The sequence below is a fragment of the Haliotis rufescens genome, unplaced genomic scaffold (assembly GCF_023055435.1).
Source record: "Haliotis rufescens isolate VD_foot unplaced genomic scaffold, xgHalRufe1.0.p SCAF_4, whole genome shotgun sequence".
Lineage (NCBI taxonomy): Eukaryota > Metazoa > Mollusca > Gastropoda > Lepetellida > Haliotidae > Haliotis > Haliotis rufescens.
The window spans coordinates 3,757,020-3,901,198 of record NW_025964112.1 but is presented as its reverse complement, the minus strand read 5'-3'; the positions used below and the strand labels follow the sequence as shown (position 1 = coordinate 3,901,198).

General features: G+C 41.4%; 3 protein-coding genes across 3 annotated transcripts; all 3 read right to left on the bottom strand.

The window, feature by feature from the left end:
• Window positions 1-4,385: 4,385 nt before the first annotated feature.
• LOC124149880 lies at window positions 4,386-16,866 on the bottom strand. Its single transcript, XM_048382392.1, has 4 exons — window positions 16,833-16,866; window positions 11,371-11,525; window positions 6,216-6,355; window positions 4,386-5,992 (listed from the first exon to the last, which is right to left on the bottom strand). Exons 2-4 carry the CDS (start codon window positions 11,465-11,467, stop codon window positions 4,883-4,885), a joined length of 1,347 nt encoding a protein of 448 aa, XP_048238349.1. The 5' UTR covers window positions 11,468-11,525; window positions 16,833-16,866; the 3' UTR covers window positions 4,386-4,882.
• Window positions 16,867-41,993: 25,127 nt separating this feature from the next.
• LOC124149924 (neuronal acetylcholine receptor subunit alpha-7-like) lies at window positions 41,994-64,430 on the bottom strand. Its single transcript, XM_046521771.2, has 6 exons — window positions 64,359-64,430; window positions 51,188-51,327; window positions 50,437-50,481; window positions 46,906-47,015; window positions 44,625-45,169; window positions 41,994-43,331 (listed from the first exon to the last, which is right to left on the bottom strand). The coding sequence occupies exons 1-6, from the start codon at window positions 64,402-64,404 to the stop codon at window positions 42,895-42,897; spliced, it is 1,323 nt and encodes a 440-aa protein (XP_046377727.1). The 5' UTR covers window positions 64,405-64,430; the 3' UTR covers window positions 41,994-42,894.
• Window positions 64,431-71,741: 7,311 nt separating this feature from the next.
• LOC124149923 (acetylcholine receptor subunit beta-like) lies at window positions 71,742-142,505 on the bottom strand. Its single transcript, XM_046521770.2, has 6 exons — window positions 142,431-142,505; window positions 86,473-86,612; window positions 80,517-80,561; window positions 75,093-75,202; window positions 74,173-74,711; window positions 71,742-73,198 (listed from the first exon to the last, which is right to left on the bottom strand). The coding sequence occupies exons 1-6, from the start codon at window positions 142,474-142,476 to the stop codon at window positions 72,747-72,749; spliced, it is 1,332 nt and encodes a 443-aa protein (XP_046377726.2). The 5' UTR covers window positions 142,477-142,505; the 3' UTR covers window positions 71,742-72,746.
• Between the last annotated feature and the right edge of the window lie 1,674 nt (window positions 142,506-144,179).

Here is a 144,179-nt window from a genome sequence, read left to right as displayed (position 1 = left end):
GCAGATTGTTGTGGCAACAGCGTATGTAGCTGACCGAGAAGAAACATGTTATGGTGTGTTTTTGAAATCTCGAAAAAGCAATTATAGACACATTTGTTATAAAGTGTCAGTGTGTAATACTTAGCGCTAAATTATTAAATGTTGTAAAATTACATAGAGATTAGACTTATTGCTATACACTATACGTTGACATGGGGTATATGCGTGCTGCGTTAGGTTTTATATCACGAGCCGGAGGCGAGTTGTTTTATACCTAACGGGGGACGCACAAAACTCTTGATCCTGCTGCAACGAATGTATCTCACCGACATGTCTTAATATGACATTGTAAAAAAATCGAACAAATGCAAATTTGATAGAAAGCAGCTGTTCGATTGAGCTGTTGTCCCCTCCAAGGCGGGTTACACTGTTTTTTTTATCAAGATCACGTGGACCAATCAGATCTCATCATTCTGACATGGAGGTATGGTAAATGTCTTTATTTGCACAGAAACGAATAAAACTTTCAATGGAGATCAGCGGACAGCCTTCATGAAGGTTCATTGTGAATAAAACAACCAACCTGTTGATAGGACACGGTGAACACTACATTGTTTTATGTCCATCGAGTTTATCTTAGTTACAAGTGTTCATCTTTGGAAGGAGGTATTAGGGTAGGGGGTTCATACATAAATATGGATCTATATTTCTAGTGTATCCGTAGGATTCCAGGTCGGTAGAGGTTCCCAGCAACCTACGCTGGTCCCACGAGAGGACTCGGCGACCTGGTTGATTGCGTGTCATCATACTCCGATGGCGTGTAATGTTGCTCTTATTATCGATCACTGGATCGGTTGGTCCACATATATTTACAGGCCGGCGTCATATAAAAAACTGTCACATTGATGCGTGCGACATTAAACGACAAACAAACATTTTCGAAGGGACAGATCGGATAACCTTTTCAAATAAGCGTTTTAGCATGGCGTTACACTGCACACTCACGTCAAGAACTGACATTTGACACAATATAAATATTTAGGGATAGGCCTAAGTATTGTCGTAGACGTGTTTATACAGTCTTTGCTTCAACAAGAAACTGCCTGAACTGCCATTACCATATAAGTAGAGGTATAGCTCAGTTCACAATGCCGCCATTTGTTTGATAGATATAACCATAATAAAATGAAAACCTTCAGTGCGAAACCAGTTCGACAGTGCTTGTTCCCGGGATTCAAATGTTCACTATGTAAACCGATGTGTGGAACTTTAAGCGGACAAACGACATATTTATGATTTCACTGAGGATTATAATTACATTGAAATAAAAGGCAGATGTTTATGGCTATGTGTACAGTCGGGTCGGGTCGAGGGTGTGAGGGGGGGAGTTCAAAACTGTGAAGTGTATTAGTTTGCGTGATGTATTTTGAATTTTATTCGACTTCGAAGTGAGGGTTGAAAAGGAGGGACATATGTGTCGCTGTGGTATCCAGAGGGTTTACACTCTAAAAACGATAACGCTGACAACAGATAATAATAAAAAAAAAACTTGCAGACGAGGATGAGTTTGTTTATTATTATTAATCACACGGTCCAGTGGTTAAATACAGACGTAGGCGAACATTCAACTGAAACAGGAGAAACTTATGAATGACTTACACTCAGGAAAGAAATCCGTCATCATCTGACCTCAGGTCATCACCATGGAGTAGCCAGTCACGGGTCTGGAATTCGATCTCATACATATGTTTGATACCAGTTATCTCAAATGGGTTTCTCACCCACAGGTGTGTAAGAAAAGGTGGTATATAAACCTGTCGAATTACCCGAGTAGTATAGACTATGGTCCATCTTTATAAGGCCATGGCTGGAGATAACGATCACATAACGATCAATAATCCTCACTATACAAAATTATCATTGTCAACAGTGCTATGGAAGTTGCGGTTGAACACATTTTTATGTGGTGTTGGAATAAATTGTCTAGGCAACAAGGCGATCGAAGCATATGTTCAAACATGTATCTTGTCGACGTCGACATCCACTGTCAATTACCATGGTTATTATCTTTAATAGCAACTGTCATCTTGATCGGTAACCAATTTCGTAATCTTGTAACGCTTGGAGTTAAAGGGTAAGTTAGAAAATAGTGGCAAATTAATTTGACATCATCGTTCATTGAATGAGTTGTATTCGTCCACAAGTAATTGCCTGACTCGTCCGAGAGAAGCACTGACAGAAAGAGCAATGTTCTTTTTCGTGGTAAGAAATAAAGGAATATATATAGACGCTGAAGTTCACTGTGACAAAGAACATGTAATACTTCCTCTACGCCGAAGCCTGTTTTCACAATAAGATGTGTGTGAACACAATGCTGTAGTGTTAACGAGAATGAAGTTACGTTATAACCAAGTGCAACACATCTACAACAGATATTGTCAGTGAATGGAGTCACAACAGACGTTGTGACTACTGTGATCCTGGGTCTCGAAGCCTTGGGGGATATGAGCTATAAGAACACTCGTCGATAAAAGCCTTGGAGTTACAAATCTTTATCGACTTGTGTTGATATATTTGCCATCACATGACTCGAGTGAGATTCTCCATGTGTACTTCACAAAGGTTGTATGCATAATGTACCATTGAACCACTTGGTTGGATGGGAAATGCTGGGCTTTGAAAAGGTTTGGCAAATTGAAACTAATACTTTCCTCATATTTCTCATTTAACTCGTACCAGTGAAAATTAGACTATGGTTATAAATTTGAAATACAAATATTCTTGAATATTAATTAACACGACAAACGTGTTTCTGTCGGACCAATGTTAGTGTAGGTGAGTCGCATATTAAGATCAAAAGCCTGCTTAGTGATGAAAAATGGTCTACCTGACAGACACTTCCGGTGTCCTTGTGTAAAGCCTAGTGTATTATTGCTTGAGTCCATGTCGACTGAATCAGAGTTCCAATGATCATGGGACTGGAGTTGAGCCCTTTTAGAATATGACGTCTCTCATTCACTCACTGTTCGTGTGACTGAAAGTGACTGAGAAAATGACATTCTAAGGATTGTATGTGCATGTCATCAAGTTAATGCGGGTGTCGACACATGTCCTAAAATGCGTCTGAAAGTAACGCGAATAGCCTTTGAACTCTAAAAACTAATCCTCTGTATAATAGGTTATATATATGACAGAGGTAGAGTACAGAGTAAGTAATAAAGTGTCGCCTACTGCTGGAGTACAGGTAAGATAATTGTACAGCTTGTAGTGAGATATGTTAAAATTGAACAGTTAAGCTGAAAGTAATATGGAGGCCTACTGCAGAAAGAACCTCTGTTTGGCTGTGGGTGTCGGGGATGCGAGGTAAGGCGGTTGTTGGTGCTAGTGAGTTGGCTTTGTTTGGATGGCCAACATATTAGCGGCTGCTCTTGGTTATTGAGGTTCTGGTTTGGAGAATGGATGTGAGCGATTTGGCGCGCTGACGCCGTAGAAGACAATCCGCGCTGGAAGTTTCGGCTCCGATCCTAAATGACAAAAAGTTGTTTTTTTTAGGAAAAACTTTAAGGCGGCGTTCGTCAGTGATGTCCTAAAACAATTCTGTGAGGTTAGTGTTATGAATAAATTGTATGATTGCGTTGATGATTGTGGAAGATGTGAATGAGTAGAGAGATATTGTTTATATAGTGAGAAGGGATATCGTGATATAGTTGTGTATGATGTTGTTAATCGGGTCGGGTGTTTGAGTTTTTGTTTTAAATTTGTTTATCGTCATTACACCTTTACTGCCATGTCATCAGTTCCCTTTTCTGTCGGTAGTATATATGTTTGGTTGGTAGCGAGTTTTTGCTGTTTGGTGGCCGAGATGTTTTGGCTTCAAAGATTGCCTACAAGTTGATACAGAATATGTATGTTTTGGACTCATTACGAGATCCTTCAATATTTCATTGGTTTGCACCCTTGTTCCGAGCATATTCCCGGTCGACTAGTTAACCCCAATTCACTCATCCCCGACAGAAAACAGCTCTAAACATAGACTATATGTAATACCTTTCTCTGTCGTTGATGTTCCATACAGTCTGGTGTTGAGGCTGTTACACTTGATGACACTTCCGACTCGTGTTTTTTTGTATTTTTATCCTTGGTAGCCATATTAAATTTCTCAAAATACGATATGGCCACAAGAGGTCCAAAATATTACTTGAGAATCAATAAAATAAAAATAACAAATAAATATATTTCCTTTATGATTCATTTTACAGAACGAAAATGAGCACCGACCCAAATAAGAAACATGGGCCTAATAAATACAACATTTGGTGTGCTACGTTATTAAAATTCTTGCATTCTATTGGAATTTGGCCCTGAGACTATTCTACTGTTAACTATTCTAAAAACGGTTGGTCAAAAATGTCCATAATGACGTATCAGAATTCACCTAATACCTGTTCACGGGAGGAATGATAGTATATCATAACAAAACAAAACAAAACTCTATGAGGCAAATTTAATTGAGCATGGCCATTCTCACTGTCTGACACTGAGTTTTCAAAGACCAAGAACATATATCGGTATCGTTCTCAGTTTTGATATCAGGCAGCTGTGTACTGTGAGCCTATCTTGAGGACATACTGATTATTTCATTGCAATTATAACCCATGCAGGGCAATGTGCTTATAAAAGTTCCAATATTCTAGCTAGTCACTAAAGCACAGTTACTTGTTGTGCAGTGTGTCATAATAAATATGACTGAGGGGTAACCTACACGGGTTCCGAAAATCTTTGATGCGGAGGTTCGTGTTATATGTGCTTATAACGTCGCAATAATATAAAGTCTCACTTTTACACAGCTCCGCCATACCGCTATAGGATGAAACAATCCCCGACACAGTTAACGCAGTGCCCGTTATAAACTCAACGACATTGCATCATAGTAGTCGAAAGAGTTTTTGTTCTTAGGTTTGGCTGAACCTTTCCCATCAAACAGATAAGATGGCCTGTCTTCATAATCAAACAGTATTAAGTCTCTGAGGTATTTCAGCCGCAGTTGTTCGAGGTCCTCCAAAGGAACCTGGCTGTAGGCTTGGAGCAGAGCTTCTTGTTTGTTAAATCTAGCCGCATGCGTTGATCGCCCATACGCTCGTAACATCAAATCCGTTATCACTGTCACATTTGCTTCTCGGCTCTCGTCCTGGTTTAAAGGGTAGTTGTCAAACTTATCAATCAACCCTCCTATCTGTAGGACACGCCACAAACGAAGATGTACCATGTGATCACTGATACATTTCAAAGACAGTTTCTTTAAAGCAAAAGCTCTTCTTACTTTAAAAATAATGTTATCTACGTTTTTTTCCTCTGCGAAATCCTTGAATGTGACACCTTTCTCAGATGCATTCGTTATGTTTAGAATGTACATGACGTCATGCTTAAATGTTTCGACTTTACCTATCACGTCATAATGAATATCGCATACGTCACATTGAGAAGACACAGGCTTTAAATGTTGATCGTAAGATTCAGGGTCCGATGCTATCAGATATTTCACAAGTTCCCCAAACTGTACATCATGACCACATTGAAATTTTGTATTTAACTTCGATTTTCGGACAATCTTTAATATTTTTCTGCCCATAGACCAATATCTACCGTTTGGACTTACCAATTTATCAATGTAAGTTGAGAATATCCTCTTGTAGGGATCTCGTGTGAAAATGATTTTCTGGGCCAATTTGATTCTTTTTGCAATTTCTGCATTATTTACGGAATTACTTATGTGATATGGCGACTTAGGGCCGTCTGGAATCTCAAATGGTGAAGTATGTTCACCGGTTTCCATCACATGAAACATTCTGAACCAGAATTTCGTCCCAACCTTTGGTACAGAACAATAAAGAACATTGATGTTCTTGTAATATGATACTCGTCTCATGGTGTCAGCCATTTCAAATCTCTTCAACACAGAGCACATCTGAGTCGCATGGTTCTGTCGCTGTTTCAGTAGCGTGTCATCAAATTCCTGGAAACGGAAACAAGTTTTAAAGTTTTAAGTAACGTAAGAGGTACACTAAAAGGTAACACAAACAACAACTTTCCATTAATCGATAAAACATAATCATGAAACACATGCTAATAAAACCTATTTCACAAAATTATCAAAACGGTCTTACATCCAGTGATAAAAAACATTCATAAAGGCTTATTATGATATTCTTGCATGTCATTGCATCCACAATACTAACTTGGAGTAGATCCATTTTATCTCCCAGCTGTTGATGCACCTGACGGATCGCTGCTTCAAAGAATGAGCCTTTCTTTGCAATGGTGTCGTTAATAATTACGCTCACGTGCAACCTGTCTGTCATCGGTTTTGCTTGATAATCTGCAAATCAAAACGCGTAGGGTAGGTACGTAGAAACATCATATCATAACATTGTATAGCAATTGGGTCTCTTTTGAGACATGCTTTTCATCATTTACAACCCGTGAGAAGCCTTCTGTCATCCGATTGTTCACACAACACTTTCTCGTCTGAAATAAGTTGTTTTTCCATGTACGTCGATTTATCCGAGTTTCCATTCAAGCGAATCTGGTTATTCTTACTTCTTTGTTATCATCTGCTGTTCGAACGACACATCAGGACACATTTCACAGGGCCATAAAAATACCACACATATACAAATATTATAATACATGATATTAGAAGATGAAACGCACATAAGACATGTAACATTAATCTCTTCCCTAAATGATGCAAACAAATATGTTGTCCTAACGTTTGAAACAAGAATCGTTCACAGGACATGTTCTGATACAAAACCTGTCCAAGAGACAATGTTTGGCTCCTTGCTTGTTGTAGCAGTTCCACCCCAACCCACTATACCTCACCTTAGTGACGGATTGCTAGTACCGATACAAAACGGTACATACTCGTTCACTTATTTAGTCCATGAGCCAGACCCCAAAACTTTATAAAGCGGTACCACCTGGGGTGGCAAAATCTCAGTATGATTTTTTGAAAGTCATATATCCATAGATGAAAAAACCTTTGAAAGCAATCCGGGACTCACAGCTTAGTGGTAGTAATCACCACATAAAGGGGGACCCCAGAGTCGAATCCACGGGACTAGATTTCAGGGTAGGGGAAACCAGAAAGTGGAATAACTTTACAAGCAATAGTCATATGGTGAAAATGTTGGTAATCTGACGCTCTACATGTTGGTATGTAATATAGGACCAATACAGTAAAAATATAGGTCACCAGAGGTCAAAAGGTCACAACATTTGACCTCTGCTTCAAATATTACCATCTGTCAGAAAATAAACTGCACACACCACTACAATGGGACTTTCTTAACCCAAATGGGCTAGGATTGAAGCCAAGAAGTACCCAAGTCCGTTAAAAGTCTGAAAAAGGTGAAATTTATAATCTTTTGTGGTATGGTAAAGAATGGTAATCCCATAGATGTTCAATTGGCGATAGATGGGGGACAGGGCTGGCCATGGAAGCAGATGACATTATTGTTCGCTAGGTACTGTGTTGAAACACGTGCCGTGTGCGCTCTTGCATTATCTTGCTGGAAGGTGTGCATATCCTGGTGCTGATGAAGGAATGGGATGACATGATTTGCCAATATGTTATTCCTGTAGTAAAGGGCATTAACTCTTCCACGACAAACATGGAGCTCTGTTCGATGGTTATGACTGAGGACGCCCCACACCATGACACTCCCTCCCGCCATCGATCTCTCTGTACAACGCAGTCATTGTGGTAACGTTCTCCACGTCAACGCCACACTCGCAGTCGACCGTCAGCATTCCGTAAATGAAAACGGGACTCATCAGAGAACAGCACACCATGCCACTGCCGCAATCTCAAATGACGATGCCTTTCGGCCCAACGCAGACGTTCATTTCGATGTCGATCAGTGAGTATGGGTCCAACATATGGACCTCGAGCACGTAGCCCAGCTGAGCGGAGACGTCGATGTACGGTGTCAGCGCTGATCAAACCCCGTCGGTCTTGTACGGTTGCTGCAGTCCTGGTAGCCGGAAGTGTACGATCACGAAGATGCCGACGAGCAATATGGCGATCCTGACGTGGTGTAGTTACACGACGTTCACCCGGACGTGGTCGATCTCTGGTGGTTCCTGTCTGCTGGTATCTGCTCAGTCGCCTGAGGACTGTTGAATGGTGGCATTGAAACCGTTGTGCAACGACTCTACTTGACGTACCAACTTGAAGCATGCCCAAGGCACTTTCACGTTCCTCTGCTGTTAATCTTTGCATTTTTTATGTCAGTACCCTTTACGTCTGCAGCAACAAGTGATGTGGCTTTTAAAAGTCTGTCTTTTATAACCCTATTTTGCATGCTTCCCGTGAAACAAAACACGTTTTCCATGATGCGCACGCAATTTGTTGCGTTTTGGCGTTGACGCTCACAAAAAATTTAGGAATGTGTTTTGACGAGCTGTTCTTCTTCATGCTTCGTCCAGAACGTCGTATATTACTCATTCAATTATATATTTTCATATGACATAAGCCCGGATAAAAATACATCCATTTTCATGGTGGTGTGTTTTCAATGCTGTTCAGTATATTACAAAATATGACCCTTTAAGTTAGAATAAGAAGGGACCTTTATTATGCAAAAGAAAAGACAAACTTAATGTTTTGTACTAAAGTTGAATTTTGAGACAATGACTGCTCGCTTTCAATGGCTTCCTCATAAGAACAAGAACAGGGATGTGAGCCAGAAGCATTATGTGAGCATAGAATCTTTTTTTCTATTGGAAAACACTTGCAAATATTTAACTCTACTTAACATAGGAAAGTTTAAATGATCAAATACACATTTTCCAAGTGACATTAACGGTACTAAACATTCTTAAAAAGGAATCCAAACAGTGTTGTCTGCTTTTCAAGAGACATAACTCTCATCTATCGTTTTTCAAAAGGGATCGATCAGTTAATGATTTTGAAGTCACTGCTGAAGGAGATTTCAATCGCTCTAGCTATACACTTAGCCTGGAAAGACGCCACAAGCCAAATCTAGTGCTGCGGCAGCTTCCACAGACTCTGTTTCGTGCGACCTTGACCAAACATATACTCAAATCGAAGGGTATCCATATGATACCTGATGAGAAAAGCAAACCTTCCGATTATCCTGACAAACATTGACTGAGCTAGTCAAAGAAAACCAGAAGTTGAAGGAACAGCTCCTAGCTGCCAAGCAAGACACTTCTCATTTTGATAAAATGATGATGAATGTATTTGTTATGCTTAGAGATGAAGTCAAGGGATAAGATGTTACAATGTCTTGGCCAACAGTATCAACAGAAATGAAAAATGCATCTGCCTACATTCCTGCATCATTAAACCTCTTCTCGAAAATGCTTTTAACTTGAAACACTAACACATCAATTCTTGTATCAGACCATATTCACAGACTCTATAGGGTAGAACATTGTGATGGCAAAATGTGTGTCAAGGTGAAACTCCAAAAACAAATCCTGCTGCCATATGCTGCGAAATTAGTCACTGGGTGTGTGGAACTAATTCGCATTCTGAACCGAATTGGACATGGCGTTTCATACTCCCAAATTGAAGAGATTGAAGAGATTGACACAGCACTCTGTCTTCATAAATTGTCACTGAGCGAAGAAAGTGTTACACTACCGGGATGCATACAACCAAATGTCCAAGTAACATTGGCGTTTGATAACATCGACTGACTTGAAGAGACACTTAGTTGAGGAGGGACATCACACTAAGTGAATGGAATCAACGTGCAGCAAAAGGTGAGTGGTCCACAGCATTTGAGGGATGTCCTGAATGAACCAACATAGAAGCATGGAACTATCAAGGTTGTCAAGTCGCAGCTTCCTATCTACAATGATTGTGTATGAGCTGGTCCGCCACCTCGTGATAACATTGAAGTAGATGACATGGAACTGAAACAGGAGGTGAACAAGAAAACCCTACTATGGATGATAACTCGGTTGCATTGTTCAGCAAACCAGACTGCGAGCAGGGGTTGAAGGGGTTCAATATTCATGTTCCACTCACTGTCCATGAGGTTTTTTGTCAGTCCCAGAAGATCAGAACGTCACTAGCCCTTGGGAGCATTGTTTTGGTTTGTTACAAAGCATTGTATGCAAAGGCAACTGAAAACATTTTGAAACAGAAGAAGCTATTCTCTGAATTGTCCTAGGTTAGGCGTATTTCACACAGTGTACACACTGTTAGGTGTGGTAGAAAAACTGGGACAGTGATGGAATTGGTTGCATGTAACTGTTTAAAGAAGGTCTTAGAGTATAATAAATAAATAAACACACCTTTTCAAATTACAGACATGTAGCATTCAGCAAGTTAAGGACGAGGTTGAATTTGAAGCGAGTGTTGTTGATGATGGTCCAGATGATCAGTAATCAACAGTGTACAATGTAGGCTCATATGTGACCACCCTTGTTTCGGTCTACAATAATGAAGACTTAAGTTTCTAACACTAATGTGGTAAAAATGTTTTTTGTGTCTAAATGTGTGATCGTATCAAATATTAATATTCATTATGCAACAGATAACTGCATTTTATGTTATTGCGGTTAGCATATCCAATTTGACACCTATTTGACCTTCAGTTTAATCTTGTGAGCCCAAAAAAACAGAACAATGTATCTTCAAAACAACTTCAGACTACATCTAGCACATGGCCTTTATAATTTGAGAGTTGAGAGTTATAAACTCATGTGAACTTATTTCAAGCAGCCAAACCTCATACAATTTTACATCTTTTTAGCGCATGATGACATTCGTTTTAAAATGTACCAACAACCGTGCTGTACCACACCATAAAAGACAATAAAGTTCCTTTTATCAGACTTAAAACAGACTTAGGTACTGCTTGGCTTCAAACATAGCCCATTTGGGTTAAGAAAATCCAATTGGTGTGGCATCTGCAATATATTTTCTGGTAGTTGATAATATTTTAAGCAAAGGTCAAATGTTGTGACCTTTTGACCTCTGGTGACCTACATTTTTACGGTATTTGTCCTATATTACATACCAACATGTAGAGCATCAGGTTACTAACATTTTCACCATATGACTATTGCTTGTTAAGTTATTCCACTTTCTGGTTTCCCCTAACCTGAAATCTAGTCCCGTGGATTCGACTCTGGGGTCCCCCTTTATGTGGTGATTACTACCACTAAGCTGTGAGTCCCGGATTGCTTTCAAAGTTTTTTTTCATCTTTGGATATATGACTTTCAAAAAATCATACTGAGATTTTGCCACCGCAGGTGGTACCAATATCTGGTCTGGCTCATGGACTAATTGTGGTGTTATTGCCGCATGTAGTTCTCATTTTCCTTTGCTTTTGTATTTCTTCACTTACCAATATTCCATGTAAAAAACATAAAACTTGCGGACAGAAAGACAGTCGCAAAAAGAAATGTAGCTCTGCACGACCGTCCATGTCGTATAGTAAACATGCTGCCACGAACAGTTCCAGATAGGGACAAAGGCTACCCAGTTATGCTTCAACAAACTCTGAAACAGAAAAAGTAAGTTTCCTCCTTGACAGTCTGCATATTTGTCTTGTCGTGTTTTAAGTATGTTCCGACTGAATTGTTTTAAATATATGAATTGTCAATGCAATATAATAACCAGTCTACATTATTTGGCGTAAAGGCAAAGTTGTGAAAATTATATGAATGGACCACTGAAAATCAGGTGTTCGCGAAAAGGGTAAGCATGTCTTGCCGTGACGGTAGCACCCGCCATTTACGCATTCTTTAAATGTTTGTGATGAATATTAGAGTTAACTGTCACACACGAATAGGATATGATTATTCATCATCGGGTTACGCGTGTATTTGTTTGTTGTTTAACTCCGCGTACAGCAATATTCATCAGGTTAAGCTTCGTGAAACATGATATTTTAAACTTAACATCCTTCTCTTTGTGTCGTTCAGTTAATGCCAAATCCGAAAATGAGAAAACGTAGAGAACAGAAATAAAATGTACATGATGTATATTACGTTAGGGGTTATACATTTAGTCCATCGCATAAACCTTTCTCTGTACAATGTTGATACAAAAAAAAACACTTCTGTACTATAGGTCATATGGCCTAAAATATTGAATAAACTTCTGTCTGTTAAAAAGTGTTGATGTGTAAATTGTTAAGTCTACATTGTCGACGATTAGATATAAAGGGATATTTGGAACCAGTTTTCCGAAAGGTGTAAACGTCCATAATGCCACTGTGCCTTTGACGTTGAAATTAAAAGATTTTCATTAGATCGTTCAATTGTTTACAGCCTTATAACAAGTAAATAAGACAAACCTAAAACATATTTGATAATTTATCAAATGTACATGTTCATGTACAATTATTTCCAAATTTTCAATGGCAATGTTAAAAATCAAATGTTATTCCTTATGACGCCCTTTTGAAGGCAATACTTCTTTACACCAGGAGTTCATTTTTTAAATTCAAGGTGTTTTATTTTTGTCTCATCATTTGTACATAGTGAGGCCAAAATCAGCGGAGCATGATACATTCAAACACATGTACAAACGTCATCCAAACGGGCTATTAGAGGCACTAAAATCCAGAATAATTCTGTGTAAAAAAACACACAATCGTGTTAAGTTTACTCTGTGAAGCAAGTACACTTACGCACATGCACATGTATATAACTTGCTTACACTAATAAATAAACATATACATTTATCCCCACATGGACATAAGGTATATGAGTATAAATACATAAGTTAGCGTAATATGCACCATGGAGAAGGAAAAGGTATAAGAATAACATATATGAAATAAATTATGCTTATTAGGAAAAAAATTATGAATAAAAGAATAGTTTTCTGTGGGGAAAATTTTACAGCCCATAGTACCTAATGAAGACCTCGGGTATTATCGTTAAGCAATATATTCAAATTAGTGGCGGAGCAATCACTGAATAAGATCGGAAGTTTACTGCGACGGATATCATTACACTGAAGTAGGAAATGGTTTTCATTTTACCCACACCATCTGAACAAAAATTACAAAAACGTTGGTTTGCAGGGACTGGTGGGTTACTGTATCGGCCCGTTTCAATCTCCAACTTGAGGGAGCCAGATCTCAAGGAAGCAAGGGCGGATCTCCTATGGCGTGGTAGTTGAGTGTAGGGTTGAGTGTATAATTCTGAGTATGATCTTCAGATAGTTGTTAAAATGTCAATTAAATCAGTAACAACACGTTTCACCAGTGCGAGCGATCACTTGTGAATTTTATATACGTTTATCTTCAGGCATGCACCATCAGACGGGCAGGTTCCATGTACAGTTTCAACTGAGGATCCAACCATCGCATATCACCCCACGCAGCCAGGTGTTACGTATTTCTTGACATATACGACATGCTCTGTTCTGAATAGCATATACATCCTGGTATTTACATATTCCATAGCAGTTTTCCAACACAGGTTGCACTACACTGTCATTCAGTCTTGTAAACACGTTAAAGTGCATATCACCACAAAAGAAGACATTACGGCCTAGGAAGCCCAGTGCTCTGGAGGCAGATTTGACCAGTTCCCTTGCTGCATGACGTTGTGTACGGTGGACATATAACCATAGCCCGGGGTAACGGTAGCTATATCTGCGCACGCTCTCTCCACTTGGACGTTTATTTCGCAAAATTAAAATGGATTTGCAAAACCATACTTTTGTTTATATTGTGACAATATTTATATTTATGAATATGTTTCTGTATATCTGCAGTAGTCTCCACATATGTATTGACATATACAGTTATATCTATAATCAGAAAATATATGTATTGGTAGACTCACTCAGGCAATGTACATATTGCCTGAGCCTTGACTACATATGCTAATATCACTCGTTAGAAAACTGTACAAATTCCTTGTAAGAATCACAAAAAGGCGTAGTTGTTAAACCAATCCATTCCAAGGATTTTGAGGCCAGGTCGACCTTGTCGACATGCAGTCAATGGCGATTGGCTCGTGCAAGTGGATACTGGTATGTCAGGACCAGACGTTGGCGTTCAGCTAATTTGCTTAGCACACCTCATATCTTAGCACACCTCAGATCTTAGCACACCTCAGATCTGCAGAGTGATAATGGTAGTGAATGTACTTGGTCTGTTATCATTGAGCTCTAGCTGCTATGGCCTGACCTTTTCTGGTGGAAACCTAAACATCACCAATCCAAGGTTCAGGTGAACGTTTAAACTGTGACGTAAAGGATATGCTCACTTTGAGGTTATGGGACAATGATTCAAAAGAATGGCTTATTGGACTTCGTTTTGTACACATCACTCTTTTATCAAACAATAACAATACAAAGCCTTGTTTGGTAATGCAGCCAAAGTTGGACTTCGTTCCAATTCCCTACCAACAGAACTTCTGGAGAGAATTGTGTCTGAAGACGCCCTTATTGCAGGATACTCTCCCACAAACCAGACAAGTGAAATCGCCACATCGTTGCAACTGGCATGTGAAAACGCCACAACACCAGAATCAGAAGAGCCCGAAGATGTTCCCAAGGCTCAGCTAAGGACCACTGAAATGAACATCCACATCTGATGGTCAACTTGCACAGGCTGAACGCATGGTCAAGCGTAGTCGTCTTGAACATGTTACTGTCAACCCTTGTGATAATGTAACAGTTCCCGCTTGTTGACCGTGGTAAAGGCGACCCTCGTAATGTCATGTAGGCAGAGACGACAATGACCTGTATCGGGTAGTTGTTCGTGCAGAACTCCTGAAGGGACACCACAGTAAAAACCAGTTGGGCCTGAGCAGTAAAGCACTGAGGACATGTGTAAGACGAAGAGGTGGAGCCCCGTCAGGCAGTGCAGAATGAGTCCAAGTGCGGTGGTCAGGGATTTGCCAAATGTAGATGTGAAGTAAGTGGCAAATAGTGTCAAACAAATAGATGCACACGTTACAAGGCCGGTTTAAGATGCAAAAGCAGATGCCACTGCAGTCTTACCTGTGCCAACAAAAACTGTTAAAATTTAGACTGATGGTATATTTGTTCACTTGTAACAGCTGCGAAACTTGTGCAAACAATGTCACTCAGTCATATATTTGTTAACAATAGAGTCTGTATGTTATGTTACTGAACTGCATGTTATGTCAATAACGATAAGTAACATAAACAATGGACTTTAGTATTCTTTTATGTCTGAAAAACCAATCACGTCATCGTGAAAACATTTTTAATTACTTACAAAAGTTACTTTGATCTTCGTAAGATCAAAATAGAACCAAATTAAAATGAGGAGATTTAATAAAGGAGTCTAATTCATTTCAGTCAATTTGTCTAAAATCCATTTACATTCTTCAGGCAATATGTATATTGACTGAAAATGTCCGTCAATATGTACATTGCCTAAGTGAACAAGTCAATATACATATTGCCTGATTATAGACATTGACTTTAACATATGTTACTGTATATATAATACCGTATTCGACGTAATAAGCGCCCAGGGCGCTGTCAAAATTAGGAATAGGGTTCTGTTATTAGAATATTATTTTGGTGAAAAAGAATAAGAGTTGAAAGATAAATTTCGTGGTTTATGCTGACAGCCTGAAATGTTTATGTACGACAGATATATTTTTCCAGAATTATATTGCCCATAATTAAGGGTGCATATAACACACGAGTGTGTCAGATACGCGAATAAATAAGTCTTGTGTACATTGATCAGTTAGAAGGGGTTCTAATTGGGATTGTCCACTTGCCAATATATTAGCAAATTTCGCCGTGGGCGCTTTGGAGCGGGGCGCTTATTACGTCGAATACGGTATCACTGGTAAAAGGTAGCATCATTGCGAAAATTAAGATTAGACAAAAGATCTCACATAGAAAAGGTCAGCCAGGTACAGGAGGAATGTACCGAAGAACAATGTGAAAAATTGCTCTGCTATATTTGACGGCCCAGCTTGCCACACTTCCAGAGAAACGTCCTATTTGGAGACGGGGCGATAAACACTCTTGGCCAGAAGGGGACAGGAGAACCTTAAATTGTTTGGGCAAAAACACGTTTGCCAGCTGCATGAGAAATTAATTTCACTATTCCTTTAAATGTCCTTTTTGGGACAATATAAAATTATTATAAAATGTGCAGATAATCGTGCATGATACCGAAACTTAGATACTCCTACTTAGAGATCAGTTCAAACATTCGATTATAGCTGCTATTTTTTAGATTTAAGGATACATATCCGGAAAAGGTAACGGATGGCAAACTTGCAGACCTGTTGAAACCCCATTCACCAAAAACTTAAGGAATTTAGCTTCTTATCCGACATCGAACTTAAAAACTGTTTTTCTCCTTAAAATATTCAAAGAAATCCAGTCGTATATTAAGAGAAAAGGCGATTTTGATTTTAAAGCTGTATGCTATGAAATATAAAAATGGCATCATTGTAAATTTTTACATGTTATAAAAAATATTATTGGTTAAAGCTGCCGTTTATAACTGCACTTGCTTAATTAACTGAACATAACGTGAATGTTGTATATTTATTATAATTCGAAATATAGTGCAAGTTATTACTCTTTATCTTTTTCAACATTATTCATTGTCTGATTATGTAAGTATGGCAGGAGAAGGCCAATGTAACCTTACCAAATCCTGAAATTGTGTAATGTGGACACGGAAAGATAAGTTTCTATTAAACTTCTCGGACAGTCTGATTTGATGCGAATTCAGATCAGAAGGCTATGAGCATAAACCGATGATAATGCCCTGTGAGATGTTACTCTGCAGCCCACAGAGCAAATAAGCAGACAATATGTAGGTTTTGATAAATGACTCACCGTGCTTACGCCGTTAATATTCCCCACCTCGTTCTCTGCAATCTGATTTTCGTTCAGTGCATGCAACGAATTATGAGCATACACGCTATTATCAGAATCGATGTCTTGTGTCACACCTGCCATTTGGCGAAGCAGGTGGACGTGCGGCTAGTGGTTCATTACAAACATTAATCTTAGGGACAAGGAACAGACAGGCAGACAGACAGTTTATTCAGTAATTTAGGCATCAAGGCCACAAGTACAATGCAGATTGGTTATTAACATTTATCACGTGATGTACATGATTAGATTTTAAATCAAGTTAAACATTCCTCATTATAAAGACATGTTTTTAAAATACAGAAATAGCATAGATCATGTCATGATTTTCAGAGTTTAGCAGATTTATAATAAACTGACGGTCTTTAAAAATACCTTGCAACATGGGGAGACTTATACACTATGTAATCTATACCTTAAATGGGAATACGTTTCACATATAAGTAAGACATGGTATTCATCCTCTATTTCTCCGGATGAACAGTTTGTACAAATAGTGTTCACAATATCACTGTCTTTGGACCTGCGACAAATATTTACATTCTTAGTTTACAATTATCTCTGATTCAACCTTTATCGTTTAAACAAGTTAAATATCTTTCATTTTGTAACAATGATTTTACTTTGCTATAATTGCTAAGATAAAGTAGTACCGAAATTCTTCGGTGACATTGCCAAAATATATCCTTTAGTCTTTGCTTAAATGAATATAAATATAACTGTGGATCTCCCACATCTTGGGAAATTAATACATATGAAAAGCCACTAACAAGTAATAGATTTCTCACTTCTGAAACCCATTTTTTTCCATGATCATCAAGTAACATTTTGTAATACTGATATGGGTATCTATCAGGCATCATTCTAAGTAACTTTATCCAATACTATATTACCCTTAATTGGCTGGCTACAAAAATATTACTTAAGCCTGTTTCACTAAGGATTGCCTTGTTTGAGGCAAACTTACAAACACTTAGAAAACATTTGAAATATGAAGTGTGAACTTTTTCAATTGCAGCGTAATACTTAGCACCCCATATTTCGTTGAAACGAGACAGTATCGTGGTTGCCTGACTATTGTATGCCTTCAGTAATGTCATGTAGGGTCATCTTGAGTTGGGGACACGCATGTCTGTCATATATACAAGTTTTGGGGGTTCAAACGAGGATCCGATCGACACAGTAGAGATGCTGTGCTGACAAGATGCCTGATTACACGCTTGTCAAGTTTGGTGTACTCATCCAAGCATGGACAAATGAAATATGATGCATCTATTGCTGCCACAATAACACTATAGTATCCGGGATGCAGCTGACGAGAACAATGTGTCAGTGTTCATCCGTGTCCAGCAAGGCAGAGTTGACAATGTGCAATATGTATCGTGCTGGCTTGGGTATTGGGGCGTACCGAGTATTGAGGTTATATGTTTAGACCTCATGTTGTACATGGTATTATCTTAATAAAAGGTCAACAAAAAAGTGTAATAGCTGAATGTTTGCCACATATTTCCAGATGTGTGTTTGTTTGCAAGACTATTTCCAGTATATTTGAACCCCGTTCAGACGTCCCAGCACTGACTTAAAGATATCGACAAACTCTGTTTCATAATCGAAATATGAAACGTCAGCGCCAGAGAATAATTTAAATATTTGTCCAAACAGATTCCTTTGTTATTGGGCGTAAAAGATTTCTTAAATTTTTATTACGTATGCTGCAAATAAGTGCAGATATTCTGATGCCACTTACGACAATCATAGTCGCCTCTCACATCAAGCATGGGTTGCTGAAGACTAATTCTAACCCGGACCCCCATGGGTGGCTTTCATTATAAGAATTCGAGTACCCCGATGCCTCGGATAGCTGAATAAGAGTGAGTGAGTATGGTTTTACGCCGCTTTTAGCAATATTCAAGCAATATCACGGCGGGGAACACCACAAATGGTCTTCACACATTGTACCCATGTCGGGAATCGAACCCGGGTCTTCGGCGTGACGAGCGAACGCTTTAACCACTAGGCTACCCGATCGCCCCAGCTGAATAAGAGGAATGAAGGGCCGTTCATACACCTGTTTACCCACTTGCAAGTAACACTATCAAGCTGCCATTGTGTATGTGTGATTTTACCCGAACCAACCACAATAGGTACATAGGTACAATGAGTGAAGCTCAATGAATAGTGTCCATTACAAAGTCTGGAACATGGTTGTTCTATAATGTCTGAGTGTGATCTGATGGTAATGGCCTTCCGTGAAGACTGCAAGAACACTATTGATGATGATACTGTTTCCTCATGACCCGTGGAAGTTGACAAGTTCTCACGACAAGCATGGGTTGCTGAAAATCTATTCTTACCCGGATCTTCGCGGGTCTACACTACCATTTGAACACGTTACATCACTATTAACTGTTTAATATTAATGACATAACATTTCTTTTTAAACTACCATTATGTTGAGATGTTGTAAAGATTCACGGAAACCCTCGAGCTACATAAGCAGAAAACAGAGTGATAAATTTCTGCCAATGCTTGAATGTATATGCCATTAGGGTACAATCATCTTCCAGAGGCAAGGGAGTTAACTAAGTTATTATCTTTAGAGTGAGTGAGTGAGTGAGTTTGGTTTTTCGCCGCTTTTAGCAATATTCCAGCAATATCACGGCGGGGGACACCAGAAATGGGCTATTATCTTTAGAAACTCACTTCTTAAAAGTACCCAGTGAGAATATAGGACATGGCGACGCTCAATTGGGCTTTAATGTGAACACGTGACTCAAGTAGAGGACATATTTGCCAGTAACCATAGAAACAACAGCCAAACTGCGTTCAATAACCCGGGAGGAAGATGTGTATCTCCAAGCACAGACTTTACGACTTGACAGATGCTTTAAGGTCTGCTTTTAAAATGTAAATGGACAAGCCACGTGTAAGTACCCCCACTGCATCCAGTCAGCCGGTCGGAGAGACTATGACACTACGAATTGTCATAAACACAACTTGTCATACACTGATAATATTCACATAGGTAGTAGGACTCTCGCCTCAAGACACAAAGGTATGCTGAATAGCCGAGACCATATGTGATACTGATATGTTATACCGGTGGGTATATGGCCCCTGTGAAGAGTCGCCATGTATGTGACTGATATGTATACACCGGTCGGTATATGGTCTGTGTGAAGCGTCGCCATGTATGTTACTGATATGTATACACCGTTAGGTATATGGTCTCTGTGAAGAGTCGCCATGTATGTGACTGATATGTATACACTGATCGGTATATGGTCTGTGTGAAGAGTCGCAATGTATGTGACTGATATGTATACACTGATCGGTATATGGTCTGTGTGAAGAGTGGGCATGTATGTGATTGAGATGTATACACCGGTGGGTATATTGTCTCTGTGAAGAGTTGCCATGTCCGTTGCTGATATGTATACACCGGTGGGTATGTGGTCTCTGTGAAGAGTCGCCATGTATGTGACTGATATGTATACACCGGTCGGTATATGGTCTGTGTGAAGAGTCGCCATGTATGTGACTGATATGTATACACCGGTCGGTATATGGTCTGTGTTAAGAGTCGCCATGTATGTTACTGATATGTATACACCGGTCGGTATATGGTCTCTGTGAAGAGTGGGCATGTATGTTACTGATATGTATACCCATATCGGTATATGGTCTGTGTGAAGAGTTGCCATGTATGTGACTGATATGTATACACCGGTCGGTATATGGTCTGTGTGAAGAGTCGCCATGTATGTGACTGATATGTATACACCGGTCGGTATATGGTCTGTGTTAAGAGTTGGCATGTATGTTACTGATATGTATACACCGGTCGGTATATGGTCTGTGTGAAGAGTGGGCATGTATGTTACTGATATGTATACACCGGTCGGTATATGGTCTCTGTGAAGAGTCGCCATGTCCGTTGCTGATATGTATACACCGGTCGTTATGTGGTCTCTGTGAAGAGTCGCCATATATGTTACTGATATGTATACCCATATCGGTATATGGTCTGTGTGAAGAGTCGCCATGTATGTGACTGATATGTATACACCGGTCGGTATATGGTCTGTGTGAAGAGTCGCCATGTATGTGACTGATATGTATACACCGGTCGGTATGTGGTCTCTGTGAAGAGTAGCCATGCCTGTTGCTGATATATATACACATATCGGTTTATGGTCTCTGTGAAGTGTCGCCATGTATGTGATCACAGTTCTGCTTTCTGTCTTTGTTATGATATCAGGGGTGTCATGACTACCACCTGAAAGTCTCGACTATACTCGGAACCCTTTATATTGAAAGTGTTAGGCAGAAATAACATAGAAAGTCATAGGCTAAAGCTCCACGTGGTCCCGCATTGTGCATTGACAACGTACAGATAGATCGAAAGGAAGCCTGAGGCTCTGGGTGATGGACAATTGTAAGGAGTGGAGTAAAGAGACAATGGTCACAACAGGCTCAAGTAAAATGTGATTAGCGATCGCGACATCAAGAGCGATAAAGTTTTAAGGTTGTTCATTTCTGTTTGTTTGTTTGTTTGTTTGTTTGTTTGTTGTTTAACGCCGCGCTCAGCAATATTCCAGCTCTATGACGGCGGTCTGTAAATAATCGAGCCTGGACCAGACAATCCAGTGATTGACATCATGAGCATCAATCCACGCAATTGGGATACGATGACATGCATCAGCAAAGTCAGCGAGCCTGACCACCCGATCCCGTTAATGGTCTCTTATGACAAGCATAGTCGCCTTTTTCGGCAAGCATGGGTTGCTGAAGACCTATTCCCTCCCGACCCTTCCCGGTCGTTCATTTCTGAATAATTTAATATAAGATATGGATGGCTATGTCCAATCTTAGCCGAAAGATAGTATTTTTCTTGGGCTATAAATAAATCGTTGAAAACATTGCACTAACAGACAGGATATATATTTTGGTGGTGGTTTCGTTCAGGAGGCAATACCTTTGAATAACCACATAGTCAGGAATCCATGCCTTATGTCCCAGAGAATACTCTCCGACGACGTCTATGGTAAACAGCGAACAACCCGCTCTCGTCTGTCTCACCTTTGTAAAATGTATGTCGTGTCACGGTCTAATGCTGTCAACCAGTGAACATTGCCCCATTGCATGTACACCACCTGCCACGAAGTCTCACAAAGGTCATGGGAATAAATTCATGACAGCGAAAAGCTTGAATCTACAGAGCGTTTCTCCATCTGCAGATAGGATGATGCCTCTAAGCGTATGCGTTGCACCTGTCGATGGGAAGAAGGGTATCGGTCTGAAGGACAAACTACCTGGGCCACATATTAAGTAAGTCACCTACAACCGACATGCACACAGTTCAACCATGTATATGATCAGGTCTTATATTGAGTTCGTATTTGAACAATGGAAGAGGCGCATACAGTGGTTGTGATCACGATAAAACATGCTGTTAAGACAAATAAGGGGCTGATAACTTTCGGAGTAGTCACTCTTTTCTATTAAATGTGCATGTATTTGGTAGATGAGAAAACTATATGTGTCCTTTGTGTACTGCCCTTGGCCTGAATGTAGTGCCATAGAACGAGTATGGTGATGCCAGTTGATGTTGACCTTCATGTTGACCTGCTGACCTGATGAAGAAATAAGTATATACCCCTGAACGTTGTGTTCCTCATAACAAATAAGTTAAAATCCATAAATTCTCTTTCTTATGTCTATAATTTCTAAATGCATTTCAGAGTGAGTGAGTGAGTATGGTTTTACGCCGCTTTTAGCAATATTCCAGCAATATCACGGCGGGGGACACAGGAAAGGGCTTCACACATTGTACCCACGTCGGGAATCGAACCCGGGTCTTTGGCGTGACGAGCGAACGCTTTAACCTCCAGGCTACCTGACCGCCCCTGCAATTCAGTGGCTTAATATCGACTATTGGTTGAAAACTGAACAAGACAATAAAGTATTCAATATCCCCCGCCATTCAACTATGTGTATACATCGAACAGTGTGTATGTCGTATACTAGTATCTGATTATACATAGACAGGTCAGTGAGTACAACTGACATTAGATAGATGACTAAACCGCAAACAGAAACCCTCGGGTGAACCTCAGTTCAACTTGTTAACGCCAAAATCTAAAAATACACGCCTCCATTGCAAAACACACCAAAGAAATGAGAAATATTTTATGAGTTATGCTCTTGAAACGACCCCCACCTTCGTGAATTCCCACTTGTTGTCATGGAAACGCAAAAAAATAATAAAACGTCCCGAGTGCAGTGTATGTATGCCTGATGTGTATACCAAGTTGCATGAAGAAATATTGCATGATTTATGAGTTATGCTCCTGAATGAAACGTGAGGGACGGACCACGTTACTTCATTTGATCGGGGAATAGTGAAAAACATTAAAGTGAATATGTGTGGAAATTTAAGTACTTTAGCATACAGAAAATATGTGTACATATTATTTTTGCAAAAATTAAGTTCAGTTCTTACACCCAAACAGAAACGGCCCTTATTTTTCAGGCAACTAAATTGTATATAACACAACAATTACAACTCACTTTTTGTCACCCATGTTTCCTGGTATAACACCTGTGTATTTGTCGTCATTCACTTCATACTAAGTTAATGAATTTATTACACGTATAATAAGTGGTAGTACAACGCAGATTACCTGACAAATGCCTATCTTTCCTTATTAATTCCAAGACATCAATGTGGCGATACGCTCTTGTACCTTCAATAAAAAGCGACAGATTCGTAACATGCAATACAAATTTAATAAAGTTTTGGAATGTAATGTTGGCCAGTTACATTTCTCAGAAAATCAGAAAAGTATACTGTCGCTTGTATAAGCGATGAAAGACTATAGGAATGATACACCAAGATAAGCATTCAGCAGATATACATATTTATCATATATACTGACGGAAACGAATAAGGGAACAATGACAAATATAGGGAAATAAGCTGTCAGTACAATTGTAATAGCGTTCATAGAAATTAATTAAACATATGTCAGAATCAAATGCTGAGATGTGTTTGTGTGCATTGTTTCCAACCTGTATTTGGCAGAAAAGGCTGGGAACACACGACAGCATACCATTTTACTGTGTCTAAAACTAATTGCTCCCTCATTACTCTCCATCAGCATATTAACAATGGTTTGCTAAATATATCTACAAAATATAAAATATATTTTACTTGTGAACAACTAGTTGACGGAGTGAAGCAACGACTTTCTGTATGTTCCCTCAGCCTCTCCTACACATACATGTAATGTGCAGACGTGTTAAGCAGAGGTTGATCAATGATAGCGTACAGCATGTGACAACATGTACAGATGGCTCTATCGACATATTTGTTTTGTCACAAAACTGATTGCTTGAGTATACTTGAAATGTCACCTTAGCTTTGTACAGCTGTCACTGCGCGTCATGCGAGTCGTAATATAAAGTTTGATTGTATATTTATTTTACGTAATCTAATCGATAGCAATTATGTGGTGAGGAAGATCATCCATGGGTATTTATAGATGTGTTGTTTTATATATTTTATGGATGTATTTACATTTTGACTCGTCTGAATATAGTTTACAATTAAATATTCACTTATAAGTTTGGAATGAAGGCAATCGTGCTTCCAAGTAATTGTAAAACGGGAAAAGGTGGCAGCGGTGTACGTTTCAACGATACGTATGACGGTTGATATTTGTCATTTCACTATCTGGAAGCATAGATATCCTCAAACAAGCTGCATGACTTGTGATAACAGTGTTGAATAAGTAAGAAATGGTCGTTGTTTATCGTACAATAAAACACTGCAGGGAGAATAAACCATGAATATACATACATATTGTACAGCCTGTTGTGGATGTTAATAAAATGTATAAACTTTAAACATATTTACCCGTATATAAATAATGATGACTCCTTGAATATAATCCGACCTTGGCAATGTCGGACAAGTCCATTTTGTGAACAGGGGTTTTCGTTTGGTATTTCCCAATATTCTCGCAATTGTCATGTCGATTATCTGTACCTTTCTCCCCAATATTTGAATGGGATCGTTCGACCGCAGCGTTCTTCTTCATTGCCCGGCTCTATCTGTGGTGTTGGTTCGCAGTATGATGAGCTGTAAGAGCATGTTCCCTTTATGTTGGGTTGTCTGATGATGAGTGTATTATGATGAGCTGTCAAATAATGATCGAATTATGATGAGGTGTCAGATGATGAGTGTATTATGATGAGCTGTCAAATCATGATTGAATTATGTTGTGTTGTCAGATGATGAGTGCATTGTGATGAGTTGATGAAATATATTATGATGACACTTTAACACTCTTTGACTGTGACTTTTTGGGAAGGGAATGAGGAGTGAGTGGGTCAATTATTTACTTTGCCTATTTTGTGTCTTGTCTTCGGATGAAAACTAGAATTTCGAGAAAAGGATTATATATAATGTGTTGAATGAAGAGATGTCATATCGTGAGTGTATTACGGTGAGAAGTCCGTACATCAGACCATGTATGCATAAACTGATGAGCTGAAAAGATGGGTTCGTATTCTGAAACTGAAAATTCCGTTCATAATTTCAAATATCTGTAAGACTATGTTCCTAATACAATACGTTGAGGCAGATCATCAGCTGTAATTGAGTAGGGTGAGCACATACCATAACGAATAAGGTTGATGTACGGCTGTGTTTGTTACAATGGGGATGATCTGTAGGATGAAGTATGTCAACAGATGGACCAGAATCGCCAGCAGACACATCCATGACGAGTCGACATCTTCACGTTAATGAGGTACATGACGGTGTTTCATTCCGTACCAACTGAACTGTGTGAACAACTTTGTTCATTCCTTTGTTCATCTAGTTTAACTAGTGTGTTTCCGGAGCAGACAAAGGTGCCCTAGTACACAATGCATGTGTAAGGGACATGCCACATAATACTGAGATATTTGTTTGAGACAGAAACGGTCAGTTAGCGCCACAAAAAGCTAAACTAGTCAGCGACAACAACAACCATCATCTTCATCATCATCTTCATCATCATCATCATAACAACAACAACAACAACAACAACAACAACAACAACAATAATAACAACAACGCGCTCAAACTCCACAGCGTAGTCATGGCGTCATCACAAAACGAAAAAGAAATAATGGGATGTTGAAGTAAAGTTTTGAAAGATATGTCTTTAACTGTGCTTTGAATTGTGCCAAAGATTCAGCAAATCTCGAAAAGGAAAAGAATTCCACTTCGTAGCTGCTTCTACTCCGAAAAAGCGATATCCAAAAGTATTTGACTATAAATATAAACCTGATGGCCACAGTGACGACATGGGATGGGAAGTAGTTGAATGTGTGACATCAACCGCAGGTCAATTCCTGGTTGTACTCAGTCTTAGTTTGTGTCAACTTACACCACACGTACTTTTTACTATCGATGTATTAATCTATATTGCCCAATAAAACGTGATAAATCTCCGGTGCTCCTAAATTTATTCCCAATCACTCGGTAAAGGAGCAGAGCCGAATTGTACCGATTCCGGATAATAATAGTAATCTGGGTCATCCATGTTATATAGCCCCATTAATAAAACATAATTAGGAGAAAGTCTACATTTTATTAAAAGTAAAAGTTCTACCACTGACAAACAAATGTAACTACAAGGTATATTTCAGATGAGGAAATAGAATTATCTAAAATTGGCAATAGAGGGCATCCAAACGTCCGATGAAAAGGTTTTACTGAAGCGCTGCCATGACAGCATGATGACTGCACTGGGAAACAGAAGCGAGGAGACCAAGGTGAGGAGCCAATGTATCTTGCATGCTTCAGTTTCCACTTGTGCTGCCTTGTTTCCCCCGCTAACGCCCAGGCTGATACGTGACCCGCGGTTCGTGTGTTATTCAACTGTGTATGGTGTGTAGGGGCATCAGTGTACATATTTGCTTTCCTCAAACCGACCGTATTTCCCACGGTTTCTTGATTTCTTCCGACCAACTGGAAACCCCCAAACAAAATCACAAAAGTGATGGAAAAGAAAACAATAAGATAGAGATATTAAGATTGCATGCTGGGTAATGTAGGCGAGTCGCCGTGTGTACTGAGATCCCGAGATGGGTATATGTATAGAGCATTATCGTGCGAAAATAGGCACCTTTTCGCAACCAAATAAGTCCATACGCCCTATGCATGGTATTTCGCTCAGATGAAAGTCTGTTTCGATGACTCTGAGGCTTGTTTTGATGTTGTTTACACTACTGACTGTATGTGGTGACGTGGAAGCTAATCCCGGTCCGGACACCCGACAATCAACGCTCTCACAGAAAGATATAGGTGCTGTCGGCATTTCAAAGACAAAATATACAAACGATGATATCATGCAAGCTCTGTTAGACTTAAAAACTGATATTAAAACAGTGAACGAGCGTGTAACAACAATGGACATGAAAGTCGACAAAATGGCGGCTGAGGTATGCGAACAACGAGACGTATCGCTCAGCTTCGTGGTGATATAAAGTATTCCAACAACAGATCAGTGCGATGAGAGACCGGCTTTATGACTTCGAATCTCGATCAAGGAGGAATAACCTTCTGTTCCATGGACTTCAGGAAGATAAGAACGAAACTTGGGAAACTTCGGAGCGCAAAGTTCGAGAATTCATGAAGGAAAAATTTGATATCACTGAAGCAGACGATATACTTAATACAAGAGCTCATCGATTACGCAATGGGAAGCAAAACCCCCCTATTATTGCAAATCTCGTCATTACAAATACGAGGAACAACATTCTATATGCGGCTAAAAGGAAATTCAAAGGTCGACAAAACCCACAGTACAGAATCACAGAGGACCTAACACAGCGTCTACGCGAAGCCAGACGGTCCTTAGCTCCATTATATTCTGAAGCTCTAAAAGCCGGATAAAAACCGAAAATTAGACACGACAAACTCATGGTTGATGGAAAAGTGTTTGTATACGACAGTGTGAAGAACATGAATGTATGCACGACCAATGGAAACCAGATATCAACAAACATCATAAGCACACAGTCTACCCAACACCACATACACGCCCCTATGTTTACGTCGGAATCTGGACCCGGAAATGGAAGGGAGAGCACTCCGGACAGAGGTCCGCGATCGACAACGTGGAGATGAGGAGAAGGCCAAGGCACAAGTTGTAGTATTCTCAGTTGGAATATTGATGGATTGTACAAATACGTGAGTTCTTCATATAGTGATTTTAAACAGTTCTGCAGTAGATACGACATTATTAGTTTCTGTGGGTCGTTTGTTAAGCAGGAAGATGACTTTGGCGTTCTATTGTCCGATTTTCAATCATTTAACTTTTGTCGACCTAAACATAAACAACGTGGCCGTTACAGTGGTGGTGTAACCGTATTGGTGAAAGATAATTTCATCAAGAACAATCTTATTCGTCGAATATGTCATTCATTTATCGATTGTGTTGTGCTGCACTTTCAAACAAGTTATTTTGGATTACAAAAAGATTCAGTTTTGATATTTGTTTATATCTCGCCGGAAAACTCACCAGTTTATAATGAGGCTAACATTGATCCCATAAGTCGTCTTGAGGGATATATTGAGACAATCATGAATATCTATAACAATCATTACCTATTACTTGCTGGAGATTTCAATGCAAGCTAAGGGATGCGTACATTTCTGGATTATATCCCATCTGATGATCTCAACTTCATTCATGAGAACAGTGAAGACTATCCAGCTGATGGGTTCGATATTCCCCGTAAAACAAAGGATAACATTCGATACAACAGTTATGGTACCAAACTAGCAGAATTATGTTGCACCCATGACGTTCATGTACTAAACGGGCGGCTTTTTGATGATATGGATGGGAACGTTACTTGTATCACTCACAATGGTGCCAGTGTGGTGGACTATTTTCTGGCAAGTACAGATTTATTTCCACATTTTAGCTCCTTTGGTGTTAATGAGAGAGATGAATCTAATCACTTCCCTCTTTACGGAACTACTGACTTTCCACTTAATTACTCCGAGGAATCCAACAGCAACCCCAATGTTTTTAATAATAGTCATATTGGTAACGAAGCCTATCAAGATTCAGCTCAGCAAGAAAGATGGACCAAGTATACATAGTGCCCATATAACAGTAAATCATTTATGGTGAATTTCCAAGATCTCTTTTTAACATATGACAGTATATACAAACAGATTGAAGACAATGTGGAAGACAGTGTAGATACTTTAACAGACCTTTACCATAGTGCTGCAGAAGAGTTTAAAAAAGTGTACAAAGGTAGTAAGTTAACTGACATATCACCACAGCCACCTTGGTGGGATGATCAGCTGGAAGTATTAAAACAAAAGAAATATACAGCTCTTTGGCTCTATAGGAAATATGGACAGGATATTGCTATATATATAGAATGTAAAAGGAAATTTACAGAAACATTTTATTTGAAAAAGGAAGATTATTGCCGTAAACAGAGGGAAATTCTCAGTGCATCCAGACATGATTCAAAATCTTTTTGGAAAGTGTTAAAATCCTGCAGAGTAAATCATAAGAATCCTTCCAACATAACAGCAGAACAGTAGTTTGAACATTTTAATAACCTGTTGAACTGTAATTCTGACTGTAGCTATGATTACAGTGACCCAATATGGGAATACACAGATGCAGATGACAGTGACTATTTATGTGAATTAAATTACCCGTTTACACAAGAGGAAATTAATGCAAGTTTGAAATTGGTTAAAACAAGCAAATCTCCTGGCCCAGATGGCATAGTTAACGAATTCTTTAAAGCAACTAAGAACTATATCTCACCATTATTAACAAAACTATTCAATAATACTTTATGACAGTGGTATATTTCCTAGTAGCTGGGGCAAGAGTATTATTTGTCCCCTACACAAATCAGGCAGCTTCTCAGACCCAAACAATGACAGAGGCATTTCCTTGATAAATTCATTGTGTAAAGTTCTTACAACAGTAGTTAACAAAAGACTTCAACATTGGTGTGATAACAACAATATTATATCTGAATTTCAAGCTGGCTTCAGAAAAAAATATTCCACTATTGACCAGATATTTACCCTACAAGCTATGGTCAACAAATATTTATCAAAGAGAAATGGAAGGTTTTATTGTCTTTTTGTAGACTTTTCAACATTTCATGTCGGATTTTAAACGAAGATTTTACGACTGCCTCACTCAATTTGGCACTTTTCCCTGACATCATCAACGAAATTACTACTCACAGTTCAAGTCATTACTAAATGTGGAATAATATATTACTTGTGATATGTCTTCTTACCAACGTAGACTTATAGCCATGTTCCGGTGTAATAATTACAGACTTGCTGTTGAATTGGGGCGTCACAACAACATCCCATATAATGAACGTGTCTGCACTTTCTGTTTTTCGAAGGGACATAACCATGTTATAGATGAATTCCATGTTCTTATGATTTGTGACCAGTATTCTAGAGCAAGAAGAAACTCTTTTCCCAAGCGTCTCGTTACCCCTCCCTCTATTGAGAATTTTATAAGACTTATGTCAGCTGAAAACGAACAAATTACAAAAAGCTTAGGTAAATTTCTCTCCCAAGTCATGAACATTCGAACGGAAACACAGTGTTGAACGGTAAATCATTATTAAATCTACTTAGCATGCAAATATATATACAGTATATTTCCATTGTATTATGGGCCGGTGGCCTGAATTACCGAATAAATTTGTCTGTCTGTTTGTATATTAATGTGAAATAACGAGTCCTGCACCATGGTGTGCATTAGCTATAACGGTTTCTTTTACTCTTTTTCCGGCCTACACATTTCTCATGTCTGATGACCAGGTTAAACGTTAAACATTGCATGCATTGATGTCGTCAAGACTGTATTGTTTTACAGTGTCTTGACTTAAGTCACTTCTAGAACTGAACGAAGACACTGATGGAAACACTCTTAACAGGGTAAAGAGTGTATGTGTAATAATATGTATGTCTAATAATGTGTGTGTGTAATAATGTGAATCCTACACAAATATGCCAATATGTACAACTACTAAGTTAAGGATATTTTTTCAAACAAATACTTCATTTACCCGAAATGTGTACATTTTTATCATGTGTTTTGCAAAGAAAACAAAACCGTCATCTTTTTCAAACGATGATGGTTTCACAGAATTGTCACATTGCAATGGAGGATAAAAAGCAAATATGTAAACATTGAACATCTTTTATGTTATCACAAATTAATGGCAGCCCTTCTTTTCCGGTTATTCGTTTGTAACATGCACCAATACCCGAAGATAACCTGGAATGTCTCCTATTTACAGCTCCCCAATCGAAATCGATACTCAGAAAGACGCTATCACCTGACACGTGCGTGTGATTCAATACCAGGAAGATTTCAAACTGGAGCATATGGTTGATTCAGTCGTCGATTACGTCACACGGGCCTTTTCCCAACGCGAGCGGATTCGTCCATGCGTCTCTTTCCACGCAGCTCTGCGTCGTCTCTGGAGACAGATGCAGATCCTGGGACTGATATCAAAGCAGGAAGAGTTTCCCCTTACCCGGGAACAAAGTGAAACATCCAAGGAAATTGAAGTCATCAATTTTGCCCTTGAAGCAAGCTGGAGAAGTGGTGTGTCCGCATCAAACAAGAAGGAGGCCTTTCTTCAGGCATAGAGCAAGATTTCGAAAGACGATTTGGAAGAAATAAGAAAAAAATATCATTAAGACTTTTGGTGGTGGTCGGGGTGGGGGTGGTGGGTGGTGGGGGGGGGGGGGTTGGGGGGGGGGGGGGGGGGGGAGAGATTGTTTGTTTGTTGCTGGGTTTCTGAAGACCTATTCTAACCCGGATCCACTCTTAACAGGGTAAAGAGTGTATGTGTAATAATATGTATGTCTAATAATGTGTGTGTGTAATAATGTGAATCCTACACAAATATGCCAACATGTACAACTACTAAGTTGAGGATATTTTTTCAGACAAATACTTCATTTACCCGAAATGTGTACATTTTTATCATGTGTTTTGCAAAGAAAACAAAACCGTCATCTTTTTCAAACGATGATGGTTTCACAGAATTGTCACATTGCAATGGAGGATAAAAAGCAAATATGTAAACATTGAACATCTTTTATGTTATCACAAATTAATGGCAGCCCTTCTTTTCCGGTTATTCGTTTGTAACATGCACCAATACCCGAAGATAACCTGGAATGTCTCCTATTTACAGCTCCCCAATCGAAATCGATACTCAGAAAGACGCTATCACCTGACACGTGCGTGTGATTCAATACCAGGAAGATTTCAAACTGGAGCATATGGTTGATTCAGTCGTCGATTACGTCACACGGGCCTTTTCCCAACGCGAGCGGATTCGTCCATGCGTCTCTTTCCACGCAGCTCTGCGTCGTCTCTGGAGACAGATGCAGATCCTGGGACTGATATCAAAGCAGGAAGAGTTTCCCCTTACCCGGGAACAAAGTGAAACATCCAAGGAAATTGAAGTCATCAATTTTGCCCTTGAAGCAAGCTGGAGAAGTGGTGTGTCCGCATCAAACAAGAAGGAGGCCTTTCTTCAGGCATAGAGCAAGATTTCGAAAGACGATTTGGAAGAAATAAGAAAAAAATATCATTAAGACTTTTGGTGGTGGTCGGGGTGGGGGTGGTGGGTGGTGGGGGGGGGGGGGTTGGGGGGGGGGGGGGGGGGGAGAGATTGTTTGTTTGTTGCTGGGTTTCTGAAGACCTATTCTAACCCGGATCCACACGAGTGGGGGTTGGGTGTGTCTTCACTGCAGTCTCCCCTGTATGGATGGCGGGTATATTTAAATACTGAAGAGCAAAAGAGAGCAATACCTCATTGTGAACACTCGTCTTCTAATTATTTTTCAGGCACACGATGCTAATCTACTAGTAATGCCATAGCAATAGTTCATGATAGTCCAAGAATATCTGAATGATCCTAGCTGTGTAAGGTATGGCGACGTTGTAAGAAATAACGTATTGCAAGTGTTTCTCTGTCAACTAAACTGACGTGCAAAAGAAAGTATACAGCTATGTTTGATAATTAATTTTATTATTAATTAATAAAATGCATTATTTTGGTAATCATACATTATTCCAATTCAAGGGGATTTCTCCCTCTGCATTTGTGTTCCACGGTCAAAGGGAAGCTTCTCTTCCTGGTTTAATACTGCAAGGGAAGCTACTCTTCCTGGTTTAGTAGTGCAAGGCACACTATCAGTGTATTATTCAGGAATTGTTTTTCACATGCTCTAAACAAAGGGAAGTAACCCATGTTGCAGCTGATCATGAATGTAGCTGCTACATCCTCTTTTCATCCACACAACCACATCGGTAACACGTTTTTCCCTCCCATCCCACCCATTACTTCTCATTTTAAACGTATATATCTGTATAACATTTCCTCAGTTGATAGTTAATCTAATTGCAAGTATTTGTATGTATCAGGAACCTGTACTGTTGCTTGTTTTCCTTTAAATTGTAGTTGTGACAAGTTTTGGACAATTCAGTATATGCGAGGCAAGAGCTGTCCTGGCATAAACATGCGTCGAACAAGTCACAGGGGTTTGTATGTGCACAACAGGTGAAGATCCTGGACTAGCACATTCTACACAATGCATCGCACGATAATTGGTTTGTGTATGCGTCGCGGAACACTTTTGGGCTGGGAGTAGTGATTTTGGTGTTTTGGGGGTCTTTGAGGCATACCCTCTAGGCCCTATTGTTTAATGGTGGTTGTAGAGCCTACAGCAGACCCCCTTTGCGCTTTTCTCTGGGGGGGTCCCATCATTTGGCTCCGTATGGTTTGTACCCTCGGAGCCGCGTTTGCTGTTCTGTCCGGGCACCTTCGGGTTGACAGTAAGCCGTGTTTAGCGTTTCCCAGCCCAGGAGTGTTCTCCAGTCCTTGTACTTTTCTGTATATAAACCTGTGTCCTTACATCCAACTCAAGTCTTTGTGTTTTTTCATGCAATGGTGCAGCATCTACTTCCGCTAAAGCATTATCCTAAAATGATGTCTAAAAGTGAAACAATCAAGAAATGGTTATTCGACTGAGATGTATTTGATACGGGTATCATAGTTGTGCTTTGGACCTTTGGTTTGTAGTGTTTCGCTGACTGTTTTATAACCTTGTAATATTTTGATAATGTTTGTAATTTATTTTTCATGTGCAATTTCAAAGTTACGGTAAATTATCTGTGTTGCATTTCCTGAATTCACGCCGTAGAGGTGAAATTAATCGTTAACATCAGACCTGAACGGTACAGATAATGTTTGGATGTTTGTTTTAAAAAAACATTTTAAAATATTTTGGCCTTACCAAAGTGTACCTAAATCCCGAGAAAATATTTGTGACACATTAACTCTTGCTTTAAATATAACACGTCAGCACCAGATGATAGTCAATCTGCTGAAACAGAATCAATAGAGGATAAAGGGCAAAATAGTGCTGACAATTATATGAATGGATTACAGTAATGACACCCGGTGTAAGGGTAAAGGGTAAACAGATTCAATAGAGGATAAACGGCAAAATAGTGCTGACAATTAAATGAATGGATTACAGTGATGACACCCGGTGTAAGGGTTTAAGGGTAAACAGATTCAATAGAGGATAAACGGCAAAATAGTGCTGACAATTATGTGAATGGATTACAGTGATGACACCCGGTGTAAGGGTAAAGGGTAAGCATGCCCTGCTGTACCGTTAGCATCAGCCACTCACAAAATAAAAAGGGAAGGGTTTGCTCGTTGTCCAAAATACTATCGCACTCACTAAGAACATTTGACACTTTAATTTCAAATTTGATAATCAGTTTTGCCAAGTTTCATCTTTTTAATATGTCTCAAAGTATGTTTACAGTATTTGAACAAATAAGGTTTCCAATATATCTATCCATGGTGACGTTTCTTAAGTGGTTCAGTATATAATCACTTAGCTGTCGGTTTAATTGTACGGTATACATTGTAGACAGACACACAGACAATAGTCTATTAGTGTCTCACTTCTGTACACACATAAACAGCTTTGTACAAATAAACATTGATAGAATGTACAGAACTATTCAATATAATAATGAGAGATTATCAGCAGAATATCCCACTGTTAAGTATATGATAAATTGTTGAATTAACATTAGATAAGGTTGAGAAATAATTGTGTGTTTTTTCAATACATCTTAGATTGGTGAGTCGTCTGCCGTGGTCTAGTGGTAGAGCGTCCGCCCGGAGAGCGGAAGGTCCGGGGTTCGATCCCCGGTCGGGTCATACCAAAAGACGTTTAAAGATGGTACTTGTTCGTTACCCTGTCTGTCGCTCGGCATTAAGGGCCTTAAACAACGACTGGTCGGCTCGGAGTCAGTATACTGTGTCTGAGTGGGGTATTCATGTTAAACTGCGGCATGGTATCTCAGTGGGCTAGCACTATAAATCGGCATCAGTCGGGACTAGTACAAGCAGCCACACACACACGTGCATGCACGTCGCTATATAAGTGCAATAATCTTGGACGTGACGTTAAACCCAATTTCACCTCACCTCGCTGAAGATAACCGGTCCATATTGTGTAAAAATAAACGCATTGCGCATTGAGGGATTATCTCCTTTAGCTGTAGGCGTAGTATAGAGCTTTATCACGCACTGACCTTGCAGTGCTGTACATCGTATCTTATTCAAGCTTTTATCACTGAGAGTGAGTGACTATCTCCCTTACCCGAACAGCTTTGCAATGTATCGTATGTTATTCAGGCAGCCAGCGAAAATGGTTCCAGGGAGGAATTCAGGTCAAGCATGTAACACGCACTCAATCTTTCTCCCTTCATTCGGCTATTGCAACTTATTGTTCAACACGATTAAATACCCGGCTTCTATAACGCATGACTTTGTTCAATAAACACAACAACGGGTTTGATAACTGAAATTTATAATTAGTTGTCTTCACAATCACATGTATGGTGCATATCGTGCACATTTGAGCACAGGTTCAGGTAGTTCACTTTATGTAAGGTATGATTCATACTGTTTCATGCGGCGGTTTACGGTTATGCATGGTTTATTGTATTGACAGTTGTTTTAACTTCCGGCAGACATTATACACCCGCATAAGTTCTTTGCTTCTGGATACATAGGAAATCAACATAATGGTCTGTAGTTTGCAATTATTTTCCTAAAACATAATACGGTGGCATGATATATTCACGATGTTTGGGTTGAACATAGTAACATACTTCCAATTTAAACCAGAATTAAGCACAACACAAACCCAGTTAACCAAACGGAACCATACACAAGAGTAGTGAGTGAGTTGGGTTTAACACTGCTTTGAATAGAATTCCACTTATATCACGACGTGTCAGCTTGATGTGGGAGGAAAGCCCGAAGTGATGCAGGTCTTAGACGTTCACCACTTGGGTGAAACCCACGAGCACGGATATAGTGCTGACAACATAATCGGGTCGAACCGTGATTCGAAAACAATGTCACAGGTTTCTGGCGTGCCCAAGGGACACAACTCTGCATAGCGAATTGCAGCGCCTTAGGCGACTGGGCCAACCGTGCCCCTGTACACACAACAAACTATCATACAAAGATGAGATATGTATTACGTAACATTCCATGAAGAAACAGTGGCAATATTACACTATCACAAACTACAAAATATATGCACAATAAGTGCAAAACACAGGAACATTCAAAATACAAAGGGGTACATTATAACTTTATTGTAAAACAAGTGTATTATAATGACATGGAAACAATATGAGAATTGAGCAAAACTATGGTAATGTTGTACATACAAGGAATTTGTTTATAATTGTAGATATGGTAACAGATCTTGGAAATTGTTTCTGGATAACTGTTGTTAAAAATTAGTAAGCATTTTTACTTTCTACAGAGTGTACCCAATTCTTTATCATTATTGACGATTATTTGTGATTCTCTTGCTTGGTCTTTATTTGATACAAGACAGTGCATAATGTTGCTCATCTTCTACGAAGTCAAATGTTTTACAGAGACATTGTTCCAATGGGGTTGGTGTTTTTGTATATCTACCAGTTTCAATGTTTAGTTTAGGATCACTTAAACGAAGCTTTGAGAAATGTGGCCTATGAGCTTTGTTTTTTGCAATAAGTAAGCAAATATTTAAAGATGACTTGACTAACCTGTATGTTCTTAACTTGCTGTAGAAAAAATGGGAATCCCTTAATGAATGCGTGAACATATTTTGAAATTTAGACTGAAGTTTATTTCAATGTATTCATTACATTTATTTGTGTTTACTATTTCAAAAGGTTGTTTAGACTCTTCAAAACAAGAAACGCAATACGGATATGTTTTGCCATAAAAGCATTCTTAGCGGACAAAGAAGTGCAAAATGAACATGTGTTACAGTATCAGTGACAAATGTCACGGATCAAAATGATCACAAGGACATGAAAACCATTAGTCGGGGAACACGTACGATTCAGAAAAAACGCGCAGAGTGCCTTAACAAAAGGGCCATGGAGCTGCACGTACTCCACGTGCAGCAGCACTATGACCGGTATTCAAGTGCAGGGTTTTTGATTGCCTGGCATCTGCGTCAATCGAACAGTGACATTTCAACAACATGAAAAGATTAACAGAAGTGCAAAGAAACAACGTCATTGTCCGGTTGCAGGGAGGGGGCTCCCGATCAGCCGTAGCCAGGGTTTTCAATGCAGCGCCCAGCACCATCACAATGCCATGGGCTCGGTTTCAACAACATGGGTCAACACGTGATCGGCCAAGGTCGGGATGACCAAGAGTAACCAACCCCGCCCAAGGTCGTCACATCCGATTGTGCCACGGGCAGGGCAGTCTTGCATCAACGAAATTCTGCCAATTGCAGCCAAGGGCAACGGTGTATTCCAGCAGGAATATTATATTATTTGTAGTAATAGTGCGTATATACCAAGTTCTGGCTGACAAGCCCAGTTACATGTTTTCCGGCCTTGGTTTTCCTTGTGTTCACCATTTACTTACTTACTCAAATTGGGAATTTGAACGTGCGCTTTGCGACATATGCGTATTTCGCGCACTAGACCGCCAGGCCATTTAGTGTTTGGTCGAAAAGGGTATGTCCGAAAAGGTTGGGCAACCTAGGTGGGGCTTTTAGGGTTGCTTACTTAATTTGGAGAACAAATTTGGAATTTTGAAATATGCCATTCACAAGGTGGAGGGGGGACTAAATGGAGTTCGTGTGTATTTATAGGACTGGTTTAGATTTTGAGGGTTTATTGGCAGCTTGTTTGTTGTATTTTTGTTTAGATGCGGCCGAGTAGGTCTGTTTTTATTAGATATATGCCTAGTGCTTTAAAGGTTTGTAAGTAATTTAGGGGGTTTAGTATCGTTGCTAGTGTCATTTGATTGTTGCAGTTTAGTGTTATTATTTCATGTTAATCTTTGTGCCATGCATGTAACTATAGGTAAATAAATATATATATAATATACTTTGTCTTTTCAACTAGTTTAGTTATATCAATAGCTTGGCGTGATTACCAATTTTGGCCTGAGAGTTATCGTAAACTACTCAAGACATTTCCTTTATATCGCCTCGGTATATTTCTATCATTCAGCATAAAAGAAAATTGTAAATTAAGACTGTTATGTATGTTATTTTCTAATCATTTTGGAATCGCGATACCTTGGCCCTGTACTTGGCATTATCAATGCTGCAGTTAAAGTAAAGCCACTGTTTCTATATACGTAATACTGATATTATTGTCAACGCGCTTGTGTTGACGGGGAATTAGCTGTTGTGGGAAAGAAGGACAAAATCGACATCACTGTCCCGGAACGCTTTATGCACAACATGTAAACAATAAACAACAATTGCACAATGAGCGGAATACCTGCTCTGACAACACAAACACAGCGATGAGCGGACCTTCCAGCTTAGGCGTACAAGAGGTGAGCGGAGCTCCAGCTCACCTCAGGGCGTTTCCTACGAGCGGCACATCCTGCTCGAGGTCGTCCCTATGCCAGCACTCGAAATACCAAGCCTGACTAACACCGTAGTAACTGTGTAATGGTAGCACATATATAGTAATGAACAACAATGGACACACAAAGAGACAACGACGTTGCTTTGGACATTGGACATATGGGCGTGATTAACCAACACAGTTCATGGGATGATCAATTAGGGCAATAAATGCCATACTATAAAAAGCAGTAGTTAAAGGGAAGTGATATGGTAGTCCAGGGATTAGCGCCTAAAACGTAATGACAATTAAGTTATGGAGACATGGCTACAGGGTAATTTGCCCTTGGAGTCAAATGTACTGCAGACAATGGTAGTCATAAATCAGTCGCTATGACATTATCAACAAAACAAATATGTGCTTCAAATAAGGGTATTATGGTCGTACATAATACTATGTCCTAATTTTACAGATATTTTAATTCACATGGCGTAGTAGAGATGACGTTTGCCCGGATAGGACAGGTATTTGGAATACGTTAAAAACCATTCTACCACAACATTGACGAAAGTTTGATTCTGATTGGTTTAAAAGAGGGTTTTTTAAACCAGTCAATACCTAAGTGTCAAGTTCAGCCAGCTCGAACTTAGAGGGGAAGAGAGAGAGTCATTCGTAATATGTATTACTTTACTGGGGTGATAGTTCAAACCAACTGCTACTTACGTGGACCTTCAAAATACCTAAATTCAAATACCCACATTTGCTTAACAGTTACCCCTGTCATGTTGATTTCAAAGGAATGATTTATTTGCGTGCATGCAGTGCAAATATACAACAGGTTGTGGTACAATTAAATATATTTCTTTGAAGGGTTATTTTATTAATTCTTTTCGAGAAAACACTATTTATTCTGTAACCATTATTTTGAATTAGTCAAGCTTGACAGTTACTTATCTTGAACTTGAGTAATAATTGTTACATTTTTCAGTACCCAACCTATTTTCTTCCGAGGACTGCCCTGTCCGACCGAGGATCAATTGTGGAATACGTATATACATTGAAAATATAACAGGTCAACGTCAGAGAATAACTAGCAATGAAAATGTGTCATCTTCGATTATTATTTGTTTCATATCTTCACTCTGTTATCATATATACATCATCACATACTTATATCTTATCACTAACTTTTCATTTACTTATCACATACTTATATATAACTTATCACATTCTTATCACTATCTTATCACATACTCATCACTAACGTATCACATACTTACCACTAATTTATCACATACTCATTACTAACTTATCTCATTCTTGTCACATACATGTCACTAATTTATCAAATACTTATCACATACTTATTACATACTTATCACTAACTTATCACATACTTTTCACTAACTTATCACATATTCATCACTAACTTAACTTATACTTATCACATACGTGTCACTAACTTATCACATACTTATCATATACTTATCACAAATTCATCACTAACTTATTACATACTCACCACTAACTTATCACATACTTATCACTAACTTATCACATATTCACCACTAACTTATCACATACGTATCACTAACTTATCACATATTCATCACTAACTTATCACATACTTATCACATGCGTGTCACTAACTTATCACATACTTATCATATACTTATCACTAACTTATCACATATTCATCACTAACTTATTACATACTCACCACTAACTTATCACATACTTATCACTAACTTATCACATATTCACCACTAACTTATCACATACTTATCACTAATTCATCACATACATAGAGAATACTACACTCATTCTCGTTAGATACCATTTTTACGAAACGAGTGGACTTTCTATGGTATCAGATACCATAGAAAGTTCACGAGTTTCGTAAAAATGGTATCTAACGAGAATGAGCGTGGTATTTTATTTATTACCCACGATAAATATGTATGTAAGTGTAAATACATAGCAACTTTCGTTCGTTGACAGACAAAACTGAAACCGGTTGCAAAATCTGGTTGCGCATGAATATTGATATATGCCCAAATATGGGCATTGTTGACATTTCTATGAATACGCATTAACAACATACGCCTGCAGTTGTGTTTGCAAACAAAACAAGACCGACGCTCAAGATCCTTTTGGAAATTATTCAACTTATGGTAATTCAAGCGCCATGTTGTTAGTGCGAAGGACACCTATATGGAAATTTGAAGAGTCACATTAGCGCCGCGCTTTGAATATCGGACTAACAGTCGGTCACTCGCACTGCCGGTGTCCAGTCTGTGCAATCAAAATGGTTCGGTTTCCTTTATCTATCAGCTGAATTTATATCATGTTCGTACCATTTTGGAAGAGGGAAATCAGAGTGTTCATGTTAACTGTACCACCCTATAATGAACACGTGAAAATCAACAAACTCAAGTCTGCTTGCATGTCAGTGACAGCTTCGAACGATCGAAGGGCAAGGTCACCACCGGAATAAGAAAATACAACCGTGATCTAGATCTAGGCCAACTCACAGCGTTTTACGCGAGAGATAGGGAATGCTATTGTTCACATTTGGGATGTTTGGGGTCACAAAATCAGAAGTCAGGCACACTTCCACGTAGTTTTCGAATTATTTGTATCAGAACTGTTCACTTTAAGTGATCTGGTGGTGCAGTCGTGTACGTTCATTCATGAACAGCACCTCCCGTAACAGCGCCACAAAATACGCTTCGAAGGGGACACTGATGGCACAACCGGATCATCCCAAGTAAGTCTAAATATCTGTCAGGATAGTTTAAACAGACTTCATTTCACCACGCTTATCCTTTTACGTGAAATCAAATTGAAAGTGGCGAAAGTGGTCGGGTGCGTCACGCTCATGGGGACCCTCGCTCTATTGATCGGTAGTCGTACATTGTAAATGGATATAGCTCGATTATATAATGTCTGTAGAAGCTCTATGCGTAACTTATATATAATGCAAACCGAATTTGATGCGTTTGACTATTTTGTTTGGTTTAATATAGTGTTTGTAAATATCTCTCGTTCTCATTAATTTCTTCAGTTCTGCCTTGTAGTTGCAAAATGAATGACGTCTCGCGATTTTTTATGAATGGAAAAAATAGGCCCGGTCTGACAGACGTCACGGTTATCCAATCAAAACGAATAAAACAAGGTCAACCTTGTACGACGCACGTGTGACGTACGGATTTAGTATCTTACCACCTGTATCTTATAATTCTCACATACGTGTCATAAGCGTATCACATACTCATCACTAACTTATCACATACTTAACACATACCTATCACTAACTTATCACATACTCATCACTAACTTATCACATACTTATCACATACTTATCACATACGTGTCATAAACGTATCACATACTCATCACTAACTTATCACATACTTATCAAATACTTATCACATACCTATCACTAACTTATCACATACTCATCACTACTTTATCATAAACTTATCACATACGTGTCACAAACTTATCACTAACTTATCACATACTCATCACTAACTTATCACATACTTATTTCTAATTTATCACATACTAATCACTAACGTATCACATACTTCTCACATATGTGTAACTAACTTATCACTAACATATCACATACTCATTACTAACTTATCATCACATACTTATCACTAACTTATCACATACTCATCACTAACTTATCACATACTTATCACACACTAATCACTAAATTATTACATTCTTATCACTAACTTATCATATACGTGTCACCAACATATTACATACTTATCACTAATTTATCATTACCTTATTATGAATTTATTACATACGTTTCACTAACTTATCACATACTTATCACATAGCGTTTCTTGCTCATGAATATACTATAGACTGCAATTTGTAGCTGTCTGTCTTTCGAATATAAAGGAAGTTATGGTAGTGATGTTCCAGGGTATTCCTTCTGATAGCAAGGATCTATAAAGCACTGGATAAGCGAAGTGAGAAGCCTAAATCTCAGTGTCTCTATTGAGCATTATCGAACTCAGGAAAACTAAGACTACGATGGTGACGGTTGCTATTGTACCCAGATACAGCCTGAAGAAAAGTGCGTCAAAGGCTCTGGCTATCTCCTGCCATGTCATCTCTGCACTGGGGCTGGTAGAGGGGGCACTCGCGATGCCATCGGCGTTGGTTGGATCACTCTCGTGGACTGCATTCTGAATGTCCTTGACCTTGGGATCTTCCACAGTGTCGTTGCTGCTGACTGACGCTGACCTCGACTTCCGGTTCAAGCTCCGGGCACAGGTCAAGGGCATAACTACACACCTGGTTGCATGTTCCAGCCACGGCGTCACTTTACCTTCCCGGAAGTTGAAGTCCAGGACGACGATGGTCAGCACTACGGACAGGCCGCTCAGACAGAGGATGACAGCCAGGTACATGGCTGAAATATCACACAGGATAAACAGTGTTAGAAATTGCTCGATAGATCACGACAGATTGGATGACATATATGGAGACAGGTAAAAGAGAGCTGACAAAATATTACATGCTGCACAAACCTGTTTACTCAACAGCGCCAATCACATATGGGAATTCATTTTCGTTTCTCTTACTAACTAGGGGAAAACCCCATAGTTCTCAGCCACGAACATGTTCATGGTGTGGGGTTGGGGTGGGGGTGGGGGTGGGGAGGGGGGGGGGGGGGGGGGGATGTGTGATCTGTATCTGGTCTGCTGCTTCTGATACCACATGTACTATCATTACGTCTTCCATCACAACGTACGTTTTCTACCACTACATGTACTACCACCACGTCTTCCACCACAACGTTGTCTAACACTACATCTACAACCAAAACGTCTTCTACCACTAGATAAGTTTTCTACCACTACATCTACAAACACCACGTCTGCTATCGCTAAGACGTCTACCACTTTATCTACAACCACCACGTCTTCTACCACTAGATACGTCTTCTGCAACTACGTCTTTTACCACAACGTACAACTTCTACAACGACGTCTTCTACCACTATATTTTCCACCATTACGTCTACAACCACTTCGTCTTCTGCCAGTTCTGATTTTACCTGTACGTCTGTAACCTTTTCGCCAACTATCGCTACGACTTTAGGTCTACTACCACTACGTCTACCACTACGACGTCTACTACCGCTACTTCTTAATCAACGAAGCCGTGTCTTCATATATGAAGTGTTCAGGATCTAGTACCACTACGTCTACAACAACTACTAGTACTACTGCTACTTCTGTTACTACTATGTCTACTACGTCTACTACCACTACGCCAACCCGTGTCTAACCCATGTAGGAGGTGGACATGCGGTTAGCAATGAGGATCAGGATCTACTACCACCACTGCTACTAGATCTACTACCACTACAACGACTACAAATACGTCCACTACCACTACGACAAGCCGTTTCTTACCCATGTAGGAGGTGTCGCGGGAGGTGGTGGGCATGCGGTCAGCGATGAGGGTCAGGATCTACTACCATCACTGCTACTAGATCTACTACCACTACAACGACTACAAATACGTCCACTACCACCACGACAAGCCGTTTCTTACCCATGTAGGAGGTGTCGCGGGAAAAGGTGGGCATGCAGTCAGCGATGAGGGTCAGGATCTACTACCATCACTGCTACTAGATCTACTACCACTACAACGACTACAAATACGTCCACTACCACTACGACAAGCCGTTTCTTACCCATGTAGGAGGTGTTGCGGGAGGTGGTAGGCATGCTGTCGGCGATGAGAGTCAGGAAGACAGCAAAGGAGAGAAGCACCGTGAGAGAGTAGCCCATCTTCTCCCCGCTGTCCGGAGGCAGGACGAACACCAGGGCCGACAGGATGGACAGAACCACCACGGGAAGGATGATGTTGATGCCATAATATTCTGGTCTCCGCTGAAGTCGGAATTTGAAGGCAACCGTGGCATAGGTATCGACGTCAGCGCTAAGTGTACGCTTCTCCTCCTGTCTCTCGCTGAAAGCCTCTATCAAGCTCCACTCCCCGTTTTTTACATACGCAGCAGTGTCCACACTCTCGCGATATTTCTTTAAGTCAAGTTCCCTGATGTGGTAGCCCCAGCTTTGAATGATGACAGAACATAGCTGGAAATCGAAGGGGTAGTAGGTGATGTCAATGTCGCAGTAGGTTTTGTAAATTCCGGGTGGATTCCAGTTTATTCTGCCCTCGTTACTGACTCTCAGTGGAATGTGTTCGTTAGCTATGACGTCTAAATTGTCGATTCTAAAACATACCACGAACACAAGAAATATATAATAATCATTTTCAATGATAGTAAAACAGTTTGAATGTTCAACAGTCTAACTCCATTAAGTGATTCGGAGAATGGGAAAATATTTTCATACTACGATTCAATTTTATGTAGCTTATCAGAATCAAGTTACTTCGAAACAGAACAAGATATTTCCAAACTTGATAAAACGTGACGTGATGAAGACTAACACAGGCTGCAGTCTTATGCAATTTACGGCCAGTCATATGTCTGAAAGGATGGAATCAGACATGGAATTTGGAACCAACGATCCGACCGACCATTGACATATTGCAATTGCAGGTGTCTCTTTCGATATAATAACGTCACTCTGAGGCCCCGGATTACACACGTTCATTCGAGAGTAAACCCGCCACGTGCCCCGATGACGGTCTCCAACCCGTGTCTCATCTCTTCGGCCAGACGTCGGAACTACAGAAGGGGCAACTCGCAACTCGCGATGCAAAGCTGCTTCCAAATCCCGCACACGTTTTACAGGTGACAGTGCCTGTATACGACACCCAAGTATTCCTGTCGAATCAGATCTTAAGATTTAAGGCGGGTTCAGGCAGAGACAATTACAGCGTTGTTCTGGTAGGCTGCCCGGGAACGGTGTCTGGTTGCAGGACATCTCGAACGTACTGACTACCTGTGAGGTTGACTTGTAGGATAAACAGGTCAAACTTGCAATCGTGTGAGAAACCTCCCCCAATCATCACCGAGACGCCCTTCACGGCACAGGTGTCTTGATGTATCGCGTATCCTGGGTTTCGAAGCCGCATTCCTGTGCAGCCAAGTCACCAGTTGTCATCCGTGACATGGAGCAGTCGTCAGAACGAGGGGGTTCACCTAGATTCTCAGATACCAAGTCCGTCGAGTTAAACACCGTGCCAAAGGTAAGCCCTGATGGCGATCTGGCAGTAGGGTGCGCTTGACGACCCCCCTAGGCGCCATTCACGCTGTTCACATTCGGTCACTCAAGGTTCTGGTGGCAGAAGTGGACTAGGTAGCCATTGTAGACAGTCCTGTCGTGGTACTAATCGAAGCAGTCTTAACTCTGTGACGTCGCAGGAGGTCGTCCTGACAGTGGAAGACCATCCACAGAATTGGTTTCACAATGTTGTCTCACCAATCGGCTGATTACTGTGTGATTGAAGCTGCAGCTGAAAACCCTGCTGCATGCTCTCCGCCTTTTTGCCATCTTTGCGCCTCTGAAATCCTTCTTCTTCTTTAACCAATCCTTGGCCACATCTTTAGATACCTTAGCCGCGGTGGCAATTTTTTTTATTGCTCCTACACCTTTCCAATATCCTCGTGGGCTATAGTAAATTTTATCCATTATTAATTAATATTGATGTTTCGTTTAATACAACTCATGACTATCGTTGAATCGCATAGTCATTTTGGCATAAAAAATTCCCCCTGTAGTAGCAGTATAGGTATATAAATCCGGCTCCAGTGGAAGAGAGCCAGAACCCCTATTACCTATACTACTTTCGTGCCATGTTTACAGTGAATAAATACACATTGCAACACAGAGGATTTAAAGATGAAAATTAGATGCCTAAAGATTTTGAAGAATACATGAGTTGCATGTTGTATAATCATCATTGTCATTGAAAAATTAACATTAATTGTGAAATGGTGTAATTCTTTACCTTCGTGGATGCTTAACAGTATTCCAGATATAATGATTCGAATAACTTACGCGTTTTTTACCACGAGCGAGGGTCGCCATATTTCAGTTTCATCGGAAAAGATGAACATAATGTCGTCGTACTTTGTAGTGTTCCATTCCAGGCGTGTGTCGTTCCATACCTTGGCAAAATACAATACATGAGTCAGTATATGTGGGCTACCACAGCAATATAGAATACTAAACGAGCTCCCTGTGTAATACCAATTTTATGAAACGAGTGAATAGTGGTGGTATCTGACGAGCGAAAGCTCGTCAGATACCACAACTATTCACGAGTTTAAAATTGGTTTTACACGGGAGCGAGTTTAGTATTTTATTTATTACTTGCAATTTATAACGTTTTTTGAATTATACTGTGGAGTATGAATAGGCTGACACCTACATGATCCACGACATAGTCCAATTGAGTTTAACAGAATAATACTTCAAACACGTCGAAAGTTGAAACGTATGAATTTCATACCATACAACGGGTCTACCTTTAGAATTCACAAAATTATCGTAGGGCTAAGACTTTCGCATCTCACATACTTTAACTTAGACCAACGACTGTCGTTGCGCTACAATACGATCGCCTTGTGGAACGGGCCTTGCACCTCAAAGTTTTCAATAACGTCACAATACCCGATGACGTAATTTGTGGAATTTTGATGCAAGATCCATCGGCGAAACAATGCCATGTGACGTCAGCCTAGCAACAAGGTTGCTGGGGTCATCGAGTGTGCATAAGCTCCTCTCAGTGATCTATCAACTCCACACGCAATGTCGTTGAATAAGCCAAGGGATGTTGAGAGCTTTCAATATTGGTTCGTAAAACGTGTTCCGAGAGTACATAAGCACGCGTTTTGGTATTACACAATGTGTAATAAAGCTGTATGTTTATTAAACGGGTGATCTCTTCACGGGCAAGTAATAAATGAGTATCCGATATTCTTCTTGCATCAACTCATCTTGCATCAACCGGGGTCTCAAAGATATAATTAACAATAGCTTAAAGAGGTTAACAAGGGAGACACCTGTTCAAGAAACACTGAAAAAAACCGGTTTTTGCTTCCTGTTGAAAGAACTATGTTTGGTGTCCTTGGGTTCTGGTTTTCGAATGTTTACCTCGTCAAAAGCAATCATTCGTTTTGTTATACGGAAATTCACTTAAAAGTTTATGAAGTCTTTAAACTGTCCAGTCTTTCATTACAGTAATCTACGAACCGTGACATGTGTCTACCAGACGATATCTTGATAACTAGCATACGAGACTATATCTGACATGTCAGTCATGTGACGAGTAAATATTCGAGTGTCGGTCACGTGATTTGGGTCTCTAAATTGAAATGCATTGTTTCGTCAAGTGGTGCGGATTAACCAATGGCATTGCAAGAATTTTAATAGAGGTAAAACCACATAGTGACATTCCACGTGGCAGGTAGAAGGACACGTTGATCACCGAGCTCAGACTCGATGTAGATGTAGTAATTAGTGCAGAGAGTGAAACGGTTTTCACTCTGTTGTGAGGGTAACCACTGCCTCCAGATAACATGTGTTTCAACTCGTAGATTCAAAAGTGATGGTCCCTTTTAGGTGAGAAGAAACTCAGCATGAGAGCCTTTTTTTTCACAAAGCGATTTAAGCTCTACGACTATCGTAACTTCCATACTTCGACACAGAACACGCCAGCCGAAGTCGAGATCACTCTTTGGAATGGTTCCTGGGTCATCAAGAGTGCTAATTATGATCACGAGCGAAGGATCACAATCGAGCTAAATCTGAATTCGAACAAACACTAACGGATCCAAGTAGCTTACAGATTAAAACACCGCGTCTTAATTTAAATGTTTCTTTCTGCAGTGGTCCGTGTAACTTGTAATATTTCTAAATCGTTACATTTATTAGTGGTACTATGCTAACCATCGAGGTACAAGTTAACATAACGCATAGATCATGATACAAACACCTAGCCCTTGGAAGTAAAACGTGCGTACCGAATTCCCGCCAACATACACATCAATTACATGCATGCATGCATACATTCATACATACATACATACATACATACATACATACATACATACATACATACATACATACATACATACATACATACATACATACATACATACATACATACATACATACATACATACATACATACATACATGTCCATAGTTCCCTTCTTCACAACCCATGATTGTGGGTTCAAATCCCCACTCGCCCCCATTATGTTTCCTGGTTTGTGAGCACCATACCCGTGCACGTGGATTTCACCAAAGTGGTAAACGTCTGATACCTGCATCACTTCAGGCTTTCCTGGCACAAGTTGACTTGCTGTAATATAACTGGAATTCTATTCAATACAGCGTTAAACCCAACTCACTCACTCACTCACTCACTCACTATATTAAACATACATCTGCTTATTAGAGGTGGATTCGTTCACCTTGTAACGGTACATGGCCACATTCAATGGTCGACAGAAACCACGAGCAGTAAGTAATATTCACAGGAGAACAGTGCTACAAAGCACATTCTACCCTCTGTTACCTGTATTCCCGCCACATTGTGGTGGGTCAGGCATAATCATCTGTGATAGGACCGTTAATACCGACCAACAGGTGGCATGTCAACACTTCAGCCATATGTAGCATGTCATTATGCAATGTAGTTGGTCTGACGAAAATCGATACCGAATGTGTTTATGGAAAGAGTGTGACTAACGTACCATGTAATATGTTGCGGTGATGACTGTATTTCGATTGTGCCACTGTAAATATTCTGTACATTGTAGTTCTAACAATGGCGGTCAATACTAACGCGACGCAATTATTCAAGACAACTAGGTTCCAATTCTCGTGTGGTAAATATAAACTGTACCGGCTAACTGCAGCGCCATGCTACTTGTCATGGTGTCAACACTCCTAGGGGCCTGGCGTTACCGTTAGGAGCATATAGTACACACGTCATGTAGTGGCGGTGTATATACCTGCTGGGGTCAGAGCGGATGAGCAAACATGGTTTTTATCAACATGTACTCCTGGTTTGGATCAAAGACACAAACAATGGGATTCACAAATTGTACAACGTGACAGGTATTAGCTTCCCCCACAGTCCTTGTGTAGACATACGTCAGACACCGATGAGCCATACAGACAACCATACTTCCAAAGTAGACACAACCCCTGTTCTTGGTTGACATCACTGGTTTCACCATCGGAACCTTTTGCCTGTGCTATGCACATCTGTAAATTATGGAATAATGTGAGGGTCATCTCGCGTTTTCGCGGGATCAAACTTTGGAAACAAGCTATAAAATAGATACGAATTGCGGTATAAGACATCAGGAGATCTTGCAAAAAATTCGCGTTCTCACGTTCTCGCATTCTCGTGCTTTTAGGTAAAAGTATTTTTTCTCAAAATTCAAATGCATGGAAGCATCATTTGGACACAATGTACAACTCGCTATGCGATGTTTCATTTTCTATAGCAAATATATAGGGTGGGTACCACTAACACTTGCTGCTGCTACACACTGTTCCGAGTGCAACTTACCACTGTGAAGTAGCCTGACACGGAAAACGTCTGAGTCCGGGTCACCTGCACAAGAAAAGAAACACATTGCAGGATATATCGCAGAAAAAACGGTAACCGCAACATTGGTCAACCTTCTATCCGTGAACAACAAGCCACTTGTTAATACAGGCCAGGGTTTCTTTCAAACTGTTTTAAGCATTTGGGGCTAAAACTTCCCCACACCTCAAATGGTCTCCCTCTTTGGGGAATTGTGTGGAACCACACTCCGGGCTTCTGTGACGAACGCTTTAACCACAACACATGAAAATGAGCAGACATTTCGCCATAACCTACGTACAGAACACAACCATATCTGTGCAAAGGATACTTGAAATGTAAAACCTTGTATTGGCTTGAATCTTAATTGCAAAATAGATAAACGTGTAGGAAGGATTCGGGGACTAGTATTCATCCAAATTAAATAACAGGTAATTTAATATCTTCGAAAATGAGAAGACTTTTGAAGAAAGAAGTGTATCGGTCAGTGGACATGATAGATGATCAATAAAAAGGATGTATCTTTTCGTGAACATGGCGGATGAACTATAAACGTTATGTGTTGTGGGCCTCCGGCTGTCAAGTAACAACGATGTGCTTCACGTTGTCCACCTTGTGAGTTGGACATCAAATATCCCGTCATCCAAAAGCTGCTGAATTAAAGTTGAAGCTAATGAACAATACAATAATTTATTGTTCCTAAAAAGGGTACAACGCTAATAATTCGACTCACCAGATCGTTAACCGTAATGATGTTGAAGGCGAGTCCGACGTCCGTGACACTCAGTGGACGAACCTTCAAGGAGTAATTGGTCAACAGGTCAGTCCGAAGCCGGCTTTCTGCCTCGAAAGTAAACCCCAGGACCGGAGACCCTGCAACCAGAAGACGAAGAGGTTCCTAGGGGCTGACACACTAGACTGCTTCAAGACTTGACATGTGTTTGTCTGACCGTTTGTAGAGCTGACACACTAGACTGCTTCAAGACTTGACATGTGTTTGTCTGACAGTTTGAAGAGCTGACACACTAGACTGCTTCAAGACTTGACATGTGTTTGTCTGACAGTTTGTAGAGCTGACACACTAAACTGCTTCAAGACTTGACATGTGTTTGTCTGACAGTTTGTAGAGCTGACACACTAGACTGCTTCAAGACTTGACATGTGTTTGTCTGACCGTTTGTAGAGCTGACACACTAGACTGCTTCAAGACTCGACATGTGTTTGTCTGACAGTTTGTAGAGCTGGCACACAAGACTGCTTCAAGACTTGACATGTGTTTGTCTTACAGTTTGTAGAGCTGACACAGTAGACTGCTTCAAGACTTGACATGTGTTTGTCTGACAGTTTGTAGAGCTGGCACACAAGACTGCTTCAAGACTTGACATGTGTTTGTCTTACAGTTTGTAGAGCTGACACAGTAGACTGCTTCAAGACTTGACATGTGTTTGTCTGACAGTTTGTAGAGCTGACACAGTAGACTGCTTCAAGACTTGACATGTGTTTGTCTGACAGTTTGTAGAGCTGACACACTAGACTGCTTCAAGACTTGACATGTGTTTGTCTGACAGTTTGTAGAGCTGACACACTAGACTGCTTCAAGACTTGACATGTGTTTGTCTGACAGTTTGTAGAGTTGACACACTAGACTGCTTCAAGACTTGACATGTGTTTGTCTGACAGTTTGTAGAGCTGACACACTAGACTGCTTCAAGACTTGACATGTGTTTGTCTGACAGTTTGTAGAGCTGACACACTAGACTGCTTCAAGACTTGACATGTGTTTGTCTGACAGTTTGTAGATTTCCTGCAGGACATCCAGAAACTCCAGCGAACATTTGGTTTCTTTCTCATTAAATCTGAGGCATAATTCCTTTACTTACCAGCAATATAAAAGTATTATAAAAGAAACTAATTTCTTTTTTAAAGAACCTAGCTTATTATTATTATTTACAGATTAAAGTACAAAACGCACCAAAGAGGGTTTGGGTGATCCTGGCACAGTCAGGCTCGTTATCAGCTCGGGGCCCTTGCCCCCTCTACACGCAACCCCGACAGCGAATGGGACTTCTCCTAGGAAGCGCTGCCTAGTCAAACCCACCCAGAACTTTTCGGAGAATGTGAAGACTCTCAACACTGCAGCCTTCTGCATTACCCAGATTGTCAGAAGGGCTGTATTCCTGGCAGCAAACCCGGGTACTCTCCCAATGTCAGTCAACAGATTGGGAGGTACCAAACCTAAGGCACCAAGAACAATGGGGAGTCGGACAACTTGATACTTGGGACGCAAGCGCGCCATTTCGAAAACGAGGTCTGCATATGATTATTAATATTAATATTATTATTATTATTATTATTATTATTATTATTATTATTATTATTATTATTATTATTATTATTATAATAATAATAATAATAATAATAATAATAAGTCTGTTGTGGGCGGCCTCACTGGCCAGAAAACGATACTGGGGAGCTACATGTTGAGTGTTGTTTATTCAACTGATTATATACTAAATAATTCCTTTCCATGGTCATATCGGCTGGCCGATTACTGGTTTCACAGCCTTCATTAGCCCTGATCTGCATGACTCTTGTCATACATAATTATTACACAGAATTGGAAATATTTCAGGTGAGGCAACATTACGCATCAACGCAATTTATTAACGTGTCATCGGTAGTAAACAGATATAATTCCCTACCTTGGAATCATTAAACCTCACTTGATGTTAAGTTGTTTGCGGCCCGTTTGTGACGTGGCACTGACAAACGACCAGGTAATCGTTGCATGGAAAGTAAGTGTGATTTGTATAGAACTGTCTATTTACATATTTACTGTGCTTCTCACAACACCGCTCCGGTTAATAGCGCATAATTGACAGGTCAGTCATTAGCCCACTTAGTTTGGTCATGTTAACAGCTAACAACACACACAACACCAGATTATATTGATTTCTTGTCTGTGATTGGCGCACTTTGATGTGAATGTCAACCATTCATACTAAGTAACGACAGTGATGGTTCAACAAACATCATCACAGACATACAATGTACGTGTACAGACAGCTCAGTCAGCTGATTGCGTTTATAAGGGAGAAAACGTTTTTAATATATCTTTGTAAACATACAAATGAATATTTGCCTTCTTATTGAATACATGCGTCATTCCAGTTGACTCTTGACCAGTAGCTGTGTTAGTTCGGACTTCACTTTTGTCGTCTGTTTTATACCCCTGTTCTGAAACTGTTACCTCAGTATTTGAAACTGTTACAACCATATAACAATAAACCACTGCCTTTCATTAGGTGAGGTGAAATTGGGTTTAACGTCGCGTCCAAGATTATTGCGGTTATATAGCGACGTGCATGCACGTGTATGTGTGTGTGTGGCTGCTTGTACTAGTCCCGACTGATGCCGATTGATAGTGCTAGCACACAGAGATATCGTGCCGCAGTTTAACATGGATACCCAACTAAGACACAGTATACTGACTCCGAGCCGACCAGTCCTTGTTTTAGCCCTTTAATGCCGAGCGACAGACAGGGTAACAACAAGTACAATCTTTTAACGTCTTTTGGTATGACGCGGCCGGGGCTCGAACCCCGGACCTTCCGCTCTCCGGGCGGACGCTCTACCACTAGACCACGGAGGCGGTCGCCTTTTATTAAGCCATATGCAATGTGTTTGGGTATTTGAAGTATTACAGTTATACGTTGGGCGAGAAGAGACATTAAGTCTGTCCATGATCGCCCTCAGCTCTACTTCTACCTCTGACGCCGTCGCTCCATCGTGACAGTCAGTAACACAACGTATGGTGGATATTGTGATGGTGAAATAGGTTTAGTTACTAATTACAGTTAGAGTACTATATTGTGTAGACCCAGTAGGCTCATTTCTATATACTGTTCTCACGGCTGGGTAATATGGAATCTGGATAACGATAAAATGATGGACATGATGAAGTGGCGTGAAATGAAGAGAAGACCTTTTAGTTACCGTCAGTGAGTAAGGTTGGGTTTAAGCTGTTTTTAGCAATACTCCAGCAATATCACGGCGGGGGACACTAGAAATGGACTTCACACATTGTACCCATGTTGTGAATCGAACCCGGGTCTTCGGCTCTCACAACAAGCATAGTCGCCTCTCACAACAAGCATAGTCGCCTCTTACGACAAGCATAGTCGCCTCTCACATCAAGCATAGTCGCCTCTCACGACAAGCATAGTCGCCTCTCACAACAAGCATAGTCGTCTCTTACGACAAGCATAGTCGCCTCTTACCACAAGTATAGCCGCCTATCACAACAAGCATAGTCGCCTCTCACGACAAGCATAGTCGCCTCTCACAACAAGCATAGTCGCCTCTCACAACAAGTATAGTCGTCTCTCACAACAAGTATAGTCGTCTCTCACAACAAGCATAGTCGCCTCTCACAACAAGCATAGTCGCCTCTTACGACAAGCATAGTCGTCTCTTACGACAAGCATAGTCGCCTCTCACAACAAGCACAGTCGCCTCTCACAACAAGCATAGTCGTCTCTCACATCAAGCATAGTCGCCTCTCACGACAAGCATAGTCGCCTCTCACAACAAGCAAGCATAGTCGTCTCTTACGACAAGCATAGTCGCCTCTTACCACAAGTATAGCCGCCTATCACAACAAGCATAGTCGCCTCTCACGACAAGCATAGTCGCCTCTCACAACAAGCATAGTCGCCTCTCACGACAAGCATAGTCGCCTCTCACAACAAGCATAGTCGCCTCTCACAACAAGTATAGTCGTCTCTCACAACAAGTATAGTCGTCTCTCACAACAAGCATAGTCGCCTCTCACAACAAGCATAGTCGCCTATTACGACAAGCATAGTCGTCTCTTACGACAAGGATAGTCGTCTCTCACAACAAGCACAGTCGCCTCTCACAACAAGCATAGTCGTCTCTTACGACAAGCATAGTCGCCTCTCACAACAAGCACAGTCGCCTCTCACAACAAGCATAGTCGTCTCTTACGACAAGCATAGTCGCCTCTCACAACAAGCATAGTCGCCTCTCACGACAAGCATAGTCGCCTCTCACAACAAGCATAGTCGCCTCTCACAACAAGTATAGTCGTCTCTCACAACAAGCATAGTCGCCTCTCACAAGCATAGTCGCCTCTTACGACAAGCATAGTCGTCTCTTACGACAAGCATAGTCGCCTCTCACAACAAGCACAGTCGCCTCTCACAACAAGCATAGTCGTCTCTTACGACAAGCATAGTCGCCTCTCACAACAAGCATAGTCGCCTCTCACGACAAGCATAGTCGCCTCTCACGACAAGCATAGTCGCCTCTCACAACAAGCATAGTCGTCTCTTACGACAAGCATAGTCGCCTCTTACCACAAGTATAGCCGCCTATCACAACAAGCATAGTCGCCACTCACGACAAGCATAGTCGCCTCTCAGAACAAGCATAGTCGCCTCTCACGACAAGCATAGTCGCATCTCACAACAAGCATAGTCGCCTCTCACAACAAGTATAGTCGTCTCTCACAACAAGCATAGTCGCCTCTCACAACAAGCATAGTCGCCTATTACGACAAGCATAGTCGTCTCTTACGACAAGCATAGTCGCCTCTCACAACAAGCACAGTCGCCTCTCACAACAAGTATAGTCGTCTCTTACGACAAGCATAGTCGCCTCTCACGACAAGCATAGTCGCCTCTCACAACAAGCATAGTCGCCTCTCACAACAAGTATAGTCGTCTCTCACAACAAGCATAGTCGCCTCTCACAACAAGCATCGTCGCCTCTTACGACAAGCATAGTCGTCTCTTACGACAAGCATAGTCGCCTCTCACAACAAGCACAGTCGCCTCTCACAACTAGCATAGTCGTCTCTTACGACAAGCATAGTCGCCTCTCACAACAAGCATAGTCGCCTCTCACATCAAGCATAGTCGCCTCTCACAACAAGCATAGTCGCCTCTTACCACAAGCATAGTCGCCTCTTACCACAAGCATAGTCGCCTCTTACCACAAGCATAGTCGCCTCTCACAACAAGCATAGTCGCCTCTTACCACAAGCATAGTCGCCTCTTACCACAAGTATAGTCGCCTCTCACAACAAGCATAGTCGCCTCTCACGCCAAGCATAGTCGCCTCTCACAACAAGCATAGTCGCCTCTTACCACAAGCACAGTCGGCTCTTACCACAAGCATAGTCGCCTCTCACAACAAGCATAGTCGCCTCTTACTACAAGCATAGTCGCCTCTCACAACAAGCATAGTCGCCTCTTACCACAAGCATAGTCGCCTCTTCCAGCATTCATGGGTCGCTGAAGACCTATTCTAACCCGGACCTTCACGTGTCCTACAGTCGGTATAAACTCTTTCACTTTTTATCAGTGGCAAACAGAATATTAATTCAGGTTTACCTGTCAGACAATACATCTTGACAAGGGGCTGTGGAACAGTCAGGTGGTTAAGGCGTTCCCTCGTCACGCCGACGTGCAGCGTTCGAATCCCAACATGGGAAGTGTTAAACCAATTCTTGATGTCCCCTTCGTTACATTCATATTGCTAACAGCGACCTCAGAACAAAAGTCACACACACGTTTCAACGTGCCATTTTGTCCAGCTGTGTAGAGAATCATGTTGTAGTTCACCTGTTAGTGGATACTGCGCCAAAATATAATATCGTTGTGAAATATAAACATAAAAATTCTGTATCTGTGCGTGAGTTGGTCTGATCTGTATTGTATTTTATCACGGATTTACAGATGAGATGTGAGCTTGAAGTGATGCAGTTGTTTACCACGGAAGTGAAGCCCCGAGCGCGGGTCTGGCGCCGACAAACCCGGAAATATCGTTAGGGCGAGACTGGGATTCGAAACAAAGATCACAGGTTTCTGTTTTGCCAAAAATGTAACTTTACACATGAACATGTAATGTAGTACTTTACTCACACGAGTACGTGAAACAAAACGGTTAGTTGAAATATTCAACCGCGGTCATCTGGCACGGATGTTCAAAATGAATGTATTCTGGAATAAAATAACGGATCGTTCAATACAGATTGTGATGAAGACATATCGACTTTAAGGTCGTGATTCACAATTTGAACGTGCATGTTAATGCAAGGCATACACTTTGGATGCTTGCGTATTTGTTGGGAGTATGATACTCACACAAATTGTTTTAATTCAAACAGCACACAATGATTGTTTAGCTATCAGGTACTCGTGAAACGCTTATTTTTAACAACAAGTAACGTTTACGCAATGCCACGGTTTGCTGAAAATCAACGTTTTCTGCAGCAGGGCAACAACACTCATAACTTGCCATGGGTCGGTCGTCCACGTGTGGCAACCATATTCGGTTGGTGCGTCGATCAAAACTGGCACTTTAAAAGCTCGGAAATTACTGGGTTGAGATCAATCAGTGGCAGAACCGGACGCAGCCGTTTGAAGGAACAGAAACCTGCGGCCCCGCCGTTCAGCGATAAGCTGGACTCTGCCTCCACGTCGCCGTCAGGCACGCAGGTAGACAGCGTCTGAGTTTAGAAGACAAAGGACAGGACATGTATGCCGTGCACAGGTGAGTCCAAGTTTCATCTGGACAGCTCTGATAGTCGTGCAAGGGTTTACAAGCGTCCGGGCGAACGTGTTAGCGACGCTGGCGTTACTCAATGTCGTCAGTTTGAGGATGGAAGTGTGATGAAGTGCAACATAGCCTACTATCGAGCCTCGCATCCTCACAACGCGGAACACAATCTGATCAAATAAACTGCAGGGCAAAAGACAATATACACCCTTGTTTGATGGTGGCTTAAAATGAAACAGACAAGAAATGGTATACTTGATTGTTATGTATTAAATACTTGTGTTTTGGACCAGTGTTTTTGCGATCGTTTTCAGACAAGAGACGTTTTGATAACGTTTGTAATAGTAGTCAAATCCAATTTTCAAATATCCATACTTTTCTTTTGCTCGACAGTTTAAGTCTGAAGCTTTTAACTTCTTTCAAAAAGAAGCTAATAAGCTATTCCTCCAGAGACCATGCCTGTGGAAAAAAACCTCATTTACTGTTTTTATCAGAACGTCCGGTGTCTCTGGTACCACCAACATGGAAAAGAAGGGTTGTAAAGCTCATCCATATACTCAGGTGGACTGGTTCAGCTCGACAATTTTAACCCGTCTCCCCGACCGACGATCTCTTTGAATCGACATTGCCGAACACACAAATATGAACTAAGTACATGTGCACTGAGTCTAAAGCCCCATTCCTATGGACACTTTTACTTATGTGAGTATATATACTTACATAAGTAAATTTTCTTATGGTGGCATGTGAACGCATTTGCTTACGTGAGTAAATGTACTCCAGGAGTAAAGATACATGAGTAAAAGTATATTTGCTACACCTGATAAGGTCTAGTAAAAGTATATTTACTCATAAGTATAAATGCTCCTGGAGAATTTCTGGTCATGTGAACAGATTCTCTATTTGCTTACGTAAGCATATTAAATCCTGTGCAAGAAAATACGGCCGTAGTTCCTTGCAAAGAACATAAAATGTTTCGCGTGTCATGCGAAAGTTATCGATCCACAGTTTATCATCAAATGATCGTTTGACGACATTGTTCCACCAGTGTTGAGAACGTTCTCTCTTCCACAGTTCTCTTTCCTGGTATAATCCTAAGACTAATCCCATACTAAGAAACTATGGAAAGCCTCTCTTTCGCCTCTGGTTGACTATCTTCGACAGCGACATGGCCTCAAATGATAAAAGTCCACAATTTATTTATGAAATGATCTTTACTTCTGCCTTGCATAAACTTCATGTGAACGCAATGTAAATATACTTTGGCTTACCCCCGGCATTCAGCGGCATGATCAGGGTCTCTGTAGCTTTTTGTTCCGTCTATGAATGAGTGTCTGGTCGGACCCCGCTTACTTTTATTAGAATGCCAGCCTTCGACCTGGTTGGTTGTTTGGGATCCTGTGGAGCTGAAACCTCTGCTCACCATCTTGAGCTTCGCTCACTTGCCTGTGAGACGCCCCCTATAATCCTCTATTGTTTTACCAATCAACACGCTTCATTGGCTATCGTTTTACAAAAACACTTTTCGCAATAGAGTGATTTGGTTTTCTTTTGACACTGTTTCTGGTAAATATTCCCTGGATAAAGAAGATATTGGCGACATGGGTTCCAAGCATCGTTTGATATTTGTAAACAATTCAATTCATTAATTTGAGCTCGAACATATGTTTAAGAAAGTAAGAGAGGTTCTGATTACTCGCGAGTGTGTTATCGGATATGTCGACAAATGGATTCAAACTTCAAATGATATATTTCGAAATTCAAATTCTATACTGACTACACTAACACCCGCCAACAATGTTAGTGAAATATTTAATATGCTACAGTTTCATAATAAAAGCGACACAATCCTTTCCATATTCAAAAGAAAATCTCTGCTAAAAGCATTCCGACTGTATCGTGAGCATGTGTTTATAAATCACTATGAAATAGTGATGGTATCGGGCGTTCGTGAAACGTTAATTCCATGTAAGTGGAAAATAATACAACACAATCGTCTTGCCTCCTACCATCCCAGATAATATTTCCACCGGGCCCCTTTCAAGGATGTTCTTTTAAACACATACATGCGTATCTAAAGAAAGAAGTCTGTGTATTGCTTTAATAATAAATATTGCATATATTTAAGGCAAAGCATTAAACTGACACTTTTGCTACGTACACGTGTCACAAAATGAACCCGTTAGACCACTTCAGGAATATATTTATGAAATTGCGAAATGTCCGCGTCCAACGGGTCGATGCGTATGTGAACCAACTATTTAATTATCTGTTTTAGAACATTGAAATGTTTCTTGCACTGACAAGAGGTATAATAAGTGAATAGTTAGAAGGGGCACTACTTATCAGAACGAATCAGTGAAATCGGTGAGTGAGTTGGGTTTCTATAATCTCTAGCTTCTTCTCGGCAGTCTGACATTGGCCGCTTGGTCACACTAGCTGCCGTGAGTCGATTTTGCTCGCAAACGCAACTGAGCGTGACAAGAGACTGGGCTACCGTCTGCAAGGACAGCTAAATAAACTTGGAGGCAATATTTGTTTTACGCATTTTTCAACACTGATTGGTTACCCGTGATCTATGAAGATTTGGACAAAGGGCGCATGTTAATAAATTTCTTCAGCCTAAACAAACAGACAAAAAGATGGACAGAAGCGCATCGGATGTCGTTATTTGGAAATCCCCCTGGTGGTTATAGTTTATAATAAGAAAAGTATCCCTGCAGTGAAAGCATTTTCGGATTTCGGATTGCATGGGTAAACTACTCCCTAGTTGTCATCCATGTTTTCTGGTATAACCCTACACTTGTGTATTTGTCGTCATTCAATTGATGCTCAGTTAATTTATTACAGGTATAATTACTGGAGGCACCACTCAGATTACCTGATAAAGGTTCCCATTAGGCATTTCGTGTGTCTGGGTTATTCATTCAATTCAAATCCAGGTTTAAACCGAATCCCGGTTTGAAGTGAGGTGAAATGTATGTCATATAATATGCAGGTTTCAGCCCAGCAAGAGGAGTGATCACCATCATTCCTCGCCATCAAAGGATCAGCAGAAATTACGTTGATTGAATAATCACTGTTATTTTGCACAGGGGATTTGTCAAAAGTAAGCGTTTACATGTGTATGTTTACTAAAGCAGACGGAATACCCCAATATCTGGGCGTGAAGTGCCGATGTGAAAACAACATACTTTGTTCAAAGCCGATATAACGTTGATTGATTGCTCATTGTTATCTAACTCAATGGATTTTTTAAAGAACCGTGGACATTATGAAAACAGTTGTCACGTGGGCTTTCTCAGCTGACCTTTGAGACTTGACACAATGTGAAACAACTGAAAGAAACTAAGTGATCAGTTGAGAAACCAAACACGGGTTATAATATCCCGAAACGATAAATATATTTTGAAATATTTGATTGTTACAGAGACACGTGACATCCAATAAGTTTCTTTGTACAGCTGCAGATGTGTGGAATATTGTTCCTTTATGTGAATATTTACGGTTGCATTCCTCGAACAAGGCAGCTGACTAAAAATATACATATAACTTTGGTAGGTTGTAATTATGATATTTGCATTTTGTTTTCATTCATTTGCTGTAGCATTGAACAGAATCATTCTTGTTCCTCTACGTCTTGGTTAAGAAGTTCTTCGATGCGCGATAGACGTTGTTTTTCACAAGTCTTTTCCTTTGTATGCGTGTATATGTTACAGTCAATGTGTAAAATATGATTCACTCAGGCAATTTATAGAATGTCTAAATATTTCAGGCGATTGACTGAAAAATCTGTTTATTTATTTAACAGATTGACTAAAAATGACTAAGAGTGTCAAAAGGGCTTAAAAACATCACAATAGATTAATTATGCTGGGATTAGAATCCAAACAATTTAGAAATGTGCTTATCCAAACTACCATAATATAATAATATCTGTTTTTAGTAAACAATATCCTTAGGTATAATTCTTTGTTCATATGTTGTACATTACCGGTGCGAGAATGTGATTAAGCAGACTGGATGACTGGATTAAAGTATATGCATGACTGTGTGACATGGTGTGACTTGGGGCGTATATGGGTGTGTGCTAGGAAGGGTGGGCAGATTGAATACAGAATGGTTGATTGATTATTATTATTATTATTATTATTATTATTATTATTATTTAATATCCTTACATTTTCAGTCACTTGGTGATGATATTAAACATAAAAATGTTTGGATTTCGTCATCATAATAATACAGATGGGCATATTTTTCAGTCAATTTGTGGATTAACTGAATATTTAGGCGTTTAATAAATTTCCTAAGTGAAACGTTTGCACATTTTGACTGTAAAAAAATAAACACCATAACATAAGCAATGCTCAGGTGAAATAGTTTCTTTGTGTTGCAAGTCAAAATAGTGTAAACGAAAATCACACAATTACCAAGCAAGTGACTTATCAAAACACCGTCACCATTAATGATGCTACCCACAAAGATACCTACATTTCCTTATTATTTCCAAAACTGTATTTCATTTTGTTGATAAATGTGACCATACGCCCTTATACTGTCAATAAAAGTGACAACTGCGCTTACGAATGGCGCAGCACAGGCCGCGAACTAGTCTAGATCACTGCTATATCATCCGGGTACTCACGGGGAAAAACAATAACAAAGGCAACAACTCTGGGGAATTGCTTTAGGTAATTGCCCATTTAACAGTATTCAAGTTATATCACGGCGTGTCAGCTTAATGTGGGAGGAAAGCCCAAAGTGATGCAGGTCTCAGACGTTTACCATTCCGGTGAACCCCACGAGCACGGGTATGGTGCTGACAAACCTAGAAACTTAATTGGGGCGAACCGGGTTTCGAGCCCACAATCATAGGTTTCTGGCGTCCCCAAGGGACGCAACTATGCACAGCGAATCGCAACGCCTAAGACGACTGGGCCACCCGTGCCCCCCACTGTAATCAAAATCGGGGCACCATGTTATAAATGCTGAAGACGCTCGAATAGCAGTTCATGGAAGATTTACATTCTCTCATGAATTCTAAGAAATGTACTTGAAAAAAAAGAATTGATTAAAATTTCCCAATCAAATCTAGTTATAATCAGCCTGATAAGTCTATGTAAATTTATACATGTATATTCTAGTGTCTTCCTCTAAAACACGAAACCAGCTCTTCCCTTATTTATTATTGTTTATTTCAGAAGCTTCGTATAAAGTTGTGTTATTTCAATGTGGTAACTGTACATGTATGTCTTTCACTTGCAAATACCTGACTTGCATTTGCATGTGTTTGTGGTGGATACGCTCTAACCTGATTCATGAGTATTATTCATTAACACATGCTTATGATATAGTCGGAATGGAATGGAAAAGAAGTAAATTATGGAAATGGTTTTGTTTATTTTGTTTCCAATAAAAAGCGTATTCTTTAACAATGTTAATAGTCGTCCACACATCAAGAACAAGTCACTGTGTAATACAAATACCTAACGACGTAATATTTGTGAAGGACTTCGTTTACCATAGGAAATCTTTAATAACCAAACGATTTTGTCCAGACTATTTCACATTATATTCAGAATGAAACTTATCACGAAACATATATGAGATACTAGACATGCACAAAACATTAGTTGGTTATGAGGTTTCCTGACGGCCATTTTGGCCGACACATGATGGTGTTTGATTCTGTTCTATCTTATTTGTTGCCGTGAAAATCACCTCAGCTAATGTGTGTACGAGTATTTGTGATTGGAGTCATGACCACAAGATCACCTTACATTTGCAGTCTAAATAAAGTATAGATATCGGTATTGGTAAAAGGAAAAGAAGCTTTAAACTATGATCTTAAATAAAGCAGAGTAGTATGCCATGGAAAACGTAACTCAAAATCAGTCAAGGAAAAAAGTAATACAATATATTGTACCGTACATTTAGCACAACTGTCACAAGATAGCGTGACTATTCTGTGTCGAAAGTGTCGCGATAGTGGCGTGAAAGTGGCGCGATTGTGCCGTGAAAGTGTCGCGAAAGTGCCGCGATCTTGTAAAATGTTATCGCGTAAATGGCGCGAAAGTGTCTCGAAAGTGGCGCAATAGTTTCACGTTAATGGCTCAAAGGTGGCGCGATAATTCCGCGTTAGTGCCGCAATAGTGGCGAGAAAATTTCGCGATATTTTCGCGAAAATAGGGGAAGTTACTTATGAAATGTAGTGTACATGAGTAAATTTGCTTACATGAGCCAATTTTGTCCATGTGAATGGGCCTTATTAGTCTCTGCCTCGCATATGTTATATGATGCTTTACAATACTTACTGTATAACGCTATGGAAAGAAGCAGCTGCAGCACACCCTTCTCCATCCCGTCACTCGGCGAGCGCTGTTCTCCACCTTCTGTACCTGAATGTGTTTAGTATCCCGGGCCGTGCCTCATCGACTGGTAGCGCGCCTATTGTATGCTAGCGCTGCACTTGTTTGATTTGTCAAACTTGATAAACATTCTGAGTGACGGATTTTAAGTTTGCTTCAAAGGTAATGTACAGAGTGCAAGGATATAACATCAGTTGTTTACAGACTGGCGGAGTTAATGAGTTTCGACAAATGTATTCAATCGATGTTGTAATCACCTATGTTACCTGTAATTATCGTTTTCAATCTATCTGTGAAACACCGTGACGTCCCTCTGGGCTACACGTAATGGATTGCTTAAACTAAAACCGCCGAGTTAACACAATGCGGGGTGTTGTTACACACATGCATCAAGCTGGCGTAATAACGATGACTATAGTCCTACCGATTACATCTTATTAATGAATGTGAACAAATGTAAACTAAAAATGAAAAGTATTCTTATACCGTGAAATATCAGTGGATTCCAATTATATTAAACAAGCAATCCGATGATGTCAGGTATTCATTTTTTATAGCCCGTCGACAATCATGTGAAGGCTGGCGTCAGAGTTTGTATGGAATAGTAGAAGGGCCATAGTCGCGTCGTCTAAACAAACACACGGAAAAAGTGTCAAAATAAACCAAAGAGACAGTTTAACGATAATGGAACATTACGACAAAGAGGCATTTGGACCAATTGTCGCATTGTCGAATTTGAATAGCATTTATGCTTTGTATCAAATAGTGGTGCGCATATTGTTTGTTGGACGCAAGCCTGAAACATGACCGCCAACGCGACCGGCGTTATTAACAGTGTGAAGAATACATTTTGATGGCCAGACATTTGTCACACGTCTCTGTTTTAGAAATGGTGTAAACACCAGGGAACCAATCTACCCTCTCCTGGGGACTTCTTGCTTTGATTATTGTCTGTGCTCATTATCCAGATGGCTTCAATTTGTCAAATTCTGTGACCTATCAGTGCTAAAAACCCCGGCCTCCCGTTTGTCCATTGTCCATTGCACATTCCCAAACACGGATGATATCGTCCTGACTTCCTTTTGTCCATCACTATCACCTACCAGCGCTAATTACTGTTAAGTGTTGGCCTCCATTTGTCAATTGCTTATCACCTATCATTGCCAATTATCTGTTGGCTTCCCTTGTTAAGTTTCCACCTTTGGAATATTATTACTTTTGTTGATTTTACAGGTACATATATATGTTCCCTGCTTCATAGCATTTATTCACCTGATGAAGGAGCAAGTATATACTCAGAAACGTTGTGTTTCTCATAATAAAGAAGCTGGCATCCATAAATTATCTTCGTTGCCTTAACGTTCTTAAATATACAGAGTTACTGTTTGTGTTCTTCAGACATATAAAACTTTTTTGTCTTGTGCGCCCTATTGGTACACCTGTCTACTCATGTTGCAATGACGATCAGCAGGTAATTGCTATGTTCTCAAGGTCGGACACAGACCCTTGGAAACCGGTGTCGTCGCTGAGGCCTTGTCTACCCGTGTTACTTGTCTCCTCGAAATGAATGAATTATCAGCAATGTAAATTACTCGTGAGGCAGGATGCTCGTTTAATGATGATAATATTTTAACCAAGCTTTATAATGTTTCTTTCAGGGGGTGTTTCATGGCAGTGTCTTTTATTGTTTGACAGTGGTTGCAGCTGTGTTGCATTGTTTCTTTTTGGGATTCGGAAGACGCTCATTGCATTGTGTTTGGACAGTGATCAGTCGTCAGGAAGCTACTATATTGTGATGCTAGTGAGGTGTGTAAACTTCCGGCTTGGTATACCGCGGACGGTGATAGCATGTTATGGAAACTTCTTGGAGTTCTAGTACGGATGAACTGTTTAGGGCACTGAGTTGAACTTTCCAGTGTTGATGTTGTTGTTGTTGCATTAAGTGTTTAAGAGGTCGCCTTCTGCCTAGGCAATTTCGGCTGACCTGTCCCTCTTTGGGACTCCTGTGTGTGAGAAGGGTACACATATCTATTGTGAGTTTGGTGTTCACATAATTTCTGTTTTTGTATTGATATGATTTCTATTTTCTTATATTGATATGATTTCATTTTTATCCTTGGCTGCTCTGTTTATATACGTTCGAGTAGCTGTCCATCTCTCAGAAATAGAGTTAGTTTGGCCTTCGCTATTGCATCTCTTGGATTTAGGAGATCTATGACAGATAGCGGATCTAACTGCAATTCTTGTTTTAACCTAGCCCGGGCTGGGGCATGGTCTTGACATTCTAGCAACACGTGATCAATCATGGTTTCAGCCTGATTGCAAGATGAACAAACCTTGCCATAGTGCTTTTTGTGACCAAGTCTGAGGCGTGAGATAGCAATTTCAATTTTCCTTTCATTTGAGAATGAGTTTGGCTTTTGTTGGACCTTGGGTTGAATTTTGTATAGCCATATGCCGATCTTACTTGCGTCCCATTGGGCTTGCCATCTTTCTGCTATGGAGGCTTTGCTTTTGCTTTTTATCTCTAGTTTACTAAAGGGAATATGCTGTATATCCGCTTTGCCTAGAGCTAGCTTCGCCAGTGAGTCTGCTTTTTCATTTCCATGAATATCTATGTGAGAGGGGATCCAACACAGCTCCACCTGTTGCCCTTGGTCCGATAGTTTTGTATATTCGTATAGAATATTGACGACTGTGTTTGGCCTGGAGTTTGAGTTTCTGCCACTGATGGCCTGAAGTGCACTTAGCGAGTCTGATAGGACGACTGCCTTTGCTTCCGGAAGTTCCGGTATCAGTTTGAGTGCATGATGAATTGCCTCCAATTCAGCCGTGAATTGGTACACGCCGTGACTGACCATCAGTTAAGCGAACTGAATGTGCTTGGGGTTTGGAGCTGTGGATATGGATCCCGTAACCAGCACTGTTGTTGATAGGATTCTTGGATCCATCAGTGTATATATGGGCCCAGCTGTCCCAGGTAGTTTGAATTTTAGTGATAGCTACTGATCGTAGTAGGGTTGGGTTTTCTCTTTTAGTGACTTCTGATGTTAAAGCAGTGTCAACTTTGGGAGATTATAAAGTCCAGGGAGGATGTAACCCTTTGTAGTGACTTTCTGGAGGCTGAATGTCATCACAATTGTGACTTCGAATGAGTTCACGTACTAATATCCCAGATGGCTTTAGTGAGGGATTTTTTCGAGCTAGTGCTTCATCTCGAGTGTTTTTGTCTTGCCATATCTTTTTAACCAAAGGGTTTGATGTTCGTCCCCAGAACGACAATATTGCCTGCTCTCTTCTTAGTTTCAATGGGAGTTCTCCCGTTTCTACTTGTAGTGCTTCTAGTGAGGTGCCTGTTGCTGCGCCTGTGGCCAGCATTAGGGCTTTGTATTGTATTCTGTCTAGGCGCCTCAAGACAGTATTTGATGCTGAATGAAAAGCCTCACAACCATAGTCAATTTTTGATCTGATAAGAGATTTGTAGAGGTCCAGCAGAGTGTCCCTCGATGTGCCCCAAGATGTGCCTGAAATTGCCCGTAATACGTTCAGGTCTTTTTGATATCTGTTTTCCACATATTCAATATGTTTGCGCCAAGTGAGGTGTTGATCAAGGATCACCCCAAGAAATATTGCAGATTTTTCGAATTTGATAGGTTTGCCTTTTATGGAGACACGGGGTATCATAGCATCTTTCCCCCGGCGTTTGAATAGAACTCCGACAGTTTTTTCACTTGTAAGGGTGAATCCCCATTTATTGCACCATTGATCTACTCCGGCCAGGGCTGACTGGAGTTTTTTTTCTGATTTGTGAAATATCTCTGTGCTTTACCCATATTGCTCTGTCATCAGCGAATTTAGAAGTTTGGGTAGGAGAGTCGACATGGTGAAAAAGATCGTTGATCATGATATTAAACAGGGTTGGGCTTATAATGCTGCGTTGTGGCGTGCCATTGTCCAGTGCCATAGGATCAGATCGATTGTTCCCTATTTTAACTGATAGCGACCTGTCTTGCAGGACTTTCCAGTGGCTGGGTAGGTTGTATATAAGGGGAAAATAGCGTATTTATGTATCTCTCACGCATTTCATCACATCGGAGCCAGCTTTCATGTGAGGATCGCTCATATTCCCTGATTCCCTGCTTAGTCCATCTCGGAGGCTTGACCACTGTCGCCGCTGGGTGAATATTATGAGTTGTTGGAGGATCACGAGGGGTACATGGGGTTTTACGCATCCCGCGTTAGGTTCCATACCATGAGCTGGAGGCGAGTGGTATAAAACCTAACGCGGTACGCATAAAACCTCATGTACCCCTCGTGATCTCTCCGGCTCGTGGTATGAAACCTAACGCGGGACGCATTAAACCCCAAGTACCCCTCGTGATCCTCTCAGGCTCATGGTATGAAACCTAATGCGGGACGCATTAAACCCCAAGTACCCCTCGTGATCCTCTCCGGCTCGTGGTATGAAACCTAACGCGGGACGCATTAAACCCCAAGTACTCCTCGTGATCCTCTCCGGCTCGTGGTATGAAACCTAACGCGGGACGCATTAAACCCCAAGTACTCCTCGTGATCCTCTCCGGCTCGTGGTATGAAACCTAACGCTGGACGCATTAAACCCCATGTACCCCTCGTGATCCTCTCCGGCTCGTGGTATGAAACCAAACGCGGGACGCATTAAACCCCAAGTACTCCTCTTGATCCTCTCCGGCTCGTGGTATGAAACCTATCGCGGGACGCATTAAACCCCATGTACCCCTTGTGATCCTCTCCGGCTCGTGGTATGAAACCTAACGCGGGATGCATTAAACCCCAAGTACTCCTCGTGATCCTCTCCGGCTCGTGGTATGAAACCTAACGCGGGACGCATTAAACCCCATGTACCCCTCGTGATCATCTCCGGCTCTGATATGAAACCTAACGCGGTACGCATAAAACCCCATGTACCCCACGTGATCCTCTCCGGCTCGTGGTATGAAACCTAACGCGGGACGCATTAAACCCCAAGTACCCCTCGTGATCCTCTCCGGCTCGTGGTATGAAACCAAACGCGGGACGCATTAAACCCCAAGTACTCCTCGTGATCCTCTCCGGCTCGTTGTATGAAACCTAACGCGGGACGCATTAAACCCCATGTACCCCTCGTGATCCTCTCCGGCTCGTGGTATGAAACCTAACGCGGGACGCATTAAACCCCATGTACCCCCAGTGATCCTTCTACAACGAATTTATCCTACCGACATGTTTTAATATGACATTTTAAAAGAATTCAAACAAATTCAAAATTTATAGAAAACAACTGTTCGATTAAGCTGAGGTTATCTTGCGCTATGTCACATGACTTCTATTGACTCGGAAAAAGCGTGCGGCTTTTTGCTTTGAAGACATGGAGGTATGATAAATATTATTATCACTAACTTTTGCTATCAACACTGTATTTGTGTATTTGGTATTGACCACTGCCATCATATTATATACTGTCATTGAGTATTGTTTTAGTATAAGTAATATAATATATTTATCTCGTTGAAGGAACTCTGGTTCCTCGCGAGAATTCAATAAGGTTAACGCTATTTTCTGGGCATTACCACTGACAAAAGCCCGATGTCTGCCATCAACTGCCCGATGTTCGGTTGATATAACTAACAGGACAGAGTATGATAATATCCCCTCCACAACCTCATGAAGTTAAACAACATCGTATGGCAATCAGGTGTAATTTTCATGAACAACAAAACAGAGGCCAACTGATAACGTCACTATTTTTCGAGGGCGTCATAAGACCTTGGCGTTCGATTCCCCTGACATTAGGAGACAATTTGGTGAGTTATGCCAACACCAATTTTCGAAGTTTGCTTGACAGTGAGATTTTAATTGATATTAGAATGATTGACAGTGCAATGTTTGTTTGTTTGTGTGTTGTTTAACGCCGCAATATTCCAGCTAAATGTACATAACAACGGTGTGTAATCGAGAAAGTGCAATGGCTGATGCTGGCATCTACAAGGAGGGTCGGACAACTGCCTAAACGTTACAGTGAAGTGTTCGCGTTACCCTCAATCCAAAAATCTGTCGAATGTCTATTGATCACTTATGTTTTGTTGAAATAAATGTTTAATCAGAATCTGGGAATCTTATTGGTATCAAGCCAGGGAATGGGCAACCACTTTACAAACCGACCCCGTTATTCGGAGTGTTTTTAACGTGGAAACATGTCATGCCTTGTTTTGTATAACACGTGTATGAAGCGCCAGTATAATGTGCCTGATTACCCACTTTGAACTGCACGTTGTTAATGAGACTAGATCTCTCACGAAGTCTGTAAGCGTTCCCAGTTTGTGTGGAGCGAGGCCAGAGGGAGCTACTAATAGTGACAGACGCGATAAAAGCATTTTGGAAATACCAGACAAGACTTCGCAAAGGGAATACAGTATTTATTTCAGATTACATATACACTGTTCAGTTGATAGAGTGAGTTACATCTTGTACAGCATGCGTGGTGGATGGGAAGCGAATGTATCAACACTATGTACAGGTGTTCATTAACATACGGTATTGCCGTAAAATAGCGGGGAGGTTGGGGGCTGCGGTTTAAGACAACATTTATGAACTCATTCAATATATAACAAAATATACAATCCGAACATGGGGATAATTGGCACAATGCATATAGAGAGATGCAACAACAGGGTGGGGCAGACAGTCTGCAGAGGGAACGTACTTGCGAGATAACTGTACACCTCAGTCACACATCTGCATCTGTTAGTGATGTTAGTACAAGGGTTAGAAGCCAAGCTTCAATTGAGTTACATTAGAAGCTGTATGCATAGTACATTGTGAGTGTGGAAATGTCGTGATGTGTTGCGCTCATGACCCCAATCACTGGATTGTCTGCATTCGTCACCACTCGCCCCTTTCCGTAACCTGCAAGAAGACTTGTCCCTCTATCGATGAATGTTATGTGCGAAAATACGACAAACCAATCAGAATGCGCGTATGATTTCAAATTCTTTGTCAAAGAATCCCTCAGAAATAATTTTTGATTTTACATATGTCTTGCATCTAAAAATATACCCAAGACACAGTTAAATGTGTTCAATCATACTATATAATTCCCCACGTCCCGATGTGCTTTAAATTGCATCTGAAATATATATAATTTATTGGGAAAATGTGTGAACGATTACGCAACGAGTTGACATTTTTTTTAGGTATGCCCGTTTGCGCTAAGACGGAACCCGTACGCAAAAATGGCCACGAGAGGGGCACGAGTCGCTATTCGGCTTGTCCCGGAATAACACGAGTTGGTTACGAATGGATTGTCTGGTCCAGACTTGATTATTTACAGACCGCCGGGATATAGATGGAATATTGCTGAATGAGGCGTTAAGCAACACACAAACAAACAAACACAAACTGCAATACTCTTAGAATACTTGTATAAGTACCTTGTCTTCAAGAAAGGTTGCCCCGCCGTGATATTGCTGGAATATTGCTAAAAGCGGCGTAAAACCAAACTCACTCACTCACTCAAGGAAGGTTGATGCAAACCAACCACAACTCCAGGGGGATGCAAGAGGGTAAAATTGTGTCGGTCTTAAGACAGCTATACTCGATCCTAACACATATCCTCCGTCAATGTGGGGCGGTCGGGTAGCCTAGTGGTTAAAGCGTTCGCTCGTCACGCTGAAGACCCGGGTTCGATTCCAGACATGGGTACAATGTGTGAAGCCCATTTCTGGTGTCCCCCGCCGTGATATTGCTGAAATATTGCTAAAAGCGGCGTAAAACCATACTCACTCACTCACTCCTCCGTAAATGTGGACGCCTTTGTAAACCAGCTCAGTATTCACTGATCGTGACGATTACCATGTGTTTCATATTCCATTGGAGTGATCGATAATATCTCGCACTAGGGTGCAACTATTGATACTTTAATTTGTTATCCATACCACCGACAGATCAAACGTTGCACACCTACTTCAATGGTTATTAATAAACATAATCGCCACACTGAAATTACCAGGTGCTCCCGTTTTAAGTGAAGATGTTTTGTTCTACGAGATACGGAACAGTACGCGAGGAGATACATGTACATAGGAACGGTGTAATGTGAGACACCACGCGGTGTGCCATTACTATCACAGCTTGGTTTTATGAATCTTGAAGATGGACAAATGTATCGCATATAGAACATTGACAGAAAACTATTTCCCACAACACTGTAAACACTGTGGTCAAACTACCCCAGATGATGTCTGTAGGCTTTATCAGTTCAACTTTAGACCAGGTCGAAATGTTTTTTGTTCTGTAAATTTAGAAAGGGAGGCTTTACTAAATTTCACTGCCAGACGCCGTCGCTTGTATGCCCAGGACAGTGAAGAATATGGCGGATATGATTACGATGACGATCATGTACAGTCTAAACATGAATGCATCAAAGACACGGGCGATGTCCTTCCACGTCAGCCCTGCACCGGACCTTGTGGAGGATTCCCTCGCTGTGGGCTCCTCTCCAGCTGTGGGCTCCTCTCCAGCATTAGACACTGAATCCTTCGTCTGGGTTGGTCCAGTCCTGACCTTCTGTAACTTCATGTCGTCGCTGACAGCGACTGACCTCGACTTCCGTCGACAGCCCCGAACACAGATCAGAGGCATGATTATTGCATTAGTGATGCGCTCGAGCCATGGCGGAACTTGATCTTCCCGACAATTTAAGTCCAGGACGAAGATGGTCAGCACGACGGACAAGCCACTCAGACACAGGATCACAGACAGGTAGACAGCTGAAACACAGGATCACAGGATCACAGACAGGTAGACAGCTGAAACACAGGATCACAGGATCACAGACAGGTAGACAGCTGAAAAATAGGATCACAGAGCAGTAGCCAGCTTAAACACAGGATCACAGAGAGGTAGGCAGCTGAAACAGAGAATCACAGAGAGGTAGGCAGCTGAAACAGAGAATCACCGACAGGTAAACAGCTGAAAAATGGGATCACAGACAGGTAGACAGCTGAAACATGGGATCACAGAGTGGTATACAGCTGAAACATAGGATCACAGACAGGTAGACAGCTGAAACATGGGATCACAGACATCTAGACAGCTGAAACATAGAATCACCGACAGGTAAACAGCTGAAAAATGGGATCACAGACAGGTAGACAGCTGAAACACGGGATCACAGACATGTAGACAGCTGAAACATAGGATCACAGACAGGTAGACAGCTGAAACACGGGATCACAGACAGGTAGACAGCTGAAACATAGAATCACAGACAGGTAGACAGCTAAAACACAATCACAGGATCTATGTCCAAAAACAATTTTTCTACCACTCCGTCTACTACAACTACGTCTTCTACCACTACATCTTCTACCACTACATCAACTATTAATACTACGTCCACTCCCACTGTGTCTACCATCACTACGTCTACTACCGCTACATCTACTACTACTACGTCGTCTTCCGCTACGCCTTCTCCCACTACGTCTTCTACCACTTCTACTACTCTTTTCCACCACTGCGTCTTTCACTACTACGCTTACTACCACTACGAGTTCTACCACTACATCTACTACCGCTACATCAACTACTAAAACTTCGCCTACTTCCATTGCGTCTACTACCACTTCATCTACTCCAACTGCGTCTACTACCACTACGTCTCCTACCACTACCTTTTCTACAACTATATCTACCACCACTACGCCTACTATTTCGACGTATACGACAACCCGTGTCTTACCCATGTAGGAGGTGTCGCGGGAGGTGGTGGGCATGCGGTCAGCGATGAGGGTCAGGAAGACAGCAAAGGAGAGAAGCACCGTGAGGGAGTAGCCCATCTTCTCCCCGCTGTCCGGAGGCAGGACGAACACCAGGGCCGACAGGATGGACAGAACCACCACGGGAAGGATGATGTTGATGCCATAGTAGTCCGGTTTCCGCTGCATCTTGAAGACGAAGGTCACTGTCGCGTACGTTTCCGCGTCAACATCGTCGGTCCTTTCCTCTCTCTCGCCGAATGCTTGTATCAAGTTCCACTCACCGTTCCTCTCAAACTCAGCTGTCTCCACGCCAGATCCGAACTTGAACAGGTCGAGCTCCCGGAGGTTATAGCCCCAGCTCTGCACGATCACAGAACATTCCTGCGAGTCGAAGGGGTAGTAGGTGATGTCAATGTTGCAGTGGGTTTGGTATATTCCGGGCGGATTCCAGTATATTTTGCCCTCGCTATTGACTCTCAGTGGGATGTTTTCATTAGCGATGACGTCTAAATTGTCGACACTGTAACAAAACAAAACCAACAGGAATATCAATTTGGATTAGCTTCTTTAATACCGGTTTTAATAAAGTCCAATCTATTCCTGAATATTGTTTGATAGGCATTATCTTACAACTTGACAGAAGGAGAAGTTGACAATTGTCATGGATAACAACTTCTTTATAGCGACGTTTCCGTATTGATACTTGTAGCGTTGTCAAACAGCCCTGAAACGGATCTAGTACAGTCTAATACCTTTTTTGTCTACTTTGTAATCCTGAACAGTTTTGGAGTTTTGAACAGTATGGAGTATATGATTTCATTTCCGCATATTAATTCAAATATCAGCACGTATAGTAATCGTTGTCGGCTTGAGTATCGAGTCACTGTCTTTGTGTACTTACGCGTTTGTCACGACGAGAGAGGGTCGCCATATTTCCGTCTCATCAGAGAAGAAGAAATCAATGCCGTTGTATTGCTTCCGGTTCCACATCAGACGGGTGTCGTTCCATACCTGTCGACGTAAGATGGTTTGAGTGTTTAACAATCTGATGACATGACACAACTACTAACACTACAATGTCCTAATCCCCTATATGCAAGCCCAACCGGGTATCTCGAGGATGGATGCGCCTTGTGTTGTCGACTCCACACTCATAATCATTTACTAAACACCATCTGGAATACAAGGATGGAGTTCACCGCCAGTAATATAACCTATCTACGCTTTTCGTAAGACTTGCTCGATTCGGGACCTGGATCCGCTTGCTCAAAGTGATTTTAATAACCCTACGATTTTCGTACCTCCCATACTCAAACATTGAATTGCAATGGTCGTAGCGCTAATATCGTTTGGGCAAGATGGCCCTTTGCGAATTTTTTGTGATTTCGTTGGAGTATGAACCTTCATAGACTGAGGGTCAAACTGTATGAACGTCGGAGCTTACGACGACGTTCATACAATGTTTGGCCCTCACTCTATGAAGGTTTATATACTGAACAACAAAAGTTTCTGTGACATTGAATAAGATTTAATGCAAAGAAATGTTTTTTTTACCAAATCTGAAAGAATTTCGGTTTGCAACAGGTAAAAGACTCCTGTAAGTGTTCAAATGGTTTAATTTGCCATACTGACTTCAGAAAATGCGTGATTATATAAAAAAACCATGAACATGCCAAAATATCAATTTACAAATCAATAGCGTGTGTGTCCACCTCTGGTTGCGATGCAAGCAACACATCTTCGTCTCATGGAATGGACCAGGCGTCGCACAAAGTCCTGTGGGATATCTGTCCATATCTGCTGGAGCATGTTTCGAAGTTCCTGGAGTGTCTGTGGAACACGTGGTTGGCGTGGAAGGCGCCGATCCATCTCATTCCACAGGTGCTCGATTGGTGAGAGATCAGGGGAGCGAGCCGGCCAGGGGATGATATTCACGTTGTTTTGTTGAAGAAAATCCTGAACAAGTCGAGCAATATGAGGCTGGGCGTTGTCATGTTGAAAGATAATGCCTGGGCCATGACGATGCAAAAACGGTAGAACAACAGGGGCGATGATCTCGTCGCGGTAGCGCTGTCCATTGAGATTTCCCTCTACCATTATCAAACGTGTCCTCTGTCTTGCTGTAACTCCACCCCATACCCTAACGCTTCCGCCCCCGAACCGATCTCCTTCCATGACACAATGATTGACGTTACGTTCACCTCGACGTCGGTACACTCGAATCCTCTGCTGTGGCTAAAGGTGAAAACGAGACTCGTCAGTGAATAGAACTTGTCCCCACTGCATAGTCGTCCAGCGTAGACGCTGTCTGCACCACTGCGGACGTGCTTGACGGTGGTTTCCTGTCAAAATGGGACGTCTGGCGGGTCTTCTGGCGACAATCCATGCACATGTGAGGCGACGACGAACGGTTTGTGAAGATATTCGTCGAAGGCCAGGGTTGCTTCTTGCAGTCACTGTTGCTGGCTGGAATCGATGTCGTATGTGTGTTGTTCGAATCCAGTTGTCTTTCCGATTATTGGTTACGCGTGGCCTGCCACTCCGAGCATGGTCTCTGATTGCATTCGTCTGTTAACGTTGCCATAAACAGCAAATGGTGTTTCTGTGGACGTTAAATTGTCTTACAACATCACGTTGACTCGATCCTGCTTCAAGCATACCAATGCAGACGCTTATTTTCTGAGAGGGGTGGCATTTCGTAATGTTGAATAATTGTGTAATTTTGTTTTTTTTCTGAGTGGTTGTTGTCACCACGATGCTAAACAATGCATATGGAGTCCCGTTAACGCATATGTTTTTATACCCATTCTTGGGTAGTGAAATGCATTGGGCTTGCATAAAAGTCAACTTTTGCATGGAATGCATGCTTATCTGTAGCAGCAGCGTTTTTGTGACTTGATTCCATACATGTACTACAATATTGAAAACCAAACTTTACTTGTTTGAAAAATACACCAAAATATTAGGGTCACATGAACTTTTGCTGTTAAGTATACTCCAATGAACTCACACAAAGTGAAAGTCAATTCTTATACATTTTTCATAACACTTTCTTACCTCAAAGGATGTTGGCCAAGATCTAATCACAATTTTATTTAGTATGTTTAATTTCACGTTTACACTGACAGCTATACAACAACCAGATATACCGCGGAATAAAATAGTTCCTCAAAAAGAGAGTTGTCATGAGCGTATGGGCGCACACCTTGCTTTTCAGAAACGTCTTGCGCAACACATGTGTTCAAATAATATCACCATTAGATGAGAAAGGGATGTAAAGAACTACCTCAGTAAGTCAGTCACAATGACAGCGCGTCGTAATACATTTACATCAAGTACAAGACGTCAAAATGGCCCACACGACAAACGTGACGCAAGAGATTTCCGAAGTTGTTAATGAACCTGTGGCAGTTATATGTGTTTGTCATCATTGATCGGCTAGCCGATCTTTGAAAGGTGATTAAAGATGCGTCAAACAGACACTGAGGTAAATTCATAGATTCCTGGAGACGGTCACTGTCAACCTAGACACGGATTGAGTCGATACTACGATAGTTTGGATGTGCATTTCTTCGTTTGTTCATTAGGATGGGCCGTAGCGAGGAAATTCGTGAACAATCATGCAGTCAAGCTCTCTTACGTTTCTCAATGTATACAGAAAAGCTGAGACCAAGATTAAAGGTTACTAAATGATCAGAAAGAACGCTTATGTCTGTTTCCGTGCTAGGGAATTCCCAGGAGTTTCCCCAGGAATGTGGAAGAAGTCCGTCGGTGTTAACGTCATTTCAAGATCACGGTCTCGTGAAAAACGTATGGTCGTCAAATTTTGAGGTTCATACACTTATGAACGTCAAATTTGCAGTCATGTGACCGACCTCTCGTCTAAATGGAAAAGCCGCATATTGTGTAAACGTCAAATAAACAAAATATTTGATGCTGAATGAAACACATTATATCCCACTGAAACTACGACGGGGAGGGGTTATCACAGGGCGGCTGGTGACAGATGTAAACAGGGTTGCATCTCCTTATGACAACGGTCAAAGCGAATCCAAGCAATATTACCTTCTGATGTCTGGCAAATACTAGTATTCACGAAACCGTTCAGTAAAATTGGTCAAATCTATAATAAAGCAAAGAAATGACCAGTTTTTAAAGGGTTCCATGAAGGGTTCCATATATACAGCTTTTATAACTGATATAGCTGGTGTTAGTCGGAACTGTTTTGCAAGGTCGGGCGTGTTTCCTGGTAACTGTGGAGTATTGTGTCTTACGTTTATCAAAGTAAAATGATACAATTGACAGAAAGAGTGCATAACAAACACCAGGGACACCCGCTAGCTTGTATCCGATAGACCTTTCTGTCAGGCGTGACTGCGTGACAATGCGATACTAATATTTACAAGTTAAGGTTCACTTCTGTTACTGTGAGGTGACAACTCGGTGTTATGCAGCATATTTGAATGCCTCACATCCACACCCACTACAGTATATATATTGAAATATATTGTTGGAATATGTGTAGCGTTATATTTTGTAAAAAGGCTCTCCTCGATAATAACTTGGTTCCAATAGGAAACCTGACACATTAATCTGATGCACCCCGACACCCCGATGTGATCTGTATAACAATTACCATTGTGAAGTACCTCGCCAATCCAATGTTCCAGGTATTTACTATGAGGTAGCCCGACATTCAAGACACTTACGATTGTAAAGTACCCCGACATTCAAGACACTTACCACTGTAAAGTACCCCGACATTCAAGACACTTACCATTGTAAAGTAGCCTGACATTCAAGACACTTACCATTGTAAAGTAGCCTGACATTCAAGACACTTACCACTGTAAAGTACCACGATATTTAAAGACATTTACCACTGTTAGGTACCCCGATATTAAAGACACTTACCACTGTAAAGTACCTCGATATTTAAAGACACTTACCACTGTAAAGTACCCCGATATTAAAGACACTTACCACTTTAAAGTACCCCGCGATTAAAGACACTTACCACTGTAAAGTACCCCGAGATTAAAGACACTTACCACTATAAAGTACCCCGACATTCAAGACACTTACGATTGTAAAGTACCCCGACATTCAAGACACTTACCATTGTGAAGTACCCCGACATTCAAGACACTTACCATTGTGAAGTACCCCGACATTCAAGACACTAACCATAGTGAAGTACCCCGACATTCCAGACACTTACCATAGTGAAGTACCCCGACATTCAAGACACTTACCATTGTGAAGTACCCCGACATTCAAACACTTACCATAGTGGAGTACCCCGACATTCAAGACACTTACCATAGTGAAGTACCCCGACATTCAAGACACTTACCATAGTGAAGTACCCCGATATTAAAGACACTTTCCACTGTGAAGTACCCCGACATTCAAGACACTTACCATTGTGATGTACCCCGACATTTAAGACACTTACCATTGTGAAGTACCCCGATATTAAAGACACTTACCACTGTAAAGTACCCCGAGATTAAAGACACTTACCACTGTGAAGTACCCCGATATTAAAGACACTTACCACTGTGAAGTACCCCGAGATTAAAGACACTTACCACTGTAAAGTACCCTGAGATTAAAGACACTTACCACTGTAAAGTACCCCGAGATTAAAGACACTTACCATTGTAAAGTACCTCGATATTAAAGACACTTACCACTGTGAAGTACCCCGATATTAAAGACACTTACCATTGTAAAGTACCCCGATATTAAAGACGCTTACCATTGTGAAGTACCCCGACATTCAAGACACTTACCATTGTAAAGTACCTCGATATTAAAGACACTTACCATTGTAGAGTACCTCGCCAATCAAATGTTCCAGATATTTACTAATGTGAAGTACCCCGACATTCAAGACACTTACCATTGTGATGTACCCCAAGATTCAAGACACTTACCATTGTGAAGTACCCCGACATTCAAGACACTTACCATTGTAAAGTACCTCGATATCAAAGACACTTACCATTGTGAAGTACCTCGCCAATCAAATGTTCCAGATATTTACTAATGTGATGTACCCCGACATTCAAGACACTTACCATTGTGAAGTACCCCGACATTCAAGACACTTACCATTGTGTAGTACCCCGACATTCAAGACACTTACCATTGTGAAGTACCCCGATATTAAAGACACTTACCACTGTAAAGTACCCCGATATTTAAAGACACTTACCATTGTAAAGTACCCCGATATTAAAGACACTTACCACTGTAAAGTAATCCGATATTAAAGACACTTACCACTGTAAAGTACTCCGATATTAAAGACACTTACCACTGTAAAGTACCCCGATACTGAAAACTTCTGTGTGCGCGTCACCTGAAATAACAAGGAATCATCTGTTGCACATGTGTAGCGTCAATATGATAAGTATTAATTGCATGAAGAGATGGAAGAACATTTGACAATAAACAATGTTCTGAGCCCAACTACGAACAACTGACAGTGCACCCTTAACAGTTACAGTGTATTAAGTACACTGCTCTCCGTGCTTTCATCCCAATACAGAATCAGGCAACACATTTCTGCAGGCATGAAAGTGACCAGGTATTTTATGTTGATAAAATTGGCTCCCAACTCCAACCATCAACAAGCGGACATGTTGACAACATCAGGTGGTGATGCTCCTTCCTTTGCCAGTGTTAGGAGGTGGGCAGTGGAGAAGACGATCCAAAGTCGGGACGATCGTCAGCTGCCACCAGTAAGGAAAATGTTGATAACATTCATATAATTACGGATGATCGACGCCTCATGTCACACGTCACGCAGCCAATGCAGTGGGCATCTGTTGTGAGTGTTGAGAACTTTCTGAGTAATGAACTGGGCAGGCCAGGTTCATCATCTCTTGTGAGAATCTACGCCGTTCTCAAGTGGCCACAGTTGATTTTGTTTTGCCATTTGTAACCAAGAATCAGTCTTGGCTTCACCTCTCTCAGACAGACATTAACTACAGCCCAAGCAGTGGAGGCCTCTAACGTCTCCTCCTCCGTCTGCTCAATCAGGGATGAAAAGGAACCCTGCTGGTTACTACTCCCGTTCCCACCAAAAATATTAATGCCAAATATTATTACAGCACCGTCGGCAGAATTGTGCGGACCTTGTTTGCGATTATATTAAAAAATATTTAGAAACCAACTCCAACAACGCAGTCCTTCACAGAGCTTTTCAGCCACTCTCGCATGTACGTGATCACCATCTGATTATTGAAACCTTTCAATCCTTGTTCACATTTTGCAGAATGCACTTTAGTATTAAAGTATTAGGTGGAGTTTATACTCCCCCAGATAAGCCGGAAATATACGAAATAGGATGGATGGTATAGAGTGTAAATGTGCAACAATATAGACGGAAAATAAAGGCGATATAGATATAATATGGTTGGTGCTTTGAATGCGAGAGCAGCGCTGTTAGCTGATTATATTAGTGAAGAAGATATTGACATTTTAAACGAAGGAGAATTATGTTATGTTGTAATATCATTACAAGATAAATTTGATTTAACATTCTTAAAAGTCTGCCAACGATAGAATTAAGACATAGTAAATGAGAGATAACTGGGGACAAAGCAGGCGCGTTTACATATACTGGTTCAAATTGAAGGAATTAGATTATTTTATTGCCTCAACAAATATGTCCGCATCAATAATTCACATAATTGTGCGTATCAGAACAGAGAGTGACAATTTTCCAATCTCCTGCTACTGACGTAATATCAGCTTAGGGATAGAGTTACATCGGATGTTTCAAAGACAGCACATGGACGTAGTATGACGCGATACAGAGGGAATGACGCAGGCAAACGAACCTTCACTGGCGATTCTAACTCTGATCATGCTCAAGCAATTAATCAGCAATTTCTTGGACTGGTTCACAGAAATGTAAGTGCTGCTGCTGAGAAATTGAGTCGTTCCATTTTGCTGTATCGCATTTTGAAAGACGGATAAAAACAGAAGATAATAATGCATGTCTAAGGAAACAGCCTGTATGGGTTAACAACGAATGCAGAGAATTAGAAGGTACGAAATACAAATTCTCACATATCCGTATATGAAGGAATGCCCTAAATCCTATTCTTTACTTTGAAGCTAAAAGACATTTTATGAAGAAATTTAGGGAAAAGAAATAGTAATTGAACAAGGATGATATTGAGAACATCAGCTTGGCTATTACCACGAGAGATTGTAAGACATTTTGGAAAAGCATTTCACCTGAAACATGGGCAACATGGCTTCAGGACTGAAACTGGACAAAGTAATGAATTTGCTAATTATGTATATATCTTTCTCTGTAATCATGATTGTATGATCAATGTAAATTTATAGTACCGATATGCTACCAGTAGAGATTACAGACGATGAAATTTGAAAAAAAAACTTTCATAAATCTTAAATCTGCCAATTCATCCGAGATAGATGGCGAACCTCAGTTCCTTCAGCATCCAATAGACTTTATTCCATATCCAAACATACTACATAATACAATCTTGAAAACTGACATTTTTGCAGATGCGTGGAATATTGGTTTTATTATACACATATACAAGTCTGGCTAACCCACACTTCAGTATTATTATAGGGGTATATCTCTTGTAATCGTTATGGTGAAAATGTTCACATCCATTTTTGAAGAACGATATATTTGGACTGAATTTAACGGGGCAGAGATTTCTTATGAATATGGAAAGGGCTTTATCGCTTTTATTTGCCTATGTTAGGATTGCCCAAGATTGTGCATATATGAAACAGTTTGTATGTTTAAACAACGATTTATGAAATTACAAATGTAAAACTGGTATCAGAAAATTGGTTATAATTTGGTTATAATTCCTATAAGAACATACTTTGTTCCAGAATCGTATCTTACATCACATTTGATGGGAAAAGACTTGGCCCATATTCCGACAAAATTTCCTTTTCTTGTCCATAATCTAAAAGTACAAAAAATGCGTTATACCAAACTATATTAATTATGTTAAAACTGTGATTATATGGTTACAGCAGATGAGTACCATTTTTCTTCTGGTTTGCATGAAAAAATGTACATTGAAAGGTATTTCCTAGTACTTGAAAAGAATCTGTTATGAATAAATTTTTGTACTTTATGATAATTGTTGTTAAAATGTTATCCACAGTCTGTACAAATTCTTTATATAAATTGTAATCTTGGCCATGTGGCCTCCAATTCTGAAATATAAAAGAGAAAGAGAGAGAATACACTTTTCTTAACGTTATTATTGAATTGATACATTTTTGTATTACGATGTCTCGAAATAACCTAAGTACTCAGGATTTGAGGTAATATGTTCTGTTTGTACTCAGTATTCCCCTTCATACATATGCATGTCAGTGCACAGCGCAAAGTCGATTTGTATACACGTAATTAAAAATGTAAGGTAAGGAGAAATTCTACTCACTGTTGCATTAATGTACAAATCGTGTTAAAATAAGAGAAACATGTTCGAACCGTTTCCGGGGATTTACATATATGTAGATTAATGTCAAAGCAAGTTAACTGTGCTTTGTATCAACGGTAGTTGAGTGAAACCCAAATGTCTCGAACACCTCTAAAAACTGCTCCAGTACGTGGCATATTGATCATGTAATATTTCAGTTATGTAACGGCGGCCTGTAACTCATCAAGTCTGAAAAAAGGTTGATGTAAGAACTGCCCGTTAGGTTGTTAATAACATCGCCCTGACTTCTGCAAACGATACTGCCTTGAAACATTGCGTTACCCTTATATTATCATAAGTTAATACAATCAATGTTACAAAAAATAGTGCAGTTGATTCCCCCTCCAAAGGGAACCAGTACCTGTTGAACATGAACACCCGGCGAGTATGTAACAAATAGTACAGCACAGTGAATGGGGAGCTCTATGTTAGGTGAAATTTGAATTGTTAATAAAACATCCTAAATTCATTTTGCATTGCTGTAAAGTGTCATTGCCATTAATAAACACATCAACTGCCAACGTCAGTTTCTAACATTTTATATTACGTAACATGCTCGCAAGACGTTTTTATTAGCTGACGTTGCGAACACACTTACATTCATTATTTTTTTACCATATTGTCAAACACTCCACATTAAGTATTTTTTAAAACAACAAACCCTTAGAACCTGACGTCATACGACTGTAGACAACATAGTTTTAATATATATTTCCACATCGTAAGTAATCAGATCAGCTATCTAGTTTCATACACATATTGAGCAATCAGTTTGAATATCTAGTTTCATATACATATTGACCAATCAATTTGAATATCTAGTTTCATATACATATTGAGCAATCAGTTTGGATATCTAGTTTCATATACATATTGAACAATCAGTTTGGATATCTAGTTTCATACATATATTGAGCAATCATTTTGGATATCTAGTTTCATACACATATTGAGCAATCATTTTGGATATCTAGTTTCATATACATATTGAGCAATCAGTTTAGATATCTAGTTTCATACACAGATAGAGCAATCAGTTTGAATATCTAGTTTCATACACAGATTGAGCAATCAGTTTAAATATCAAGTTTCATACACATATTGAGCAATCAGTTTGGATATCTAGTTTCATACACATATTGAGCAATCAGTTTGGATATCTAGTTCCATACACATATTGAGCAATCAGTTTGGATATCTAGTTTCATGTACATATTGAGCAATCAGTTTAAATATCAAGTTTCATACACATATTGAGCAATCAGTTTGGATATCTAGTTTCATACACATATTGAGCAATCAGTTTGGATATCTTGTTTCATACACATATTGAGCAATCAGTTTGAAAGTATAGTTTCATCCACATAATGACCAATCAGTTAAACATCAAGTTTCATACAGATATTGACCAATCAGTTTAAATATCAAGTTTCATACAGATATTGAGCAATCAGTTTAAATATCAATATTCATACATATATTGAGCAATCAGTTTGGATATCTAGTTTCATACACATATTGACCAATCAGTTTGAATATCAAGTTTCATACACATATTGAGCAATCAGTTTGGATATCTAGTTTCGTACACAAATTGAGCAATCAGTTTGGATATCTAGTTTCATATACATATTGACCAATCAGTTTGAATACCAAGTTTCATACACATACAGTATTGAGCAATCAGTTTGGATATCTAGTTTCGTACACAAATTGAGCAATCAGTTTGGATATCTAGTTTCATACACATATTGACCAATCAGTTTGGATATCAAGTTTCATACACATATTGAGCAATCAGTTTAAATATCAAGTTTCGTACACAAATTGAGCAATCAGTTTTAAAGTATAGTTTCATACACATAATGACCAATCAGTTTAAACATCAAGTTTCATACAGATATTGACCAATCAGTTTAAACATCAAGTTTCATACAGATATTGACCAATCAGTTTAAATATCTAGTTTCATGTACATATTGAGCAATCAGTTTAAATATCAAGTTTCATACACATATTGAGCAATCAGTTTGGATATCTAGTTTCATATACATATTGAGCAATCAGTTTGGATATCTGGTTTCATACACATGTTGAGCAATCAGTTTGGATATCTAGTTTCATACACATATTGAGCAATCAGTTTGAATATCTAGTTTCATACACATATTGACCAATCAGTATGGATATCTAGTGTCATACACATATTGAGCAATCAGTTTGAAAGTATAGTTTCATACACATAATGACCAATCAGTTTAAATATCAAGTTTCATACACATATTGAGCAATCAGTTTGGATATCTAGTTTTAAAAACATATTGAGCAATCAGTTTGGATATCTAGTTTCATACACATATTGAGCAATCAGTTTGAAAGTATAGTTTCATACACATAATGACCAATCAGTTTTAATATCTAGTTTCATATACATATTGAGCAATGACTTTGGAGATATTTATATCACGTTGTGTAGAAATTGTAATTTGCAATCACTTACTACACTTTTGTTACCGTTTTGGGTCATATTCAATGAAGCCACATGTAAGGATTTCGGGGTAGAGTAATATGTCCCCAGTATCCCATGGTTGTCACAGCAACAGATTGAGTGGACTACGGCGTAACACAGCATTTTTGGGACAGAGTTGTGAGTACGGACCCTCGAGATGAAAACCCAGTTTCCGTTCCCTATACATTAGCCAAATCTTTGTGAAATCGATAAACACACAGTACATCGCCCCAAGTTATCCGGTCAGGGGTATCATCCTGTTATCTCACCAGTTCGTTTATGGTGATGACGTTGAAGACGAGCTCGACAGTGGTGACGGCACTGGGGCGACTCTTGAGGGAGTAGTTGGTGAGGAGATCCGACCGCAGCAGAGTTTCGTTGGCAACATCGAACGCCAGAGTCACGTGACCTGAAATGAAAGAAATGGATAGGAAATGGGTAGACATATGCATGTATAACAATTATAGCAATGGATAGCAATTATAGATATACCGATGGCATGTATTGAAACGTGAGTAATGATTAAGATTCAGCAAGAATATCAAATACTCAAGCTGTGTCAACATGTTTTCAACAAATTGACAAATCAAGGTTCTAATTAAATATAGTTGACAACTGAGGTCAATGTCTCAGTATAATATAACGCATTATGTTTGCATTCAGCAATATTTCAGCAATGCCGCAGCGGCCTTGAAACATTGAGATTCCCTATATATGAGCAACCCCTTCACGTCGGCAAACATGACAATAATCAACCAAGAAAACAACGCCAAGCACAGGTTATTGGGGGCAGTACGACCCCCGAGGTCCCTGGGTATGCTTGTTCGATTCTGAGTTCGTTTCAACAGATGTAAGTGGTATTTGTTCTCGTTCTGAAAATGTGACTGAAGCGACCTTCCACTACGGTCAGAAAGGCAAGCCCGTATGGAAGGACATCACAGTCACATATTTCGGTACAGCAGGTTTCAAAACGATGGACGTTCGGAAACATGACGAAAGTCATTTCTTGAATGTTTATGAAGGATTATGATAATTTTTTAGGCCGGGATTTGTGGTACATGTGCTTTGCAATTTAGTACAAAAGGGTAATGAACATGTCGTGTTTTAGAGTCAAACTTGAAGTTGATAGTACTGATGAAAGGTTTGGGCAGATTTCTACGTCAGTTAACATCCTAACCTCATATGTGTCATTATTTGATGTGTCTCTAATACCAAATTGTTTTATCAAGAGTCCGTGTTGTGATATTTATTGGTGATAAATGTAGTGTAGTGATAGCTATGTACTCGGTGAAAATAAATCCCAGACTGCAAACAAGATTTATGTTTGACGTGCGAAGATATCGAGAACATGACAAGTGAAGCTGATACTCTTGACGATATAAATCTGATCACTCTGTAACTTAACGTTGTCACAATTTCTCCCATTAAAATGATTAGAAACTCAAAGCAAAGACCTTTCAGAATGAGAATGAAACTAAATTAGCTGAATCATCTCGATATAAAGTGTAAATGGAACAGATCTGGGAAGCAGGAATATAAGGGACACACATATGAAATGGAAATAAACATCTAATTATTTTTGTCATTTAAAAAATAGGTATTACGCCATAACGTACACTAATAAATAGTGTATTCTCAGACGAGGGTACAGAAATGCCATGAGAAAAAAAAGATATTTAATGACCCTAGATCGTTTTATAAGAAATCGTATACAGCAAAATGAGATTTTTACAACAGTACAAAGATACAATAACACAATAATCAAAAAGTGACTTCAAGAAAGCAAATTGAGCTTGAAGAAATTGCAAATTCAGTAAATTACATGAAAGACCATTATGTATAAAATCCCAAGGTAATCATTGTAGGAAAAGTGCTATTGGTGCACACCACACTGGTGGAATATTATGCGAAACATTAAAAAAAATATGATACATATTTTGAGAAATGTTATCAATAAGGGCACTCATTTAGTGAAAGGTATATGTAATAACGCAGATATCATTCCAATTGATGACTTCAAAAGATCATTTACATTATAGGTACAATATAAGATAATAGACGTACACTTTATAATAGAACCAAACTATGGAAAGCAATATGAGCCACTCGTGAACATATCTCCTCTTCCACGTCACATCAATGTTCACTAGACACATGAAATATCCTAGTTATAACATCCTTCCTTTGTTGCTGAAATTTAAACGCAAAATCTAAATAGTCCCTACTGTACACAATGACCTTTTAATGCATAGCTCCCTGCACGAAAACAAGATATATTGCCAATTTAAACAAATAATGAAAAGAAATAATAAACTCCATGAAATACTCGATTATTATTTTTGATTTACGAACCGATGAAAATATATTTTACACCTTCTGAATTAATGAATTCTCATTTTCTGTTTGAGGTATTTAATCTATTTACACGCGCATTAAAATATCGAAAATTAAACACTAAACATGGCGCCAAACGAAACAGGGAGGAGCGATCTCTTTGCCTAGCATAGGTGTTAGCCCGTGAAGATCCGGTGTAGAATAGGTCTTCAGCAACCCATGCTTGCCGTAAGGGGTGACTATGCTTGTCGTAAGAGGCGACTTACGGGATCGGGTGGTCAGGCTCGCTGACTTGGTTGATACATGTCATCGATCTCAATTGCGTGGATCGATGCTCTAGATGTCAATCGCTGGATTGTCTGATCCACACTCAATTATTTTGTATATTTTCATACAGCGGGAATATTGCTGAGTGCGGCGTTAAATAACAAACAAACAAACAAACAAAGCATGCTGTAAAAATAGGAAGAATTTCAAACAAATAACGCATCAACAGAACTGTCATCCAGTAAATGTTTCACTGGATGTAAACTATTTTCAGTAAACACAGTAATGTTCCGAAACCCGGCTCCACCCGCATGAGACAGGCGCACGGGCGGGTAACTTCGTTACGGTTGTTCCGGCAAAGAGTTTCTGCATCGCATTGAAAATGTCACTTTTCTGTCACTGCTGTGAACATGTCACTTTTCTGTCACTGCTGTGAACATGTCACTTTTCTGTCACTGCTGGGAACATGTCACTTTTCTGTCACTGCTGTGAACATGTCACTTTTCTGTCACTGCTGTGAACATCTCACTTTTCTATCACTGCTGTGAGCATGTCACTTTTCTGTCACTGCTGTGAACATGTCACTTTTCTGTCACTGCTGTGAACATGTCACTTTTCTGTCACTGCTGTGAACATGTCACTTTTCTGTCACTGCTGTGAACATGTCACTTTCTATCACTCCTGTGAACATGTCACTTTCTATCACTCCTGTGAACATGTCACTTTTTCTGTCACTGCTGTGAACATGTCACTTTTCTGTCACTGCTGTGAGCATGTCACTTTTCTGTCACTGCTGTGATTATTTGTCACTTTTCTGTCACTGCTGTGAACATGTCACTTTTCTGTCACTGCTGTGAACATGTCACTTTTCTGTTTCTGCTGTGAACATGTCACTTTTCTGTTTCTGCTGTGAACATGTCACTTTTCTGTCACTGCTGTGAGCATGTCACTTTTCTGTCACTGCTGTGATTATTTGTCACTTTTCTGTCACTGCTGTGAACATGTCACTTTTCTGTCACTGCTGTGAACATGTCACTTTTCTGTCACTGCTGTGAACTTGTCACTTTTCTATCACTGCTGTGAGCATGTCACTTTTCTATCAGTGCTGTGAACATGTCACTTTTCTGTCACTGCTGTGAACGTGTCACTTTTCTGTCACTGCTGTAAGCATGTCACTTTTCTGTCACTGCTGTGAACGTGTCACTTTTCTGTCACTGCTGTGAACATGTCACTTTTCTGTCACTGCTGTGAACATGTCACTTTTCTGTTTCTGCTGCGAACATGTCACTTTTCTGTTTCTGCTGTGAACATGTCACTTTTCTATCACTGCTGTGAGCATGTCACTTTTCTATCAGTGCTGTGAACATGTCACTTTTCTGTCACTGCTGTGAACATGTCACTTTTCTGTCACTGCTGTAAGCATGTCACTTTTCTGTCACTGCTGTGAACGTGTCACTTTTCTGTCACTGCTGTGAACATGTCACTTTTCTGTCACTGCTGTGAACATGTCACTTTTCTGTTTCTGCTGTGAACATGTCAGTTTTCTATCACTGCTGTGAGCATGTCACTTTTCTATCACTGCTGTGAGCATGTCACTTTTCTGTCACTGCTGTGAACATGTCACTTTCTGTCACTGCTGTGAACATGTCACTTTTCTGTCACTGTTGTGAACATGTCACTTTTCTGTCACTGCTGTGAGCATGTCACGTTTCTGTCACTGCTGTGACATATCACTTCTCTATCACTGCCCTGAGCATGTCACTTTTCTGTCACTGCTGTGAGCATGTCACTTTTCTGTCACTGCTGTGAGCATGTCACTTTTCTGTCACTGCCCTGAGCATGTCGCTTTTCTATCACTGCTGTGAACATGTCACTTTTCTGTCACTGCTGTGAACATGTCACTTTTCTGACACTGCTGTGAACATGTCACTTTCCTGTCACTGCTGTGAACATGTCAATTTTCTGACACTGCTGTGAACATGTCACTTTTCTGTCACTGCTGTGAACATGTCACTTTTCTGTCTCTGCTGTGAACATGTCACTTTTCTGTCACTGCTGTGAACATGTCACTTTTCTGTCACTGCTGTGAACATGTCACTTTTCTGTCACTGCTGTGAACATGTCACTTTTCTGACTCTGCTCTGAACATGTCACTTTTCTGTCACTGCTGTGAACATGTCACTTTTCTGTTTCTGCTGTGAACATGTCACTTTTCTATCAGTGCTGTGAACATGTCACTTTTCTGTCACTGCTGTGAACATGTCACTTTTCTGTCACTGCTGTAAGCTTGTCACTTTTCTGTCACTGCTGTGAACGTGTCACTTTTCTGTCACTGCTGTGAACATGTCACTTTTCTGTCACTGCTGTGAACATGTCACTTTTCTGTTTCTGCTGTGAACATGTCACTTTTCTATCACTGCTGTGAGCATGTCACTTTTCTGTCACTGCTGTGAGCATGTCACTTTTCTGTCACTGCTGTGAACATGTCACTTTTCTGTCACTGCTGTGAGCATGTCACTTTTCTGTCACTGCTGTGAACATGTCACTTTTCTGTCACTGCTGTGAACATGTCACTTTCTGTCACTGCTGGGAACATGTCACTTTTCTGTCACTGCTGTGAACATGTCACTTTTCTGTCACTGCTGTGAGCATGTCACTTTTCTGTCACTGCTGTGACATATCACTTCTCTATCACTGCCCTGAGCATGTCACTTTTCTGTCACTGCTGTGAGCATGTCACTTTTCTGTCACTGCTGTGAGCATGTCACTTTTCTGTCACTGCCCTGGGCATGTCGCTTTTCTATCACTGCTGTGAACATGTCACTTTTCTGTCACTGCTGTGAACATGTCACTTTTCTGACACTGCTGTGAACATGTCACTTTCCTGTCACTGCTGTGAACATGTCACTTTTCGGTCACTGCTGTGAACATGTCACTTTTCTGTCACTGCTGTGAACATGTCACTTTTCTGTCTCTGCTGTGAACATGTCACTTTTCTGTCACTGCTGTGAACATGTCACTTTTCTGTCACTGCTGTGAACATGTCACTTTTCTGTCACTGCTGTGAGCATGTCGCTTTTCTATCACTGCTGTGAACATGTCACTTTTCTGACACTGCTGTGAACGTGTCACTTTTCTGTCACTGCTGTGAACATGTCACTTTTCTGTCACTGCTGTGAACATGTCACTTTTCTGTTTCTGCTGTGAACATGTCACTTTTCTATCACTGCTGTGAGCATGTCACTTTTCTGTCACTGCTGTGAGCATGTCACTTTTCTGTCACTGCTGTGAACATGTCACTTTTCTGTCACTGCTGTGAGCATGTCACTTTTCTGTCACTGCTGTGAACATGTCACTTTTCTGTCACTGTTGTGAACATGTCACTTTCTGTCACTGCTGGGAACATGTCACTTTTCTGTCACTGCTGTGAACATGTCACTTTTCTGTCACTGCTGTGAGCATGTCACTTTTCTGTCACTGCTGTGACATATCACTTCTCTATCACTGCCCTGAGCATGTCACTTTTCTGTCACTGCTGTGAGCATGTCACTTTTCTGTCACTGCTGTGAGCATGTCACTTTTCTGTCACTGCCCTGAGCATGTCGTTTTTCTATCACTGCTGTGAACATGTCACTTTTCTGTCACTGCTGTGAACATGTCACTTTCCTGTCACTGCTGTGAACATGTCACTTTTCGGTCACTGCTGTGAACATGTCACTTTTCTGTCACTGCTGTGAACATGTCACTTTTCTGTCTCTGCTGTGAACATGTCACTTTTCTGTCACTGCTGTGAACATGTCACTTTTCTGTCACTGCTGTGAACATGTCACTTTTCTGTCACTGCTGTGAACATCTCACTTTTCTGACTCTGCTCTGAACATGTCACTTTTCTGTCACTGCTCTGAACATGTCATTTTTCTGTTTCTGCTGGGAACATGTCACTTTTCTATCACTGCTCTGAACATGTCACTTTTCTGACACTGCTGTGAACATGTCACTTTTCTGTCACTGCTGTGAACATGTCACTTTTCTGTCACTGCTGTGAGCATGTCGCTTTTCTATCACTGCTGTGAACATGTCACTTTTCTGACACTGCTGTGAACATGTCACTTTTCTGTCACTGCTGTGAACATGTCACTTTCTGTCACTGCTGTGAACATGTCACTTTTCTGTTTCTGCTGTGAGCATATCACTTTTTTGACTCTGCTCTGAACATGTCACTTTTCTGTCACTGCTGTGAACATGTCACTTTTCTGTCACTGCTGTGAACATGTCACTTTTCTGTCACTGCTGTGAACATGTCACTTTTCTGTCACTGCTCTGAACATGTCACTTTTCTGTTTCTGCTGTGAGCATGTCACTTTTCTGACTCTGCTCTGAACATGTCACTTTTCTGTCACTGCTGTGAACATGTCACTTTTCTTTTTCTGCTGTGAGCTTGTCGCTTTTCTATCACTGCTCTGAACATGTCACTTTTCTGATACTGCTGTGAACATGTCACTTTTCTGTCACTGCTGTGAACATGTCACTTTTCTTTTTCTGCTGTGAGCATGTCGCTTTTCTATCACTGCTCTGAACATGTCACTTTTCTGACACTGCTCTGAATATGTCACTTTTCTGTCACTGCTGTGAACATGTCACTTTCTGTCACTGCTGTGAACATGTCACTTTTCTGTTTCTGCTGTGAGCATATCACTTTTCTGACTCTGCTCTGAACATGTCACTTTTCTGTCACTGCTGTGAACATGTCACTTTTCTGTCACTGCTGTGAACATGTCACTTTTCTGTCACTTTTGTGAACATGTCACTTTTCTATCACTGCTGTGAACATGTCACTTTTCTGTCACTGCTGTGAACATGTCACTTTTCTGTCACTGCTGTGAACATGTCACTTTTCTATCACTGCTGTGAGCATGTCACTTTTCTGTCACTGCTGTGAACATGTCACTTTTCTGTCACTGCTGTGAGCATGTCACTTTTCTGTCACTGCTGTGAACATGTCACTTTTCTGTTTCTGCTGTGAACGTGTCACTTTTCTGTCACTGCTGTGAACATGTCACTCCTTGGAATCTCAGTCTAGTCAGTAATAGGAATCTCAGTCTTTCACACTGATATAATGATCGTATAAACAATTGAATTAAATATTAAGCATATAAAAGACATGATTTCTACATTGCGATCCGCTGAAAGGGTCTAGACTTATTGACCCGTGAAGACCCGGTGTAGAATAGGTCTTCAGCAACCCATACTTGCCGTAAAAGGTGACTATGCTTGTCGAAGGTGCGACTAACGGGATTGGGTGGTCAGGCTCGCTGATGTGGTTGATGCATGTCATCGATCTCAATTACGTGGATCGTAACATACTTCAGGCTTAATATTATCAATATTGTATAAAATGATCATGATCGATCCACGTAATTGGGATCGATCATCATCATCTTATACAATATTGATAATATTAAGCCTGAAGTATGTTACTGGTATCAATTAAGCATTGAATGTGATATCCCATGGTATGAAACCCGTACGGGATATTGTAGTAAAGGAATTAAAGATGTTAAGATTGTAGATTTCTAATAGAAATAACTAAATAGACATGTTTGAAATAAACTGAAAAGAGTTGCTAGAGATGAAATTAGTTGATAACAGTGGTTTGTTCACATATATTTCATATATCTTAAAAAATACACGACTCATGAGAAGCCCGTCATCGATTATTCTCCCTCCATTATCTGAAATATCAACATTATGTAATGCCTATTTAAAGATATTGATAAAATGTACAAACTTTAAACATAAACTGACGTCCAAAAACAACAAAACATACATGTATGAAGTAAAGTGTATTGAGAAGATCAATATTTCAACATAATCAACACTGAAAATGACAATCATACCGCGACCGAGAATGACGTGAGAGCTTTCAGAATCATGGACAATAGGCAGAGTACATAAACAATCGCTCACGTTCAATAACAAGTCATTAGTAGCGTGTGTGACCACCAAATGCCTCAATACACGCAAAAACTCTTCGACGCACAGAAATAGTCAGTCGTCTGATGAGGTCACGTGGGATTTGACGCCATTCTTCTTGGAGGGCCAAGATCAGTTCTTGCCGGTTGGCTGGAGAGTGTGGTCGTTGTCGAACACGACGATCCATCAAGTCCCAGAGGTGTACTATGGGGGACAAGTCGGGTGAGCGTGCAGGCCACGGCAGGACGTTGACGTTGTTGGCTGCGAGGAAGTTAGTGACAATTCTGGCTGTACGGGCTCTAGCGTTGTCATGCTGATAAATAACACCACGTGGCTGCTGTTGGAGAAATGGTAGGACAACTGGACGAAGAATGTTATCCATGTAACGCTGAGCTGTTACGTTTCCGTCAACGATGACCAGCGGTGTCCTTTCCTGCCCACAGATCCCTCCCCACACCATGACACTCCCTCCACCATATGGTACGACCTCCTGCACGCAACACGCCGCCGTTCGTTCACACCTTCGGCGGTAAACACGTTGTCTTTCATCAGCCCTAAACATACAGAATCGACTTTCGTCAGTGAAGACAACCCTCTGCCAGTCACGTCGTTGCCAACGTCGTACAGTTCGGGCCAATCTCAATAGCAGACGACGATGTTGCGCTGTCAATAGCTGTCCCCTGTATGGTCTAAAAGCCCTGATTCCATGAGCCCTGAGTCTCCTGGCCAATGTCTGTCGACTAACCCTGTGACCTAAGGCATTTGTCGCCGATGACGTCACTGTCAGGAAGCGATTTCGGAGGTGCAAGGTACGCAAGTACCGGTCATCATGGGGCGTAGTCACCCTGGGTCTGCCTGTTCTTGGCCTGTCAGCGGTCCGCCCTGTCTGTCTGTAACGTTGCATCAAGTTGGTAACGGCAACACGGGACCAACCGAAGGTTCGTGCAATATGGGCGTGGGTGGCTCCCATCTGTACCATACCCAAGGCTCGTTCACGTTGTTCGATTGTGAGTCGTGGCATTTCTTTTGTGTCTTTTTATCACTGTGGATGTCTGACTTGCCGTTGCAATCGTTTTATACCCTTACCCGCACGTGCATTTGCAGTTGTCCGTGGTGCACGTGTTTTTCACTTTTTCGCGTGTTATCTCGCAAACATGTAACAGACGATTAACATTTTCTGCATACACTATTGTTGTATTTAGGTTATGTGTTTTAGATAGACTTCATCGAAAAACAATTTATACTTCGTCTGAAATTTATTTTTTCAGTTGGTAAAGTTTCTTTTGGACGTCAGTTTATTTACCCAAATTTTAATAATGATGACTCCCTGAATAGAATCCGACTCGGAAATGTCGGACAAATCCCTTTTACGAACACGCTGGTCAAATTTGGTATTTCCCGCATATTCTCACAATCCATACGTCGATTATCTGTACCTTTTTTCCGAAGACCAATTTGTCATATTGCGATATTGCGATCGTTCGGCCAATGCGTTTATATGCATAGCCCAGCTACATATGTGGGGAACAACTAATACTTTTGTCCAGGCAATCCAGGCCATTTTCCCACTCAACTTGGAACAAATTGCAACAGAATTTATTTCACTACAGTGCATTTCTACAAGGTCCCCAAAACAACCCATTAAAAGTCCCAAGCAATCCCAGTTGTGAAATATGTCTAATTTGCATAATCCAATATGACCACCAATATAAATGTATTGCGAATTAGCCATATTATGTTTCTAAAAATATATTCACAACTACAGAACGTTTTGACTATTGACAAATATGCAAAAATCAAGATGGCTCCCAATTTCAAGATGGCGAACAAGTTTCCTAAATGCGCGTTTACACTTTTGAATCTTGTAACTCTAAAACAGTGTGCTAGGACTAATTGTCGCGCTTTGAGTAATCTTCTTATTTTTACCAAAGCGCGACAATGCGACAACGCGACATTTTTCAAAGTCAAAATATGTCGCGTTGTCAAATTGTCGCTCCATCAAAAATGTGACAATGCGACAACGCGACATTTGATAATGTCACATTGTTGCGTTGTCGCCCTTTTCGATTAATGGTGCGCATGCGTAGTAAGTGAATTAATTTACGCATGCGACGAAATGGTTACACTCCTTTTCAAACTCCACTGGTCTTTTGTTAGTTCCAATGGTTCTAAAACCAAAGTAGCAAAGGCAATGTGGTTTGCTTTTCTCAAAACGAAAACATATCATTCATCGGTGCTTTAGAAATTAATTCATATATCGTTATTGTCTGTGTCGGTTTTGATAAACCAAACGGTTTTTTCCCAGCAAAAAACAAACACTTTGCATTTCTATGTAATTTAATTCCGTTTTTTTTTCAAAGGACACACGGTTGGCCCTGTCGTTTTAGACGGCGCAGTTCGCTGTGCGTCTCCTATGAACGCGTGTTCGAATCCCAGCACCCCATTAGTTAGACAGCCAGTTGTTAGACAGCCAGTTGTTAGACAGCCAGTTGTCAGACACTGAAGTAGGGGATTAATTAGGGCAGTACCCACAACAATGGTACAGTCCTACTCAGTGAACTAATTAGGCATGTCTCAAGGTTCATTGTTTGATCTTTCTCTACTTATTAATTGTTATAGTTATTTACTAGATTGCTACTTCAGGACATTTGTGGAAAATGAAGAACTTCTCAACTGGACTACTACTCAAGTTACACTTGCACTTAGCTGCTTGTTATAATAACATTTTTAATATAAAACAATTAATCTTTTACTATCAATTTGTCAGAGTCTACTCAGTTTAACCAACTGTGATATAAATATCATTACTGGCAGATCATGGTAGCATTATCAGAATGGCTGGGGTTAAGGAAAGTGGAATATATTATGTCAAAGAGGCACACCTCAGATTCTTCTGGATGGATATCTCTACAACCGAAATCGAGAAAGACAGACCAGCACCCACTGGAGGTGTGTTATCAAGACCTGCACTGGTAGATGCACAACAAGTGTCGACTTCCTCCGGAACCAGACTGAGCCCAACCATCCACCAGAACATGTCAACAAACTCAAGTTCCTCAGCACACTTCGAAAGCGCGCCCGTGAAGAAACACGAAGACTCCAGTTCAGTTTTTAGATGCTGTGGGCCACCTCCTTAAACTTGCCTAAAGACCTTAGTCTGACAACAGGATGAACCGAGTATGACGTTGTGTACATATCATGACTAAATTTAATATATGTGTATATACATCTGATGTAACAGCCAAATCTGAGATGAACGTTTATAAAATACGTACATCTGCCTTTTTTTGTTTTGTTATATCTTGATGTTTAGCTATGGGTCATTCCATTATCAATCAAGGTAACAGCATTGCACTTTGTTGTGCACGCAACCAGAAAAGTTGTTATATTAAGGTGTCTAACAACTGGCTGGCTAATGGGAGGACACCCCATACACATACATCACGTAGGGATCCACCCCACCCCCACCCCAGTTAACAATGGTTAACAATGGAACGTGATTTACAATGTTTCGCATCAGACCCCAGCTATGAATTCTTCGTTAATGGAATTTCCTCACAATGACAAACAGGGACGAATGGTTCGATGATTTGCAATTATACCGACGCTCCATAGAGACGGTGATTGCCGTCACATCAACTGTGGAGTGTGCTTTCATTTAAATCCACATTTATCAGCGTGTGACCTTTAAGTCATACACGAGGTATTATAATCAGGTAAATACCATTATATGAATTATCATACCTCCATGTCAGAATGTTGAAATCTGCTTGGTTCACGTGATCTTTAAAAAACTGCTACGTATCGGGAGGTACAACCTAGCTCACGCCCCATAAAATCACATGGCCCCCTCCCAATGGCATTTGTAGGGACAAGTTACATCACAGCGGGTCAGCATATATTCTTGTCTTCTTACCTTACACATTAATGTCGGATTCGACTTTTGGGTCACCCAAAACCCCCACAATTGGACCACTTCTCGTTGTAACAACTCTCCACACACCACTGCATATTTAAAGGGGTACCAAGCTTGGGGAAGCTGGCAGCCCCAGCGAGGTAGATTAAAACAGTTCAAACACCACTTGTTATATGTTTTGTAACGTAACAGGTACTATTTCATTCAAAAATCATTGTTTCAAAGTTTGTTTGTTTTTCTATGTATATGCTGTATTACAAACGTACAACTCTATACTAAAAGTTGGCAATAGACGATAGAGCGGAGTCCTCTATTTTCAGTTTCCTTAATAACACAGCCATGAGTTCGATGGAAGCAACAGAGTCACACATCCATCTATTGGATTATGGAGAATGGCGGGACCAGATAGATGAGAAACTTCAGTAATTATAGAAACCTTTCGCTTCTCCACGAAGCTGAGTACAACATGCATGATTTGTTTCAGATACTTGAAAGGAAGTTTCTAAAATAGTTTACCTGTAAATTATTACATGATTGGTTTCCCCTTTAATTAGGATGTTGTTAATGCTGGCATGTAATTACTTACAGTTGACTGATCAAACGGTGTGAGTTTTTATTAAACAAACCCCTCCTGCTGTATGGGTAATTATAGGTTAATATTGATAGCAATAGAAATAATTTGGAAAAAACTTTTCTTTAGAGCAGATTGTTCAAAACGTGCATTGACATTTCGGTTGGTTGTAAATCTATGATGAAACTAATCAAGCAACTTTTGTCACTCGTACATTGAATCGGAGATAATCTATAATTCTAAATACAGCATTTGTATATTGTGTAAGTGTAACGACCGTCGAGCAATGTTGTGACGGGGTGGGGAGAGACAGTCTTTCAAAGAATTAGTGATGTGATGACCACCAACCACATCACAGAAACATAAGCAGATAGGTGTCCAAGTAATATATAATAGTCTAAAAGAAATACCTACCTCTTACATATACCTGAACCTTAAACTTGCTTCCTACACTTAGAGAAAAACTCCAGTGAATTCTACTAACTTAATTTGTAACAGTGTCCAGAAGATTAGTAAACATGAAATTTACTATCCTGCCGTTTAGATTGCGAAGGGGCATCATACAGTCCCTTATCTCATGGTGGGTCACATTTGTTATTAATTGTTGTGTAATTGTATTCAGCAGTTGTCAACATGGAGCACACAACGACCAAGGGACAAGCCTATTTTAAAGTGTAAACAAGTAAACAAGCTATTGTAGTTAAATTATCAGAAGAGTATGGTTAAGGTGCAACTCGATGAAAGGACGAACATGACATCCTAAGAATTAGATTTCTCTATTGTTTTTGCCTTTGTGTGCTGAAAGTTCAGGACTGAATGAGTGACTAAAGGTTTCTAAATGGAATGCCTTTCACTGAGTTAGGGACTTGAAGATTCAACCCTGTTTGTTCAGTCCTGTTACAATGACATGATTAGGAGATAAACCGACTGTGCTTTGATTCCAAATTAAAATAAGAGGTGTCTGCTCTACAGTGGGACTACATGAAATTTCAAAACACAGTAGGTTTATCTCCATTCTTCCATGACGGCAACAACGCTTTGAAAATGGTGCTCTCTTGCAACGCGTAACAACACAGGTACACGGATCTGCAATTTTAGAACATTCCGAAAAGTGGTCACAGGTAGTTATATATGGAAATATTATTACTAAAGTTCAAGACTCAAAACACCATAGCGTTGAGAAGTTCAAAATAATGGTTCAAAACACATAGTTTTTCAAAAAGAAGATGATAAAAACACTCCAAAGTTAGTCATAAGACAGATGTTTTAATTCCTACCATCCCGTTCTGCACTGTTTGGACTGGCGATGTCATTTCGTGGAATTATACCAGAGAGGTATTTTCTTGGAAATCGAACATGCCATCAAACTTTATGAAGTAACATTCTATTATACATTTAACATTTGTAAGTGTTATTAGTTAGTTAGCAATTACCCCCAGCAAACAATGAGTCATCAAAATAAATGTCTCTTAACCCCGAACTTGGATGTGGCAGAACTTGACCTGCATCACGGTTACTCACACCTAACAGCTGTCAATGGCTGAAAATCTTGTGCTTACATTCTCCGTAACCAGTTAAGAGAAGCAAGATGACAACCCCGATCTATGATGTGGTTCAACATAAACCTGTAGATTTACTGGGAATGATCGCGCCTGCTGGTACCATATGATTACCAAGGACTGAGTATGACTGAACAGCCGCTTTTTAGCCTGCAGACGAGCCGGACATTTTGACTCGAAGTAGGGCCTATCTGCATGGTGTGACCTGTCAATTTCAAGATTTTATGGATTCGAAGCCAGAGTGTGAATGAAATGTGACATTCGTGGCTCAGAAATAGTCAGTCGTGCATGATTTTCATAATTGTGCGTGTTCGGAAATGCATTTCATCAAGTTTGACTTCAATATTGTCTGGACATTGTTTCCTTGGAGTGATGGAATTTCAAATCCTCTTCTGCCAAATCCTTACGATGTTGGTTGATAGAGATGGCAACGAATATGCATCACAAAATGGTTTGTAAACAACATATTGTAATAAATAAAAACAATTCAAACAATTTTTATAATGTTATATTTTACTTTCATTATCGGTAGTTTCAATGAAGAAATAGCTGAAATTGTTCCGATTCTGGTCACCAGAGAACATTTCCCTAACAGTTACATAAACATTTCAATTATATGCAAAAGATATGCCTTCGTTAAATTTTTTAATGTCATCATCGAAGCAGTCAGGGTTGTGGCCAAGAACGCCTAAAACATCCGATATCAAACTACCGCATTTCCTCTATTTGACGCCGTGCCGTCTATTAATTTCGCGAGAGTCCTTGACTCGGCGTGTATTAGAGACCTGGCTGGTATTGGAGACCCAGCGTGTATTAGAGGAAATATAGATACGTTTGATAGTTCATATGGGGGTGATCGATCGGCAGCCATTTTTTTATGAATTGATATGTATCCTATCTATGTATTTATACGGCTTGCCCTCATGAGGCCTACACCTTATATCGCCTACACCTAATCTGGCCTACACTAAATACAAATGGTTACTTCCACACCCCTGTTGTGTAGAATGGTACTGTCCATTAACCCATTAATGATTTCATTCATTAATATGAATTAAAGACCTGAAAACATGGGCCTTTGAACTATTCCGAAGTTTTCATAGTGGTATCTGATCCGTGAGTTTGTTTTGACTGTTTATACAGGATTACTGTTACAATCCACTTTTAACAGGTCTGCTCATCTCCAAATTTCTGTAAGTGTATATATATACCTTAGTAAGTATATTGTTTCTCTTTACTTTTGATCAATGAAATAGCTTTCACAATGTTAACAGGATCACATCATCTCCAATTTAGGAATAGGTATATATGTTAGTTTTTAAGTTTGTGTCTCAGTCTGAAAATGGCACATCTTCAAAGAGCTGAGTTCGTTACTTCACAGAGAGGCGGTCAGCAAGTACTACATGCTGGGTACCGGTACAGGTTGAATGTCAAGCGGCAACTTGCTGTTCACTGGAAGTGTATCACCATTGGCTGCAATGGCAGATGCAGCACCATTGGCGACCATATTACATCAACCAAGCCTCACAGTCATCCACCTACCGAGAATGTAGAACACAACCGAATCATCGCCAGAATGAAGGAGCAAGTGAAGGCAGACATAATGCCTGTTCAGCAGATCTACAACGCCGAACTCGACCGAGCTGTCGAAGATGTTGCTGCCATGATGCCGTTCTTTGCCAGTGTCCAGGCAGCTCTCTACCGACACCGCTCCAAGTCCATCCCACCTCTCCCAGAATCCCGAGCCGCTGTCGACCTTCAAGAACCCTGGACCAAGACTGAAGATGGAAGATACTTCCTGTGCATAGATGATGGTGCTGATGAGTGTTAGTGTTTGTGACAACTGAGATGTTGGAGACCCTTAGTGAGCAGGACACTATTTTCATTGATGGGACGTTCTTCGTGTGCCCTAGCTTGTGGCTGCAGGTGTACACTATCCATTGCCTTGTGGATGGCAAGATGTTCCCAGTCGCCTTTTCCCTACTCCCAAACAAGACCAAGCAGACCTATGTCCGACTGTTCACCTTGCTGAAGGATGTTGTTGGCGCAAGGACTGGTGTAGACCTCTCTCCAGACATCATCCAGGCAGACTACGAAGCAATTGTCATCAGTACCATCAGCGATGTCTTCCCAGGAAGTTCCATCAGAGGATGTTTTTTCCACTACGCCCAGGCTCTGTGGAGACAAGTTGTGGACAGAGGCCTGGCCCGAGACTACATCGACAACCCAGCAGTGCAGACCCACATCAGAAGAGCTGCAGCGTTGCCGCTTCTACCCCTAGCTGAAGACCAAGATGCTTTGATTGAAGTGATGGAGCAAGGACCAGATGGGCAGCAGATCACCAGGTTCAACGACTTCGTCACCAGCACATGGGTGGACTTCAATGCCACGTTCCCTCGAGCCCTGTGGAATCAACACGAGAACACTGGTCCACGCTCCAACAACCATCTTGAAGGTTTCCACAAGTTTGTCAAAGAACTCAAGAAGATCGAGACAGCAGATAGTCGGTCAAGAAGGCAGATTGGACCGGGTGGTGCCATGAGACCTCGTGCTCGTGTTGACAGAGACCGAGATGCAAAGATCGAGAGACTGAAGCAGCAGCTTGCTACTGGCAGAAGATCAGTGATCCAGTTTCTGGATGCAGTTGGACATTTCATCACAGTAATGTTGCTAGTAATTATGTAGTGCTAATGTTATAAAACATGAAGATGATAGATATAAATGTACAGTGCTATGATAATACATGTATATTTATGATATTTGATGTTGTGAAAACATTTGAGTTGTGAAGATGATCTCATATACAAAATGAAATTACAGCATCAAAAGTCATTTACATTCTTTGTTATCTTGTTGGAAGAGTTCATTTTACTTAAGGGATAAGGGTACAAGTGTGATGTGCACTCATCCATAAATTTGTTTTGATAGTAGTGTAGGCGATATGAGGTAGTAGTGTAGGCGATATGAGGTGTAGGCCAGATGAGGACAGGCCATTTATACGCACGTTTTTTTTTGGTGAAAAGGCTTAATCTATTTGAAAAGGGTTTCCGTAGCAAAAAGGAAACCTTTTTTTAACCAATCAGAATCAAGCATTCATCATTGTAATGGTAGAATAACAGTAAGCTATCTTGAATAATAATTATTTTCTACTTCTCACAAACAGGTGCACTAAATGTAAGCTCTATATTTTACACAGTTCACTAAAACATAAAAAATGGGTTCATATCCATGTTTCTGGAACTTTCAACATTAAAACAAACCCGTGTTCTCTTGAAATACTGGACATGTGTATTGTTTAACAGTGTACACACAAAGACTACTGTTGGGCACTATATCTGTACCTGAAGCTACCACTTTTGGGTGAGATGATCAATACCCTAGTGCACAGAATTGCTACAGGTTTCAAGCGGTCTTATTTAACCCTGTTCTACTACCCTGTGTCCTAGGTATTGGGAGAGCAACTGGCTGTTGGTGCATTGATTGTCCTTCTATTTGAGCCGTACAAACGACACGGACAATTGATTCTTACGTGACGATTCCCATGTACACGTTCAATACACCCACATGTCACTGAAACAGTGTGAGTTTGATGCATCAGTACCCTTGACGATAGATTCATTGGAAGTATTGCTCTTCGATAATAAAGGATTCAGTATTACATGTGTTTTAAATGTGAAACGTTTACACAGAAATTATGTTGTGACGGGCAGGGGGGAGACACTCACGCAGTGTACGTAAAGGTGTCAATGCTGAACAGGGTGCAGGGAGAGGGGGAGACAGTCTCACAGTGTGCATGAAAGATGTGACGGGCCGGTGGAAGACACTCAGACAGTGTACGTCGAGGTGTCAATGCTGTGACTGAGTGTGGGGAGACGGGTAGCCTAGTGGTTTAAACGTTCGCTCGTGACGCCGAATATCCAGATTCGATTCCCTACATGGGCACAATGTGTGAAGCCAATTTCAGGTGTCCCCTGTCGTTATATTGCTTGAATATTGCTAAAAGCGGCGTAAAACCTCACTCACTCACTCACTCACTCACTCACTCACTCACTCACTCACTCACTGATACAGTCTCACAGTCTTCGTCAAGGTGTCAATGTTGTGACAGGGTGGGAATGTGATTTGATGACTAAGTGAGTGTAATGTATATGTATGAACACCTTCTTTAATACAATTACAATTGATGTTTCTAAGTAGGTTCTGACACCGTTATCAAGCAAAATGATAAAATTATAACCAATCCAAAATTAACATCGGAACCAAATCAAGGGTAAACAATGGCACTACATCCAGGATTAACGAGGCGGTCGGGTAGTCTAGTGGATTAAGTGTACGCTCGTCACGCCGAAGACCCGGGTTCGATTCCTGACTTGGGTACAATGTGTGATGCCCATATCTGATGTCCCCCGTCGTGATATTGCTGGAATATTGCTAATATTGGTAGACAATGAGTGCTTTGAACGTGAAGATGATGGCGTCAGTGAAATTCTCAGTGATGTTGACATGCTTCTGTTGGAATCGCCTATCACGGAAACGGAAATATTATATACTTTATCTCACCTTAAAACAGGTAAATCTGCTGGGATTGATTGTGTTATAGCTGAAATGCTCAAGTACTCACTACCTGATACTGTGCCTTTTCTGGTTAAATGTTTCAATCGGATTTTAGATACAGGTATTTTTCCTTCTATCTGGTCAAAATCTATTATTATTCCGTTATTCAAGAATGGAAACGTAAACAATCCTGACAATTATCGGGGTATATCTCTCACGAGTATCCTTAGTAAAGCATTAACATCTATCATCAATAATAGATTAACACAGTGGTCAAATATGAGAGATTTGATCCCTGAAACACAAGCAGGATTTAGAAAGGACTATTCGATTTTGACCACATATTTACTTTGAATGCAGTCATTGAGAAATATTTATCGTACAGGAAACGTAAGTTGTATGTGGCCTTTGTTGATTTTAAAAAGGCATTTGATTCTGTAAATAGAGCTTATTTGTGGAGGTGTTTGAAAAATAAGGGTTAAGGAGGCAAAATGCTTGTCATTATTAAATCAATGTATGCAAATGTAAAATCATGTGTTCGCTGTGGTGATATTAAGAGTGACTTTTCTGATTGTCCGATAGGTTTACGTCAAGGATGTGTTTTAAGTCCTATACTTTTCTCATTTTTTATAAATGAGTTATATGTTTATATCATACAGTCTGGTAGACATGGCGTCCAGCTCTCCCCTGATATAATAGAACGTTTCATGCTACTTTTTGCAGATGATGTGATTTTGATGTCTAGTACTATTATTGGTCTACAGAAGCAGCTTAACATAATTTCGGAATATTCAGATAAATGGAAACTTAGTGTTAATCTTGATAAAACAAATATTGTTATATTTCGTAGAGGTGGTCGAGTGGCCACAATAGAGAAATGGTTTTTTAAAGGAACATGTATTAATGTTGTGCATGAATACAAATACCTTGGCATATTGTTTACCCATACACTGAATCTGAATAAGTCAGTAATTAATCTCACAAACAGAGCAAAGAAAGCTCTGTTACAAGTCCACTTTGTTATGTCTAAGCTCGGAGTTTTTTCACCAAAATTGTATTTTAAATTATTTGATTCTCAAATACAACCTATTTTACTATACGGGTCTGAGATATGGGGTTGTAAAGAGTTCTATACAATTGAAAAGGTTCATCTCCTCGCTTGTAAAAAGTTTTTGAATGTTGGTATGTCAACACCAAGTAATATGGTTTATGGAGAATGCGGGAGATTCCCATTGTACATTGGATCTTACACTCGTTGTTTGAAGTATTGGTGTGGGGCGGTCGGGTAGCCTAGTGGTTAAAGCGTTCGCTCGTCACGCCGAAGACCCGGGTTCGATTCCCGACATGGGTACAATGTGTGAAGCCCATTTCTGGTGTCCCCCGCCGTGATATTGCTGGAATATTGCTAAAAGCGGCGTAAAACCATACTCAGTCAGTCAGTGAAGTATTGGTGTAAAATAATAATAATGCCTGAACACCGTTTACCCAAGAAAGCCTACAACATGCTCGTACACCTCGACAATCTTGGAAAGAACACATGGGCTTCTTGTATTCGTACATTGCTTTTTACATATGGCTTTGGTTTCATTTGGCTGTCCCAGACAATTGGTAATGCAAATGCTTTCATTAAGTACTTTCGCATGCGTGCCATTGACATGTTTCATCAGAAATGGCATTCAGATATTTATGAAAGTTCAAGATATGATACTTATCGCCAATTCAAGTCATTACTTGAACCAGAATCCTATTTATCAAATTTACGGTACAGGAATTCTCGTAACACCCTTATTCGTTTTAGACTTGGCCTGAATGATATAAAAATGAACACAGGGAGATTTTCATCTATTGAGAAATCGATACGATTATGCCCATTTTGTGACATTGTTGTCGAAGATGAATACCATTTCATGTTTATTTGCCCTATATACGAAAATCTAAGAGACAAGTACCTACCGCAGTGGTCTCTTTCTCATTTTAATGCTAAAAGATTGTCTTCATTACTGTCTTGCAAGGATCTTATAACACAACATCAACTGGCTTTGTACATACATAATGCTTTTTGTTACGATGTGAATTGTTACCTTGACTTTGTATTTTATAAAGTATGTTATGTAACTCCGTTGTATATGGGCCTGTGGCCTTTCATACAATAAAGAATTGAATTGAATTGAATTGATATAGCTGGAATATTGCTTAAAGCGGCATTAAGCCATACTCACTCACCCACTCACTCAACGATTAACAATGAACTCATTACTTTCCAAGACATTAAAATACAATGAGCTAGCTGCCTAATGGGTGTTCATTACAGAAGGTATGGTTGAGTACAAGTATGCTGGGGAATAGTACTTTGTGTGGATACAAATGAGTCTCATTAATTTTCATAAAGTTGTTGCAAGAATAGAATCGTGCTTGTAACAGTGACAACAGGAGAAGGAGAACACCATCAGTCGTGCATACTTGATACATGCACTACGCAGGGTGACGGGGGTGATTTCAGGTGGATCTAGGGTATAAAGACATTATCTTTGACGGGGCTGCCCTGGGTGGATATCGGGTATAGAGAAGTTTTCTCATGACAGTGACACAATGGGTGGATCGCGGGTATATAGAATTTACCTGAAAGCTATTACACCCTGGGTTGACCTCGCAAAAATGGAAGTAATCTCATGACAGTGATCTCGGATGTATAGAAGTTATTTCATGACAGTGACACCCTTGGTTGATCTCGGGTATGTAATCATTATCTCATGACAGTGACGTCCTGGGTGGATCTCGGGTATATAGACTTATCTGATTAGTGTGACATCCTGGGTGGACCTCGGATATATAATAGTTATCTCATGACAGTGACACACTGAGTGGATCTCGGGTATTTTGAGTTTATCTGAAAGCTATGACACCCTGGGTTGACCTCGCGAAAAAAGAAGTAATCTCATTACAGTGATGGCCTTCGTGGATCTCGGGTGTATAGAAGTTATCTCATGACAGTGATGGCCTGCGTAGATCTCGGATGTATAGACGTTATCTCATGACAGTGATGGCCTGCGTGGATCTCGGGTGCGTAGACGTTATCTCATGACAGTGATGGCCTGGGTGGATCTCGGGTGTACAGATGTCATCTCTTGACAGTGATGGCCTGGGTGGATCTCGGGTGTATAGACGTTATCTCATGACAGTGAAGGCCTGGGTGGATCTCGGATATATAAAATTTTTCTCATTACAGTGATGGCCTTGGTGGATCTCTGGTGTATAGACGATACCTCGTGACGCTGATGGCCTGGGTGGTTTTTCGGGTGTATAGATGTTATCCCGTGACGGTGATGGCCTGGGTGGTTCTCCGGTGTATAGACGTTATCTCATGACAGTGATGGCCAAGGTTGGATTTCTTGTGTATAGACGTTAGCTCATGACAGTGACGGCCTGGGTGGTTCTCGGGTTTATAGACGATATCTCATGACAGTGATGGCCTAGGGTTGATCTCGGGTGTACAGACGTTATCTCATGACAGTGATGGCCTAGGTTGGATCTCGGGTGTATAGACATTATCTCATGACAGTGATGGCCTAGGTTGGATCTCGGGTGTATAGACGTTATCTCATGACAGTGACGGCCTGGGTGGTTCTCGGGTGTATAGATGTTATCTCATGACAGTGATGGCCTGAGTGGATAACGGATGTATAGACGTTTTCTCATGACAGTGACGGCCTGGGTGATTTTCGGGTATATAAAAAAATTCTCATTACAGTGATGGCCTTGGTGGATCTCAGGTGTATAGACGATACCTCATGACAGTGATGGCCTGGGTTGTTCTCGGGTGTATAGAAGCTATCTCATGACAGTGATGGCCTGGGTGGATCTCGGATGTATAGACGTTATCTCATGACAGTGACGGCCTGGGTGGTTCTCGGGTATATAGATTTGTCTCATGACAGTGATGGCCTTGGTGGATCTCTATTGTATAGACGATACCTCATGACAGTGATGGCTTGGGTTGTTCTCGGATGTATAGAAGTTATCTAATGACAGTGATGGCCAGGGTGGATCTCGGGTGCGTAGACGTTATCTCATGACAGTGACGGCCTGGGTGGATCTCGGATATATAGAAATTTTCTCATGACAGTGATGGCCTTGGTGGATCTCTAGTGTATAGACGATACCTCATGACGGTGATGGCCTAGGTTGGATCTCGGGTGTATAGACGTTATCTCATGACAGTGATGGCCTAGGTGGATCTCGGATGTATATACGTTATCTCATGACAGTGATGGCCTAGGTGGATCTCGGATGTATATACGTTATCTCATGACAGTGATGGCCTGGGTGGTTCTCGGGTGTATAGATGTTATCTCATGACATTTGCGGCCTGGGTGGTTCTCGGGTGTATAGAAGTTATCTATTGACAGTGATGGCCTAGGTTGGATCTCGGGTGTATAGACGTTATCTCATGACAGTGATGGTTAGGTTGGATCTCGGGTGTATAGACGATACCTCATGACATTGATTGCCTGGGTTGTTCTCGGGTGTATAGAAGCTATCTCATGACAGTGACGGCCTGGGTGGTCCTCGGGTGTAAAGAAGTACTCTCATTACAGTGATGGCCTTCGTGGATCTCTGGTGTATAGAAGTTATCTCATGACAGTGATGGCCTGCGTAGATCTCGGATGTATAGACGTTATCTCATGACAGTGATGGCCTGCGTGGATCTCGGGTGCGTAGACGTTATCTCATGACAGTGATGGCCTGGGTGGATCTCGGGTGTATAGATGTCATCTCTTGACAGTGATGGCCTGGGTGGATCTCGGGTGTATAGACGTTATCTCATGACAGTGAAGGCCTGGGTGGATCTCGGATATATAAAATTTTTCTCATTACAGTGATGGCCTTGGTGGATCTCTAGTGTATAGACGATACCTTGTGGCGCTGATGGCCTGGGTGGTTTTTCGGGTGTATAGATGTTATCCCGTGACGGTGATGGCCTGGGTGGTTCTCCGGTGTATAGACGTTATCTCATGACAGTGATGGCCAAGGTTGGATTTCTTGTGTATAGACGTTAGCTCATGACAGTGACGGCCTGGGTGGTTCTCGGGTTTATAGACGATATCTCATGACAGTGATGGCCTAGGGTTGATCTCGGGTGTACAGACGTTATCTCATGACAGTGATGGCCTAGGTTGGATCTCGGGTGTATAGACATTATCTCATGACAGTGATGGCCTAGGTTGGATCTCGGGTGTATAGACGTTATCTCATGACAGTGACGGCCTGGGTGGTTCTCGGGTGTATAGATGTTATCTCATGACAGTGATGGCCTGAGTGGATAACGGATGTATAGACGTTTTCTCATGACAGTGACGGCCTGGGTGATTTTCGGGTATATAAAAAAATTCTCATTACAGTGATGGCCTTGGTGGATCTCAGGTGTATAGACGATACCTCATGACAGTGATGGCCTGGGTTGTTCTCGGGTGTATAGAAGCTATCTCATGACAGTGATGGCCTGGGTGGATCTCGGATGTATAGACGTTATCTCATGACAGTGACGGCCTGGGTGGTTCTCGGGTATATAGATTTGTCTCATGACAGTGATGGCCTTGGTGGATCTCTATTGTATAGACGATACCTCATGACAGTGATGGCTTGGGTTGTTCTCGGATGTATAGAAGTTATCTAATGACAGTGATGGCCAGGGTGGATCTCGGGTGCGTAGACGTTATCTCATGACAGTGACGGCCTGGGTGGATCTCGGATATATAGAAATTTTCTCATGACAGTGATGGCCTTGGTGGATCTCTAGTGTATAGACGATACCTCATGACGGTGATGGCCTAGGTTGGATCTCGGGTGTATAGACGTTATCTCATGACAGTGATGGCCTAGGTGGATCTCGGATGTATATACGTTATCTCATGACAGTGATGGCCTAGGTGGATCTCGGATGTATATACGTTATCTCATGACAGTGATGGCCTGGGTGGTTCTCGGGTGTATAGATGTTATCTCATGACATTTGCGGCCTGGGTGGTTCTCGGGTGTATAGAAGTTATCTATTGACAGTGATGGCCTAGGTTGGATCTCGGGTGTATAGACGTTATCTCATGACAGTGATGGTTAGGTTGGATCTCGGGTGTATAGACGATACCTCATGACATTGATTGCCTGGGTTGTTCTCGGGTGTATAGAAGCTATCTCATGACAGTGACGGCCTGGGTGGTCCTCGGGTGTAAAGAAGTACTCTCATTACAGTGATGGCCTTCGTGGATCTCTGGTGTATAGAAGTTATCTCATGACAGTGATGGCCTGCGTAGATCTCGGATGTATAGACGTTATCTCATGACAGTGATGGCCTGCGTGGATCTCGGGTGCGTAGACGTTATCTCATGACAGTGATGGCCTGGGTGGATCTCGGGTGTATAGATGTCATCTCTTGACAGTGATGGCCTGGGTGGATCTCGGGTGTATAGACGTTATCTCATGACAGTGAAGGCCTGGGTGGATCTCGGATATATAAAATTTTTCTCATTACAGTGATGGCCTTGGTGGATCTCTAGTGTATAGACGATACCTTGTGGCGCTGATGGCCTGGGTGGTTTTTCGGGTGTATAGATGTTATCCCGTGACGGTGATGGCCTGGGTGGTTCTCCGGTGTATAGACGTTATCTCATGACAGTGATGGCCAAGGTTGGATTTCTTGTGTATAGACGTTAGCTCATGACAGTGACGGCCTGGGTGGTTCTCGGGTTTATAGACGATATCTCATGACAGTGATGGCCTAGGGTTGATCTCGGGTGTATAGACGTTATCTCATGACAGTGATGGCCTAGGTTGGATCTCGGGTGTATAGACGTTATCTCATGACAGTGATGGCCTAGGTTGGATCTCGGGTGTATAGACGTTATCTCATGACAGTGACGGCCTGGGTGGTTCTCGGGTGTATAGATGTTATCTCATGACAGTGATGGCCTGAGTGGATAACGGATGTATAGACGTTTTCTCATGACAGTGACGGCCTGGGTGATTTTCGGGTATATAAAAAAATTCTCATTACAGTGATGGCCTTGGTGGATCTCAGGTGTATAGACGATACCTCATGACAGTGATGGCCTGGGTTGTTCTCGGGTGTATAGAAGCTATCTCATGACAGTGATGGCCTGGGTGGATCTCGGATGTATAGACGTTATCTCATGACAGTGACGGCCTTGGTGGTTCTCGGGTATATAGAAATTGTCTCATGACAGTGATGGCCTTGGTGGATCTCTAGTGTATAGACGATACCTCATGACAGTGATGGCTTGGGTTGTTCTCGGATGTATAGAAGTTATCTAATGACAGTGATGGCCAGGGTGGATCTCGGGTGCGTAGACGTTATCTCATGACAGTGACGGCCTGGGTGGATCTCGGATATATAGAAATTTTCTCATGACAGTGATGGCCTTGGTGGATCTCTAGTGTATAGACGATACCTCATGACGGTGATGGCCTAGGTTGGATCTCGGGTGTATAGACGTTATCTCATGACAGTGATGGCCTAGGTGGATCTCGGATGTATATACGTTATCTCATGACAGTGATGGCCTAGGTGGATCTCGGATGTATATACGTTATCTCATGACAGTGATGGCCTGGGTGGTTCTCGGGTGTATAGATGTTATCTCATGACATTTGCGGCCTGGGTGGTTCTCGGGTGTATAGAAGTTGTCTCATGACAGTGATGGCCTAGGTGGATCTCGAAAGTATATACGTTATCTCATGACAGTGATGGCCTAGGTTGGATCTCGGGTGTATAGACGTTATCTCATGACAGTGACGGCCTGTGTGGTTCTCGGGTGTATAGAAGTTATCTAATGACAGTGATGGCCTAGGTTGGATCTCGGGTGTATAGACGTTATCTCATGACAGTGATGGTTAGGTTGGATCTCGGGTGTATAGACGATACCTCATGACATTGATTGCCTGGGTTGTTCTCGGGTGTATAGAAGCTATCTCATGACATTGACGGCCTGGGTGGTCCTCGGGTGTAAAGATGTTATCTCATGACAGTGATGGCCTTGCGTGGATCTCTGGTGTATAGATGTTACCTCATGACAGTGACGGTCTGGGTGGATCTCGGGTATATAGAAATTTTTCTTATGACAGTGATGTCCTTGGTGGATCTCGGATGTATAGACCATACCTCATGACAGTGATGGCCTTGGTGGATCTCTGGTGTATAGAGGATACCTCATGACAGTGATGGCCTAGGGTTGATCTCGGGTGTATAGACGTTATCTCATGACAGTGATGGCCTAGGTTGGATCTCGGGTGTATAGACGTTATCTCATGACAGTGATGGCCTAGGTTGGATCTCGGGTGTATAGACGTTATCTCATGACAGTGACGGCCTGGGTGGTTCTCGGGTGTATAGATGTTATCTCATGACAGTGATGGCCTGAGTGGATAACGGATGTACAGACGTTTTCTCATGACAGTGACGGCCTGGGTGATTTCGGGTATATAAAAAAATTCTCATTACAGTGATGGCCTTGGTGGATCTCAGGTGTATAGACGATACCTCATGACAGTGATGGCCTGGGTTGTTCTCGGGTGTATAGATGTTATCTCATGACAGTGATGGCCTGGGTGGATCTCGGATGTATAGACGTTATCTCATGACAGTGACGGCCTGGGTGGTTCTCGGGTATATAGAAATTTTCTCATGACAGTGATGGCCTTGGTGGATCTCTATTGTATAGACGATACCTCATGACAGTGATGGCCTGGGTTGTTCTCGGATGTATAGAAGTTATCTAATGACAGTGATGGCCTGGGTGGATCTCGGGTGCGTAGACGTTATCTCATGACGGTGACGGCCTGGGTGGATCTCGGATATATAGAAATTTTCTCATGACAGTGATGGCCTTGGTGGATCTCTAGTGTATAGACGATACCTCATGACGGTGATGGCCTAGTTTGGATCTCGGGTGTATAGACGTTTTCTCATGACAGTGATGGCCTGGGTGGATCTCGGATGTATATACGTTATCTCATGACAGTGATGGCCTAGGTGGATCTCGGATGTATATACGTTATCTCATGACAGTGATGGCCTTGGTGGATCTCTGGTGTATAGAGGATACCTCATGACAGTGATGGCCTAGGGTTGATCTCGGGTGTATAGACGTTATCTCATGACAGTGATGGCCTAGGTTGGATCTCGGGTGTATAGACGTTATCTCATGACAGTGATGGCCTAGGTTGGATCTCGGGTGTATAGACGTTATCTCATGACAGTGACGGCCTGGGTGGTTCTCGGGTGTATAGATGTTATCTCATGACAGTGATGGCCTGAGTGGATAACGGATGTACAGACGTTTTCTCATGACAGTGACGGCCTGGGTGATTTCGGGTATATAAAAAAATTCTCATTACAGTGATGGCCTTGGTGGATCTCAGGTGTATAGACGATACCTCATGACAGTGATGGCCTGGGTTGTTCTCGGGTGTATAGATGTTATCTCATGACAGTGATGGCCTGGGTGGATCTCGGATGTATAGACGTTATCTCATGACAGTGACGGCCTGGGTGGTTCTCGGGTATATAGAAATTTTCTCATGACAGTGATGGCCTTGGTGGATCTCTATTGTATAGACGATACCTCATGACAGTGATGGCCTGGGTTGTTCTCGGATGTATAGAAGTTATCTAATGACAGTGATGGCCTGGGTGGATCTCGGGTGCGTAGACGTTATCTCATGACGGTGACGGCCTGGGTGGATCTCGGATATATAGAAATTTTCTCATGACAGTGATGGCCTTGGTGGATCTCTAGTGTATAGACGATACCTCATGACGGTGATGGCCTAGTTTGGATCTCGGGTGTATAGACGTTTTCTCATGACAGTGATGGCCTGGGTGGATCTCGGATGTATATACGTTATCTCATGACAGTGATGGCCTAGGTGGATCTCGGATGTATATACGTTATCTCATGACAGTGATGGCCTTGGTGGATCTCTGGTGTATAGAGGATACCTCATGACAGTGATGGCCTAGGGTTGATCTCGGGTGTATAGACGTTATCTCATGACAGTGATGGCCTAGGTTGGATCTCGTGTGTATAGACGTTATCTCATGACAGTGATGGCCTAGGTTGGATCTCGGGTGTATAGACGTTATCTCATGACAGTGACGGCCTGGGTGGTTCTCGGGTGTATAGATGTTATCTCATGACAGTGATGGCCTGAGTGGATAACGGATGTACAGACGTTTTCTCATGACAGTGACGGCCTGGGTGATTTCGGGTATATAAAAAAATTCTCATTACAGTGATGGCCTTGGTGGATCTCAGGTGTATAGACGATACCTCATGACAGTGATGGCCTGGGTTGTTCTCGGGTGTATAGATGTTATCTCATGACAGTGATGGCCTGGGTGGATCTCGGATGTATAGACGTTATCTCATGACAGTGACGGCCTGGGTGGTTCTCGGGTATATAGAAATTTTCTCATGACAGTGATGGCCTTGGTGGATCTCTATTGTATAGACGATACCTCATGACAGTGATGGCCTGGGTTGTTCTCGGATGTATAGAAGTTATCTAATGACAGTGATGGCCTGGGTGGATCTCGGGTGCGTAGACGTTATCTCATGACGGTGACGGCCTGGGTGGATCTCGGATATATAGAAATTTTCTCATGACAGTGATGGCCTTGGTGGATCTCTAGTGTATAGACGATACCTCATGACGGTGATGGCCTAGTTTGGATCTCGGGTGTATAGACGTTTTCTCATGACAGTGATGGCCTGGGTGGATCTCGGATGTATATACGTTATCTCATGACAGTGATGGCCTAGGTGGATCTCGGATGTATATACGTTATCTCATGACAGTGATGGCCTGGGTGGTTCTCGGGTGTATAGATGTTATCTCATGACATTTGCGGCCTGGGTGGTTCTCGGGTGTATAGAAGTTGTCTCATGACAGTGATGGCCTAGGTGGATCTCGGATGTATATACGTTATCTCATGACAGTGATGGCCTAGGTTGGATCTCGGATGTATAGACGTTATCTCATGACAGTGACGGCCTGTGTGGTTCTCGGGTGTATAGAAGTTATCTAATGACAGTGATGGCCTAGGTTGGATCTCGGGTGTATAGACGTTATCTCATAACAGTGATGGTTAGGTTGGATCTCGGGTGTATAGACGATACCTCATGACATTGATTGCCTGGGTTGTTCTCGGGTGTATAGAAGCTATCTCATGACAGTGACGGCCTGGGTGGTCCTCGGGTGTAAAGATGTTATCTCATGACAGTGATGGCCTTGCGTGGATCTCTGGTGTATAGATGTTACCTCATGACAGTGACGGTCTGGGTGGATCTCGGATATATAGAAATTTTTCCTATGACAGTGAAGGCCTTGGTGGATCTCGGATGTATAGACCATACCTCATGACAGTGATGGCCTTGGTGGATCTCTGGTGTATAGAGGATACCTCATGACAGTGATGGCCTAGGGTTGATCTCGGGTGTATAGACGTTATCTCATGACAGTGATGGCCTAGGTTGGATCTCGGGTGTATAGACGTTATCTCATGACAGTGATGGCCTAGGTTGGATCTCGGGTGTATAGACGATACCTTATGACAGTGATGGCCTGGGTTGTTCTCGGGTGTATAGAAGTTATCTCATGACAGTGATGGCCTGAGTGGATAACGGATGTATAGACGTTTTCTCATGACAGTGACGGCCTGGGTGATTTTCGGGTATATAAAAAAATTCACATTACAGTGATGGCCTTGGTGGATCTCAGGTGTATAGACGATACCTCATGACAGTGATGGCCTGGGTTGTTCTCGGGTGTATATAAGCTATCTCATGACAGTGATGGCCTGGGTGGCTCTCGGATGTATAGACGTTATCTCATGACAGTGACGGCCTGGGTGGTTCTCGGGTATATAGAAATTTTCTCATGACAGTGATGGCCTTGGTGGATCTCTAGTGTATAGACGATACCTCATGACAGTGATGGCCTGGGTTGTTCTCGGATGTATAGAAGTTATCTAATGACAGTGATGGCCTGGGTGGATCTCGGGTGCGTAGACGTTATCTCATGACTGTGACGGCCTGAGTGGATCTCGGATATATAGAAATTTTCTCATGACAGTGATGGCCTTGGTGGATCTCTAGTGTATAGACGATACCTCATGACGGTGATGGCCTAGGTTGGATCTCGGGTGTATAGACGTTATCTCATGACAGTGATGGCCTAGGTGGATCTCGGATGTATATACGTTATCTCATGACAGTGATGACCTAGGTGGATCTCGGATGTATATACGTTATCTCATGACAGTGATGGCCTGCGTGGATCTCGGGTGTATAGACGTTATCTCATGACAGTGATGGCCTGCGTGGATCTCGGTTGTATAGACGTTATCTCATGACAGTGATGGCCTGCGTGGATCTCGGGTGTATAGACGTTATCTCATGACAGTGATGGCCTGCGTGGATCTCGGTTGTATAGACGTTATCTCATGACAGTGATGGCCTGCGTGGATCTCGGGTGTATAGACGTTATCTCATGACAGTGATGGCCTGCGTGGATCTCGGTTGTATAGACGTTATCTCATGACAGTGATGGCCTGCGTGGATCTCGGGTGTATAGACGTTATCTCATGACAGTGATGGCCTGGGTGGATCTCGGATGTATAGACGTTATCTCATGACAGTGACGGCCTGGGTGGTTCTCGGGTATATAGAAATTTTCGCATGACAGTGATGGCCTGGGTGGATCTCTGGTTTATAGACGATACCTCATGACAGTGATGGCCTGGGTTGTTCTCGGATGTATAGAAGTTATCTAATGACAGTGATGGCCTGGGTGGATCTCGGGTGCGTAGACGTTATCTCATGGCGGTGATGGCCTAGGTTGGAACTCGGGTGTATAGACGTAATCTCATGACAGTGATGGCCTAGGTGGATCTCGGATGTATATACGTTATCTCATGACAGTGATGGCCTAGGTTGGATCTCGGGTGTATAGACGTTATCTCATGACAGTGATGGCCTAGGTGGATCTCGGATGTATATACGTTATCTCATGACAGTGATGGCCTAGGTTGGATCTCGGGTATATAGACGTTATCTCATGACAGTGACGGCCTGTGTTGTTCTCGGGTGTATAGAAGTTTTCTAATGACGGTGATGGCCTAGGTTGGATCTCGGGTGTATAGACGTTATCTCATGACAGTGATGGCCTAGGTTGGATCTCGGGTGTATAGACGATACCTTATGACAGTGATGGCCTGGGTTGTTCTCGGGTGTATAGAAGTTATCTCATGACATTGACGGCCTGGGTGGTCCTCGGGTGTATAGATGTGATCTCATGACAGTGATGGCCTTGGTGGATCTCGGGTGTATAGATGTTATCTCATGACAGTGACGGTCTGGGTGGATCTCGGGTATATAGAAATTTTCTCATGACAGTGATGGGCTTGATGGATCTCTAGTGTATAGACGATACCTCATGACAGTGATGGCCTTGGTGGATCTCTGGTGTATAGAGGATACCTCATGAAAGTGATGGCCTAGGGTGGATCTCGGGTGTATAGATGTTATCTCATGACAGAGATGGCCTAGGGTGGATCTCTGGTGTATAGACGATACCTCATGACAGTGATGGCCTTGGTGGATCTCTGGTGTATAGAGGATACCTCATGACAGTGATGGCCTAGGGTGGATCTCGGATGTATAGACGTTATCTCATGACAGTGACGGCCTGGGTGGTTCTCGGTTGTATAGATCTTATCTCATGACAGTGATGGCCTGGGTGGATCTCGGGTGCGTAGACGTTATCTTATGACAGTGATGGCCTGGGTGGATCTCGGGTGTATAGACGTGATCTCATGACAGTGATGGCCTAGGTTGGATCTCGGGTGTATAGACGTTATCTCATGACAGTGACGGCCTGGGTGGTTCTCGGGTGTATAGATGTTATCTCATGACAGTGATGGCCTAGGTGGATCTCGGGTGTATAGACGTTATCTCATGACAGTAATGGCCTGCGTGGATCTCGGGTGCATAGACGTTATCTTATGACAGTGATGGCCTGGGTGGATCTCGGGTGTATAGACGTGATCTCATGACAGTGATGGCCTAGGTTGGATCTCGGGTGTATAGACGTTATCTCATGACAGTGACGGCCTGGGTGGTTCTCGGGTGTATAGATGTTATCTCATGACAGTGATGGCCTAGGTGGATCTCGGGTGTATAGACGTTATCTCATGACAGTAATGGCCTGCGTGGATCTCGGGTGCGTAGACGTTATCTCATGACAGTGATGGCCTGGGTGGATCTCGGGTGTATAGATGTTATCTCATGACAGTGATGGCCTTGGTGGATCTCTCGTGTATAGACGTTATCTCATGACAATGATGGCCTTGGTGGATCTCGGGTGTATAGACGTTATCTCATGACAGTGATGGCCTTGGTGGATCTCGGATGTATAGATGTTATCTCATGACAGTGACGGTCTGGGTGGATATCGGGTATATAGAATTTACCTGAAAGCTATGACACCCTGGGTTGATCTCACGAAAACGGATGTAATCTCATGAGAGTTACCCCGGGTGTATAGAAGTTATTTCATGACAGTGACACCCTTGGTTGATCTTGGGTATGTTATCATTATCTCACGACAGTGACGCCCTGGGTGGATCTCGGGTGTATAGAAGTTATCTCATGACTGTGTCAATCTTGGTTGTTCTTGGGTATAGTTATCTCATTACTATGACGCACTTGGTGGACATGAGGTACACAATAATAATGCGTGTGTTTATATTGCACATAAAGGGCACACAACTTTATTGGGCATTGAAATTATTTGTTGAAAGGTAGGTTTTAAGGTGGGTTTTTAGAGCAGGATTGAAAGAGATAATTTCACGTTATCTGGAAGAGAATTCCATTGAATCGTTGCGGAAAAGGAGAAGGGACTTTCCTCAAACGTGGATGCTCTGATTTTCAGAAATGAAAATAGTTTTCTTTTGTTGAGATCGGAGAGTTCTCTGTGGAGAGTTGAGTGGCAAGAGTTCAGAGATATACTGAGGCAATGTTGTTGAAACATTTGTATGCATTGAAAATGATCTTGTGTTCAATGTGAGTTGCAACAGAGAGCCAATGGATTTCTCTCAGAGTGGGCATAATGTGATTGATTTTAGCTGTTCTTCGAACAATTCTTGCTGCTGTAGGCTGTATTTCTGGTCTTTGGAGACTTCGCATGGAGGCTGTTGCAATAATCCATTCTGGACATTGCTAAAGAGAGAACTAGTTTTACAAATGAAGGTCTTGTGAGATAAGGGCTTAGCTTTCGGATATTTCTGAGGTGGTAATTCTCTGTCTGACACACCTGTGTAGCTTAATGGTTCATTGTTCATTGTTGGTCGAGAACCACACCCAGGTTCTTTACTCTGTTTGACTGGTAGATGATGTTAGTGTCGATATCAAGATGGTTAAACTCTGTACAATGCTTTAGTTGTTGCTTGGATCCGATCAAGATGAATTCTGTCTTGTCTTGATTGAGTTTTAAGTAGTGAACTGCCATCAACTGTTTGATGACGACACAACTGTTCTCAATTCTTGTCAGAAATCTGACTGCCGAATCTTGTGTGAAACAAGTGTACAGTTGTTTGTCATTTGCACACTGATGTTGATTCATTCTGTTCTTACAGGCAATGGAGGTGCTGAGAGATCGTGTGTACAGCATGAATAAAATGGGACCAAGAACAGATCCTTATGGGACTCCACACTCCAAATTTATAAAGATTGTATATATTGAGACTGATCAATAACAAGCTGCTGGTGTCTGTCGCTGAGGGAAGAGATAAACCATGCAAGTGTTGTGTCTATAATGCGGAGGTCTGGCTGTAGGATGTTGATGACAACTGAGTGGTTGACAGTATCAAAAGCCGCCGACAAATCTAAAAGCACAAGACTTGCTGTTAGGCCTTTGGGTGTCATTCGTCACACTGATCAGCGCTGTCTTTGTATGCAGATTGGAGTGTTACCTGCAGGTTGTCGTCATCCAGATGCTTATGGAGACGAGTTGAAACTGCCTTTACCTGGGCCTTTGAAAGGAACGTCAGATTTCATACAGGTCGAAAAATCTTTATATCGTTTTTGTCAATACCATTTTTCTTGACAAGTAGGGTGGGACTTTGCCAGTAATCAGAGACTTATTGATTAACTTTGGGATGAAGGGCAGAAGATTGCGAATGCATTCCATTTTGTGGGGATCGGATTGAGGCCACAGATTTTATTGGGCATCTTACTTATCAGTTTCTTCAGTTCTTCCTCTGTGTACGGTTCCAGTTGGTGAAACGCCCAGTGTGGATCTCGGGTATATAGACATTTTCTCATTACAGAGACACCCTGGGCTGAAATAGGGTATGTAGAAGTTATCACATGACAGGGTCAATCTGGGTTGATATGGTGTGTCGGTGCGTGCGTCCATGTGTTTGTGTGTGTGTGCGTGCTTGTGTGTGTGTGCGGGTTTGTGCTTACAATCGATTGTTTGAACGAAATGTTGGCAAAGATCTAGGCTTTATAAATTCCAATAACGATGGATTACACCACCAACCGCTGTTGTGCTGGCGAGGTGAGATTTGCATAAATTACTGTGAAAAAGGGTAATTTGTTTACACCACGAAAACTGAACCACACACACGACCATTGGAGATACCCGGTTGTTAGCGTATTCCTCTTAGCAGGTGACATCGAGCTCAACCATGGACCCATCGATGACGACTTATCTGATCTTAAAGCAGCAATCATACAGCAGATTAAAGACTCGGAAAACAAGATATCAAAAGATATTACTTCAGTGAAAGAGGAAATGCAGTCGATCAAAGAAGAGGTACGTGTTATTAAAAACGAGATCGATCACCAGAAAGAAGAACAAGCGATATAGATGCTATGAATAATAGAGTAGAAGACATAGAGAGTTATTTGGATGGTGTCAGTGAGTTGGAGTCTAGAGTCGAAAACCAAGAGAGACAAAGTAGAAGGAATAATATTATCCTCTAAGACATGCGCGAGAGTGGGGATGAGTCCTACAGTACTTGTAGAGTGAAAGCAGTAGACGTAATTAACAGGCCTAGAGGCACGGACGAGAAAGCGCCACTACAACATAGAGACATTGAACGGGCCCACAGAATCTCTTCAAAAAGTGACCATAAACCACGCCCTCTGATTGTAAAAATGTGTCATTGGAAGGACAAGATGCACACTATCCGATTAAGAGAAACCCTTTGAGACATGGGATATGGCATAGCAAATGACTTGACATATAATCAAAGACAAGAACTCAATAAATTACGAACTCAAAATACGACTAAAAGATTTTTCTATAAAGGAGGCAAAATCGTAGAGGATATTAGACGCGAAAAAGGAAATGACAACACACAGCAGAGTCAAGGGAGAGACATAAGCATTAGATAAGGTGACAGGAGAGACACACGGACAACACAGGATGACTCTGGAAGCGGGGAGCGGAGGAGACGTTATTTTAGGTCAACCTCTCGCTCCCAGACCCTTGGTCGGAAGGCTGTGCGATAGGGGTGTGGCCAGGGCCATGACAATTTACGGGTGCTTCAAACACGTGTACCCCACAGTACTATCAACAATGATGTACAATTTTTATTTTGGAATGTATCTGGGCTGATGGCTAAATTACAGGATCGTGACTTTGTAAGCTTTATTTGTAAATGCGACATCATTGGATTGACAGAATCCTGGTCCAAAGAGATTGACCTACTATCCATATTTCCAGATTTAAAGGTTATAACAAAACATGGAGAAAAAATATCTGACTTCGGCCGCCTTTCAGGTAGAATAGTACTTCTTATAAGAAAAAAGTTTGAGAATTTTGTGAAATGGTAAAAAATACGTAAAAGTGGAATATTTGTGTTATTAGACAAAACCATGTTCAATACAGATAAGGATGTAGCGTACTCATGTGTGTATATTCACCCAGAATCGTCACGCTGGTACAGTACGTTATTACCTGACTGTAGTAACGGTGTGCTATTGTTGCAAGAGGAGCTACTAGATGTTCTTTCTCACTGCGGCAACTATTATATTATGTTAGGTGGAGATTTCAATGCACGCACAGGTACTGAGACGGATTTTGTTGAAGATGATATTCTTGAATATTTAGAAAATGATAATTCTTCCGTGTATAGTTTTCTACTCGACCATTTCAACATGGTACGACCGTCAGCAGATAATGTGTTAAACAACTTTGGAAAAAGTTTGATAAATGTATGCAGTGTCTTAAATATGCATATCATGAATGGAAGATGTGGGTCAGACTCAGAAGTTGGAGACTATACGTTTATTGGCAATCAAAGTGCTAGCGTCATAGATTACATAATCTGTTCATCTGGGTTGTTTGACGTATGCTGTAATTTCAACATTGTATCACTCACGGAATCCTGTCATCTTCCTGTCATGGCTAGCTTATATACTTCTGTGCAGACTAAACCCGTGCAAGCTCATGGTAATAAGAAGGCTTCCAAATTCGTTTGGGTCAATGATAAAGCTGACCAATTTATGTATAACTTGTTGAGCAGTGAATGCTACTCTTTATTAGAAAAGGCTGTTGACGAAGTGTTACACAATATAGACGAAAGTGTGAGATACATGTCAGAGGCCTTGTGCACGGCAGCAAGCGACATGAAAAGGGTGTGTACTTCTAACACATCTAGTCAACAGTGGTCTGACCGTGAATGTGAGCTACTCAAAAAAGAAAGATGTAAATATCTAAACAATTTAAGGAGAAAAAAGGACAATAACTCATTATAAGAGTATAATTATATTAGAAATAAATAATTAGTGTATGCAGAGAAAAGAAAGAGAATTTTTCCAAAGAGTAACAGGAAAAACTTGAACATTGTATACGCGATTCTAAACAATTTTGGGCCACTCTTAAAGGGCTAAATACTAATCGTTATACACAAAACAATATTCCAATTGATGATTGGTTTAACTACTTTAGGGATCTGTTTTCAACTTCTACAGAGAACGAGGAAAGATGTTTTGATATCGACGAATCGATTGCATTTGATAACTCTTTTTGTCAGTTAACTTCAGATATTCTTGATTCCTATATAACAAGAAATTAAATTTCAGAAAGCATCGCAAACTTAAAAAGCAATAAAGCAGCCGGTGAAGATAATTTGATTCCTGAATTTTTTAAATATTCTTCCGAAATTCTCCTCCCCTACCTTGAAATACTTTTTAACCTATGCTTGAAAAGACTTATTTTCAAGAACAGTGGACTTTGGGGATTGTAATTCCTTTGCACAAACAGGGATCAACTAATGTCACGTACAACTATAGGGGTATAAATCTTTTGAGTGTTTTCAGTAAGATTTTTACCAGTATTATACACAAACGTTTAGTATTTTGGACCGATTCCTTTAATAAGATAGATGAAGCACAAGCCGGTTTCAGGCATGGATACTCTTCAATCGATAATATATTTGTATTGCAGAGACTTGTAAAGAGATATTTAGCACGAAAAGGAGAAAAAATATTTGCTATATTTGTTGATTTTGCTAAGGCGTTTGACTCAATTAACAGAAACATGTTGTGGTCCCTTTGCAAATCTCAAGGTATCAGTACTAAAATTGGTAAATTACTATGTTGCATCAAAATGGGAAGGTCTGTGTTCGAAACAATAACACCTTATCTGATTCCTTCTACTGTTATATTGGGGTTAGACAAGGATGTATTCTAAGTCCATTTCTGTTTTCGTTTTTCATAAATGAACTTTCGATACAAATATCTGAAAATTGTAACGTGGGTATCCAAATCCATCCAGAAACTAATAAACGTTTTCTACTCCTTTTTGCTGATGATACAGTTATGTTCTCGAGCACAGTACCTGGACTTCAAAAAGTTAATAAATGAACTTGAGTATTATTGTAACAAATGGAAATTGAAGGTCAATATCGATAAGACAAAGGTTATAGTTTTCAAAAATGGAGGGAAATTATCAAAACGAGAAAAATGGCTATATAAAGGTGAAAAACTTGAGGTTGTAAGAAGTTACAAATATTTGGGGGTACATTTTACAAATCGACTAACTTGGTCACTGCATTGCAACAAAGCCGCACTGCAAGCCAAAAAGATTTTAATTGGCATTTTACAAAACCTAAAACCCCTTGGAAATATTAGCTATGAAACATTCTCTAAGATTTTCGACACTAAGATCAGTCCTATTCTACTCTATGGTGCTGAAGTCTGGGGCCTAGAGAGCTATGATACAATAGAGAAGGTACATCTATTTGCGTATAAAAGATTTTTAGGAGTAAATTCCAACACTCCAAATGTAACAGTTTACGGGGAATGTGGGAGATACCCAATGTATATATTTAGTTACATAAAAGTAATATTGGATAAAATTGCTTAAGTTGCCAAATACCAGATTCCCAAAGAAATGCTATAACACGATGATTCTTTACGATAGCAGAGGTAAAAATAACTGGGCCTCGGGTGTCAAAAAGATACTCCAATCTTGCGGGTATGATTACATTTGGAGAGAGCAACATGTAACAGTACCAGATCGTTTCATATATAATTTAAGACAAAGTCTAAAAGATATGTATTTTCAAAAGTGGTACTCTTCACTAGGCTTACACAATAACTTAAAGCATTACACCTGTTTTAAATCATTCATTCTGACCAAAAAATATCTTTTTGATATAAATGTTAAGAAATTTTGAACAGCACTACCCCGTTTAAGATGTAGTTCTCATGACCTTTTAATAGAAAAAGGTAGACATTTAGCGATATCAAGGGAAAACAGTTTGTGTAAATATTGTACTTGCCACGAGATAGAAGATGAATACCATTTTTTGCTAGTCTGTCCATTGTATGCAAATATCAGAAAAGAATACATACATAAATATTTTTATCTGAATCCTAGATTAGACAAATTTTATATCCTCATGTCATCTCAAAATGAAACAGTCACAAAATATCTTTCAATGTATATATATCATGCAATGAACATCAGATCCTCTGCATTATAGATGTGATATTTTGTTACGATATAAGTAATTCCTATTGCACCCATTGCTACTGTATGTATATAACTACTATAGGCCTATGGCCTTTTCAGTAGTTGAAATAAAGATTGATTGACCTCTAAATGCCATTCAAAGAGTTAACTCTGTGACCTATTTTAAATATTTGGGATTAATGGTTTCTTCAAGACTAAACTGGCCTGTAAACACTTGCATATTTAAACAATATATGTTTATTACAACAGCTTGTACTATTGTTGAACATGATGATGATGATCGATTTCCCGCAAAATAATCCATATCTGCGCTCAAGTGTATCCAACATGGCTTTAGACTTGGTGGAGTGATATTGACTCTTGGCGAATTTTAAAGAATGAACTGATTCCTAATCATAAAAGCATTTAAAGCACCTGCGACCCAATCATCGAAATCCAACCTTAATAATGCTATTGACAGAAATTGTGCACTCGTCAGATTACATGGGTACATTCCTGATGAACAGAATGGTCATGCGGGTACTTTGATGGTACGATGGGCGTTCAATAAGTTTTGCAACTTGGGCATTTGTGTTTACACAAACAATGTCAACTTGTGGCAGGTGTGACACTAGTCATAACATCAGGTTGGCATGTGTCATAGCAAGTTCCAGACATAACACTAAGTTAGATGTGAAGGCTTCATTCACCTAAGGGTGGTCACAATCATGGATTCTCTCAAACATGAATAATGCGCTGTAATAAAGTTCCTTACGAAGGAGGGATGCAAAGCAAAAGAAACCCATGATCGCATGTGTAAAGTGATGGGTAAGGATGCTCCTGACTATTCCACAGTTTGCCGTTGGTCTCTACGGTTTAAAAGGGGTAGGGAGTCCATAGACGATGACCCAAGGTCAGGCAGGCCTTCAGATGCCACTCAACCGGAAACCATTGCTGCTATAGAAAGAAGAATTTTGTCTGACCGACGAGTGAATCAAATTTCAAAACACAGTAGGTTTATCTCCATTCTACCATGACGGCAACAATGCTTTGAAAACGGCGCTCTCTCGCAACGCATAACAACACAGGTACACAGGTCCACAATTTTAGAACATTCCGAAAAGTGGTCACAGGTAGTTATATATGTAACAATTATAACTAAAGTTCAAGATTAAAAACACCATAGTGTTGAGTTGTTCCAAATTAGTGTTCAAAACACATATACTTACACGCAAAAGAAACGCAAGTCGAGTATGCAGTATACATGTTATTTATTTTCAACAGTGAAAACAAGAAATACTAATAGGGCAAGATTGACAAAAAATTGACTGAAGACAGTTTAATGGATAAAAAGGCAGATGACATAATTGGTTTTTTTCAAATGTTAAGGGCTTACACAGTTTCACAGTAGCTCTGGCAACATGGGGACGAGCGTTGTCCTGCTGGAAAATGTGTTGTTGATGTTGTGCAAAAAATGGAACAACGTGGGGACTGATAACTTGGTCGATATACCGCTGAGCAGTGACGCCGTGTCCCCAACCTTGACCAACATTCAGAAAGCACATGGGTCCAAGTCTCGCATTAAGTCAAATCCCTGCCCATATCATGGCGCTAGGTCCACCCCATGGATCCCTTTCCACAACGTTTCTGTCAGCGAAACGATCACAGCGACGCTGCCAAATTCTGCATAGGAGACACAAAAGCGACTTTCATCAGAGAAGATGACACGCCTCCACTCACGATGACGCCAATTGCGATGACCCTGTGCCCACTGAAGTCGTGCTTGTCGATGCCGTGGTTGGAGAACAGGACGACGTGCTGGTCGGCGACATCTGAGGTTGTTGGAACGGAGACGTCGGATCACAGTGTCCTGCCTAATGTGTCGATTATGTGTTCCTATGGTCTGTCGAGCACTTTCACTTGCAGTTAGGACCGGATGTCGCTGGTGTTGACAGGTAATCTGCCGATCTTGTCGAGGTCTGGTGACCCTAGGACGACCACTCCGAGAAAAATCATCTGTGGTCTGTGTAGCATTGTATCGATGCAGGAGACGGTAAATTGTGGTTATGTTAACGTTGAAATGACGGGCACTATCTTGGACAGACTCCCCAGCTTCGAAACGTCCGATAGCCTGGTTTCTCTGAATTTGAGTTAGGCGTGGCATTGTTGACCAAGGAGTGGTAGGTCCAAGAATCGGCCACAGTTTTATACCCACTACAGTTCGTGACAGTTCGTGCATTTTCATTTTCGCGAGAAATGGGTGTATGATACCCACAGAGTCTTTGAAATGATGCGTTTTGGCGATTCGTTTTTTATGTTGCGTTTTTATTCGGGGCTTCCAAAATGCAACCAAAAATATTGATAACACCATCAGGCTTCACTACATGCTAAAACTCGTATCAATTTATGGTTCCGTGTTCGTTACCTATTTGCTTAAAAGCACTTGCATTTCTTTTGCGTGTGAGTATAGTTTTTCGAAAAGAAGTTGACAAAAAACACTCCAAACTTAGTCCAAAGACACATCCTTTATTTCTACCATCTCGTTCTGCACTGTTTGGAATGGCGATGACATTTCTTGTAATCATAGAGAGAAGTCATTTCCTTGAAATCGAACATTTCCATCGTAGGGGTGACAGGTTGTACAAACAGGTCTTAAAATGCTAAACGAATATATTTCTACAACAAACTTTATGAATTAACATTCTATTATGCATTTAACATGTGTAAGTGTTATAAGTTAGTTAGCAATTACCCCCAGTAAACAATAGTAACATCAAAATAAATGTCTCTCCACCCCGAACTTGGATGTGGCAGAACTTGACCTACATCACGGTTACTCACACCTCACAGCTGCCAATGGCTGACAATCTTGTGCTTACATTCTCCGTTGCTCCGTAAGCAGGATGATCTATGATGTGGTTCAACGTTAACCTGTAGATTTACTGGGAATGATCGAGCCTGCTGGTACAATATGATTACCAATGGAACTGAGCTTTTTAGCCTGCAGACGAGCCGGACATTTTGACTCGAGGTAGGGCCTATTTGCATTTCAAGATTTTATGGATTCAAAGCCAGAGTGTGAATGAAATGAGACATTCGTCGCCCAGAAAGAGTCGGTCGTGCATGATTTTCTTAATTGTGCGTGTCTTGAAATGAATTTCATCAAGTTTGACTTCAAAGATGTCGAGACATTGTTTTCGTGGTTTTTCGAATGGACGAGTGTTTTCTGAGTGATGGACTTTCAAATCCTCTTCTGCCAAATCCTTACGATGTAGGTTTGAAGAGATGGCAACGAATATAGATCACAAAATGGTTTGTAAACAACATGTTGTCATGAATAATATTTTTTTCAAACAATTTTTATAATGTTATATTTTACTTTCATTATCGGTTGTTTCAATAAGGACATCCATGTTTATGGAACTTTCGACATTAAAAGAAACCCGTGTTCTCTTGAAACACTTTAACAGTGTACACACAAAGACTACTGTTGGGCACTATATCTGTACCTGAAGCTACCACCTTTGGGTGAGATTATCAATACCCTAGTGCACAGAATTTCTGCACGTTTCACGCGGTCTTATTTAACCCTGTTCTACTACCCTGTGTCCGAGGTATTGGGAGAGCAACTGGCTCTTGGTGCATTGATTGTCCTTCTGTTTGGGCCGTACAAATACGGACCATTGATTCTTACGTGACGAACACCTATGTACACGTTCATTATCTGATTGCTGAAAATAGCAATACACCCACATATCGTTAAAACAGTGTGAATTGATGCAGCAGTTCCCTTGACGATAGATTAATTGGAAATATGTTGCTTTTCCATAATAAAGGCGTCAGTATTACATGTGGTTCAAATGTGAAACATTTACTCAGAAATTATGTTGTGACTGGGTGGGGGGAGACAGTCTCACAGAGTACGTCAAGGTGTCAAAGTTGTGACGGGGTGCGGGGTGAGGGGAAGGCAGTTTCACAGTGTACGTCAAGGTGTCAAAGTTGTGACGGGCCGGGGGGAGACACTCAAACAGTGTACTCAAGGCATCAATCATGTGACGGGGTGCGGGGAGAGGGGGAGACACTCACACAGTGTTTGTCAAGGCATCAATGCTGTGACGGGGTGCGGGGTGAGGGGGAGACACTCACACAGTGTTTGTCAAGGCGTTAATGCTGTGATGGGGTGCGAGGAGAGGGGGAGACAGTCTCACAGTGTATGTCAAGGCGTCAATGCTGTGATGGGGTGCGGGGAGAGGGCGAGACAGTGTATGTCGAAGTGTCAAAGGTGTGACGGGCCGGAGGAGAGGGGGAGACAGTCTCACAGTGTATGTCAAGGCGTCAATGCTGTGATGGGGTGCGGGGAGAGGGGGAGGCAGTCTCACAGTGTATGTCAAGGCGTCAATGCTGTGATGGGGTGCGGGGAGAGAGGGAGACACTCACACAGTGTATGTCAAGGCGTCAATGCTGTGATGGGGTGCGGGGAGAGGGGGAGGCAGTCTTACAGTGTATGTCAAGGCGTCAATGCTGTGATGGGGTGGGGGGAGAGGGGGAGACACTCTCACAGTGTACTCAAGGCATCAATGCTGTGATGGGGTGCGGAGAGAGGGGGAGACACACACACAGTGTATGTCAAGGCGTCAATGCTGTGACGGGGTGCGGGGAGAGGGGGAGACACTCACACAGTGTACTCAAGGCATCAATGCTGTGACGAGGTGCGGGGAGAGGGGGAGACACTCACACAGTGTATGTCAAGGCGTCAATGCTGTGACGGGGTGGGAATGTGATTTGATATGATGACTAAGTGAGTGTAATGTGTGAACAACTTCTTTAATACAATTACAATTGATGTTTCTAAGTGGGTTCTGACACCGTTATCAAGCAAACGATGAAATTATTACCAATCCAAAATTAACATCGGCACCAAATCAAGGGTAAACAATGGCACTATATCCAGGATTAACGAGGCGGTCAGGTAGTCATGTGGTTTAAGTGTACGCACACATTTTCAGGCTAGGTATTTGCCCACAGCAACACCTGCATAACTGTTTATTCACGCGTGGTGTGGTAGATCGTAATTGACAGAGAGCAGGTATTGTAGAATCACCTGTAAATAAGGCAGACACTGTAATTAGATACAACGTACTAATGAGAATTATCATAAGAAGGCTGTTGTTTTTTCTGAACTGTTACCATTTTCATACCAAAAGTGACAATGCAGTTAAAAGTTGCTTTAGTGTCACAATATTCACTCACGTTTTCCTCAATCGCATTGAAACATAATTCCCACTGGTCAGTTCGAAACCGCAAGTAATTAAATAATTATTTCGAGATTTCGTTAGAATGTAAGATATTCAGCCAAACGTTATGCAATAAAAGACGAATAGTTTTTTTCATTAAAATACGCGCACGCGTACCTGTATATTGCATACCTAGTGTCACGTAATTGCCCAGTGTGATGTATCAACGGGACATAAAATGGGAAATGAAATAGAAACTAACTAAAATTTAATGTTGTGGAAAATAACTCCAATGAATTGGTGTACACGCACATGAATTCGTATGATAAACTGTCAAAACGTTTTGAGAGGTAAGGCCGGGTTCATTAAAGATCGCTACAATATGTAAAACAGGTGAAATTTGTAGAACTAAAGGAAACATCCAACCAAATGCCCTTTTTAAATAGTAATGTAATGATATAATATAAAGTATATTTCACATGATACAATATACTTTGCAAACAGTTAGTTGATGCTTGAAAGGGACTGACGAAAACATGGGCGAAATATTTTAATAACGCCGTAAAAAAGTTGAATTAAGTAAAAATTAGTTAAATTTTGTGTCATGATACTTGAATAAATACATTTAATGTATTTGCGAAACAAAATCATGAGTTTTAAGTAAAGGAACATATACTCGCCCTACTAATGGGCTAAACCTTTTTCTCGCCCATGGGCGAAATATTTCAATATCGCTATAAAATAGCTGAATTAAGTTAAAATGAGTTAAATTTTGTGTCATGATACTTCTATCAATACATTTAATGCATTTGCGAAACAAAATCATGAGTTTAAAGTACAGGAACATATTCTCGCCCATGGGCCAAACCTTTTTCTCGCCCATGGGCGAAATATTTCAATATCGCTATAAAATTGTTGAATTAAGTTAAAATGAGTTATATTTTGTGACATGATACTTGAATGAATACATTAAATGTATTTGCGAAACAAAAACATGAGTTTTAAGTAAAGGAACATATTCTCGCCCATGGGCCTGTCCATGGGCCAGACTTCGCCCATGGGCAGGCCCATGGGCGACATAGTCTAAATATTGAGTTTTTAAACAATTTTTTTTTCATTTTTTCTTCCTTGGTATGTTCCCATGAAAACGGCATGTTTAATTTTGTAAATACCTTTAACCGAGACTGGGCAAAGAGCGTAGAGTTTCTGGACTTTTGGGTTTCCAGAATTAAAATGGGACGTGTTATAGACATTATCTCATTACAGTGACACCCTGGGCTGATATAGGGTATGTAGAAGTTATCACATGACAGGGCCAACCTGGGTTGATCTGGTGTGTCGGTGCGTGCGTCCATGTGCTTGTGTGTGTGTGTGTGTGTGTGTGTGTGTGTGTGTGTGTGTGTGTGTGTGTGTGTGTGTGTGTGTGTGTGTGTGTGTGTGTGTGCGCGTGTGTGCGTGCGTGTGTGTGTGCGTTTGTGCTTACAATCAATTGTTTGAACGAAATGTTGGCAAAGATCTAGGCTTTAAACATTCCAATAACATGTGCATATCAATAATATCAATTATGAGATCAATTGCAAAGCTTGTCGTGGTCGTTCGCATCTATATCGTGCAACGCAATGTTAGCGCTCAACAAACAATTCATTTGACAAGTTTTAAAATAAGCCTTTGTGTTGTTTTCAAAGAAAACACGTCGGCATTAAGTCAGCATATCGATATGAACACGTTCTATTATTACGTCGCTTATTGACGTGAGCGATCACGACCATGTTCGAGGACATCGGCATCAGAGGCCAGTGTATGAAGTCTTGCTCATACGACGGAGGAAGAACTTTCATGGATGTCAGCTTCTTTATTATGGGGAAAACAATGTTTCGGAGTATATACTTACTCCTTCATCATGTCACCTGTCAACATCCATAAATTCTCTTCCTTATGTGTATCACCTCTAAATGCCATTCAAAGACTTGACACTGTGACTTATAATAAATATTTGGGATTAATGGTTTCTTCAAGACTAAACTGGCCTGTAAACACTTGCATATTTTAACAACATATGTTTATTACAACAGCTTGTAGAAAAAGTCCAAACACTACATGTAAAGGTTTCCTCGGTGTCATTATTATTATTATTATTATTATTATTATAATTATTATAATTATTATAATTATTATTATTATTATTATTATTGTTATTATTATTGTCAGCTCAGGGCCCTCGAGCTTTCCGGAGAATGTGAAGACTCCCCAACACTGCAGCCTTCTGATTGTCAGAAGGGCTGTATTGCTGGTAGCAAGCCCGGGTACTCTCCCAATGTCAGTTAATAGATTGGGAGGTACCAAACCTAAGGTACCGAGAACAATGGGGAGTCGCACATCTTGGTACTTGGGATGCAAGCATGACATTTCGAAATCGAGGTCTGCATATTTGCCTTGTTTTTTCCTGAATCTTGTCAATCACTTTAGTGTCAAATTGTAAACATAACGGGGCTTCAGATGTACGATGTTCGCTATTTTCCCACGGGTTTGCTCATCTGTGGCTTGAACGAAATGTTTGTGACGAAAAGCTGTTTTTTTTATATTTAAAACTGGCAACAAGCAATATGAACATAAAACGTTTTAACACATTAGTCATGTATTAACGCATCATTGGGAACAGAAATGTACATAACAAAGTTAAATTTTACAGTGTCAAATAGGTTGTTTTGCAAATTTAGAACTTCTCTTTAAAACTTTAATGTGAATAACATCCGTAAATTTTATGAGTTGTGATTCGGGTAATATTGGAAATGTATTTTATGTGTTACCTATGATACCATATTGATATATGTATTATTTATTTTCACATTTACGATTAAAATAGTTACCCCCATCCTGCGCAGATGTACAAATGTAAATCGACAATAATCAATATATTAAATGTGAAGAATGTTAACCGCTATTTTCTCTATATCCTTGTTTATAGAACATATGCTCCTTGTAAGCAAAGTCTAGTTTAAATATTTCTTGCAACCATTTTTACGTGACAAATTAAGCTGACACTCCATTTGTTTGCTGAATTAACTATTAGATTAGTCACTTCAATCAATACTAATAGTTTATCCGTTGAAGAATGGGGATTGAAGTTTGTGTCTGAACGCACGTGTGATTAGGTAAGTGATCCTTAAAAGAAACCAACGGATATCTAAAAGTATTTGTTTGCTCATAAACGAGGCCTATCGTCATTGAAAAGTAATAGTTTAGTTATTGATAAGTGTGCCCGAGCTGGTCCCATATAGTTATATCTTGCCGTGAGAACGTTCATAACACACGTCTGGCTGTCGCGAAGTGCACTTGAGAAAGGCTCCGGGAAAACACTTGACGCGCACCACGCAGAGATGACTCACAGAGTGTTTCCACAGTCACGCACACGGTTCTTGAATATGTTTGATAGAGTGGTTATCAAAGCTAAATTGTCAATTTGCAAGAGAATAACCATTCTAGAGTATCTTATTAAGTGGTAACAATTACAACATCGGTATCGGGGTGTGAGAACTGATATAGACATAACATACGATGACGAGAAGAGATGAGATTATGTTTGGAGGGTGCCTTGCTCTAACTCTACGTCCCAACGGATCCCATAGATGTTGGATTGGAATCAGGTCTGGGCTTCGAGAAGGCCAAGGCAGAGTCTCAATGGCGTTGTCCTGGAGATGGTCAACTCGTACTCGGTGGGGTCGTTCATCGTCGTCCATGAAGACAGGGTGAGTGCACAGTTATCAAAATGATATCCGTCTAATATGGTATATTGGTACCTTTGTCCATTTAATGTCCCCTGAACTGTGACCAAATCAAGTTTACAATCAAATGAGCACCATCCCCATACCATCACTGACCCGCCTCCACAATCCATACCATCGCTGACCCGCCTCCACACTCCATACTATCACTGACCCGCCTCCACTCTCCATACCATCACTGACCCGCCTCCACGCTCCTTACCATCACTGACCCGCCTCCACACTCATTACCATCACCGACCAGCAACCACGCTCCATACCATCACCGACCCACCTTCACACTCAATACCATCACTGACCCGCCTCCACACTCCATACCATCGCTGACCCGCCTCCACACTCCATACCATAACCGACCCACCTTCACACTCCATACCATCACTGACCAGCCACCACACTCCATACCATCGCTGACCCGCCTCCATGCTCCATACCATCACTGACCCGCCTCCACACTCGTTACCATCACTGACCAGCCACCACACTCCATACCATCACCGACCCACCTTTCACACTCCATACCATCACTGACCCACATTCACACTCCATACCATCCCTGACCTGCCTCGACGCTCCATACCATCACTGACCCCTCTCCACGCTCTATATCATCACTGACCCGCCTTCACCCTCCATACCATCACTGACCCGCCCCTACATTCCATACCATCATCGACCCGCCTCGACACTAGATACCATCACTGACCCGCCTCTACACTCCATACAATCACTGACCCGCCTCCACACTCCATACCATCACTGACCCGCCTCCACACTCCATACCATCACTGACCCGCCTCCACTCTCCATACCATCACTGACTCGCCTCCACACTCCATACCATCACTTACCCGCCTCCACACTCCATACTATCACTGACCCGCCTCCACACTCCATACAATCACTTACCCGCCTCCACACTCCATACCATCGCTCACCCGCCTCTACACTCCATACCATCACCGACCCGCCTTCACACTCCATACCATCACTAACCCACCTTCACACTCCATACCATCACTGACCCGCCTCAGCACTCCATACCATCACTGACCCGCCTCTACACTCCAAACTATCACTGACCCGCCTCCACACTCCATACCATCTCTGACCCGCTTCCACACTCCATACCATCGCTGACCCGCCTCTACACTCCATACCATCACCGACCCGCCTCCACAATCCATACGATCACTTACCCGCCTCCGCACTCCATACCATCACTGACCCGCCTCCACGCTCAATACTATCACTGACCCGCCTCCACACCCCATAACATCACTAACCCGCCTCCACACTCCATACCATCACCGACCCGCCGCCACACCCCATACCATCACTGACCCGCCTCCACGCTCCATACCATCACCGACCCGCCTCCACACTCCATACCATCCCTGACCCGCCTCGACACTCCATACTATCACTGACCCGCCTCCACACTCCATACAATCACTTACCCGCCTCCACACTCCATACCATTGCTGACCCGCCTCTACACTCCATACCATCACCGACCCGCCTTCACACTCCATACCATCACTGACCCACCTTCATACTCCATACCATCACTGACCCGCCTCAGCACTCCATACCATCACTGACCCGCCTCCACTCTCCAAACTATCACTGACCCGCCTCCACACTCCATACCATCTTTGACCCGCCTCCACACTCCATACCATCGCTGACCCGCCTCTACGCTCCATACCATCACCGACCCGCCTCCACAATCCATACGATCACTTACCCGCCTCCGCACTCCATACCATCACTGACCCGCCTCCACGCTCAATACTATCACTGACCCGCCTCCACACCCCATACCATCACTAACCCGCCTCCACACTCCATACTATCACTGACCCGCCTCCACATTCCATACCATCACTGACAAGCCTCCACACTCGATACCATCACCGACCCGCCTCCACACTCCATACCATCACTGACCCGCCTCTACACTCCATACAATCACTGACCCGCCTCCACACTCCATACCATCACTGACCCGCCTCCACACTCCATACCATCACTGACCCGCCTCCACACTCCATACCATCACCGACCCGCCTTCACACTCCAAACCATCACTGACCCGCCCCACAAGTAACTTTTTCCGGCACTGTTTTCCTCTGACCCGCCTCTACACTCCATACCATCACTGACCCGCCTCCACATTCCATACCATCACTGACAAGCCTCCACACTCGATACCATCACCGACCCGCCTCCACACTCCATACCATCGCTGACCCGCCTCTTCACTCCATACCATCACCGACCCGCCTCCACAATCCATACGATCACTTACCCGCCTCCGCACTCCATACCATCACTGACCCGCCTCCACGCTCAATACTATCACTGACCCGCCTCCACACCCCATACCATCACTAACCCGCCTCCACACTCCTTACCATCACCGACCCGCCTCCACACCCCATACCATCACTGACCCGCCTCCACGCTCCATACCATCACCGACCCGCCTCCACAATCCATACGATCACTTACCCGCCTCCGCACTCCATACCATCACTGACCCGCCTCCACGCTCAATACTATCACTGACCCGCCTCCACACCCCATACCATCACTAACCCGCCTCCACACTCCTTACCATCACCGACCCGCCGCCACACCCCACACCATCACTGACCCGCCTCCACGCTCCATACCATCACCGACCCGCCTCCACACTCCATACCATCCCTGACACGCCTCGACACTCCATACTATCACTGACCCGCCTCCACGCTCTATATCATCACTGACCCGCCTTCAACCTCCATACCATCACTGACCCGCCTCCACATTCCATACCATCACTGACAAGCCTCCACACTCGATACCATCATCGACCCGCCTCCACACTCCATACCATCACTGACCCGCCTCCACACTCCATACCATCACTGATCCGCCTCCACACTCCATACTATCACTGACCCGCCTCCACACTCCATACAATCACTTACCCGCCTCCACACTCCATACCATCGCTCACCCGCCTCTACACTCCATACCATCACCGACCCACCTTCACACTCCATACCATCACTGACCCACCTTCACACTCCATACCATCACTGACCCGCCTCAGCACTCCATACCATCACTGACCCGCCTCCACACTCCAAACTATCACTGACCCGCCTCCACACTCCATACCATCTCTGACCCGCCTCCACGCTCCATACCATCGCTGACCCGCCTCTACACTCCATACCATCACCGACCCGCCTTCACACACCATACTATCATCGACCCGCCTCCACAATCCATACGATCACTTACCCGCCTCCTCACTCCATACCATCACTGACCCGCCTCCACGCTCAATACTATCACTGACCCGCCTCCACACTCCATACCGTCGCTGACCCGCCTCCACACTCCATACCATCGCTGACCCGCCTCTACACTCCATACCATCACCGACCCGCCTTCACGCTCCATACCATCACCGACCCGCCTCCACACTCCATACGATCTCTGACCCGCCTCCACACCCCATACCATCACTGACCCGCCTCCACACTCCATACCATCACCGACCCGCCGGCACACCCAATACCATCACTGACCCGCCTCCACGCTCCATACCATCACCGACCCGCAGCTACACTCCATACCATCCCTGACCCGCCTCGACACTCCATACTATCACTGACCCCTCTCTACGCTCTATATCATCACTGACCCGCCTTCACCCTCCATACCATCACTGACCCGCCTCCACATTCCATACCATCACTGACAAGCCTCCACACTCGATACCATCACCGACCCGCCTCCACACTCCATACCATCACCGACCCGCCTTCACACTCCATACCATCACTGACCAGCCCCCCAAGTCACTTTTTCCGGCACTGATGATAAGATGCACCCCTTTACTTCCAGAAGCGAATCCTCCTCCATGACCTTAAGTTCCAGTGTGCGCGAGTCGGGTACCAGGCTACCCGGTCCTGCGTGTGTTGGGGTGAGAGGAGGGGACGTCTTATTGGTCTTCTGGACCTTAACCCTGCAGCTTTCACCCGACGCCTGGTGGTGAGGGACACTCTGTTGTGGGTATGCCAGTGATGACGAAGAACAGTGCAAGTTGATGTTGGCAGTAGCTTTGCCTGGAGTACAAGGACCCTGCCTTCTTTGGTACTGGTCTCGGCAAGACCCTCACATGTCCAGTCAATGTTGGTTTTCTAATGAGTCGACTGATTACAGATAAATGTTCAACACGGTGGCAATATCCTGATATGACATGCCAGTTTGGTGCGTGACAATGATTTGCCATCTTTGTTTTCTGGGATAGGTATTTAGCTTACAAGCCTTCCAAAGACAGACTTTCACATTGGTAGAACTTTCATTAAAAAAAATAGCAGTAAAGACGCTTGAACATTCTATCATGAAACATGAATTTTCTCAACAGAGACCCCTTAAATGTGCATACGGCTCGCATCAACGCACCCATCAGGTTGGGCAGTTGAGGTGGCTACCATTATACAGGCAGATGATGTATCAACACACAGTGTACCAATTGAAAATTCCTACATAGAAAATGAATTCGCAATTACACTTCAAATTTGGTGGTGCGATACTTTTGACGAGGTGTGTTGGTTGGTTGGTTGGTTTGTTGTTTAACGCCGCACTCAGCAATATTCAAGCTATATGACGGCGATCTGTAAATAATCGAGTCTGGACCAGGCAATCCAGTGATTGATATCATGAGCATCGATCCACGCAATTTGGATCGATGACATGTATCAACCAAGTCAGCGAGCCTGTCCACCCGATTTCGTTAGTCGCCTCTTACGACAAGCATAGTCGCTCTTTACGGCAAGCATGGGTTGCTGAAGACCTATTCTACCCCGGATCTGCACGGGTCGACGAGGTGTGTATAAGATTGGGTAATCGATGAGTGAGTGAGTTGACCTTCCCCTTCCATGTCATGACATCGTATGTTAGGTGGTACATTAGGAATAAAGTGTTGACATTTGTGTAAGCTTAGTGAGGATAGTCGGGGCATAGTTCATGAAGCACACAGAGATAATATCGCCGTGGGCGCTTATTAGAGCGGGGCGCTTATTACGTCGAATACGGTATCATTCGGCAGTATGTCTTCAGTCAGTAAGTGAGTATAGTTTTACGCCGCTTTTAGCAATATTGCATCAATATCACGGCGGGGGACACCAGAAATAGGCTTCACACATTGTACCCATGTCGGAAATTGAACCCGCGTCTTCGGTGAGACGAGCGAACGCTTCAACCACTAGGCTAACCGACCGCACCGGTAATTGATGAAATACAGGGGACAAAAAGCATAAAACGCAGTGTGCAGCTACTGTAAAATAGTGATCTCATGTCTTAACACATCTCAAGAGTTTTCCTGTGCTCTCTTGGTATATTCTCTTATTCTGAGACTATAAAACAACCTGAAGACCTGCATTTTCACAGATCGTGCAAATATGGCTGCTGTATATTTGACAAAGTCATTTTTGTCGAAGATGATTCTGAGGCACTTCAGTTCCCTGACTACCGTTGCTCTTAAACTTGTGTTATCGCAGGCACCTTCGCACTCTGAACTCTGCTGTTCATATTACTTTTAACGGCGGGAAGTCTTATATATTCGGGTCAGTGGTAGGTGTCTTCCCTTGAGATGTTCAGGAAAAAGATGAATGAGCTCATGTCCACAAGACTCCATGACAAGAGGGATGACATCAACTTTCTAATAGTTAACTTTCCCTTCATGTCGAGCAATATTCCAGCAGCTCCAGCCTTTTGTGTTCAGAGTGAGTGAGTGAGTGAGTGAGTGAGTGAGTGAGTGAGTGAGTGAGTGAGTGAGTGAGTGAGTGGATGGGTGGGTGGGTGGGTGGGTGAGTGAGTGAGTGAGTGAGTGAGTGGATTAACGCTGATTTAAACTTCATTCTCTCCGTACAACGGTGGCAGGCACCAACATATCACACACTGTGTTCATGTGAGGAATCGAACCCGGCCCTTTAGCGAGACAGGCAAACGCTTCACCACTTCCCCCACCAAACCATTTAATCAGAACAATGGTCAAACAACACAGCTGCCTATTGTGACAACCATTCAAATCTTTTTCATTATGTCACAAGCATACATAAACATATAATGAGGATTTATCAATAATCATATTAGCCGACAAATAATACATGCCATCGTTGATAGACTATAGTCATTGTCAGACACGTACAATCACGAGATCAATCAACACCATTAGCAGTGTGTCTCATACATTCAAGTTAAGTGGCACACATCACTGAGTGATGTGAGGTGAAATGGGGTTTAACGTCGCGTCCAAGATTATTACACTTATATAGTGACGTACATGTACGTGTGTGTGTTTGTGTGGCTGCTTATACTAGTCCGGACTGATGTCGATTTATAGTGCTAGCTCACTGAGATACCATGCCGCAGTTTAACATGAATACCCCACTCAGACACAATATACTGACTCCGAGCCGACCAGTCCTTGTTTTAGCCCCTTGATGCCGAGCGCCAGACAGGGTAACAACAAGTACCATCTTTTAACGTCTTTTGGTATGACGCGGCCGGGGATCGAACCCCGGACCTTCCGCTCTCCGGGCGGACGCTCTACCACTAGACCAGGGGGGCGGTACATCACTGAGTGAGAGAGTATGGTTTTGCACAACCTTTAGCAATATTCCAGCAATATCTCGGCGGCTGACACCAGAAATGGGCTTCACACATTATACCCGTGTAGGGAATCGAACCCGGGTCTCCTGCGTGACGATCGAACGTTTTAACCGCAAGGCTACCCCACCGCCTCCCGGCGCACATCAGAGATCAACACCATCAGTTAAGCAGTGTGTCTCATACATTCACGTTACGCGGGACACAGTAGTAGTAGTCGAATATCACGAATACAATATGAGCGTCGGTCTTAATGTAGAAAACAGACAGTATGTCACACGTGTCTTGGTGTGATGAGAAACACCGGTACTCACTGTGTGCCAGCACCGAGACCACGAGCAGCAGCAGGATCCCCGTCATTGTAGGTGAACGCTCTCCAGCGGATTCCCCACTGAATCTCAGTGAATGCCTTAAATGGATCTGTACACACTGCTAGTCAATCGACCGTATCAGTTAACCAATTACAATGTCTGTTGCGACCGCCGCTATAGCGACTGCGCTTTCAGTTCACCACAAACATGAATAAACTGTAACAATACGGCATAACGACTGGCTTCCAATATTTTATTTATGTCAACGCCACCATCAGGTAAAGGTCTGAAGAAAATAATGACTGATATCTAACATGCGTTACCAATTAGATGTGTATGTATGTCCACTAAACGAAATACTTCTCTGAGAGGCATTTAGACGGTTTTGAGTAAGTTTAAGTGTACTAAGTAAGGATAAGATATATGGATGGACAACTTCTTTGCTACAGTCAGGAGCGATGTTTCAGTGTTAGCGCAAACACCGTTATCAAGCAAGTGATGTACAAAGTGTGATTATGAAACTTTATATGCAGGGATGAAGTTGTGTAACGGCTGGGTAGATAAGGGTGTGGTTACAATGGGGTGGTGAATCCCGTTATGTACACAATGCGGGTGATTTCAGGTATAAATAGCCTTGGCCACGGTTGATTTATGGTTGGAGTATTTTGATGGGGATTGCATCTTGGAGTCTGAAGACTTTGAGGTTAGTTGAGAGGGCTTTGATTTTATCTCACTGGTAGTTGTGTCTTGGGTTGTCACGGATATGGTCTGATAAAGCTGACTTAGAGTCCATGTTGGAAAGTGAACTGTGATGTTCTTTAATTCGGGTTCTGAGGGTATGTTTCGCCAACATAATCATGTCCACACTGAATGTGATACGCTGCTTCCTATGGTTCCTTCTGTAGACTGCATGGTGATGTCCATGTGGAAGGATTTTCTCCATATTCACAGAAAGTGGAATTAATACCATGTGGATTCTCAAAAACTCAAAGAATTTGCTTCACTTTTTGCAATCTCAGAAAAGGACAAAGTTCAATATATTTGATTTTCCAACTTTGTACACCACTATCCCACGTAACAAACGTAAAGAAAGTCCTTCCTTGATCCTTGTGGCTTTTGTTACAAAACGTGGTGAACACAGATACAGCTACGTATCTGTCTTCAGAGGCTGTTATGTGTCGATTCCCAAATTGAAACAAAATGTTAACCCAGAAATCTGTACTTAAAAGAACCGATTACCAAACCAACAAACAACCAACAAGTCATATACAATCAACAAATGTATTGCAAAATTCATAAGGTTTACAAATCAATACAAATTACTGCACGGCAATTACAATGACACAATAGAGTAGTTGTACAATAGTTAATGGCAATAAATAATATGATGGAAGTGGTCTTTATCAAATACTAAAATACAGTGGTGGTAGCAAAAGTCAGTGATAATAATATATATTCACCCAGTGGCGACTGTGCTCAAGCTTCCAAGTTTGGTTAGACAGGGAATCAGGGATGTTGAACGATCTTCATCTGAAAGCTGGTTCCGAAACGATGAAAATGCGTGAGACACGAACTGTGTGGGAGATACATAAACACTGTCTGGTCCCACTATACGTATATACAGCATAACAAGCTACTGGAAGTTTCTAAACCGTGCCTTCACTAGTTTAGCAGCACTAGAACATTATGGAACTTTCCATATGTTTCTATAACATACTATCACCGTCCGCGGTAGTCTGCGGTATACAGGAC

What these genes read in the sequence shown, in the direction of transcription:
- LOC124149924 (XM_046521771.2), bottom strand. Translation starts at nt 64,404, where the DNA reads ATGGAGAAGGGTGTGCTGCAGCTGCTTCTTTCCATAGCGTTATACA. An exon ending in TCATTACGGTTAACGATCTG is followed by an intron (nt 50,482 to 51,187) that starts GTGAGTCGAATT and finishes TTTCTTGTGCAG; the next exon opens with GTGACCCGGACTCAGACGTT. An exon ending in TGTCAGGCTACTTCACAGTG is followed by an intron (nt 47,016 to 50,436) that starts GTAAGTTGCACT and finishes TATTTTGCCAAG; the next exon opens with GTATGGAACGACACACGCCT.
- LOC124149923 (XM_046521770.2), bottom strand. Translation starts at nt 142,476, where the DNA reads ATGACGGGGATCCTGCTGCTGCTCGTGGTCTCGGTGCTGGCACACA. An exon ending in GGTCTCGGTGCTGGCACACA is followed by an intron (nt 86,613 to 142,430) that starts GTGAGTACCGGT and finishes CTTTCATTTCAG; the next exon opens with GTCACGTGACTCTGGCGTTC. An exon ending in TATCGGGGTACTTTACAGTG is followed by an intron (nt 75,203 to 80,516) that starts GTAAGTGTCTTT and finishes TTACGTCGACAG; the next exon opens with GTATGGAACGACACCCGTCT.
- LOC124149880 (XM_048382392.1), bottom strand. Translation starts at nt 11,467, where the DNA reads ATGTTTACTATACGACATGGACGGTCGTGCAGAGCTACATTTCTTTTT. An exon ending in GTTTTTTACATGGAATATTG is followed by an intron (nt 6,356 to 11,370) that starts GTAAGTGAAGAA and finishes TTTGATTTGCAG; the next exon opens with ATTATCAAGCAAAACCGATG. An exon ending in ATAAAATGGATCTACTCCAA is followed by an intron (nt 5,993 to 6,215) that starts GTTAGTATTGTG and finishes TTCCGTTTCCAG; the next exon opens with GAATTTGATGACACGCTACT.